At 41.1% G+C, this 126,726-nt stretch overlaps 4 protein-coding genes across 9 annotated transcripts; all 4 read right to left on the reverse strand.

The window, feature by feature from the left end:
* Positions 1-309: 309 nt before the first annotated feature.
* LOC125902485 (zinc finger and BTB domain-containing protein 14-like) lies at positions 310-3,052 on the reverse strand. Its single transcript, XM_049598863.1, has 2 exons — positions 2,947-3,052; positions 310-2,319 (listed from the first exon to the last, which is right to left on the reverse strand). Exon 2 carries the CDS (start codon positions 2,294-2,296, stop codon positions 1,124-1,126), a length of 1,173 nt encoding a protein of 390 aa, XP_049454820.1. The 5' UTR covers positions 2,297-2,319; positions 2,947-3,052; the 3' UTR covers positions 310-1,123.
* Positions 3,053-6,640: 3,588 nt separating this feature from the next.
* Positions 6,641-75,623, reverse strand: LOC125901694 (band 4.1-like protein 3). Of its 6 annotated transcripts, XM_049597528.1 has the most exons (26): positions 60,689-60,818; positions 51,102-51,277; positions 45,906-46,049; positions 35,618-35,722; positions 35,334-35,376; positions 35,144-35,219; positions 34,651-34,869; positions 32,366-32,453; positions 29,283-29,435; positions 27,793-27,890; positions 27,084-27,259; positions 26,364-26,569; positions 24,652-25,236; positions 23,255-23,308; positions 21,408-21,443; positions 20,853-20,918; positions 19,979-20,164; positions 19,227-19,289; positions 16,736-17,464; positions 15,855-15,887; positions 15,544-15,621; positions 13,851-13,934; positions 12,109-12,207; positions 11,348-11,428; positions 10,880-10,995; positions 6,641-7,350 (listed from the first exon to the last, which is right to left on the reverse strand). In XM_049597528.1, exons 2-25 carry the CDS (start codon positions 51,264-51,266, stop codon positions 10,885-10,887), a joined length of 3,678 nt encoding a protein of 1,225 aa, XP_049453485.1. In that variant the 5' UTR covers positions 51,267-51,277; positions 60,689-60,818; the 3' UTR covers positions 6,641-7,350; positions 10,880-10,884. The 6 variants fall into 6 exon arrangements, with proteins under 6 accessions (XP_049453485.1, XP_049453484.1, XP_049453480.1 ...); XM_049597527.1 differs by lacking the exons at positions 16,736-17,464; positions 60,689-60,818 and adding an exon at positions 75,457-75,623 and having other exon boundaries at positions 51,102-51,250; XM_049597523.1 differs by lacking the exon at positions 16,736-17,464.
* A 2,177-nt stretch (positions 75,624-77,800) lies between these two features.
* On the reverse strand, positions 77,801-84,576 carry LOC125902037 (transmembrane protein 200C). Its single transcript, XM_049598125.1, has 2 exons — positions 84,475-84,576; positions 77,801-80,031 (listed from the first exon to the last, which is right to left on the reverse strand). Exon 2 carries the CDS (start codon positions 79,996-79,998, stop codon positions 78,433-78,435), a length of 1,566 nt encoding a protein of 521 aa, XP_049454082.1. The 5' UTR covers positions 79,999-80,031; positions 84,475-84,576; the 3' UTR covers positions 77,801-78,432.
* A 31,787-nt stretch (positions 84,577-116,363) lies between these two features.
* On the reverse strand, positions 116,364-122,956 carry LOC125901993 (poly(A) polymerase type 3-like). Its single transcript, XM_049598062.1, has 19 exons — positions 122,864-122,956; positions 122,196-122,366; positions 122,013-122,079; positions 121,808-121,889; positions 121,498-121,607; positions 121,359-121,412; positions 121,144-121,255; positions 120,934-121,023; positions 120,571-120,709; positions 120,322-120,394; positions 120,086-120,206; positions 119,848-119,932; positions 118,179-118,232; positions 117,865-117,984; positions 117,611-117,717; positions 117,254-117,522; positions 116,855-117,145; positions 116,663-116,754; positions 116,364-116,388 (listed from the first exon to the last, which is right to left on the reverse strand). The coding sequence occupies exons 1-19, from the start codon at positions 122,869-122,871 to the stop codon at positions 116,364-116,366; spliced, it is 2,070 nt and encodes a 689-aa protein (XP_049454019.1). The 5' UTR covers positions 122,872-122,956.
* Between the last annotated feature and the right edge of the window lie 3,770 nt (positions 122,957-126,726).

Here is a 126,726-nt window from a genome sequence, read left to right on the forward strand (position 1 = left end):
CAGTGTCTGTGGCATCTCTGATACTTAAACAGGTTTCGGTATTGGAGCAACTCTAACCACAACAAACCAAATACTTCAACAGTTGACCAATTTAACCACTGTGGCATCTGCAGAGGACACTGATACTTTTGCACACCTCTGATATCCATAAAACACACTTGTTTTGGGCTGTTGCTTCATGTTTAAGATCTGAATTCAAGTTCCTAGATGCTTTCCGGTAGTTTTGATTGTGGTTCAGATTATCTGCGCTGACAAAAAGTGAACGGTACTCGCTGAGCTCGTCAACAAAAAACAAGCTTTGCAAAAACAATAAAACACAGCAAATGGTGTTTATTGTCAAAGTGTAGGAGTAGGACAATGTTATATGTGCATAAATCATTATTGTGTACTGTAATTGTGCAACAAACTAAGCTACAGTATATACAGACATCTATCATTAACTGTTGATAGCTGGATGACAGTTATACTGTATAACAGTAAATCTAGTTGGCCGGTTGCTTGGGCAGGACAGCCTTTAAAGGCGATCCGTCAGACGCCCAAGACTTTGGTATCATCTGCATCATCGAATGCAAAATGGTGACTCTTACTCTTACAGTGTAATATCAATCAATACAACTAAACACATCCATTAAAAACATCCACATGAATATACTCAATGCAACAAATGTTATGCAGAAAAATCTCCCCCTCCCCCCCTCACACTGTGTCTCTCTTTTATCTCCATAAAATCCAGTAAAGGTTAAACAAACATTTAAATGTTACATATCCCATAAAAGTAAAAGAGAATAATGTTATGAGAACCCCCAGTCTAGATAGCAACGATGCCTCGTGAAAAATATATGTATAGTAGAGTGAACTAAACATTTACATGATTTTACAGGTGGAAAGAAAACATCGTCTTGACATAACTCTTTAGAATAATAATACAGCCCCACAGTCTTATGAACATGCTATGATCTCTCGTTACTCACTCCGATCATTGTCCATGTGATGTCAGGCCCGCGGCCTGTCACAGGGTCGTGGTTGTGTCAGTGTGTATACAATGTTTTTACGTGACTGTCGTGGATGTATGTGCATCTGTACGTCAGTATGAGTGTGTTTTGGTGTGTGTGTGTGTGCAGGCTCAACAGTCCCCCGAGTTATGCGAATGTGGCCCGGTCTCCATTTTCCAGTCTCTCTGGTCAGTGGCCTCTGCCTGGCCGTGCTGGGAGGCCGCGGGGGACAGGGACATCTGTCTGCGGGGGTTGCCACTGTGCATGGTGTTCCAGTGGCGCTTCAGATCCGACGCTTTGATGAAGGCTTTGTCGCAGGAGCCGCAGTTGAATGGCCGCTCGCCCCTGTGCTGCCGTTCGTGGTCTTTCAGGTGAGACTTGTGCTTGAAGGCCTTTTCGCACATTTGGCACGCAAAGGGCCTCTCGTTGCTGTGGACCCGTTCGTGCCTCTTCAGGTCGGGGCCCCTGATGAAGGCCTTGCCGCACACCACGCAGCGGTGAGGCTTGAAGCCAGAGTGGATCTTCAGGTGCTCCTTGAGGTGGGCGGCAGTGGTGAAGGCTTTGGGGCAGTGCTCACAGCCGTAGGGGCGGTTGGCAGTGAGCAGCCGCTCCTTTTTGGCGTTGTGGTCCATGGGCTTCGCACCTGTGCTCTGGCAGGAGCCGTGGTCGCGGTGGCCGTACAGCAGGTACTCCAGCTTCATGTCGCTGGAGGATGAGGAGCCCCAGCCGTGGCTGTGAGGATCTTTGCTCATGTTGGTGTTGTAGTTGTGCGGCTGAGACACGTGAGAGCCCCCGGGCCCCATACCGTCCATCCCCTGATCGTAGAAGCTGTTCTTCCTCACCTCCTCCATGGCCAGCTCCTTCAGGATGGCGTCCTGAGCTCGCATCCCGTGGTCACCAGGCGCCTGGTTCTCCCGGGTCTTCATGTTAGTCAGCTCGCGTTTCTGCGTGCACAGGTTATCCAGGAAGTTGATCCCCAGAATCTGGCCGGATGACATCATCATGTTGATGTCCTTCTTCCTCACAGCGAGCCGGGCTGTGTACATGTAATTGAGCACCTCTTCGAAGATGTCAGAGCGGATGAAGTCCAGCTCCACAATGGAGTTGTCCTCGTCGCTCTGCTTCTTGAAGAGCTTTTTGAAGTAGTTGCTGCAGGCTGCCAAGACACAGCGGTGAGCCCTGAACTCTATGTTTTCCACCACCACCACCACATCACAGTGCTCACCTTCCATCCTCTGCTGGTTGAGCATCTTAAGGAAGGTGGCTTTGTGGTCATAGTCGATATATCTCAGTAAATCAGACATGTTGCAGGTCAAATTGGAACAACCTGCGGAGGGAAAACAGGAGACAGTCACATATTTTGCTTTGCACAGTAAAGCGGGCATGTATATAACCTGCACAGCTGAGGGGTGGAGCTCCACATGCATGCCTCTTATGATAATACATACAGGTTGCCTATAGGCACAAACATTCACACACACTTAAGGGAGCAAGTTGCAAACTGTAACGCATTTGTTTACACATAACAGGTGAAAAATGCAGAGAGTAAACAAAAGTAGGAGAATCAACCGTGCAGAAATTCTTAGGAGAAAAAAACACGACAGGCCCGTCAGCAATAAAAGCCGCAGTAACGCTAATAAAAATACAGAAGCGCAAACAGAAACAAACAGACGCACTTTTCTTAACTTAGCTCGTGCGTTTTAGCCGCTGAGGTCGCGTGACAGTCGCGTCGCGTGCAGAAAGGATAACCTTAGCAAGAATATTTCACATTTCACTGCGCCCAGCCATTTTGGTCAGCAAGCCTCCATTGGCATGTTTCTGGTGTCTTTAAAGCAGTTCACAAACAAGCGGAGAACACGGCGGCGAACAGGCGAACACGCGGCGGGAACAAAACCCGCCGTGCGCTTTCCTGCTCCGTCCGAAGCGACAAAGAGAAAATAAAAAATGTTAATACCCGAAGCCCTGAACGCGATCCCTGTGTTGTCACGCAAGGCAGTCGACGACGATCCAGAGCTGTCGTTTTTCCTCTTCCTCCTCTTGTTGTGACTGCTGGGCTTCACAGGAAGCGCCGCGTCGTTCTGCCGCCACCTACAGCACCGGAGCGGGTACAGCACCGAGATCCTCTATGAGCGAGAGGAGGACTCACTCCGCACCGGCTCTGTCCCACCAAATACACCAGGAATATTACACTATATTAATACGGTGTCCTCTCTTTTACTATTTATTTAACTTATTGGTCCTACCTGCCTATTTAAACTATTGTATCATATATATTGTTAAATTGTATGTTGTTAATGGTGTATTGTGTTGTGTGTTTTATCTATCTATCTATCTATCTATCTATCTATCTATCTATCTATCTATCTATCGTCATTTACAAAATCTAATGTTTTGGCAGTGCCTTATCAATAGGGTTCTACCAGTATTGTTTAAACACAGAAGTCGGATACAGCTGCTGATTCACAATATTTTGCACAATGTTCAATATTTTTTAAAATATTACCACAATAAGTTATTTATTGTTTCTGTCACAGAGCCTCTGAAGCAGCATTGTACATGAAACAGGCTACTCACTTTTTGACTTGCTCCTGAAACCTGGCCCATCTAAGCCTTCCCAAGGGCATCAATATTAGGTGAGCAAAGTCATCGTGTTCTAGTCCCACAGGCCTAATGTTTGGCACCTCTACACTAAATGTTTTTCCATAATGTTTTGATCCCCCCAAAAATAAAGAACATGGAGCATAAGTCACTGGCTGTCTATAAAAACACATGTATTTTAAAGTAAGAAACTGAAATTCACTTCGACTTTTGAGACACTGTGGGTCACATTTCTGCACACAGCAGCTCAGCTCTTCATTTTTTGACAGATAAGGTCCTATTGGATATATGTTTTTTTACACATATTTTAATATATATTCTTATTGTCATTTAAAAAAAATGTTTCTTGACTGTTTGCAGTAGGCCTACTTGCACCAGACACTAAGGCAAATTCCTTGTACATGAAAAACCTACTGGTCATAAACCTATTTGTGATTTCTCATAATCTTCAGTATCATGGACATAATCACTGAATACATTATGTATGATTCTTACCATTTAACCTGCACATTATTGATGGTGATTTTATGTTTTTAAATTTTATATTTGCTCTCTTCCCACAACAATATCTGTTTGGAAAAACAGAATATTATCTAATCTACATGAATCATTTGCATAACATTCATAACCACCCACTTCACGTGTAATGTAACCTATTAAATTAATCCATTGCACTCTGCAGCCTTGCACTATTATATTCTTGTGTAGGCTTATTATGTACAGAAACAATTTAACTTGTATATGACTGTGTTCTCAGTCTGTTGACCTGTTAAATTCAAATTCAATTTCAATTCAATTCAAAAACATTTTATTCGTCCCCGGGGAGCAATAAATCAGAGTATGGGTGCAGTCACTGTTTATAATGTCTGATGTGGTATGTAATGTTTGTAGCATGGTTTTGTTGTTTGGTTAAAGGAATTCTTCTAAGAGTAAAGTGAAATCAAATCAAGATTTAAAGAATCAAATTAAAATTGACATCTAATATCTACATGGGCCTACACCTATTTTTAACTTGTTTGTAGGCTACCAATCAATCGTAATCATAAATATGATTTCAGTGAAATGTTAAATGTGTGTGTTTACCTTTTTTTTCCAGCTTGGTTCTCCTTGTAATTTTTTTTAGCTGTATGCCTAGTTCAGTTTATTTTGTGTGTAAGTAAATTGAGAGTGGTAAAAATGGAGTCAAACCCCTTGTATGTGTTCACATATTTGGCCAATAAAGCTGTCCCTGACTCGCCCCTGTCTTCCTATTATTTAGCAACTTTGACTTGTAATGTCATTCTCAAAGTCCCTGAACTCCTGGTTTCAAATCTTGTGTGCAGCTGTACATCTCTATAATCTCATCCATTGATGACTGAACTATTTATCTATTAATGTCTCTTTATTTCAAGTTTAACACTCCAAAACCAACTCACCATATCTGCTTCATCATCTACATGGGTGTAGTTCAATCAGATTTGATGACAGCGATGTGGAACACAAGCAAAAGTTTCAGATATGCTAAATCCTGAACGATCCTCAGAAGTACGTACTACACCTGTTACTTGTTGAAGGAGACATGTGTGCTAGATTTCTTAATATTTAGAGGCTTCAAGAGAGAGTAAATACCCTGAAGGTCATGCATCTGTCTGTTATACAATGTCAAAGGTCCATGTACAAAATTAAAGACATGGTGAGAGCACAGTAACACATGTAGTCTACTTGTTCTTATTTTAAGCTGTAGCTTTTGATTTATATTTTTTATTACAGTTCAGGGACATATTGGTTATGCACAGTCACATGCTCAAGTTTTTGTTACCATACTGCAGTTTTAATCTCCTCTAGGTTATATGCACGAATTCAAATGATAGGCACCATACAGCAGGTGGTCAACACAGTTAGTTGGACTATGTTTATTAAGTAATAAAAGGGTTTAAGAGATGCTGCAAACCTAAGTAAGATCCACCTGGCCCTCCTTTTAGTGTCGACCTGCTGGCACCCAGCAACAGAGACGGAGTGAGAGCTCTTACCTTTAGTTCCCCTCCTGCACGCGCGCACGTACACAGCGGGGCGGGGCTTCAGCAGCCTGCGTGCGCTCACCATAATTACCTATAGCTGTAAAAATCCTCTCTTAATTACCCCGAGGACGCTGCCTTAAACACAATTAAGTGTTTCCAGCATTTGGTTCAATGAATAATAGATTGGCCCACTATTAACAAATCCAACCCCCTCTAATTAATACATTTATTTATTTATTTATTAAACCAATGTATAAAGCTTAAAAATATTGACTCAATGTCCATAAAGTTATTTTAGTAATTTTATCTCTCAATACTCAGGTTGTTAGATGTTAGCTATTTGTTGTGGATTTTTCTCTTAAATCCTTTAAGATTAAACAAATTAATATATAACCTATTAAATAAACACAGATTTTTAGCCTTAAGGCAATTATAATATTATGATTCAGTCTACTAAAGGGCAGGGACACAGAGCACAGCTGGATACATCATCATTTGTAGGTTATTATGATAAAAAGCTGTGGGATAACTAATGTCTCGTGTCATGATCAGCAAAGCTCTTATCTGAATTATCACTGACTCAACATCTCAGTGTGAAACTGTACCAATCGTGAATCAATGGGTCCAACGGTGACATGATTTTCAGGTCTGTGGTCAACACTTTATTATTTTTGAAGAAAACAGCAAATTAAAACAAATGCATTTGCCACTTTTATTTCACCATTTTGAGGAAAACATGGCTGTACACAACAATACTGGGTTATTCAGATACAGTTGAACAGATATGAGGGAGGCATACAGTTGACATGTTCAGGGTGGATGGAGGAGGGGTGGTGGGGGTGGGGGTGGGGGTGGGGGGGGTCTGACAGATCTCTCTTGGCTTTGCATCTAATTTGGGCAGAGCTCGGCAGTCTGAGCCCTTTGCCTCACAGTCACACAAACCTGGGACTTGTGCTGCAGCCGATCATCTACCCGGGAAAACATTCAAAGCCTGCGCAGGCACATAAAAATCGATTTCTTGCACAGAAATCTTGATTCCTTGGTGTTTGCCACAAAAAAAAAAGACCATCTTGGTGGAATCAAATCGGTGAGCGAGGATAAAACACTGAAATGATCATAAAAAGGAAAATGCAATTCAAGTAGACGTGACATAAATCAATTGTGAAAGATAATTTGCTATTTTCCTAGGAAAGCTTGGATATGTACAGAAGTGGGCTGTAGTGATTTCTGTAGTGGCACACCTGACGGAGAATCATCAGGTCGGTTGGAGTGAGTGAGGCAATGCTTGCTGGCAAATGAGGTTGGCACTTCTAACAGCAAGGTTAAATAGTGTACGCTCCCTAACATATACAGCCTACAGCGATTTTAAGTTTCTGGAGTGATGGCTTTATTTCATAAATAAAATGTTGCTACAATAATTATTCTCAGTAATCATAAAAATGCATCAAATTCATAAGGCAGTGAAAGCAAACGGTTTGCTTGCTGCACACACAGGGATTCGGCGTGCAGGCGGATCGATAACCATTTTTAAAATCGTACAGTTTTCAGTATAATCTTGCCATTTGTTTGATAATGCAACGTTGCTTCCTTCTCATGCAAGATGCATTTATTTATTTTGCAGGTGATGGTTGCGACTAGCGGCGAGCTGCAGCATTTGGAGAGTAGGAGCCTATCTAGTCTTCTGAGAGTCCCTGGAGTAATATGTGGAGTTCTGGATGTTGGATTCTGGGAGGTTGAACAGAAAACAGCCCTCAGTGTTACTCCTGGAGGAACAGAGGAAACAGCAGTTAGTACATCCTGTGTATCTGATCACATATGAGCATTCAGTGCCACAGTGAGCTCTGCTGAAGACTGAAAATCAGCCTGATGAAAGGTTGTGGCAGTTTTAACACCATAAAAAGATGCACAGAGGGAATACAGAGATACAAAAATGAACACACAACATAGATACACACAGGTTTCACAGGCTCTAACAACGCTCCCTGTGGCATCCCTGGAAATGAATGCCAACTATTTTGAATCTGACCACAAGTTATGAGTCAGTAAAGGCCAATGTCACCACTGGCAAACATAGTATCTGCTACGATGTGGTCTGAATTTCAATGTTAGTCAATTTATTAAAACATGTTTCACACCTGTTCTCCAGTACATCATGTTTTATTCACCACATCTGCTCTCTTGCAAAACAGAGAGAGATTTGGAGACACTGCTGCTCCTTTGAGGGCAGTGTCGATTTCTAAATATGGCAGTATAAAGGGACGGCTCAACTCAAAGTAAAAAAGTCATTTCTATTTTCTTACTTGTAGTGCTGTTTATCTAGATTGTTTTGGTGTGAGTTGCTGAGTGTTTACGATATCGGCTGTAGAGATGTCTGCCTCCTCTCCAATATAATGGAACTAGATGACACTCAGCTTGTGGTGCTCCAAGTACTAAAAAAATACATTTGAAAAACTCAACAGCAATGTCTCTTTCCAGAAATCATGACCCAGATACTCAAGATAATCCGAAGACCTTGTTTAAACAGTGTCATTAACCAGAAGGAAGCGTGCATCTAACCATGGACGAGAGGCTCATGCTCATGAAAGCTTGAGATGTAAACATTAATGGCACCCTTCTTGGCTGAGCTGTAATGTTAACTAGTGTAGTGAGGCAAGGTGAGCTAGCAGTAGCTGCATGCTTCCATCTGTGTGTAGTGTGAAGGAAAAAAAATGTTTCTACATGAAACTGCTCACAACAAGGTGTGTGGATTATCTTGAGTAACCAGGTCATGATTTCTGGAAAGAGACATTGCTGTTGAGTTTTTAAAATGTATTTTTTTTTTTTTGTGGAGCTTTGAGCAGAGTTTCATCTAGTTCCATTATATTAGAGAAAAGACAGACATCTCTGCGGCTGATATCTCCAACTCTCAGCGACTCACACCCAAACAATCCTGACTGATAAATAGCACTACAGGTATGAGGGAAAATGTGTCATTGATTTTGGGGTGAACTGTCCCTTTAAGTAAATTAACAGGAACTTTTTTATTTAGAACAATCGGAAATTTATTCCATGGAATGGATGTGTTAAGTCCAAACACATGATGTGTGACAGATAAAATGTTAATTGAGAAATGGGGTTAGAATAAACTGAATAATGTGGCTGAAATAATACATTTATTGCCTTGTATTGAAAAACTGATATTTAAGCTTTTTACCCATTAATGGGTAATAACAGTATTTAGATAGAATGACTGTGATATTCTATGTTCTGTATTCATGGTTTATATTGTTAGCTTAAAGTAGAAAGTAGAAAGTATTTTAAGACAGGGATGTTTGGAATGTTTTTCTGTATAGATGTTATCTATGGTGATTTATTATTAACATGACAGTATATACAGTGTACTGTTAGAGAGCGTGATGATGGTAATATGGCTGAAAATGAATACAGTATGAATAAAGCCTGCTGTGCTGGAGACGTGTTTCAGTTTTGGAGGACTTATACTACTGATCTGCACCTCCTCGTCTGTGTGTTCTCTCAAGAAGACACTGTTTAATTTTCATTTTACTGTTGACAATGCTGCTCCAAACCTTTCTGACACTGTTTAGCCCAAACACTGTGTGTATCTACAGTGGAAAGAGACAAGCATCCAAAAGACCGGAGAGAAAACGTTTAGTATCATGTTAATAATGCTACTCAGAAACACAGCAGTTCTGACACTCAGATATTAGACAGCATACACACACTCACACGCGCGCGTGCGTGCGCGCGCGCACACACACACACACACACACACACACACACACACACACACACACACACACACACAGGACTAAGGGCAAGGCCGCGGAAACAAAGCCAAGCATTCCCATCTGGTGAGTCACGCAAGTACACACATGCACGCTCGTCATCCCAAACCCTGCTCCTTGGGATTGTCTCAGTTAAAAATAGGGAACTAACAAAGCTTCAGAGCCGAAAGGTGAAAAGAATGAACCGGACAATTCCAGTTTCCAGATTCCAAATGTTTGAGAGGAAAAGGTGGCGAGGTTTTAACGACATGCTGCGGTGCGATGGAATGAGAGGTTCCCCTCACGCGGCTCCACACCTGAAATAAGCCGCACGACACTGCCGGCGGACAAGTTGGAACACAAATGGTTGCATTTGTGAAGTTTGCACAAACGCTGACCTATTTATTCCCCCCACGCAGAAAGGAAGAGAGGAGCAGTATGTCACACACTGTGTCCTGGAGACATGGTTTTAACATGTCAGGGATTCACCTAATGCATGAACATTTCTCCCTGTAAAGACTGCACAGTCAGGCTGCTGTGCAGAGCAACACTGTTTGCTTTTTGGTGCATTCAGTCAACAACGATACAAATACAAACAAACAGCATAAATTAAGGTTTTTCTGCAAATATACTTCATTTTTAATTGCAATATTAATATAACTGCTTGTTTCAGGAGCCGTCCAGTTAGAGTATATGGTTTTTCCTGTAAGAACAGAGTTGAAAATAGACTACAGCACGTCTGTGTTCGCTGAAGATCAGATTTCAGTCGATACGGGTTCGTATGCAGACACAGGCTGGGCGCTCTGAGAAGCTTGAGCTGGTTCAGCCGGTATTTAATCTCTCATCCCTGCTGGTGCCCTTTGTGAGACTACACAATGTAGACAAAACAATGTATACTCAAGGTTTTTACTGAATATTGCATGACATGCAGGCTCAACTGTTTGAACATGACTTGTTTTTTTGTACATTAGTAAATAAAGAAACTAAGTTCATCTCCAGTTTTGCACATTTTCTAATTTAGGGTGCAGTTTTATTATTTTATGGTTCATTATTTTTATTAAATGACGCCCTAATTATCTGTAGAAACACAGAAAGGTCTGTGTTACATGTTCACACACTGGCTCTCTCTAATAAAAAGGGAGTTATGCTTCTTTCCAGCAGGGGGGAGTGTTGCAGTCCAATTACAAGATGTTGCATGAGACTGCCAGGAGCATTACTGTAAAGGTTTTTAAGCCTTGTCATTACGAGTTGAGACTATAATATCCGGTCTGTGTGCACACACACGCATCAGCCAACCTTTTCCCTGCAGGGGGAGTGGAGCTGGAATGACAACAGTATGATGCATTAGCTGTAAGTGCTACAGAAGCAGGGCTGTCTGTACCAGTGAGAGGAAGTGCTGATGGGAAAAGCAGCATGCCCAAGAATGGAGACCAGCTTGACAAAGCCCAGTCCGACCGAATCAAAACCAAAACCAGACCAGACTAACACGGACAGATCCGGGACCAGGACTGGGACCTTGTTGTCTTACCTGGGTCAGTCCTCCCCCTCCTCTGGCGTGATCTCTGTCTCTTTATGTACCACTACTTTGGTCACTGACATGTCAGGATGCTGTTCTTTAGCCTCCTTTATGGCCTGAGCCAGAGCCTATATACGGAGTGCAGTGCCAGGAGGGATCACCAGGGGGAGACAGAAAATGGGGAAGGCAGGGAGGGAGCGGGGATGTTTGATTGTGAGTCAATATGCCAACAGGGAAGCCACTCTTAGTTACATTTGTCATACTTTCAGTATTTGTTAATGTCACATCACGAGTTAATGTTCTTCATTTAAAATGTCACATGATGAGCCACTCTGTATCATGGGGCTGTGCTATGCTCGCAAAGTACAAGGTAAGGTCCTGAGGGGCCACTAGCATTTTACTTTGTCATGGTCAAATCCATTTACTGACTTAATGGAGAACAAATGAGAAACAGTTTGAAAACAGAAACTCTTAAGATACCTGATCGTGGTCGATGTCTGTATCTCCTGTGATGACGATCCTCTTCTCGATCCTCGTCTCTGATATTCCTCCTTTCACCGTCTGAGAGCAGAGAGAAGACTTTAAGATCATATGGCAACATCTCAAAGCTTTATTAAACACATAATCTTCAAGTTCTATAATGCTATATGCTTCAGTCAACATCCTTAAATGGGGCCAAGGATGTCAGGAAGGTTGCGTAAAGCTTGAATAAACATGAGAATAAAACTCTGGTGTACTGTGCAAGCAGTTTTCCAGCCTCATTAATTCAGAAAAATGTTGACTGACAGAAAATTAATCTGCAGCCTTTTAGCTTATGTAATTTTTTAATGCAAAAAACACCAATATTCACTGCTTCCAGCTCCTTCAATGTAAGCATTTTCTATACATCAAACATCCTAGACAGCGAAACCCTGGACTCATTTTTTGCCTCTCTTAGCTGTAAGCTTTAATCACACTGAAGCTGCTTTATGCATCACTTGTGGTTACTGCACAAGGTAGTGACAAAAGTAAAAAATATATATAAGTGTACGTAAATAACATAACTCTGTTTCCATTTCCCCCCTGCAGGAGTGTGTAATGAGGCGTGTCTCTGTGCTACAAAGATAGATTCACTTCCTTTCCCCACTCTTCACCTATTATTCATGCTTCATATTCCGCAGTGGAGAAAGGTTAACACACACATGCACAGGCTGAGGCGTCAAGTGTTCAGAGACCCAGAGGGACAACAGATGAACCCTGACCTTTGTGATGTGTGTGGTCGTCGTGGTGCTGGTGGTTTCCGAGGTGATGGTCTGGGCACTCAGCAACACCCCGGGGTCGACGTCACCATTGGTGTCGACCTGTTGACGAGCAAAAGACTCCATTTTGAAACTGCATTTTATATTTGTGCTCTAGATGAAGTAAAACTGGCCATTACAACAGATTTATTGAGTTCCTATCAAATATAATTCATCACTAACTGGTGGTTGAGCTGCATTAATTGATTTTTTGGCCACTTGTAGACAGAATAAATCCTCCTCCCACCGTGACGCCAAGCTGTGTTGGAGGTTGTGTTGGATTTTTATATAAACACGCGGCAGACATAGTACTCAATCAACATTAATTTAGAGGTTTTTTTTCTGGACACCTGAAGAATGTACGTCCAATATTCACTCATTTTTTAGCGATGTCGTCCAACTCCTGAGGAAAATGTCTGTCACTTTAGCTGCTAAAAGCTCCACATTGTTCACCAGTTAGTCTTTCTCTGCCATTTGTTGCTAAACAAGTCAATATCTATACAACATTATGTAGTATCTGCTCAACATGAAATGGAAGACAGTAAAAGTTAGCAACACAGATTTTTTTTTTGAAGAAAAACTGCACACTGTCTAATTTGCAAAAATAATTTTTCTAATGCCGCCATGGTTTGGTAACTAGACCATCATCAGGCAAACGTTTTCTACAAGTTGTGTTCTGCTTGTTCCTCTCCTTTGCACCTGTTTGGAAATAGATGTGCCAAGTATTCCTTTGTTCTGAACACAGATTTTTTTTTTTTAAAAAAATATAGGGGCTCAATGCAAAATTCAGAGCATATGAGTTGTCTGCACACAGTTCTCAACATGAAGGTTGGCTGAGCTGGCAGCAAACTGCTAATGGTGCTAACTCTGTTAACAGTTCTAAATTGTTCACAGTGCTAACGGTAATAACTAGGGAGGAACTGGAGGTTGGGCACTAAGATTCTGCAATGACGGTGTCCAGATATTAGTGGGTAATGTCCAGTGAGCCCAGTGCAAAGAAGCAGCGACGAGGTAATCAGTGGAATACAAACATCCACGAACATGCACGCTTGCCTGGATAGGCTCAGCACAGCGAGGAAGCAAGAAGCACTGATCTCTACTCTTGACGAAGTAAAGTATTATTCAAATTAGTTATGATACAGTATGTATGTATGTATGTATGTATGTAAGCAGCTCAAAAATATTATTTAAATCCTTGTTTTTGTTACTTTTATTTCTTTTTTTTAGTATTTCTAGTTTGTAAATTGTATTATTTTCTTTCTTTTAGATATTTTTGAAATCTTTATGTCCATCTGTGGCAAGCATATACAGCTGACTTTAATTTCAGTGTTAGATGGGGTCCTTTTACAGGACCTCAGTGGTTTGTATTGCATCCCACCTGTGCATTTTATATTCTAGTTTTTTTTTCTCCACTTTTATTTTTTATATGCACAATTAAGTAATGTTTAATCCAGAAGGTTAATAGAGAGCAAAACAGAAGTAAAAGGAGAGAGTGAATATTGAACTTACTTTCATCAAGTGGACACAAACATGACTACATGAATACCTAAAATGCTATTTATCTGCTGTATATGTATACATAACTATTACTCTCTTACAGGGCAGATTTTTTTTCTCCCCAGTAAATTACAGACTCATCACACTCCTCTCTCCCATCTTTCAAAATGGTGCAGGATTTAAAATGGAGTTAATATCAATATCTGTACCTCTGCAGACTCGTAGGTGATAGTTTTTGTCTCTGTGTGGACTACAGGCATCTCTTTGGTTCCCACCTCGACAACATCAAGACTCTAAAGGACAAAAATAAAAAATAGGCACACATAAATACACAGAGGGAGAACAGCAGCACCAAAACCATCTGTGCTCTAATTTAATTAGCTGTCGTGTCTGAAACAAATTGCTGTAGGTGTTCACTGTTAAATGTACGTCTTTGTTCTTAAAATAGCTCCACCCTGTTGTACATAAAATTAAATAGACCCAAATAAATGCTGCATGCTAATAAACTAAGCCAGAGGCTGTCATTGAAGGGCTTAAATCTCTAAATGAGCATGCAGTCATGCATTAAAGTCCCGGATCCCGTGAAGGAGTGGATACTGGAGAATGCAAATCACAAGGTTTTGATCAAGTGTGTGCACCATGTCATATTAAAAAGTCCCCTGATCTGCTCAGAGACAAACTGTGAAGTTAGACACGTATCCATGCTTCTGGTGGAGTTTTGCCCTTGATTATTAGTGGCAGATTGTGTCGGTAGGAGGGGAGGGTGGAGGTGAGTTTACAGGGCCGAGGCTGAGGCCATCTGAGGTGACGCAGGGTTACCTCCGACTGAGACGTGGCTGGAAGTGGACAGGTGAGCGGGTTGGCTACGATAAGCGGTTCAGTCAGAGTCACTTCATGTGGGCTGGACGTCTGGTCTTGTTCCTTTGCTTTTTCTTCTTTCAGTGTGTCAGCGCGGTCTGTTTCTTCTTCCTTTACTTCTTCTGATGTGACAAAATCTTCTCTCACCTCTGAAGACTTTTCATCATCACAGTTGTCTGCCACTTTCAACTTCAGTTCGTCTTCACTGTGTTCCTCCTCCACTTCTTCCTTCTTTCCATCTGTCTCTTCCTCTTCTGCTCTCTCCGTTTCATCTTCTGAGCCATCCATCTGTGCACAGTAGTATTTCTCTTTTTCAGAGGGCAAAGGTTTCAAGATGTCTGGAAAGCTCTTTGGTCTCTCATCCTCCGCTGGTAAACATCCACCCGTGTCTTCATCCACCTCCTCAACACCATTTTCGAACTCCGTGGGAAACTCCTGTTCTTCGAAATATTGCACTTTGTTGGAGAACTGGACTCTCTTGCCATCTACTTCTGTGTGCGTTCTCTCCTCTGTGTCTTTACAATCTGCTAATTCCTCTTCTAAAGCCTTCAGACATCTCTCTACAGCTTGCTCTTCGTTGTGTTCATCCTCTGCTGAAGTCAGCTTCTCTTCCTTTTCACTATCTCTGATGTAGGCAGGAGCGACAGTGAATCGGAAACCATCATTTCTGTGTTTTGACATCGACGTCTCGCCCTCCACACCGGTATCCTCTCCCTCCTCATCTATTACTTCCTCATTTCCCCTCTCTGCTGCTAGGGTCACTGCAGACTCCAGTGAGGCGCTACTGCCAGACAGGCTCTCATTTAACCCTAAATTTGTTGCTACTGGCTGTTTTTCTGCGACCTGCTCCACAGATGCACACTGTTGAAGCTGCTCTGAAGGTGGTGCAGTGCATGGAAAACCAGATTGTGCTGGTGAACTAATGCCACTAACATCCTCTTGTGCATAATCTAGTTCTCCCTCTGCAGACTCTGCTGACATTGTGAGCTCTGCTGTAGTGTGCATTGGCTCGGCCTGTGCAGCCTCTGCGGTCTGGATATTCACCGTTGGCCCTGTCGACACGGCTGGTGCTGCCTCTGTCACCGTGGCAACCGCTGCCTTCTCCTCCGGCTCAGCTGACGTCTGTGAATGATAATTGTACGATTAGATGATGTTTTTGCGTCACCGTGACAAAAATAAAACCCACTCAGTACAGGGTTGCTTTGCATCACACCTGATGGAGAAAAATGGTAAAAATGTGAGTTACACATTTTCAGAATTTCACAACAGAATTACATGTAAAAGACAATTAAGGTTTGAGTTACACGAAAACCACTGCATTTAGAAATCTGTGAGGACCAGAGGGGTGTGGTCACCTTTTCAGAGGAGGAAACCCATCCCAGCGTAGACTGATGGGACAGAAGGATGGACGGACACAAGAAGAGAGAGAGGAAAAGAGAGGAAAGTCAAAAGTCACAGTGAACACAAGACAAAGAGCAAAGGGAGAGAGAGGGTGGGAAAATGAAAGATTTGAAAAGTAAATATTGTATGGATTTTATGGGATGCCATTGTGTAGCTCATTAAATCTGCTGAATGCCAAGTTGAACAAATCCTAAAACCTCAAACAAAAATCCGATTTTGGGATCGCTGAATCCACCAGCAGCAAAATTTCCACTAATCTGCTTTTGAAAAACTGTTACTTAAGAACAGTGAAATCTCTTTTCAGGTAGACCCATACAATTTTTTCCTCCGACTTGTTACGGAGGCAGGAGGGGATTTTGGAGGATGAGGTGGGGAAAGCTGCAGCGGTGGCACTGAGCCAGGGCTATGAAGTCACTGCTTTCAGGGAACTGATAACAGAGCTGAAAGAAAGGGATGGTGCAGCTGAGCAAAACGGCAGAAAACAAACAGGAGGCTGCCAGAGCCCCCATTGCTTTCCTTATCAGCTGTTGGAGCCAGCTGTGAAGGCAAGCCGAGCTGTTTTAGCTGTCAACAAACTCAAAAACAAACCCAAAAGAAGTTGTATCAAAAAGAAGCAGCGGGCTCGATTGCAACAGAAACCGGCGGTTTGGCAAGTGTGAGAGTAAACGCTGGGTGTTAAGGGACCATTAGCCATGCAGAGCGCTTGGTTACATTGTTGTTAGACTGGTTTGGCTGCTGCTAGAGGGAAAGGCAATGGGCTAGGCTGAGGGTGGTGGTGGAGATATGGAGGGTGGCAGCCAAAACCGAGTTGTGGCTTTTAGTTGTCATACAGTACCACTACTAAGGATGTAGTTGAAGATTCGGAAAGTGTAATCTGAGTCAGGCTGGGCTTTGACTGCTCCGTCTGGACTTCTTCGAAGGTGAAGATTTCTGCTTTCTGCTGCACACCATCAGAACTCTTCATCTCTGTCACCTGCTTTGTCATCACACTGAGGACCTCTGAAGCCTCGGTCTTCACCTCCTCAGATATCCACGATGCCATGGCCTTTTTAGGCGAGTCAGTACCTTTAATCCAAGTAATGTCATCAGTTTTTACCTCCATCTTGGGACTCTGCGTCTTAACTACTGTGGTTCTGGCGTCTATAACAACAGAAGAGTCTTCTTTGATAGATTCTTTCTCTTTAGAGGCAGACAACATTTCACTCTCTTTAGCTTTGGCCTCTCCGGGGACGACAGGCTCTGTTTTTTCACCCGCAGCACTTATCTCTTTGCCCTCCGTGTCGACTTTATCCTCCGTCTCCTTCAAGATAATGAGCGTTCCTTTCTTGTCTATGATGGCCTGGGTAACTTCCTGTCTGACAGCTCCGGGGCTGACCTTCATGTCTGCCTTCTCTGACACCTCCCCCTGGGAGTTGGGGGTTTTCTCTTCCACCTCCCTCAGGGTCCCGTCCATGAAGACTTCGTCGTCCATAGTGGTTGACAGACTAATCCCGTGTGGCCCCGAGGAGCTGGCCACATCTGTTACGATACTATCCACCACGTATTTCACCAGATACCCTGCCGCCTGGGGAGACACTTGGCTTATTGGAAATGGATCGTTCAAGTTAATAGACAGAGGGCATCACAAAGCCAAGACGGTGAGAATAAGCTCAAGAGACCGTATATCCGGAGATGACACATACACAGACTGAGCTCCAGAAATACTTGGACAAGACGCACTGTTTGAATGTATCTCTGCACAGATATGGTGATATTATCTCTAATAGAGCTATGAAATGGCATTTACACACAGGGGGCGTGACGAATAAATGACACAAACACATGAAATACTAGCCTGCGAATAGTCTGCATCAGAACTATTCATACCAGCAGCAATGTGAATACACAACAGCTGCAACACTTGTTCAATAAAAGGCTTTGGTGCAAATAGATTCAACTGCGATGTTGCAAATTTGTGACAACGACCAGGATCCTATTCACCCAGAGCAGCGTCTGGAGGTCTATCTAAGTTAAGTTGTTGTATAGCCACACCTACGGTAAGCTATTTTATCGAGTTTCCTATTAGTGAAAATCTTAAGTGAATTTAAGTTCCCTTTGGACAACAATCATGCAGAGTATATGTGTAGAGCTTTTATCAGGAAGGGTAAGAATGCAAGGAGTAAATCTGGTATGGCTGCCTTTTCAAGGCTGAAAGGAATAATTAAGTTTGCATTCTTGGATCAGGGCCTTCGCAATGTTGGTGTTCTGCGTAATGTGATTGGTTGATGCTTTTATTCTATGTAAAAACTCAAAAAAAAAACTCAAAAAAAAAAAATAAAAAAATTCAACCTTTCCAAAATAAGTAATGTCACTTTTTCACCATGTAATATTCCTTTTCTGTGTGAAAGTACTTAGGACAAAAACAATAGTTTGAAAAAACATACTGACGTGCATATTAATAACACACACAAATAACGCCCCTGGTGTGTAAAGCCCAGTTCAGACTGAATTCACAACGAGACAAGTTCAAACAGGCAACTAGTCGCTGTTCTGCAACGTTCTAAAAACCTGCCTGTGCTTCTGTTCTGATTTCCAGCTTTTCAGGCTTATTTTGTGGCTGAATATAATTTGTAGCTTCTTAAAATATGAATGAGGACGGTGATAGTGAGATACTGGCTACAGTTGCATTTGTAGTAGCGATGAACCAGCGAAAACAGAGACACAATAAGTATCAGATGGACTGTATTCATAATAAATACACCACAATAATATAAATAACCAACGGCAATTACTCGGTCATGTAGAATGTGTGTGTGTGTGAGGGGCATAAGCACATATGCCATGTTCTAAAATCATTGTCGTCACGAATCATTGGTTTGAACTGGGCTTAAAGATTGTCTATCAGCACTTGACTGCTCCGGTAAAGTTCCTTTAATGGATTTGTCCATATTATTTTACTCTGTGTGTTTTCTGTAACGTTACTTTTTTGTATTGTTGTCAGTCATCTGACCAAATTAATTTCCTCCTCTGGATAATGAAGTTTAATCTAATTTGATTTTGATTGGATTCATATTAAACACTGATTTCTGAAATCTTAGAATCACATTAAAAACTAATATTGGTAGTTTTCAAGTGCATTTCAAGCTTTAATTAAGATTTAATGAAATGAGAAAAAGGGCAGATAAAGGAAGTAGAGAAACTGAATGTGCAAGGGCCAAATTACCAAAGACTGTGCCAGTGTCCAAATATGTCCGGAGCCAGTTAAAAACAAGAGGGCAAAACAGCACACTCACTAAACTGCATGTTTTTTTTTTTTAAATGTGAAAAACAAAGTGGAAGCAGTTTACCTCAGTGACTTTGGGTTCCACCTCCTCTTTTGTCTCTTCCACTGCAGGCTGCTCATCGTTAGTCTAAAGAGGGAAAAAATAAAAAGATAAAAGGTCACACATATTGAGACTGACACAAGACAGGACATGTCCAGCGTGACTACATGGACATGATCCAGATCCCAAAGCTCTTGCAGTGAATCTGCTTCTTTTCATCTCAGTCAAGTCAGATGCACTTGATGTCAGTGATTAGTCTTCAGAGATTTTAATTAGTGCCGCTCATCTGTCCTGTGTGAGTTCATCAGATTATGACACACAACACAAGTAAAGCAGAAACTCTGATAAAACTGCTCCTAACTCCAGCACGCAATGTCACCGAGCACAACAATCTTATTACTGAATAATGACTTCGCCGTCCATTACCGAGACAAATTAATATGTTAATCAGCTGCTGATGAGTGGTGAGACATAAGGTGAAAGTGGCAAAGAGAGACTCGTTTATTCGCACGCTAACTCAAAATGACTGAGAGATAAATTTCCTCCATAAAGGACGCTTCTTTAATACACACCAGAGGGGTGTGGAACATAAAATGTACTGCACCCGACTCATTCTGATGTCTCTACCCCCATTATAATGATTGAATTTACTGCACTAAGACTCATTACCCAAACACTCTTGAGATTGATGACTTTGTTAATGCAAAAATCTCCTTGGTGATGTCATGCTTCACACACACATGCCGTCATTCAGTCGGCTGAGGGCTGCAGCTTACATCCTGCGGCTCCAGAGGCTCTATCATTGGTGGTTCATCCACTCTGGGGGAGCGTACAGGGGACGAGGAGAGTCTTTTCTCCCATTCTGTCAGGCCCGGCGTGGGGTCGCCTGTCTCCAGGAAGGAGCGCTTCAGTTCGCTGATGTTGGTCTGGTGCTTGACCATCTCTTCTGGAGGCGTGGTGTCCTACAGTAGTCGGTCAACCATGATACAAGGAGATGAGGCCAAGAGTGGTGAAGAAGGAATGACGGCCATGCTTTATGTACGCAACGGAAGCTTGCATTTCCAATAAATTACCAAAAAAAGTCAGGAAGCATAAAATGCAGCTTTGAAAATGTCTGCAATCAACGAACGCAGACTTAAATCAACTGCACAATAAGCTTCACTCTTTATGCTCATTGTTGACAGGCCTCTGTGGGAGACTACCTGTGCAACAGCTCGCACAAACAGCAACATAATGGCAAAATGTCCACTCACATGGCAGCTGGAACTGAAAGAGTAGCAGCTTGTACTTAAATGCTGAGTCGCATTTAGGGCCAGCTTCATTTTAATTAACATAAATGATTGCATGCACAGATTCACAGACTTAACTTGACAGGTTAAGTTGAGCACACCATTCCCAAATCCTGTTAGAAGTTAAAACTTTTACAAATTTAGACTTAAGTTTCATTTGAGTTGCTTTATTTCTCACAAGAGTTTATTTGGATGCTCACAGCAAGAAATCTGTTAGATAAAAATGTAATGACTCACTTTCACACAGCAGTATTTAACACCTGCAGAGCTACTGATGCGTTAGACATATTTGTTATCGGTTAGAATTCTTCATACAAAAAGCACCTGCATGCATGTTTCACTCATGCATTTTCTTACCAACCTCTAGCATCAGATTACTATGCTTGATAAAAACGTTTTCCCCCTTTACTCGTCTTATGAAACTATACTGTAAAGACAAAAGAGGGGAGAGGAGCTGTAGTTAAAGGTCCTGTGCTGTGATTTTAGACTTGTTAAGAAATTGGGAGTTTGTCTTTGGATGGCATGGCTGTAAATGACATGATGGCAAAAGTAAAACTGTGTAAAAGCCAAGGATTAGAAAACCCTTGTAAACTGACACTTGGGTGCAGCAATAAGGAATAGAAATATGACTCCACCATTTACAAACAATAGCACTTTGAAAATGAACTGGAATGGTGTGTTTAGCAGCAGCGACAGCTTTGCAGCAGCAGTCTGTGAAGAGGAGTCAGGCAGGAGTGAATGGTTCGTCTGGTGTGTGGTGTGATAGCGAGCGTGTCAACAGAAGCGGCAGCAGGCAAGCCAAGGTGGAGAGATGGCACAAAGTGACTGATGTCTGAGTGGCTCAGTGCATCTGGTGGTGGTGGTGGTGGTGACGGTATGATGCACTGAGCTGGGCTATGAAGCGAGCCCAGTGTACCTGAGTCCGCATCTCAGAGTCCTCATCTGCGTCCGACTGACAGCGAGTAAAGAGGGGAGACAGAGAGTGTGAGATAAGGAGGAATTAAAAGAGAAGAGACACATGAGGGCCAATCGGGGGAAGGGGCAGAGAAAGAGAGCGACACGGAGTGACAAGCAGAGAGATAAGAGAGGGTGAGGAGAGTGACTGAATTCAAAAAGTGAAAATATTGGAACAGAAATTGAGCATTTGCAAAACCTCTCCCCCAAACGGCACTTGTCCAGTCAACCATAACACAAAGATGTGCCCGTCAAGCTTTGAACTTTAACACAGGTTGAAGTATGAAGAATAGATTTTAAAACTAGTCTATAAAGCACTAAATGGTCTCCGGCCTACATTTATCTCTGATATACTCGTACACTACGAAGCATCCAGACCCCTCAGGCCATCTAAGTCAGGTTTACTCAGGGTTCCCAGGATTTAAACCGAGCAACATGAAGCAGCTTTTAGTTTCTGTGCTGTCCAACAGCTGTCTTGAACACCTGAGGTCTGCTTTTACTATTGACTCATCTAAAACAAGGATTAAAACAAAATTGTTCACTTCCGCTTTCCAACAATAACTTTTAATCTAACTCCTCCTTTTTGTTTTCATTGTCTTTTAAATGCAGTTTTAGTGTTTTCTAAATGTCTTTTGCTTAATGTATTTTTTATGCCCCTATAAAGCACTACTGCCTTGTGTCTGAATGGTGCTACATAAGTAAACCTGCCTTATCCAAGGACTGGATTTAACAATGCCTTTGTTTGCTGTAATATAAGATGCGAACATAAGCATATTAGCATAGTACACATGTACATCTGCTTTTTTACTGTGTGGAAGCAAAGGGTGGGGGGAAATCAATACAATGTAGGCACTATCCTTTAGATACACGAACGCCAACTATCAACTTTTGTTTTCTAGAAATGATTAATATTGCAAATACAAATCAAACTTTTGGTAGCCTACTAGAATTATAACATGAATTGCATTTTCAGTTCATTAGATACATTTTGCTGCAATAAAAGTTAGATGAACTGACTGAAAACTTAATCTTATGTTGACAAAGTTTGGTCCTTTGTTTGGGGACTTCAGTATCGCGATAATATCATATATCGCCTCAGGTGACTCCCACCCCTAGTGGAAGCCAGGCCTTGTTGCTATCAGAGTTTAGGTAACATTAACAGCTCTGTCTTGCTCTTTTTTGTAATGATATTTGGGGTTAACAGTTAACACTCGAGCAACCAAAGCCAACATTACCAGAGACTGAGTTATGTTTGACAAACAATCCTCACTCTAAAACCCCTCACCTTTGAACCATTTAAAGTTAAAAAGACATGTGTTTAAGCTAAGCGGCTAAACAAGGTCATGTTAGAATGTAATTACAGCCTGATCGTTCAGTTTTCCTTTAGGAAGCTGACTGTTTACCTTGGATGTGCAGCTTTAGGCTCAATCTTTCAGCAGGATATTATGTACGTAGCCATTAAGTGCACACTTACGACCCTTTCATAAAGTCTCACAAGAATATCAAAGCTTGACAGGTGCAGCAACTTCAGCTAGAGAGGAGAGGTTTAGCAAATGGTCTACAATGGAAGTTATTCAGTGGAAAAGAAACACTGATGTACATATAAAGTGCGTTAAGTATACATTAATTAAAGAGCAAAAAATAAATGGGCATAACAAGATGAAATGCATGCGTCACATGCAGAACTTGAAGTGCACAAATTCTCCTAAATGTTTCATTACAACTATGATTCTGTATCACTACACATCTCTGCACCATTGGTACTTATTTTCATGCCTTAAATATGACGTCTTTCCTCAATGTACAAACCTCTGTGGCGGTCATCTCTCCATCAAAGGCAAAGTCAGTTTGTTCGCTGTCGGTCTGTTTACACAAACAGACCAGAACCGTTCCGAGTGGCAGGCAAGAAAACAACAAGAACCCAACTTGTAAACCCTTGAAAATGCATTTGTCGTTTTACAAAGATTCGTCATAACCACAAATGGAACGAATGGAAATGCACTGGCTGTTCCTGTGAGCTACACGTTATCAGACAACACTGCAGATAAAGTCAGGAAAAGAAGAACCCAAAGAAAAAAGCAAATGAAAAATAAGCAAGCAAAACAGACTCAGAGGAAGTTGAAACCTTTGGTCAGTCACTTTGACATTTAAGTATGATATTAAATTTGCTTTGGATTTACACAGGGCTGAATCCTGATACAGTATATATATATATATATAGTTTAAACATTTGCTGTGTTGTTGCTGGTCAAATATACAGCACTGTATATAAAAATTTGATTTGACGAACAGTAACCTGACTTTCAGGCCCTCCACCCTCCTCTTCATGCATGTTGACACTAGGGGTGATCTGGATGTATTTAACTGTCACAGTCTCTCTGCAACACAGCATGCATTACATTACATCTGTGATCCAAAAAGGGTGTTGCTTGAGAGGGAAAGATCGCATCTTGGCACTCGACAGTAATCTGCTTTTAGCCCTTTTCAGCAGGAGTTCAATTTAAATCATTCATTTTAATTTGTGCTGCTTTGCTTGACTCAGATAGCAATGCAGAGAGACTGAGTGCATAGATAAATATGGAAGTGTTTCCATGCAGCTGGTGTTGATCTTGGAGCAGTCGCTTTCTACTGTGGAGCTATGAATGTGGATGATAACACTGAGATGGGTTAGGCACATATATTACGTTTCTAAATATGAGGTTTGGTGAAGGATTAGTGACTAAATGAAGATAGGTGAACTCTTCAAATCATCATTATTTCTAATAAAAACACTGTTATACGCTGCAGCATGACAGTGATATTATTTCATGGAAACTTGTTAGTGATGCTGCACAAATGTGCCAGGGAGAAGAGTCATGTTTTGAGACTGATGTAAATAAAAAGTCCCCAATATTTGTGTCTAACCCTCTCATTACGGTGAAGTAAATGCAAGCCAATCGAATATGAAATGGTAAGACTTGCAGGTTCATCTCTGTGTGATGCTGATGAGGATGTAGTCTACAGGATGAGAGTGTGACCGGGCAGAGATGAGGTTCTGAAAGTAGGCGAACTGACAGACACTGGGACAGACACAGTCTCCAGGTCGGCTCTGGACTGGTGAAACAGCAGAGCGAGATACAGGACAGGATAAAGGGTTAACTGTTATAATGAACTGTCAATCTAAGCCTGAGGCGGGTACTGGAACATACAGACGCACGCACACACACCTCCTCTTCCTCTGAACTGTCATGGTCATGGTAGCCCTGGGCTATGGAGGCGGTCAAGGAGGCTGCCTTGGGCTCCAGGTAGCAGAGGCACAGCGCCAGGGGGAAGGAGAGGGTGAGAGCGTAGGGGACAGAGAAGGAGGTGGAGAGCAGGAAGAAGAAGATGAAGAGGAAGCAGGGGATGAGTGATGGGGACTTAATGGGCAGGAAGTTCTGCGCACACAGAGGGAGGAAGCGCATCTCTGACAGATCGGGGAAGGTGATGTAGCCGTCCTCGTCCAGGAAGGAGGACAGGTCGGGCAGGTGCAGGGAGAAGGAGAAGAGTGTGCCGCCGCGGCTCTTGCCCTGCTCCAGCCTCTGCTTGCGCGCCGACAGCAGCAGCACCTGCTCATCCAGCAGGGCGGCTTTGCGGTCGGCCAGGGCTTGCCGGCGGCGGCACCCAGCGGTGCTCTTGGCTGGACTGACTGACGAGGCCCGTTTACGTGCGTTCTCCCTGCGCCTCCGCCGTACTTTAGTCGATAAAACAGGAGATGAGGGGAGTGAGAGCTCAGAGCGGAGGGGGTCAGTTGTGTATACACGAGGGGAGCACTGATGGAGGGAAATGTCGACGCAGAGATGTCGTGTGTGGAAATGGAGAGGGGTAAAGGGGGAAGGGGGCGTAACGCATGAGCACACACACACGAGTATAGTGTGGGGTCAAAGGAAGGACAAGAAAAGAAAAGCTAATTAGTAAAGCGCACACAAGATGAGAAGAAGCACTTAGGCCTAGTCTGCTGCAGTGGGTTAAGCTGAAAGCAACTGGGAAATTCTTATCAGCCATTAAAGGGGACATATTATGCTCATACTTACATACTCTACTACTCATACTTGTATTTTGGGTTTCTCTAGAACATGTTTACATGCTTTAATGTTCAAAAAACTCTTTATTCTCCCCATGGTGTCTGTGCTGGAACACCTATATTCTCCCTCTGTCTGAAACTGTCCGTTTAAGCATCTGTCTCTTTAAGCCCTCCTTCTGAAAAAACGCAGTCTGCTCTGACTGGTCAGCAATTCCTGGTTCACATCAATACATCATCATGGCAACCAAAGAATGACAGTAGCTAAGTATAAAGGCACTTTCAACCGTGAATCATCATCACCAATAAAAGCTTCTTAACACAACCCAGCATACTCCAGCATCATCAACATCAACGGCAACAAAGGCTACATGTTTCCCTGACGTTAGCATGTAGCTACGTATGTAGCAATGTAGGCTACGTAATGTATACACTTGCATTAACATATCTGGAGCAGATGACCATATAAAGAAATCTATCATGAGCTCACCCCTGAGCTAGTCTCAAAATCAGAAATAAGAATGGGGATTACTTCTACATATGCTTACCTCATTATCTGAAACTCTGGTCACTTCTTTTAAGAATATCTGACTTTGTAACATGATATATTTGACAGGAAATAAGGAAAAGCACAATAGGTCCCCCTTAAGAAGCCTATTAAGAAAGATAACACAACTAAAATCTCAAAAAAGGACTTAAAAAGACAAAGTTGCAGCAGCTTCTAAGAAACATCGCCTGTTTCTTTGACAGTATGGTGGAATATCTGTATTAATTTCCTCTTTTTGAGCCAAGTATGAAGATAATTCAAGCCTCCAGAAAGTTCCTTTAGCCACATGAAATGCAGCTCTGACTGCACAAACCTGTTAGACAGTGGTTTACCTTTGTGTCCTGTCTGAGCGGTGTTGCCTCAGCTGCTCCTGGCGTCTCTGCAGCGTCCATCTGAGCGTCCTCCTGCTCCGCCTTCTCTTCCTCTGCCTTCTTCTCTGTCGTTACCGTGGTGATAATGTCTCCCTTGGTGATGACTTTGGCTGCCCCGTCTGTGGCACTGTCCTTCATGAGAGTCTCGTGGTTCTCCATAATGGGTGCTGGAAGACAGGAAGACAAAGCTGGATGTGACGGAGTGGAATCAGTGACGTTTTACGGACACAACGGTCTGTTTTGAATTCCAGGAAAAAATGTGAGCAGTGGAATGAAAGGCTTCATGTTTAAGTGCCCATTGTGGCTTTGTCATTGCACTGCGAAAGTGTGCCAGACATTTTTATCTTTACAGGCTTTCACAGGCACATTTTCCTCCTTTTCAAAGAAATAGAAAGAGGAACAAAAAACTAATTTAAACTTCTAACAAATGTTTCTTTCATCTCCTGTCACAAAACAAGTAGCAGCAGCATTTTTTAGCGGGAAAAGTTTCAGCCCACAAGTTCACAAAAGACACGATTTACAACAATACCTAAAATTAAGAACATCTTAAAATGAAAATTGTGTGCAAGTAACACAAAGCAGCTAATCAAAATAAATCACATAAATGAACACAAATAACCACATTTACATTTGGGTGGCACTTTGACAAGCCATTAATCAAAACCCTCATCTGCTTCTCACCTCCATCTAAGCTGCGGGACATGTTGTAGCGTTTGCTGGAGGAGCGCTGGAAGAACGGAGCAGGTCTGATGATCTGGGAGCTGGCCCTGCGGGTCTGAGCCTGCGTTCTGCCGCTGTAGCGAAATTTTGAGCCGAGGCTCAGGAACTTCTTCGGGGGTGCCTCTGGGGATACGAGCCTGTCACAAGTTATAAACATTCATATTAATCAAAACAGAAATAACAACACAGATTTAAGCAGTGGATTGTTAAACATTGAAACTCCCACTCATTTGAATAATCTCCAGAGAGCCTTCAGGCTCGGCTCGTTACTGAAAAGAAGCCAACAGACAATTTTTTGCTTAAAGCAGCATAAAAGCAACTTCACATTGTTCAAATGGCAACAGCTACTAACAGTCTCTATTCAGTCTCAGGTGATTATCGGTAAATGTTTACAAGACATCACTGTCATCATTCAACAACACAAAGGGTCAAAAACTTGGGAAAACAGAGTAGCTTCTGTTGGTGAGTCCAACTCTGGACAAAATACTGTCCCTTTGCTATCAAGCTGTCAACACCTGATACCAGAATTTTGTTTTGGAAACAGGGGAACGTAATGCTATCAGTTAGGTAAATATGAGACTTTGCTGACAAATTGATTTTTAATTAACAACCTTCCTACAGCAGCTTCAAAAGGTGTTTCCAATCATAGTCAGAGATCCTCTGTTCTTACCTGAAGAAGGTGTGGTGCTCGACACAGACCTTCCACAGCCTTTTGGCAGCGCGATGATTTGGAAGCTTGAAACCAATTGTGCTTTCAAACTGCTCAAACTGCAACAAGGACAAAAAACACTGTGGTTAGATTCACTATACAGGCAACTCTGACCTTGTTCATTCATTTATTTGTAATCCCTTTTCTATTAAGGTATGATTCTATGTTAAATGCTAACTATGGATGAGCGAGTACACCATTATCTATAACTGTATCTGTACCATCTAAATTATCTGTATCTGTATCTATACACAGAATGGGCAGAGTTTATTCAGGAAGTGGGTGTGATTTACACCAGAGATAGGTGTGGCCAAACCAAAACGTGAATCTTAAAACCTGAAATTATTGTTTGCTGATCAGAAGTTGCTATATTTATGATTATTAGAATATCCTCAGAGAGAAGAGATTGAACACAGCTACCCAAAAGAGGATTTTCCTTCATCATGAGTATGGATATTGACACAAACATACCGATTACTGGTCTCATCTGAGTATTCAACTCAACCCTAATGCTTACATTTTACTAGTTACATCTGTAAACTAGAATTATCACTTGGTGGCTGTCAAGCTGCACTTCTACTTTACATTCATGTCTGTGAAAACGTAGATGCTTCAAACACATCCAGTTTCAAAGTGGACACCGAAGATTAGTGTCACTAATTCAGTATCTGACCAAATGTCTCTCCTTCCGTTCCTGAGATATGACAAATAATGTCCAGAAAAGTGTTTTTGCAGAACATTATGATGTAACCCAAAGTGTAATCGGTTCATTGTTGAGAGCAAGTGGACATTTGAGCCAAATTTAAAGTAATTCCCTCAAGGTGTTCATGAGGCATTGTGTTCCCAGTAATGAGAATAATGAATTTAAGTACGTACATACAGACGTATAGACGGACAACTGGAAAAAAAATGCCTCCGGTCACAACTATCAATGATGTGGAGGCATAAAAAGTAACTGCTGATATAAATAGTGATAGCCCAGTGTGCACTGTCCAATTGTTTATGCCACTAATCTCAATATCTCCTGATTCCATATCCAAATTCCATACTGATATTGTCCTTCATTAAAACAGCTGTGCAGTGCCTACAAAGGAGAGCAGTTCTAGTTCATATGAAATATGCAGCGTCACAGTATTTCCTTTATAAAACATCAGTAAAGAGAGAGGTGAGTGTGGATCTGTTGGGTCAGGAAATGTTAGACAGGAATAGGACAGCTTCTCTTCATCTCCAGAAAGTTAAGAACTTAAGAAGTAATTTTAGCCAGCAGCAGCACTTTGCAGGCGTAGTGCATCTGGAAAACGTTGAAAATAGAAATAGAGGCAAACTTGACAGGAGCACAATGGGTTCCACTTGAAGAATCTTGATTAGCCCCAATACAGACCCAGCAGATCAGCTCTGGACATCTCTATAAATAAATGTGAGTTATTTTCAATGACTGTTATTCTTCTCACCTCGCCTGGTCGGATTTTGATGTAGAAGTTGTTCCTCTTGTAGGATATTTTGAGGATTTTGGGCCAAGCGAACCTGTTGATCCGCAACCTGTCTCTGTAGATGAGCAGGCCACTTGAACAAACTCCCAACATGATCTCCACGCCCTCAGAGTCCTGTTAACAACACACGGCATGAAAGTTTAATCAAAGCCCTTCACAGTGTGACATTGTGGTAACACAGGATCCCTGATGGTCTCACAGAAGAAGCCACTGACCACAACATTGCGCTTCTTTTTGTGCTCTACGCAACGTAAACATCTACATCTACAGGATATACAGGAGGTCCGGGAGCCCGAGCACAGCAGGGTAAAGAAGACTTTAACAGAGCCAAGTTTGAGATAATGACAGGGTAAAGCAGGCAGGTGGAGAGTGGAGTCAGGCATATGGAACTCTTATCTTCTCTATGCAAGCTGTGGAGACACTGAATAAAGACTCAAGGAGGGCTGAGTGGGAGAAGCAACAGTGAAGTCTGAGGAAATGGTGGATGTAGCACAAAATGGTGCTCTTCACTGCACAAAGCATGAGATGAGCAGGTGAAACTAATGACGTTTTGAGAGGGAAGCACAGGAACAGTCTTAGTGGGATGTTGAAATTATGACTGTGTATGTAACCATGCACAAGTAGAAATCACACACACACACACTCACACACACACACACACACACACACAGGTAAGCACATGAGATGCAGCCTCTTACCTCTCCCTCAGCTGGAGCCAAGCATTCATAGAGATTCCCTACCAACTTTGCATTTAATGAGAGAGGAGAGAAGACAAAAGAGGGATGCTGGTCTGATATGTACATTTTTTTTTCTTGAGTATCAAAACGGACTCACATCATCCAACACTGAGCATTGATGTCTACTCAGTTTGATCAAGGCCGCTTCCTCATCTCTGTCATCTCCATTCTAATCTAAATCTGTGAGGGCAATATCCCCTCCAACGCTCACATCTCTGGACCCATTTTGACTTTCAAAGCGCTTTTGATAACTGATTCATATCAAGACACATGACCGTGATTTTCTTTTATGACGACAGCGGTCGCGCAGTTGTAATCCAGCTCTCTCTTTACTGCCTGCGTCCTAATGACGCGTTTGATCCCATCTGGCCGGCGGATTAGAAATGCCAAGAAAATCATTCAAATCAAGCTGGGCTCCAGACCCCTTCCACTCCTCAGCTCTCCCAAATCCACAGAGGCAGCAGTGACATAATGTCTGTCAATCAGTGCAACAGCAGCGGCATGTTAAACTGAGGCATTACTGTGGCAGCCGTGATGTTTGTGAAGCAGCGGTGTTGTGGTGGCAAGCGTCACTGAAATGTGTTAGTGTCATCTTGCATAAAAAAAAAATACAAACATTAATGTTTAAAGTATCACTTGCACACTTCTTAATGCATCTTGGAAACAGCCACCATTACTGGAGTCATGAGTGACATTCTGGTACATTGATTCGGTGCACTGCTTAAAGGAATAGTTAAACATTTCGGGAAACAAGCTTATCGGCCTTCTTGCAGACGGTGAGATTGGAGGAATGATACCACTGTTATGTCTGTACCAGGGTGTCTACAAATATCAGACCCTAAGATGTTACTGCCATTAAAAGGATACCTTGACATTCTATTTCTTTAAGCTACACAATCATGAAGTCCATGATTTGTGTCCCCACTTTCGATGAAGAAGATGAAGAAGCCGGATGGAGCAGTGGATTGGTTTGAGGTGCTGCGGGTCTGATTTTCTTATTTCAACAGACCTTTGTCAAGATCATTCTTTAACAAATATAAGACTGATTTTTGTACATTTTTTCCTTAATCAAACCATGCAGGTAAGTGTAAAGCTAAGTACATATGTAGTCCTGTGCAGAGGTAGGTTTTATGTAGTAAGTAATGGAGTGAGTTTGGTAAATCTACATTTTGCCAACGAGTGCACATATAAATTAAAGAGGCAGTATTGGTTTCAAGTGAGGTAGGTAGGTTTAATGATTTTTAACACTGGAAATGTGGACTTGCATGCAGAAGAGCTTGACTCATTTTGACACAATGAAATTAAAAGATGGATAAATTAAATTAGTTAAAATGTTTTTGGCAATAAAGACCTTGCAAATTCAAATTTGGGACTATTTAATTACTCTTTAACATGTTTATAAAATGGAATTTAAAGGTAGGGTCTGGAGGATTTTCCAGTTGCTGTTTGTAAACACACATTCAAATTCGGCCCCTCCTATCAGGCTCAACTCTCCCGGATGTACGGAGTTAGCTTAGCTTAGCAGAAAGACAGAAAATAGGGAAACAGCTAGCCTGGCTCTGACCAAAGGTAAAAATCTAGACAGCAACACCTCTTAAGCTCACTAATTAACATGTACAAAAACCAAAGTGTAAAACCAAGGGCTGGCTGGAAATCTAACAGTGATGAAAAGCTTTCAGGAAGTTTATGCTCCAAGCAAGAAACAGGCTGGGACACAAACCAAAGCATATTGTTTTTACATTTTGATTCAGTACGGATTAAACAAACAAGATATAATGTGTTTATTAGTAAGATTCAGAGAAGCTGCTATGTGGATTTTGTTTCCTTTAGACAGAGCCAGGCTGGCTGTTTCCCTGTTTACAGTCTTTATGCTAAGCTAAGCTAACAGACTTCTGACTATAACTTCATATTTAGGGCACCATCTAACTCTTGACAAAAAAGCAAATAAGCGTAATTCCCCAGATGTTTAACTATTCCTTCAAAGACAACACAAACATTTCATTGCATATTTCTTAATGCATCTTGAAGACATGAGGGACATCGGTTTTTTATAATCTACTTCATTGTTTCCCATGCTAATCAAGAAAGTAACTTCAGGGGGGGGAAATATATGATGAAGCAGATGACAGAAACCTGACATCTACAGCTGTGATGAGCTGTCTCTAAATCTTAATTATTTTTCAAAAATTTATTTGGGTGCTGTACACTGACTTATAATCCCATAAATATTTAGTTTGACCTGTGAGAGACAATAAATTTAGGTGTAAATTCCACGTGAAGGGTTAAAAGGTTGTAGCGACTTGTTACCTTAGCGTGGTGGAGGTCCACGCCATACATGGACAGCTTCTTGGCATTTTCCAGGAAGTGCATCTCTGCTTCAGCCGGTGTCATCCCCCTGATACAACACGACACATCAGACAAGGCCAAACAGGGACAAGTAAAGCAAAGAGAGAGCTGATGCTTTGTGACCAATGTGAATATTCAACACTTTAAAGGTAGAGTCTAATAAAATCCAAAACAGGGATAATTCAGTTTTATTACATAAAAGCTTTTGGGAAAATGGTTGTTTTTATGGATGCTGTTAACTGCAGCGTAACTGAGAACCATGAGTGTATCCATTTTTAGCATAGATGGGTCTTTAGATAGACCCTAACCCTTGCACACTGACTTGCTCCATCCAGCAGACTACACAGGACTGCATCAAATTACACACAAATCGTTGTAATACAGGGGGAATGAGGGCTCAGGCAGAGGACAGCCAGCTATATCCATTTATAGAAAAACACAAATTCAATGAGACATGCTGCCTTTCAGAACACGATTATTATTCCAGGCTAGGCTTGGGGGACATGATGCAATGGTAGAAAATGTGTCCATTGGTAGAGATTTGGCAAAACAGTTTCCACTGCAGGAGATATTTGGGGCAGGCTGTGTCGCACAGCAGGGCTGGATTCTCTTATGATCTTGTGAATCTAAATGCCTCATAAGGTAACATGATTAGGGCAGACATATACGGTGAAGTGGTAAATACAGAAACCTGCAACACTTTAAATGGTTGTTCTCAGGATTCTTAAAGCTTAAGCTTAAGTTAAGGACTCAGGACTTGTATGTCTTGACTTGGGACTTGAGTGCCGAGACTTGAGACTTTCTTGTAATTTGTTAAAGCAGTTTGAGTTGTTTCACATCTCGTTTTGCAGGTTTGTGTACCAAGTTTAGCAAGTTCAAATCAAACTCTGATGATGTTTTGAGTTTGTTTGCTTTGTCTGCCAACCTGATCAAACCACACCTACACAGCCCTGATGAAGCAGAAAAGCTTCAGTTTTGAAAAGTACATTTTTTTTGCCTTTTACCTTTGATTTTGCTTATTTAGTTAAGATTATTTCATGCTGGAGAGAAATATTTATATTTGGAATCAGATTTCCATGGGGCTTTAACAAAAGAGCTGAACATCTAACATTTTTTAAATAAACATACTCTTTTGGATAATTTCTGCGATTTGGTTTCTAATCAGAGGGACCCACTTAACTGTGTTTACTGCCTGTGTGCAGAATTACTGACACCTGAAGCTTGTTACGTGGGAGGGAAAAATCTACTAATGTGTGAGAATCATATCTGCATGTCTTCTGCACAGGGGCATCATTTCAGGTAATGTTACCCTCACTTTTCAAAATCCTACTTTAATCCTGTCCCTGCTATTACAGGTTCAGTTTGACTTTTTTTAAGGTTAAGTCTCTGTATTTTCTTAAGGCCTTTTGCAGTGCGTTTGTGCAGTGTGTCCCACACGTTATCCCCCATCAGCTTCTTTTTGGCCAATTCATTGTGCATGTCGGTGAATGAAATCACTGATTGGCAGTTCAGCTTAGCCTGAAGTGAGGAAAGTAAACAACCAGCTATAGTCATGAGGGAGTGAGACCAAAACTAACTTGTTACATAAGGTAAGTTTTAAGGTAAGGTAAGTTTTTCTTTAGCCACTGCACTCTTCAGCAGACACGTTTTGTGTTAGTTTGTGTTTCTGTCACTGGCATGCGGTAAATACGCCTTGTTCTTTCAAGACTGGGTTGTGTTGTTATTGTGCTAACTGACTAATTAGCATCAAGACAGTCTTCCAGTTTCTGTTTTTGAATGACTATTACAGACTACCGGCATCTGCTGGTGTGGAGAGTTATTTACTCTCATGTGGGGGCAGAACGTTTGCGCTCTTCGACTGTTGGCTGTAGTCTGTGATGTGGTCATGTGCAACATATTTGGCTGGGACATGGTGATGTCAGGCTACGCAGGGGGGGGCCTTCATTGCCACTAGTTCACTGAAGCTGGTTTGCTGTGGCTGAGACTTTACTGTCCAACCACGAAAGTGCAGGTGAGAGAAGCTCTGACTTGATATACAGTAAATGTTGATATGCTCATCTACATCACACTCTATTATCACCTTTCTCGCACCAGCAACCTTTACGAGTTTTGACTTCTGACCATTATTCATTCTTCGATGAAGCTCTGTGTATAACTGAGCTGTACATTCTTGCCTGGCCCATGACTGTATTAAAAGCTGTGTTTGACAGTACAAAGAAAGTTTAGGAAGTGATGCCAATACTAACTTGTAGGTCTTGTGGAGTTCCATGACCTTCTCCTCCAGCTCTTTGGTTTGGTTGGGTGCAAAGCGCAGTTCGCTGATGTAGTCACTGCCTAATTCCTCTGGGTCATAGTCTCCCAGTTCAGACTGCACTGTGTAGGAGCCCAGCACCGTGTGGGTGGCGAAGGAGCATGGCAGACGGCCTGAAACCACATCGTCTCTCAGCTGCAGACACAAGTAGTACCTGAGAGAGGGAGAGTAGACAGAAAACAAAACAGTAATTTTGTTTTTGTTATCAAATGCCATGTCTGGATTTCCTTTGTGAATATTTTTAATACAATTCCCCCTCATAATCTGTTATTTTTCCTTATTAAACTACATTTTAACCCATCCAATTCAATAAAAATGTAACTCAAAGTTCACTCATGAGAAGGATTGATAAACTGCAATATTGTTTTGAACATCAAAAAGGCAAATGTCCCCCAGCTATAATCATTCTGAATTAGGTGCTTACTCACCTTGTGATATCCTCAGTCAGCTGAGAGGGGTCTGGAGGGTAAAACTTGACGTTGAAAGCAAAGTTCCAGGGACCGGCTGAGATGAAGAGAGAACATTAAATTATCAAAGCAGCATTTTGCAAATGCGTACACCTCATTTGGCCATTTGGGACAAAACTCTTGAGTGGCCTTATTAGATTACTGGACTTACTCCTGATCTGCTTCTTTAGCTCCTTGGAAGGGTCTATCCAATTCTGCAACAGACAACCACGGGCAAAGAGCATTAATCATCACCAATGTGTGATCAAATTACTAACCAAAGTTTCTTTTAAATGACTTCCTCAAAGTGCACTTTTATAGATGAAATGTTTTATGTTATTCAACGTCATTTAGCACATGTGACTCTTACACAATCCTGCTTTTAATATGTAATTTATAGTGTCAGTTAACAACTCCATATAACTGATAACTAACATAATATAAATGGTCCTTTACCTTCTGATTCTCTACATCTCTGTAGGTGATGCCAAAGTAGTCCTTCTCCAATAGATTCAGGTGATCACATATTTTATCAAAGAGCACTTGGCCCTTGGCTCGCTTCTATGACAGAAAAAGCAAAAAACAAACATTTTAAACACGTTACAGGGGAAGTAATCTGCATTATCACATTATATGATCAAGCGATCATCATTTAAAAAAACGATTACACCACCAAAACCAAACCAAGATATTATTTTGCATTAGAAAAAATGTTTCCAGTATATATACTGCTTTTTGTTTTTGTTGATTTAATGTCATGATTAGGGGTTGTTAAATCGACTCAACTAGACAGAAGAAAGAGTGTTGTGGGCGGTCATATTCGTGAACCAACACCACATTCAACAATTATCAAGACAAAACCCACAACAACAGCCAACAACAACAACATGACAATAAAGAACACAAAATAAAAACTAGGAAAGTGCACTCAGCAGAGTGCAGATCTCCGCCAGGCGGCTGTGTTCCAGCTGCCACTTTAGACAATGCACATGCAGCAGCTGTGCCCAGTGGAATTGTCCCTCGCAGCTTACAATTAAGATGTTGGCAAAGGTAACAAAAACTGGGATGTATTCATCTCATAACACGCCTAACTCTGGTGCATCATAACAAAATCGGGTATGGAACTAATCTGCAGAAGCTTCGGTTCAAACTTTTCTATGGATGTCAGTTTTTAAGCCACGACAAGGGCCAAAATGTGGCTGCAGCAAACATTAACGCTTCTTGTTTTGAGCCAAGATGATTTCCAGAAATGCCTTTTTCGCTCTGTGCTAATGCTGCTTGATTTTGTTGAGAAACTGCAGCCTGTACTGGCCGCAATTCCGTAGTCAAGAGTCAACAGTCAAGGACGGTATGAAGCAGGCACGTTTTTCAACAATTGTGCATCAATAAAACCACAAGAGGTCCTTGGAAATACAATCATAAATGTGCACACACAATACCAGGCTGACTGGGTCTGTAGTTTGCAAGATTAGCTGCGGTCAGACACACACTACATTCATGCAAGCACATACACACACACGACCAACAGCATAATCCCCTCCAGCCCAATTTAATGATGCCACTAGATTTCATTTCTTTTCTCGCCCCTCGTTATCTTGAGATAATTAAAGAGTTATTACAGCAACATGAAATTTAAATGCTCAATTATGAAGACACCACGATGATGCAGCACATTACACTGCAATAACTTCAAAGATATCGCGGCCACAGTTAACCAACTAGGTCACTGTGGATTGATTCCTTCCATAAAAAGCAAGATTGTATAAATACAGCTTCAAATTCCTGAGTTGAAGGTGAACATCAGCAATGCGAATGCTTAAAACCAATCGATTGCTCGTCTCTAGCTGAGTGCCGGATGTCATCGGCTGGAGCTCTGTCGTCTCCCCCACTGGAGGCAGATTCCTTTGGCCAGCTCACATGAGATATTTTAAGGCCTGAGTTGCCACAACAAAGACGCCTCCTTCCTGCGGTGCCAAAGCCAGCCTCTCACGCCTGGACTTATTGAAAACCACTGCCACAGCTTATTCAAGCAGCGGCAGTCAGAACACACCTATGCATCTGTCACATTCACATGTAGCTTGTGACATGAGGCCAAGCACAAATAAACACACATAAGTGGCTGGAATAGAAGTAGTAGCTATGCAGTTTATGACACCTATCGGGACATTTATCCCAGCATCCACCCACAGCCTGTCATCACTTGGAGCACACACTCATCCTTTTTTATGATGAGAACTCTGAATTGTCTGTGCGTGATTTTTAACAGAGCCATAAAGCCGCTGGTGGCGGAGAGTTAATCCTACCAGAACATCTCAGAGGGAATTAGCAGAGTCGTGTCAGACTATTGCTGCTCTGCTGTGACAGTGGCTTCTCAACGCAACACTTGGCTTTACTGACAGAATTTACACGCACACAGAAAAGGTTGTGATCTGCGAACCTCTGCTCAGTCACATAGTTGTCTCACAGACGGGCTATGGCAAACAGCATACATGTGAGGAAGCAGCAGAAGCAGGCGAATGATCTGGCTTGTATTCTGTCTTCCCTGGGGTTGTGCGGGAAAATGAGATCAGGAGGAAATTGGAAGGAAATCTGATCTCAAATTGGACAACAAACATCAATCTTGATCAATTTCAAGATTGAATTTAGAGAGCAGGCAACAACAGTAGCTGCAGTGAGTTTGGAGATTTACAGTGCTTATAAAAAGGAACTGCAACTCCCATCACCAAACCATGTATTAAAAGAAGGGCTGTAACTAACAATTATTGTCATTATCCATTATTCTGCAGACAGTGAATGAGTAATCGTTTGGTGAATAGTAAAAAATGACCTTCAAATTTTCCCAGTCCTTGCTGACTTCCTTAGACGTCTTGTTTTGTTTGACCAACAGTCCAGAAACCAAAATATATTCAGGTTACGATTATATAAACAGAGAAAACCAGTAAATCTTCACACTGGAGAGGCTGCACCCAGAGAAATTTAAGTTTTATGATTTAATAACTGCAGATTTATTTGCTGTCTTTCCACTAATAAAACAGAATAGACTAGTTGTTGCAGCTTTAATCCAAGGACACTGTCATGTACTGAAGAGGTAAGATGACGACGTGCATCTAAACTAGAGGGACTTTAAAAAATATGCCTGTGATATATAACAACACAGTGCGACGTGGGACTTTTATTCCCCTCCACTGAGACATAACACCCTCTGAAGTGAGGTGGAGGAGGCTCTGCAGTTCTGTGCTACAGAAAATGATAGGAAACGATTAGTGCAGACATTTTTCCCACAGGAAATTGAAACTGAGTTGAGCTGGAAAACTACAAGGTCAGGGGGATAGAAATGTCAAATCCTGACATTCTGGAGCGGTTTCAGATGGGACCGAGAGGAGGAGGAGGAGGAGGAGAACTCTCTGGCAATTATCTGAAGATCCTCTGACCTCAATTGTATCACTGTGTCAAACACCATAAGCTGACCTATCTTATGTCTGCTGTGTTTTACCGTCGCTGTTAGGACATTTTCATACAACTGCTTTTTTTCTCTTTTTTCACCACTGGTCACAATTGTGCCCTATTGGTTGCTATGACAACTGCTTTGGTGAGCATGCAGCTAATTAGGCATCTTTTTCTTGCTTTTGATTATAGTAAAGATTCTTTTAAAGAAACCTTTTCAGTCGGGGCGTTAGTGTGACCCTCATATAAAATATATCTGAAAAGACATTGTTACTGTGATTGCGAGTATTGTCCAACTACCATTGTCAGCCAGGTGTGACTCATGCCTGCTGCCTCACCGCTGCATTAAACTGGCACAGCTTGATTTTGTATTATTGAGCTTCAGGTGAGAGGGTGCCTGATTCTGTCACGACCATGTGGGAAAAAGCAGAACACACTGCTGTTCAGATCGTGTAAAGGTAAAGGCTTGCTCACGTTTCCTTAGCAGGCCTGTATTTGTTCACTTCTTTCTGTAATTTTTTTCTATTAAATTACAATCCGAAGAGCGTCCACATACTGAAATTACAGCTCCCTTTAATTTTATTAGCAACATTTCATCCAACTACCAAGGGCTGGAAATGAGGGATATATACAGCAACATTACCAGTAACATCATAACCACCTAATCACATTTATCGCCCTGTCTTGAGAACATGGACACATAATGTCCGACCAAAAAACCCTTAAAATTATAACTTATCAACATGCTAACTGCGTTTCTGGATTGAAACTTTATTTTTGAAGGATTTATATGCATGAAACAAATATGATTTATAAAATATTTTTCCCCTACTTCAGTTTTTTAACTTTGTAGCTTACCCTGTGCCAGAAAACAGCTATGTCCCAGATAAGAATAAACTTTAAACTTCAACAACTTCAAACAATTAAAAAATGTGTTAGAAGCCTTCAAAATATAAAACTAACAGTACGTACTGACTATATTGATCTAAAAATGTACTGCTATAATCATTTTACAATATAGTTTTTGTTAAAACGTTGACCCACAATATAGTTTTTGTTAAAACGTTGACCCTTTAAAGATGTGTCCCAAATTTTTATCAAGTCTGTCAGATTTCTACCAAAACATAATTTAATCATAATGTAAAACGGGTTCGCAATATCTTTAAGTCTCCTGTCTCACTTCCTGTTTTCCAAATAGGTAGGAATGCTGCCCAAGGGTTTTTTATTTTTTTGATAAATTCATTAAATAATATTGCTATCGGTTGTGTCTCAACCATAACATTTCAACTCTGTAGCCCCTCTAAATTGAACTTAATAAGAATTATAGTTAAAAAAATATGCATTTTGATCAGCATTAAGAGACTTCTTAGCAATTTTGAGAAATAAAATGGCTCCTCACTGACTGTCAATTCCATAAGATGTCAGCTCCGTCAGATCTTACCTCTGACATCCATTGTGTATGCTATTCAAGAAAAATTTAAATCAGTGGAAAGTTGGGCCATAACAAGGTTTAATAGTCAAGATAAAAACATAGTTGCCGAGCCTGAATGAAGAGTAAAAATCAAAAACCCCAAAAAGTAAGAAGAATAAGTGTTATGTGTGTCAGGATAGCGAAATAAAATAAAATTAAAATAAGTAGTTATTTGAAACATATAAATAAAGCCAAAGAGTTGTGTGAATTTCAGTGTGCAGGTTATTTATAAATTATAGTTATATAGATTTTTTTTTCTATTGAGCACCTTTCCCACTAAAGTTTTGTGGATGTGCACATGACCACTCTCATTTAGTATTTTTCCATTAACCATTTAATATACAACATGTCAGAAATTGCCCAATTTCAGACATCTCAGGTTTCTCTACGGTTCAACCTTTATTTCTCTACTTGCTCCCTCTGCTCACATCCCCTCTAATGCACTCTAATCCAAGGCTGGCTCGTACTGGGACTGGGAGACTGGGAGACTGGGAGAGATTACAGGACAGTAAACAGATGGGACGTGGTGATTCAACACTCCACACTTGTTATTAGACACACATACACACTGTTAACAGTGATGTTTACATTGCTTCAGTGTGTATTTGTAAGAGCTGTACATCACCAGAGATTAGGCAAATTAATGAAATGTACTATATAAGGATAAACCCCTCGAGAAGTATCATGTCGCTTTCAAGGGAGTCCCAGTAGATTAATGATAATTAGGAAGTGTGTAATTTAATGGAGTTTGCGCTCGATGTCTGCAGGATACATCATCATCATCTTTTCTGAGGAGTATGTGCTCCTTGAAACTGAAATAATTAGACACACACAAAGGACCAATTATTGACTTTCTGTTCAGAATAATTTAAAGTATTTTCACTTAGATAACTGACTCAATGGAAAAACAAGCATTTTTGAGTTTTTTAATCTATCATGGTTGATAACACAGGCCTGAGAGAACACTGTTAACTCAGATTTTGTTGTTAAATAAATAAGAAAGGGCCAATCCACCATTTTTTTTTTTTGTTGAAGTGCAAAATGGGAAATGCAAGATCCAGAGTTTCTGGAGCTTAGTGGCTAAAATCCTTTGCTGCATTTATTTACAAGTCTTATTTAAAGTGTCTTTTTAAAATACCTGTCAGTTAATTTTGGAGTGAATGCAGGTTTTAATCAAGTAATTTGAATTTTTCTTTTTTTGTTTTTTTTACATTTTACATTCTGATAAAGGATAATGTCTCCAAGCATATTATAATTTTTTTTATTTATTTTAAATGTCAAACTATTTCACTTCTCCCAGAGCAAATGCATCTAAATTATGTGTGTCCAGCTTAAAGGCAAGAAGTCCAGACTGACCCTCATTTCCAGATCCCTGTCCTTAAGGACCTTTCCTCTGCCTCAGTGGGACATCAAGTAATCATGCCAACACACAGAGTCAATGACACTGATTCCCTCCAACAAATGCTCCCATTTCATGGTCTAAACCCCTCACCTCACCGCCATCACAAAAGCAGCCAGCTAATCCCTCGATCCAAACCCCTGGTGAGGAGGAATCTGCTCAAAGGAGATTTAAAGAGGAGGGTCTGGTACTCTCCGTTCAGCCTGCACACGTTTCGGGAATGTATAATGTTGAAAGTCTTAGAACTTTGAGAAAAAGGCTCAACTTTCTGTTGTTAAGGGGGAAATATGTAAGAGTGAAATGTCAAATAAGTTCACTATTCAAATTTGTTCCTGAATTCATAATGCTCTCAAAGAAAGAATGACTGTTTGAAGGCAGAAAGAAGCCATTATGTCGAGGAACGCAGACACATTTACAACAAAAATACTTTTTCCTTGACGGGCTCTACTTGAATGAGCGGGGTAATTTCTGAACACTGGAGACTTGAGACAACTATAGATAATGAGAGTAATTGTGCCACTCATGGAGATTCAGTGCTGCTCTGGGGAATAACAAGCTTTACAAAGCAATTTGACACAATACAAACTACAGGTGTAATAATCAATCTAGCTTGATTGATGTATCGTTTCAATGATCAACAATCCAATATCCTTGATGTAAACTGAAAACATGAATCTATATCACCATCTTTAGGATTTGCATTTAGTTTTGAAATTCTGTGTCAGCATCAAAAAGCACCAGGCAGATAATGGCAAGGGGCCAAGAAAAAGATGATGGGGATAATGTTATTCACTGGGGAATAAATAGTGCAGTGTGGAAATATTTGGGATTTTGGAGAAAGTACGTGTCAACAGAAAGAACACATGCCTATGTAAACAATGCCGTTATGAGATAAATTACTCAGAAAACATGACGTGCCTTCCTGGCTGTGTATCTCACTCCAGTAACATCTCACTACAACAACATTAGCTGCTCTGTTTCAACAATGTTAGGTTGAAAAATGGTGCATGCAGGCTGAAATTCAATCATGCTGTTCTGTCGGGATATTCAGTGACTTTAACCACGGGTTAGTACGAAAAACTAGAAATAATACATGTAATCTGTTAAGCTATGAAAAGTCTGCTAGCTGCTATGCTAATATATGCAATGTAAAAATGCTTAAGGTAATTACTGGTGACAAGTGAAAAAAAGAAACTGTTCTGTCTATGAAACCTGACAGTTATTATTTGGACATATTTATATATTTATCAAATTATCAAATTATGTTGTTAATCCATGTTTTATGACTGTTGGGAGAAGTTTGCCTCCAGGGCTTTCAGTCAGATAACCCTGAAGATTTAGGAAAAAAATCATGGTTTGGTTTAAAATGAAGAGATTTCTTCTAGATTTCTTCTTTCTGTGAGAAAGCTCTGAAGTCCTTACATTCATTCATTCATTCATTTTCCGTAACTGCTTACCCTGTTGGGGTCGTGGGGTTGGAGTCTATCTCAGCTCATATTGGGCGAAAGACAGGGTACACCATGGACAGGTCGTCAGACTATCATATAGAAATGGGCAACCATTCACGCTCACATTCACACCTACAGGCAATTCAGAGTCACCAATTAACCGAACCTAACCTGCATGTCTTTGGACTGTGCGAGGAAGCCCACATTGACACGGGAGAAAATGCAAATTCCACAGAATGTAAGTAACCAGTTACAATTATTTACATTTATGTGTTGTTTGTATCTTTTATGGCCAACAGCAAAAACAGAAAGGGGTGGCAGTTTCTCCTGTAACCAATATCGTCTTGTGTCTATCGTAAAGTCCTGAATTTAACTGAAGCAAATCGTATCATAGCAGACTTTGTAATGTTGGAGAATATTAAATCTTTGTCCAAAGAATCAATGTAATTATTGTATTGTGATGAAACTACCCAGCCAACATGTGTATGTAGGGCCCATATGGGTCGTAAATGGACAGAAAAATTGGCTCTATACGTATTGTTAACAGGTTCCACATTGGCCCTATGCCAATTGCCTAAATGGATGGGTTTACCCAGGTGGGCCCCAGATAAGATGCCCATTTTGTGCCCATACCCACTTTGTACCCAGGTAGCCCTGACATAAATGGGGCCCACTTGATTAAACCCAACTATGTGGGCAACTGGGCCATTATGGAACCCATGGACAATCCCATATAGGGCCCATTTTTTAGCCCATTTACTACCCACATGGGCCACACACACACACACACACACACACACACACACACACACACACACACACACACACACACACACACACACACACACACACACACGTTGGCTGGATAGTGATATACACCCCTAATAGAAACATGCAGTGAAATGAACCAAAACCTCATGAGATGGATTGTTAAAATAGCTTCTACTCTCTAATGATATAACTATCATGGTGAATTAAATTTAAAACATTTCATTTTTGCTAACTATGGCCAGTGCAGAAAATAATGAATCCACCCAACACCTCATTCTAAAGCATTACGATTAACAACCAACTCATGCCCCATTTCTTCTCTTCACAATACATCCCATTTCCATATTTAATTTTTCCACATTATGATAAAAGCCACACTGCTGGGGTTTGCAGTGTTGCAAGCTTCACATTTACAACACAAAGACACATGTTTTTCCACTGATTGTTGGCTCTCCTTTCCTTGCAGGGTTTATTTCTGGATAGAGGATGAGCTTTAAAGTAAGAACTAAACATTTAAGAACGTTATATGAATTTTTTTTTTCCTCGAAGGCTACATAGAGAAGCTTTGGAGGGAAAACGAATCCCACAAAGCAATTTGACACAATGCAAATGTGCAGTGAAATCCATTAAATCCCTACTTCTAAGAAGGGCTGTCAAAATAGCACAGTTTTATTCTATTTTAATACAACAGGCCGAGTATCATAAGGCTGATACACAGAGAAATCAAGGTTGCAGCAGGAGGCGAACAGCGTTAGCTTTTCAGCTCCTGATGACAAAGTCTTTGCAGGACACACTTTTGTTTTGACATATTAATGCAATAGTCAAAGTTTCTATTGTCTGTCAACCCCAATTTTAATGGTTTGAAGTCCAGGCTTAAATGATGCCACGTGTTGTTGTTTGTTTATCCAAATGAAAATAACTTTTCCATGAACCCTGTTCCACTCTTTTTGAAAAGAAGGATGCTCGTGGTTTTGCTTTGCATACACACAGCATAATGAATAAATAAATATGCCTTCAGACTTCAGAATAAGGCTCCCTAGTACAGGGTCCATGCAATGTCTGATTGACCCAAAGACGAAGACACCAACAAAATGGAGAGAGAGAGATGATGAGATTCAGGAGGCTCTGTTCTTAAGGACAGATGCCAAAACTGTCAAACACATTCAAGGAACGGCAAGGACTTGGTTGTTCATGACCAAATTACAAACTGGCTACGTAAACAAACATTCTGATTTCTGCATCATACTTTTTGTGTCATGTCTTGCCTCCTGCCATCGCTCACCTAAACCAAATGGAGTATTTCCAGTAGGTGAGAACACATCTGACACAGGCAATTTCCTGTTGTGCACAACATGTATGAAGAAAGGGCAACTTCGGACAATGCCTGTGCCTGATTCTCCGAAAGTTGTCTGGAGTTCATAAGAGAAAACTACTAAAGAACGGTTTTAACCTGAAATTTAGAGTGTAAATTTTGCTTCAGCTAGTCGCCCGTTCTACATTATAACTGTGACCTCATGCAGACCTAAACACTTTCCCCTCCACTGCACTCTAGTAGCCATACCCATTCTCCATCAATCCCACTCCAACCTAAAAACTATGAGTGACAGAGTGTTCTGCAGCAGTGCCCCAGACTCTGGAGCGCTCTGCCTAAAGAGCTTAGAGATGCACCCAGTCTCCTTACACCCTTTTTAACATGCTTTCAACAACACTTGTTACAATTCTTGTTGTTTCTTGTGTTTAAATTTTGTATCAGGCACTTTGGGTCTAAAGAAGCAGTATACAAATAAAATATACTGTTCATTTTGGTCCCTGTTGAATGGACCTGCTATGTCTCCTGAGTCACATTCGCCAGTAAATAACGCACTTTAAAATATGTATAAATGAAGGTGTTACATTGTGCCATTAAGCAATTAGAATAAGTAAATATATATCAGAATACTTATTTATTACAATAATTTGGTTAAAACACCATTGGACATTTCAGTCTTGGTGTAATTACAGTCATTACAGACTGATGCAAATATCTTTAGTGCTGCTGAACTGCTGCAAGGCAACTCAAAAAGCCATGGATACATCAGCAGCAGCTTAATTTCAAACTGCTATATAAAAGTGAAAAGCACTTTTATATCAGTTTTAACTACTGCTGCTTTTCTTATATTTACCTGTAAGTATTTATTACCCTCTAACAAAAAGTTAACTGCTTCCTCTCACCTCCACATTGAGTGTGAAGTCGGAGCCGTCCAGCAGGGTGACTTTACACTGCATGATCTTCACCTTCTTCACTCCTCTCAAAGGAGACCTGGACAGACGACTGGTGGATGACCTGTGGGATACCTGGTCCTCCTCCTGCGGCTCCTGAGAGGGAGAAAACACACTTCATTCAACAGTATTTCTTTGAATGATGATTTTAAATGTTTAATTTCAGTTTTCCATAAGTTTCTTGCAGTTGACTTTTCTTTGTTGAACACAGTAAAGCAGTGAGACGTCTCTGTGTTTATTCACTGTATGAATACCACGCTGAGTTCAGGTTGAAAGTGTTCACAGACCAGAAATGAAAAACTGCTGACCATTTTCTTACCTAACTGCCTGTGGCTGCCCTAAACGTCAGTTACTTAATGTAGTTGTCTTTGAAAAACCCACTGATTCTGTCACACGTCCAGAACCTAAATAGAGAGCCTGGATGGGACCCTGAGTGAACGTAATCGGGTCCCACTGAGAAGAGCTAGAGGTGTACTGCCGTTTTGTCTTAAACAGAGAAAATCCAATTTTCCACTTCGCTGAAAATAAAGCCCTTCCTGACTGACTTTAGTTGGAAAAGATGCCTTTGGCTCCGAGACATTTTTCTTTCTTACACACACACACACACACACACATACACACACACACACACACACACACACCAAGTGGATTTAATGGCCTTTTTCATTTTTAGATTGAAATTTTCTTATCTTGTTCTTCAGGCTATATCCATCACACTGTACCTGTCTAATGTAGCTCACTAGTCCAGCTCTCCCTGTGGACCCATTCAGCTGTAATGCTTAACCACACAAGAAAATTAAAGTCACCTTTAGAGAGCATGTCTTTAAAGTGACAGAATCATTAAGGTTTGGCTTAACTGAAATCATCAAATATAACGCTGGGTGTATTTCTGTCATTTACAGTTGATTTGTGACAGATAAAAAAAAAAAGAATCACAGTAGTAAAACTGTGAAACCGAGGTCACTTCATTCATACGTGCACCCTGCTGGACCAGTGAAATATCTCAGGGTGAGCATGTGTCTCACACTGAGACACTGACAGTGTTGTGTCAGAGTGCTGTGATTACTCTCAGCCTTGTTCCTGCCAATTCACACAGCTCCGATAATGGCAGAGCATCATCCATCATCCTGTGTGTGACACGATGAGGGCTGTAGATACATTTGAAGGGATACCTGTATGGATCCACTTAATAGGAAACCCCTTAAGTGATGTAAGAAAGTAAATCATACTTTCAGAACACAGCTCTAAGGAGGGGGATGTTAGCTGGTCTACCTCTTTGATACTGACTGAAATATCTCAACAAATACTGCAGGGATTGCCGTGACATTTTCTACAAATATTCATGCAGATGAGTTGTTATAACTTTGATAATCTGACTTGTCATCTAGCCCCATCATTGGGTCAACATTTCTATTTTTTTTTTGTCTTCTACATGATCAAAAACCTGCAAAACTAATGTCACTCCCATCAGCCTCAGTGCTACTTTGTGTTTAGTGCTGAGTAACAAATGTTAGCATGCTAACACGCGATGCTAATGGCAAATATAGTGAACATAATATGTGCTAAACATTCACAGTCATTTTGAGAATTTTAGCATTAAGCTCAAAGCACCAAGGCGATTTTGCCAATCCTAGGATAGTGGGGGAATGGCCTGCCTTACTCCGTCTCTCATTGGCCGACCCTTACATTCTTACCTTAACTCTAACCAATCCCACTCCTCTTGCCTAAACCTAACCAATCCAACCAACAAAAGCAACGAGTAAAAGCCAATCATGGGGAGCACAGGGCGAGTCGTTCCCTAGCTATTTTAGGATTCACAAATTTGCCTGCCCAAACACAGTATGGCTGTAGGTCTTGTTCAGACTGTCAGCCCAAGAGCCCAAATCGCTTTTATGCAATAACCAGATTGATTTTAGGAGGTCTGGATAGCAAAAAAACAAAAAAATAAAAAACAGAAGCCATTCAGTTTTTGCAAATCAGATTCAAACCACATTTAGAGATGGTTTGAAAGTTGATTCCAATTGGATTTCTACTGATGTGTCTTATTCCAGGAGGTCTGGCTGCTCAAATCATATTTCAAAATGTCTTTGAACACGACACAAGACGGTGGCGTCAAATTGAGAGTGCCGGAAGTGCTGAGCAGATACATGCTGCTACTAGCAGAGGGCAACAGTCCATGGACAGATGGCAAAATAAATTGATCATAGGGCAAAATGATGAACCTCCACTTCTCATGCTTCCCCGTTTGAAAACCACGTCAACAGCATTGCTTCGGAGTTACTCACGCCTACGTTGTTGCCACAGCAACTCATGCAGATAGATTGATAGCATGTCCAGATGCACACATCCAATCTGATTACTTGGGAATAACAGTGTGGACAGTCTGTCTTGCGGTTTAGGAAACACATCAGAATTGTCTGCAGTCCGACCACAGCCTGAGTCATGCTTTTGTTTTTGTGAACCAAACATAAAAAACATGATTAAAGGTGAAATGTCATCTCTCTTGTTACAGCTCCATAGTCATGCATAAGAGCAGCCAATATCAACTTGGTGTATGAGTAATTTCATATTCCAACATATATCTTGATGTCGCACATTCTCTGGAGACTAAATTGAAAGGTGATGGTAAATGAAACAACTACATAGTAATGTTTATTCAATCAGACAGTTCCCCCAGTACACGCAGTCGGGCAAAATCTCTCATGTTCACACATTTAAATAATCCCTAGGGTATGTACCATCATGTCGGCCAGCTCAAGTCATGCATGAGCAGCTCTGCTAACAAACATTTTTTTTTTCATTAAAATGTTAGAATTTTTTGCGACATTGCCCAGAACATTATGAATCTTTCCATCAGCTCGCCCTGCATCTGCTGCTCTCTCATTACAGCCCATTATGACTCACATGTCAACTTATGCTCTATTTCTCCTCCTCATCAAACACATCGAACATTTCCATACCTCAATTTTTCCACATCATGATAAAAGCCACAGTGCTGGGTCAGTGGGACTGTGAGCCTGAGCGTGCACAAATTGCATTTAAATGTTCAAACACGTGGCAGATTGTAAAAGGCAAAACATTTTTTAAAAAACAAATTTATGTCTGCCCCTCCACATCTAACTGTGGTGACTTCTAACCTTTTGACTCTTCCTGCCTAAAATCTCACATACATGTAAAAATAATAAGAGAGGACAACTCCACTCCAATGAGGTCTGAGAACCTTCACATACCGAACATCAGTCAAACATCCTACAACCTGTTTTGTTTGTTATTTTCTGCTCTCTAGGTTAAATCCATGGACAGACCAGTGGTGGTGTGGCTTCAAGCTACTGCATGTAATTCATACCGCCAACGATTTGGTCCTCTGCCACATGCTGAAGACCAAATCTGTTTGTACAGGTAGTTACACTGTCTTTCAACTAGTGAGTAAGGGAATAAGCAGGAATCTACTTCAAGTCTCAGACATTCCTCCTGCAGCACTGAAATTCAATCTGTAAAGTGATTAGATAGTGAGCTCAGGAGGTTGTTCGGGCCAAGCACTTAGTGTTCAGATAACATCAGTGGCTAGGTGGGATGTCTCAGACATGAAATGCACAGTCTGCAGGCTACACTCTTCTTCATCATAGAGCCCAATGCTTTTAAAAGACACTGAGCTGGAGGTTTTTCACTACTTCTACACAAGAATGTTACGAGACCTATCCAGTCCACAAGCCTGCAGTTGGATCATGGTTTTTGCTTTATTAAAAATAACAGCAAAGACTCATCAAATAGCAAGCAGCAGTCGTTTATGTGCCAAAGCAGTAGGAATTTTAAGATCAACTGTATTCCAAGAAAAACAAGCAATTTATTGCATTGCTTCACACAAGGTGAGCCAACTAAATAGATTTGGATATTAGGGTTATTTAAAATGGAGTCAACCATATCAGGCTTTCCCACAACAACCGAACTTTACTGACATTTAGTTATCTGTAAGACTGCAACTGATGATTATTAACATTATCTATTAATCTGTTACTTATGTTACTTAAGTGTTTAGTCTAAAAAATACATTTGAAGGGATACTGGTATTTGTCCACTTACAGTAATAGGAAACGCCTTAAAGGGACACTGATTTTCAACCAGCTCTACATTATAACAATGTGGCCAGTATGTGTGAATGCACTACAGTAAACTGTACTCCACTTCTGCTACCTTGCCAACACCTAAATCTCCCCCTGGTTATTATCACTATCTATTCATCTTTTAGTTATTGTTACAATTGTTTACACTAAAAAATGTTGGAAAATAGGAAAAACGGCTCATCACAAGTTCAAGAAGCCCAGAGTGACATCTTCAAATAACTTTTTTTGTCTGACCACTCGAAAACCCAAAGATATTCCGTTTGTAATGACATAAAACTAACATAAAAAGTAAATCTTCATATTTTTTGAGAAGCTGGAACAAGTAAATATTTTTTCTTGATTAATTATTTCAATGATTAATCGATTATAAAAACACTTTCTGTAACAGTCGCAGCCCTAGGAATCTGTCTTCATTTCACTGCCCTGAACCCGAGCTCTCAAACCATGAACCACTAAAAGCCATGAGGTTTTACTTCAGGAGCTGTATTTACTCATTCTTCCCACAGCTGTGTGAAGTTGTGTTTTCATCAGCACATCAGCTGATGTAATTCTGGGAATAAAAACCCCCACACTTTGTTGTGGAATTTTTCAATCTGTGTTTCACCACATTTCCAAAATTAAAGCACAGAGTGCTGACTGAGAGACAAGTTTACTTGTCAACAGATGCATCTGACGTGGGGCCATAAATGCCATTGAGAACACTGGGGTCATGTCGTCATTTATTTTGTTCATTTCCATTTTTCACACAAAGACACAATTCATTCAGGAGTGGGATGAATGGCGTGAATGTTTTTCTCAAATTGAAAGCTAGTCTAAGAGGGTATGTATGTGTTTACACTATAAAAACAACCTCAATTAAATTAATGAAGTGTTATTTTTTTAAAAAATGGTGAAATATGGAAAAGAATGTTAAAATGTGAATGAGTCTCACTACATTCAAGCTATCAGTGACAACTGAGTGGATCCTCCTTTGGAGAGCCAGCTCACACAGAAATGAAGGGTTAACTGTGGTTATGGAGAGGCTGACCTGTTCTCTCCTGGCCGGGGTGCTGTGTCCAGCGGCGGCGGGAAGCTGCTCCGGCTGGTTCTGAGGCGAGGCGGGTTCGGCTGCTGCTTTAGCTTTCCCCTTCTCTGTCTCCTTGTTCTCCTGCGGCTGCTTGGCCTCCGAGTCTGCGCCTGATTCAGTTGTCATGGTAAATCATGCTGGAGTGGGGAAAAGAGGAGGGTAAAGGAGAAAAACTGGATGAGTCAGCTGACTTGTTATGAATTGATCTACTGTCGCTGTATAACGATAAGCTCCTCTCTGATGCAAATGCAGAGATGTGGGTATTGTTTGATAGCGGAATAAAAACTGAAATTAATGTGAGTGGCTTAGGTGCACTCAAGTCCCATTCTCAACAGCCTCAGGAGTGTCAGCAGCTGATAATGCAAAGTGCTTAGACTGCTGGTGCCCTGACATCAACAATTTCTAAAATATATTGCATGTCTTTTCACATAAATTGGCTCAAAACACTCTCACCAAGGGCTGCAACTCAGGAACATTCTCATTATCAATTTTCTCTATTAATCGTTTGGCCTGAGTAAAACATGAACAATTTTCCCTGATTGCAAGATTACGTCTTATTTTGTCCAAACGCCAAAGGATATTTAGTTAACGATGATATAAAACAAAGAAAAGCAGCAAATGCTCACACTAGACAATCAGCAACCAGAGAATATTCAGCATTTTTATTTTTAAAAATGACCTAAACCATTATTAAAATACACTATTTTTCTGTTGGACTAACAGATTAAATAATTCAATTAAAGTAACAAAAGAAAAGTTCTACATAAAAATAATAAGAATGGCATTTGCCTCAGTGTTGCACAATTTCTTTCGCGCCCCTCCACAGTTTCTCTGGAGAGTATTTACACACAACCATCCAAAGTATTTGAACTGCACCACGACACGACTTTCATAGTATGACCTTCTCCCTCTGTGAATAGCAGCAGACCAGCGACAGATGCTGTCCCAAGGGCCTAAAACTGGGTAACGAGAGGAAACATCTAATGGCCAGTTTTGCCAAACAGAGATGACAGATAGGACAGATCGCACTGGGGGCCCCTGTGCTTGCTAACCACAGCCACAGGGTTTTGACATTGGGATGTGGGGTTTGGAGGGCGTGTGTGCGGGACAGCACTCTGGGCTGCAGGGAGTCTGGGGTTTGTAGTATGGATGCCTGTCATTCTGATGTTGGCTTGCTTCTCCCTGAGCTCTATTTATAGGGCCGTGTTTACTCCGGGCTGGGAGGATTCAGGGGAAGGAGGATCTCTGACTTGCAGCCGGGGACAACACAGCAGCCTCTGGATCAACAGAGCAACACTGTGGGCTGAGGTGATCCCCAAAGCTGTTGACATGCTGAATTAAAACTGCGACAACTACAATGGAGGGCTATGGCTCTAAAAACACAAACGAACACAAAAAGAAAACCACTTCATACTTATTATTTTTGAAAACACCACAGAGAAGAATTCACTTCTGGGGGGGTCAGATATTTTACAATTTGTAATACGAAACCCACCTCAGTCAGAAAACTTCAAATATTCTTGAGAACTTTTTCGAGGACTAAATTTGGCCCACATGCCTTACTTCACGTGTCCTGCTGTGAACAGCACTGGCAGGCACATAACTGGATTTATTAACAGCTGGAGTCCGTGCCCTCATCATGCCTCTGTGTTGTTTTGTTCCCCTTACACTCTGTGACAGATGCATTGCTTCAAAACACTTTGAGCTGAACTGAAAGGACTGTGCTGTCTCAGATTAAAGTGTCATGAGTCTTGAGTGTTGGCGTGAGACTCCACAAACAAGAATAACATCTTGATTCAATGTAATTTGGTGTAAGAATGATACAGTTCTTAAGTCGGGAATTTTGTTTTTGAAGGCCAAAGGGTAATTCAACTTCGCTAATGAGCAGTGGCTTGAATCCCTATGGAATCACTTAAAATCGGATTACAATATAAAGCCAAATTAAGCTTTGCCAAGTAACAAAAACCACCTCATAGCAGAGAGTTGTTGGTGTTTAAATGGATCAGAATAATGTTGGACTTGGAAATGATATGCTATTTCTGTATTTCTGCCAATGCTTTCATAGAAGTCAGGAGGATCAAGGGTCACTGAACGCAACATGCTGATGAAAGTCTTTCTAATGCTTGACGTCAAGAACTACAGGTGCTATAAAAAAGGCCATAAATATTACCAAATCCTGATAATGGGTTCAAGTAGTGGAAATGTGAATGAAGTGATGAAGTCACAAGATCCAATGGCTTTAAAAAGATTATGTTTTCCAAGTGAGAATGACGACCGCTAAAAGACTGATAAGGCAAACTCAATCAGAGTCCTTTCAAAACCTCTCTGCTACTTTGTTGTGTCATGTGTGGCAGAGTTGAGAAGTGGCTCAGTGATCAGCTGACAGATGATGGCTGCACAGCTAACCTTTGCTTCCCTTAACCCCCCGTATGAAACAGGAACTATGTTAGGAGGGGAGGAAAGGAACATCTTAGCACCATAGAAATGGAGGAAGAATACGTTCAGTCACTGGTGACAGGCACTCTTCACAGGGCCACACAACAGCTCACACAGTAGCCTTGTGTGTGGCCCTCACCATGGACTGGCACATACATTATGCATTCAGAAAGCTGTATTCACAACTCATTTAGTGCCCTGGATTACTGCTGGTATACAGGAGCAGCTGATGGCTGCACCAATATAGCCTTATCATATTGACTATAAGATTCAGCTGAAGACAAAGTCTTTCAAATACAATCATCCGTCACACTTTCAAATTAATAAACAGGCTTTGCGGCTCCACTGCAGAATAATCTTACGTAACAGAGATTCAACCTCTCAGGTCATGAAAGCGTTTACATGTGCTGTCAGAGAGAGCTAGTGTTTGTTTCTGTGTTCCTACAAAATTCCATGCTCCTCCAGATGCAAATTTCCAGACTTGTTAGAATTTTCAGACCATATTTGACACCCAAGCTCAAGAGTCAGCCCTCTGAAAACTGTGGCTGTTCAGTCCACACCTCTATGCAGAAAGTTGGACGATGTTTCACTGTCAGCATCTCTGCCCAAATGCTTGTATTATTTTCCCTTAAAATATTTAATATATAATATTATATTATTGGCCCCTGACTGACTAAAATCAAATTCCATACTTTTCCATTCAGCATAGGAACCTTGTTGATAAGTTTTACCAGGGCAATCCTCACAGACACACAGGAAGACTTATAAAATCCGAATAATTTCAAATCCTTTCTAGGATTTACCTCTTAATATTTGCACGTAACTAAAGGCTAAAATAATGACAACTCAAAGATGTCTAATCATCTTCTGTTGGCTGAGAACGCAGACAACAGTTTTAGTGGGAGCCTAATTGATGTTCACAACCTGTTCCTTTAACCTAAAAACAAAACACTGATATCTGTATATTTCCCACTGCTCTTTGCTAATAAAAATAGTGAGAGGAGAACACAGGTTTAAGAAGAGATTCGTTAGCTAATAGGGGTATTTTGTCGACCAGGAACCAGCTCCAAAATGGAACCAGCTAATGTGGCCCATCCCTAACAGAAAGTCATGCATTTGTTTCTTGCAACAGTAAATCCAAGGAATTGATAAACAGAGGAAATGGGCACTTGGCATGAACAGTGACAGCAAATAAAGACAAGAGAATGCTGAGGAACTCAACGCTGGCCTACAGAAAATGCAAAACACTACAAACATGTCGTCAAATTGATCTCCCACTACACCACATTAAACACTGCCTTTCCCTCCACCATCACCTGATGGAGAGAGACACTTATTGATGTGACTTCTAAGGAGGGACAAGCAGGGAAAACCATCCATCTACTTGTCTTCCTCCAGAAACAAATATTCTTCAGAAGAACAATGACATCATTAATGCTCCGCGCCCATTTCTTTTTTCCGATATAAATCAAAGTAACCCACAGTTAATCAAACCTGCAGTCCACCGTAAAACAAACCAATTTAATCAGAATCACATTCAGACAGACTGATGAGACAACCCACTGCAGTGGATATTCATGTCCGAGCTAAAAGCTCAGCGGAGGTTTATCAGTATGTAGCTACATTACATAATTGATCACTGACACTAAATGCCCCGTGCATGCAAACTCCCATTTTAAAAGCTCCATTTGTGATTGTAATGCATGCTGTTGGAAAGTGGCCTGAACACACACACACACACACACACACACACACACACACACACACACACACACACACACACACACTCATGGGAGGATGAGGGACTGCCATCTGTGCTGAGTGCCATTAGCCGGAGTACACCACAGCTGGGCCCATCCCTGTCACCCCTGCCCCCACACCCATAACCCCCCGGGGGCTTATGGAGGTTACATGGAGGGGAATGGCTGGCGTTTTTTGACACGTCAAGGCCCATCCCGAGTGGGCATGCAGTATATGATGTGACCCTTCTACATGGCTGTAGGGCTGACAGCTGTCACACACACTTACAAACCCAGCTACTGTAACGGGATACCATGTAGCTGGTCTGGCCACTCAACTAAGGCACCTCTGCTGTGGGGTAACAGATCCCCAAAGTACTTTATACCGTCCTGACTTCAAAACAACAAACACAATTATTGATAGGTCTTATCATGAATGGGACGTTCTATCGGAGACAAACCATGTCCAGTTCCAATATTTGTTGTTGTTTAGTATTTACATTAGATCTGAGGCCCTCCGTAAATATTTCTGACTGCAGTGACTATAATAGATGCAACACTAGATTCAGCTCGGCATGCTCTGAGTGCCACTGTTAATGCCAACTACTACTGAGAAGTTCTACTGTCACAATAACAGAAGCTGGTATTAGTTTTGAGAGGACACTTTTTGTATAATATGATACATTCGATAGAGCTGCGATGATTAGTTTATGAATCGATTAATCAGCAACAGTTTAGATAATCAAAAAAATCGTATTTTTCAATTAAAAAACTGATTAATTTTAATGGTTCCAGAAACTCCAAGTTAGGATTTACTTCTTTCTCGCCTTACAATGTAGTAAATTTAATCTCTCTTCAACTGATGGTCAATCAAAACAAGATATCACTGTGGACTTAAGGAAACTGTGATGGACGTTTTCACTGTTTTATGACAAACACAGGTGAAAGACTACTTGATTAATCAGGACAATAACCACTAGATTAATCAACACTGAAAATAATCTCTAATTGCAGCCTTTCAATTAATTTGAAGAGTAAAACAAGAACGACTAGGTAGAGCTAAAATTGACTTGGACTGGGCAGCAGAAGAGGTGCCAACAGCAGGGCACCGGCCAAAACGTCTTTACCTGATTCAGAGCACCTAAACTGGGGCAAGATGCATAAACACTGTGTCTGAATAAACAGCATGCTTTTTCCCACAAATACACAGGTATTCACAAAGGAAGAATATGAGGTGAGAATGTGCACACTTCAAATGTTCTTCAGACTAGGTGTACACACGGTTTTAGCAGAGATATCTGTACTTTCATTTCACTGTGAATAGTCATTTAATGTTATCCTGTGAAGCACTTTATAGAGTCAAGTTTCAACATCAACCGTCTTAATGAATCACTGATCATCCTTCTTAAGTTTAATAATCACTGTGATTGAAATTTTACAGCAATGATGGTTTGCAGGAATGTGATATATTATCGGTGCGGACACTACAAACCGCCACAACTGTGCTTAAATACAGCTGCTCTGGCACTGTTGGAGAACCTTACAGATGTGTCACAGTAGGTGAAACGGATCTTTCTTTACCGTATTTCTCATTGACAAGTCTAATGAGTGGTGGAGGGGCACAAGTATCGATTCGCAAATGGATGTTTACTGGCATTTCTACGTCCAGTTATGGCAAACAGTGGGTGTGAACGTTAGGCAGAATCAGGCGTACGCACAACTTTATAAATCTGACTAAGAGAATATGTACACACAGTTTTAGTCATGAATCTACAGAGTTTAATGCACCTGACCCTGGTGTCACAAGCAACATGAAGAACTAATTGTAAGTCTGACACTCTAGTGAGACTCCTTTTCAGTAACATTAAACATTAACAAGTAATTGGCGCAGCTAACAAGCTACAAGATAATGAAAGAATTTTTGACCACAAGTTGATTTTTGCTCATGCAACAAAATGCTTCTCACAGTAACATTTAACAGCTTCGCACAGTTCATTCCTGCCCTTAACAATCAGGAAATATAAACAACTGAGATCTGTTCTCTGCCTCGGTGGGTTGAGCCAGAACATTCCCCGGCTCTGGTGCAGCACAGACTAAGTGTAGAGAGTTCTGGCAACTAATATTTCATTTACAGCGCCAACAAACACAGTCAACCAATCAATAAAAATTCCCACCAGGCAACAAAAATTAAGGTAACATCAGCGACTCAGCAAAACATCTTAAGATTTGTTCTAAATTGTGACATTGGTTTTTGTTTTCTCATCATTGAAGCAGTGGGGGGGATAAAGACATATTTTGCACATATAGTTTATTTTAGAGAGGTGCTGATTCATGTTTAAGGCAATCTTTAAGACTGTGGTTTGTGTTGCTGCTGATCTGTTTAGCATTATACAGAGAGGTGTTCCTGTTATTTAGCCTGCCCTCACTGATATGAATGGTGTGGACAAAGTAATAGAAACACCTGACCTGTCAGTAAAACACAATAAAATTCATAAAACTGTCATTAAGTTGAAACGACAGCTCTCTAAAACAGTTTCCACATAAACCGAACCTTATAATTTTCTTGAAGGTTGGTTTTATTGCATGACTGCTCTTGTATTAGACTGCATTAGCTTTAGCCAGGTGTACCTAATAAACTGGCGACTGAGTCTATGAATCATGCATGTCATCTACTGTTAAAATGGAGATTCTTTTTTGAGACATCCATAAAAATTCTCTCTCTTTGCACATCTGATATTTTAATTCAGCAGCCATTTCAGGGGCTTCTTATCCAGTCCTTATTAATGTTCAAAAAATCTTTTAGTTGAGCCCTTAAAGACTCAACGGGACAAGACACTCCACAGCTCAACAGCAGAAATAGGGAGAGGCAGCCTGGTCGGATGAAGGTGACTCCAAGCTGGGAGCATTTTTGCTGAGGAGACCATAAATCCTGTCGGCTTGCTGCGTTTACATTCTTAGCATTACTGTCACTAGCAGTAAGGCACTCCGGGATACAACGGACAGACCAGCTAACTTATTGTTATCTAAACTTGACCATGTGTGTCAGTGCGTCTGTGTCGCTGTGGCACAAACATCACCAATGAGTCTGACAGGGTAAACACCCTAAATACATGCACGTTGGAGTTAGCAGCACTCAGTCTAGCTGCACAGCTCCTTTGACAAAGAGAAAATCCCCTGTTAATGTAAAAGATTAGAACCAAATCTCAGTAGCTTGATGAGGAGCTAATAACTTCTTACACTGTGGCTGAGACGGCCAATAAGGATTAAGCATTTTACAAGATTTGCAGCTATAGATAATCAGATGTGACTTGATTACCTTTAATGTCTGTTAAAATGGGTTGTTGACATCAGCTGGGACAAGTCTGCACCACATTCAGCTTTATAGTTTATTTTTGGACAGTGTATGCTCATTGGGAAATACTCCAGCTTGCCTCGCTGGAGGGATAAATACTTGTGAAACAGGGCGGCAATTAATGGCTATCCAAATTTCCCAGAGCCCAAGTTGACATAATTAACATGCTTGTTTTGCCAAACCAGCAGTCCAGAGTCAAAGATATTAAGTTTAATATCACAGAAGACAAAGAACAGCAGATATTTTAGAAGCAAGAACTAATCAATTTAACTTTTTTGCTTAAAACAATTAACAGAGTCTAAAAATAGTTGATTAAATTTCTGTTGATCTACTAATAGATTCATTTTCTTATCCTTTCACCTCCATATTGTATACTTTGGGGCCTACTGTGCCATGCAAAAAGCAGTCCCAGCTTAAATGGATGGCATAATGACTCAAATTACTTGTAGATAAAATATTTGTACAAAATCGAATCATCCTTGTCGATCTTTTACAGACTAAACTAACTAAAAACAGGCCGCTGCTGATTGCTTTTTACATGAACCGATTGCGTCATTGGCCATTTCCATTATCAGCAACTATCAGCATCTACTGATTATTCTCACAATACATTAATTAATAATTTAGCCGACAACATGACAGAAAACAGTCAAAAGGCCTGTGGCTGTATCGTCAATAAGATGCTTGTTTCCTCCGAGGTGCAGTCACCCTTGTTGACCTTTAACAGACGAAAACAATGAAAAGAGGCTGTTGCTGTTTACCTTTACACGACCCCATTGTGTCTCTGTGCTGATCAGAAGTACGCTCACTGTGAGCTAATCATATCATTTGTAGTTTTTGCTTACCCAGGGACCACTGATGCAAATCAGCTGCTGGCTAACTCTGGTGCAATTACATTGGAGTGTGTGCTGTCTCTGCAAAAATAAACAATTAATCTAGAAAGGGACGAGGAGGGAGGGTGTTGGAGAAATGTTGAAGCAGTCTGAGACAAATGGGATGTAGGAATAAAGCTGATTTGAACTGACATGGTGGTTTAAAGTGGTGTAAAGCCACACGATTCCTGCAGAATTTGGGATTTGCAGATAGATGTTGAAGTTCATACAAAATACTAAAGGAGGTCAGCAGTTTCTTTTAATAGATGTGAGACAGAAGGACAAATATATTAATATTGCAACACAGTGTCATCAGGTTAAAGTATATTCAGGCTACACTCCCAATGAATGAAGTATGAAAGAGTGCAAACAAGGCCCAAGCCTTTCAAAGCTACTGCAACAACAGCTTACTGTGCATCTTAATGAAATTGTCTAGTCAGACTCCGGCCATTGCACTCCGTGCTTACAAGGATGTGAGGATGCTAAAAGAGGATCCAGCCCGTGTCATCCTGCCCCTAACCACGCCTACCGCACTGCAGATCAAAAACACCCAACTATGTCGTCCTAGCCGCCGACAATTGACCAGTTTTAATCCATTAACTGTCCCCAAATGTTATCGTGTGTGCCAGTGACTCAGCGCTGCCCTTCACTGATGTAAAACACGGGGGTTTAAGGTTAGAAAAGCATCCCTGTGTTTCTATTTCCACCCATTTCCCCCACTTTGTGCCTCGACACTGGAGCACGTTAGCCTACTGTACCTCAGGCGGCTTGTTGCTTTGATATAACCGACTTTCAGCCCCCAGTAACGGCCGCAGCAGGCAGCCCATTCAGCAAAACACCCAACATGTCGCTACAATGCTCCGCACCGAGACTACAATGCAGAACAGCGGGGTTAAAAGCTTATACCCGGTGTTTCTGACACGGTTAGCCACGTCCACTCCACTTTTCCGTCTGACTGAATACAGCAGAAGTGTATTTTAATGTTAATCATCTGTCAGCGGCCGCGGGTGTTGTGGTCAGAGACAGCGAAAATAGCAAAAAAGGGAAATAATACAGAGGAGTGAACAAAGCGGGAGGCGTGCATCTCTTGTAGGACAGCCTGAGTGTAAGATTAGAGGAGAAAAGCAGCAAAAGAAAAGGTTTTATTACCAGGTAGACCGTCCCTCGTTCAGCTGGTTATGCGAGTTGCATTCGTAGTGGGCTTGTGTTTCCTGACAGCGGTGCTACTCTGCTGCAGTTCCCCCTCTCCACCAGCCTATCACACTCCACTATGCAGCTGAGAGTAGAATTGTGGGATATCAGGACAGCCGGGGCATTATTTCAGCAGCACACCCCCCAGCACATACACACTTAGACACACACACACACACACACACACACAGCATGGCAATTAATGGCACGAGGTTTGTTGTTTTACATGGGAAAGCCAGCGCGAGTCAAATGTGGTAGGATGTTTAAAGGTACATTTATACTGTACTAAAGTACAGTTGCACTTTACTCGAATAATTCCACTTCATACATGGATGAATTATTCTCATTCACACAGCTATGCCCAGCCCACACAAGCTCACAATACACCACTAGAGCTGAAACAATGAGTCACTGATCGATTAGTTTATAGACGAAACCTAACTGGTGAATGTTTTATTAATTGATTAACTGTTAAGTTTTGTTTGCATGTTTGAAGGAAAAATAACTAATCCAGTAACAACAGTAAACTGAATATTTTTTGGATTTTGGACTGTTGATGGAACAAAACATGCTATTTGATAACCTGTTTCCATCTTTTTGGGAATATAAACCATACAACTAACTAAAATAACTACAAATCAATATTATCTGCAGCCCTAGGTGCCACAAATTCATCTAAGCCGGATCCAGAATGCATGCGAATACATTTTCAAACAATATGACAAAAAGTCTTAAAAACAAAGAAAACCAATTTAAAGGTCCAGCATGTGGGATTTAGTGACATCTAGCAGTGAGGTTGCAGTACTGAAACTTCTCTCATGTGCCACAGGTGTAGGAGAACTAAGGCCCTGTTTCAATCAAGCAGTTAGATACGCTTTTATTCTGTTTCCACTGTGAAAAGTTGTGCATGGTACCAACAGAACCGTTCTTAAATGTCCCCCATTTTCGGTCACCCCTCTGTTGGGGTACCTAGCACACAGATCGGGTACTAAAAAGTGGAGCTGTGAACACTGCAGTCTGTTGAGTGGTTAATAGCGGACTGTCATGTGGTGGGGAGGTGGGGCTTATGTAACCACTGTTCATACCATGGAGAGTTTTACACACATTAGTTAAAAATAACTATAAAATAAAGGATGTTTTGCTGCCCACAGCTGCTGTATACTGAGAAAAAAATAACTTAATTCATTGGGCCGACTGCCTGCAGCGTTTAAAGTGGAACATTAACTTGTTACGTTACTCAATTTATGAGCTGACAATGTGAATCCATCAGCACACCTTAAATTTCAATATGACAACTTTGACCATTGCTTTAGTTTTTATTATCTCTCTTGGATGACATACACTTTAAGTAATGAGTGGATCTTCAAGTGTTTAAAAAATATTTATTAATTTCAACTGGATTATGTGAACTACTTGTGCCCCAATCCTCACTTGGAGAAAAAAAGTGTCACGGAGCATCGCCACTGTGGGCTACAGCAACACTAAACCCCTGAGCTTGCCTGCGAAGGACAAACCCGCTATTTTTAAATATCCCACGGAGAGAGGCTCCCACTGCAGCCTGTTTTATTTTGTTCTGAAAATGTTGGTGTGCAACAGCGTTTTGTGGACGATAAACAAGGTGCAGACTTCCTTTTATGTTACCGGTGATGATGAATCACAGCTAGTTCTCGACGGAGCAGTTAATGACCACAACCCTGCCTGCCTACATTTAAAAGTAACATTTGCGGTGGAAACGTTAGGGTCTAGGTACCATATCTGAAGGGTTACTTTTGGTACCCAAGGTACCATACCGAAAGTGTGGTGGAAACTTATGGTGGCCGATGCCAAATCGCAAATGAGTCACAGACAAATCAAGCATAGGGTCTAGATAGGGTTATTCAGAGCCAGTGTTTGGTTTGTCTGTTCTGGGCTACTGTAGAACAACATGGCGTACTCCATAGAAGAGGACCCGCTCCACATGTAGATTTAAGGTAACAAAAACACAACGATTCTTATTTTCAGGTACTATAAACTAATAAAAATATACTTATGGATTATATATCATTTTCAGACCACCGTCTACAACAAAATTCATTAAAACTGACAAAATATATACTGTGTAATATCGTATAAATCAGCAGAATACTATTCTATTTTTTTTCTATTTTCAGATTTTGTTTTGCAACTTTTTTTTACACTAATACATTTTAGTGGGAAATACTGTATTTTTTTTATATCCCTGCATTTCTCTAACCACTATAATTACTTTGCAGTTTAAAAACTTAACACAAAAGCTTTGATGAGCTTATAAAATAATGCATTGTTATAGATTAAGCTCCTCAACAGTATATAAAGCTGTTAAATGTAACTCCCCTTGGACCAGCCACAACTTAAAAATGCCTTTCAAAGACTTACTGACTCTCTGCACTCAGTCTGGAGCTCTTTATAATATTCTTCAAACTGAAAAACATAATCCAAGCCATATTAAAACAAGCCAATATCAGTGAGCACATGAACACACACATCTGCTGCCTTCCTCGAGGTACATACATGTGGTCGTACGTGCACAAATACAGACATAAAAGCAAGTTTTTAATTAGTGTCTGGGCTGTTCCCTTTGGGGATTTGAGGGTTTTGCCTCCCGCCTCCCAGTGGGAACTTGACCCAACTCAGTCACCCATTTGACTTTTATTTCATCTAATTGCTTTCATGCTCAAGTAATATACTGCATGCCAACACTTACAGCACACTATGCAAATATAAATACACATAGTCACGCACGTTACGGCAGAGAAGTTTCTGCCGCAGTCGTACGTGAAATCCCTAAATAGTGACGGACACATAGCGGGCGTGTTTAGTAGATAGTAGAGAGTAAATGTAACAACACACACAGTGCAAGTGTTGTGTACAGCAGCCAGACAGCTGGCTCCTCATTCAGCCTCTTGCTAATTGTAACACAGCTCATAAAACAAGCTCAATGACAACAATGAATGTTTTACATTGAGGGCATTTAATTCAGGTTACAATCCAAGGTGACTGAGCTACTCCAAGTTTAAATTCCTAAACTTTACAAGCAACCATCAGTAAGGAGAGTGAGGCTTAGAGCTGCAGTGGCTTAACAATAGATGTAACACAATATTCCTGTAACCCTCGGTGCTGGGAGGAGAAATAATAGCCGAGAAGGACTGTCAGGAGAATAGTTTTTTCAAAGTGACACTGTAATAACTCATGGCAGTGTCTTTGCTGAGTCTAACGGGATCGCTCCAGTAACCATAAAAGGTCTAAGAATGTGTTTTTACTTAGGTGACAACATGAGAAGAGGCAGCCTTGCAGGTTCAGCCATCATCATGGTAAAAGTTGTTCTGACCATTTAATACTGATTCTACCACTTCTCCAAAGCTAGTCTCTTTCACTTCCCCCTTCATTCCTTGTTTTTAAAGCACACACACATTACTGTAATGACAAACCTCGCTCACACCATCACCACAATATTTCTCTCGGAGAATACACACTGTACATTATGCTTAATGTAACAACTAACTGGGATGTCTGCTCTCCGCACAGCCAAACAATAGTTATCTACATTTAGAGCAGGTGGAGTCTGGCACAGCATTGTCATGACAAGACTGATCGTCGGACACATTTCTCATCAGGGCCCGTCTGGCCAGTGGGTGGTGACTGTGCGCCTGTAATGCAGTAACCGATCTTAAATTGGAAATGAAGGATCAGCTTGTCTCCAAAGGAAATATCAATGCTCGCATACCGGCGCTGGAACTAATGGAGCTTCAATTTATAAATTCTTTTTTTAAGTTTAATGTATTTTTCTGACTTTTGCAGATATCAAATCAGGAGAAAAGACAGAACACACGGTAGCGTACACAAACAGGCCTATCTAACCAACTCAATATCATGTGACACTAAAAGCAGAGAACAGTAAAATGAATTTTTATTGATCCTCAGAGGGGAAATTTGATGTCACAGCAACACAAAGACAGCAATAGTACAGACAAATAGACAAAGTAATAAAACAATTAACAAGAGGTATACAATAAATAGGTCTGGGTGGGAATTACCACAGAATCCAAGATACAATATTATAGATATTTAAGCCACAATACAATATTATTGTGATTTTAAATATGTTGAAATATGCTGAGTATTGCAATAAAATATATCACGATATATTACCATTTATTACCTTTTTTCAACTGTAAATGATGTGCCCAAAAGAAAACTTTTTCAGCATCTGTTTCAGCTAATAAGATTAAGTTTTCAGTCTGTTCATCTAACATTAGCCATTTCATTCGCAGCAAAATGTATCTAGTTGACTGAAAATTTGTATTTGTAACATTAATAATTTATATAATTAAAAATATCGATGCCTGGCACTGTGTGACGATACGATATTGCCACACAAAAATATTGCGATACTATGCCGTATCAGTTTTTCCAACCTTTTAAATAGGGACGCAATAATCTGACTTTTTCAGTCCCTATACTGAAACCGCTTTGGGTATTGGCCTATAACGATAACCAATACCAGTGTTTAATTAATAAGCTGTATGTGTCACTGTGTGGAAATGACTGGGATCATTCCTTCATTTGTAAGGCAACATCACATTTGACTTATATATTGCTTTCCTAACACTGTACAATAAAATGCAGTTAATAAATACGTAGATAGAAATTCACTGAATTGTTATTTATCATTAAAATATTTCATTGTGCACCAGTCTTCAAAATTAACAGGAACTACAATTCAAGTGTACACCTTTTAAATGCAGATTGGTCAAAACAGAAACAGGAATTAAAATTATAGTTAACACAATACAACTGTTTAAAATGCAGTCTGCGGTCTACTAGTCTACTACAGGCGGAAACACGGAATTGAATAGAACAGATCATCCCCCCCGGTAAAGATAAACAATCAAGCTGTTTGAGTCAGTATCTGCCTGATATCCATTATCAGTATTTGCACATTCCTTTTAAAAAGAACAGACAAAAAAGAAAAACCATTTAAAAAATAGAAAAAGATTGCGAAGAAAAATTACAGTGGTTTATTTAAATTTAAATGGCAGCAGAGTCAGTGAGTCTAAAAAATATTAATTCTTTAAATTTTATTTTCAATTTTTATGATCAATGTGTCACCTCAAACAGGAAGCACGATCAGGCCTGCCTCACTGAAGGCGTGTATCTGACCTGTTGTACTGTTTTCCTGTGATCCTGTATTACAAGTACAAAGGAAGTGACCTTTGCCATCACATGCTTTGAGTTACAGTCTTTTTCTTTCTTTGTAGTTAATGTAATATAAAAAGATCTCGCTGAAGAGGAAGTGACATGTTTACCCACTGCGCTTGATTGGCAAATGCTCTACTGTATGGGAAGTTCAGATTAAATGGAAACACATTAGAAATAACCCATACTCTAAGGAAATGCTTGCAGTAAAAAGATGACTGAAATATCTGGGCCACGCCTCCACAGAGGTATCTGAGTTCTCACTCTCTGTATGTATAGTGACTTGCAGATAAGTGTGAGTACAAATCTATGACTCCTCACAGCCTTCAGAGCAGCCCTTGGTCAGCAGAATGATTAATACCACACAAGACAGACAACATGTGATCTCTGGACTCTACTTAGCTTATGTGGCTGCTTAACTCTTCACTTTTTTTCTGCTGCGTACAGACACTTAGTTCCTGTGCAGCTCGTCTGCTCTGAAGCCTGACCTTGAACTCAGATAGCCTTGAATCTCAATGTTAACAACTATTAGCATAATTGGGGAACACAGAATGAACTAGAAATGCTGCCACTGTCTGTTTTGTTTTACATGATTCAAAACTTACAGGAAGGAAGTTGCATTATACTGATCTCCTGCTTACACAGCATTTTGACTCTTAGGCTAAATTCAACTTAAGTATATAAAATGAATGAATCTGAAATTAGTGGTTTATTTAAAAGGTAATTCTGTGAAGCAATGTTTTGGGAAAACATCAAATTTTACGCAGCAAATCCTGGTGTGTGTGAATATATGTATATACTCTAAAATCAGTTACCTCATGAAGCTCATTACAGCAATACACCCTCCAGTGGTGCGGTCATAACAAGCAAGCTGGCACTTCATAAATACATACTGAAGCATGTCCTCAACAATATGCAGCAAATCACCCATGTGATCTCATTTAAAAAACAAAAACAAGTCCAGGCCAGCATTCCATGCCATCCCTGGGGTCTGGAGGAAAGTAATTGCTGGACCTAAAGGTTCTCTGAGCAAATGCAGAATTACATTTCCAGTTTTGCCCTTTGGTTTTTACACACAGAGATGCCACAGTCAGCAGTGGTGATCCTAGACTCTGGGGGGCCCGAGGCAAAGGCCCACATCCCCCTAAAAATGCATTCAGTCCAAACATCCATTAGGTCAACTGTGTTTGATCAAAAGTCATAATCTTTTAGTGAAAATAATAACACACACTAGCAGGGGCCAAACTCAGGGGGGTTGTGAGGCAGTTGTGGTGCACAGTATAGTGCCTTTGTGAAAGATTTAACCCTCTGAAACCTGAAGCGACATCACTTTTCTTGTGCTGCTTTCAGATGCCTTTCACAAGTATTTAAACCTTTGAGCGCTGAGCAAATTGGTGAGATTTTTTCCAAATACATGGGAGAAAAGGCAATGAGCAACTTGTAAAGAAATGTCTCACAAATTGCCCCCAAAATATTTAAAATGGATTTATAAAATGATTTTAAAACAAAAACTTGGGGGGGAAAAAACTAGAGGAAAAACTGTTATTACTACATTTTAAAATTATGTTACAAAATTATATTAATAATTGAGCACTCTTTCCAAGCCATTTCTTTTTTAACTGCCAAATGGTTAAGGGGTCTTGTAACTGTTTTCCCATATTTTTGGGAGGGCCAGCTCAAATATCTGCCAAGTTTGGCTCTCCTGTTGATGCGCCCCTGACAACCACTGACTTTACCGAGCCCTGGATACACTAGACAACTGTACTTCACTTATGCCAACCAATGCTATCCTAAAGTAAAGTCATGTCTAATTAGACTGCAGTCTGGCTGACGTTTCAATATAAAAAAAAGTTGAATTTTCCCATATAGATAGATATTTGATTTGTGCTCACTCACGACATTCTTCTCCATATCGGAATACATTATTCAGCATGAAGTCTTCATGGTTATCAGGTTAATTGCTGTTTTTTTAACTACACTTTGAACTCAATGAACTCAAAGTGAATTGGCTCCAGTTCTGCTTTCTTCTTCACCCCTAACTAACCAAAGCTACTATCCCCTGCTGTCCAGCTCTACTCAGCTGTAAATGCTTTCACTCCCAAAGGGCTGCAGGTCAGCAAGCATACATGCCAAATTAGAGGAAGATTTTGACACCCCAAACTGGGCCAAAGCTCCCAAATCGACCCCTATCTCAAGCACACTTTCATCACACTGCACCCCTCTATTAGAAAAGTCAGTTTTTTTTTTCCAACTTTGTCTCCCTTTCATGTCAAGCCAAGGGTACATACTGCAGATTAATGTGAAAAGGGATTATTACTCAGAAGCTGAGGAGCACTCCCTTTTTGTTGTCTGCATGTAGGAAGCACATCTTATCTCAAGGAATCATAAATGTGGTCTGCTTTTGTAACCTTTGGAAAGCAGAAGGCTAATGATTGTGCCTGTCAAGTGATTGCAGACCAGGCATTTTTAGAGAAAGGGAGGGGCTGCACATGTGTAGCATGCATGTGGTTTGGAAGAGAAAAAAAAAAAGGTGGCGTATTCAGAATCGTTCTTCCCTTTTAGTGCTTTCTGTGGATATCAGTATTTCAGTTTAGGAGAACAATTTAAGTAGCCTGATGTTCCAGCAGCAGTGTTAGTTGAGGTAATAACATCACTTGATTGATTTTTTATTGATAACAGTCTCTTTTCTTTACAGTACAATCAGCCTTTTTTTAGGACTCTAATTTTGGTCATAAACATATATAAATGTGAATATATACATATACATAAATTACAACAACCACTCCAGTATGAAAAGCATGTTAAAACAAGACTAAGTGGCAACAGCCATGCTGTGGATGGCACAATTTTTTTCCTAAGGGCCGTTTCATAGTCGACGCACGCAACGCGAACAAGCGACGCAACCAATGCAAGCTACGCACTTCCTTTCATAGTCAACACATTGAACGCAAGCAACGCAGGTGACACTTGAAATGCAATACATCGCTCGCGCAATAGGGGGTAGCAGAGTCACCGGTACACTCCGGCTAGCTAGTACTGCTGTAGCTAGCTAGTACTGCTATTGTATTAGCTAGAACTGTCATATTTAATGGGGGTGTGCCCGTACAAGTTCGCAAAGATTTTCCTCCTCGCCAGCCACACTTCATACCAGCTTCTTCTGTGAATAACAAAAAATGGTTAATTTCAAGTACGTCGCTTGTATTATCATCCCTGTTGGCAACACATGGTATTACACGCGTCACTGCGTCGCATATCAAAAAAATGGACAACATATTTTGAGACGCAAGCACGCATCATGGCGTCTTGATGCGTCCCAATGTGTTCATGTCTGCGTGCCTTTGCGTCGACTATGAATCGGCCCTAAGATTGTTCCTCTTAATCCCGTCCTATTGTGCTGTGATTGGCTAATACCACATGCTGCAATTGGCTAGTACCTCTTACATTGACATGTCGAGGTCGAAGGCAGTTAAGGTTAGGGCAAAGAGGTAAATCTAGCTAGTACTAGCAAATCCCTACACAGTAGGGCGGGGCTAGATGGAACGTTCTCAGGAAAAAACAATAAAACGTGTACTTGCCCTTGCCGATTTAAGCTAAATGCTAAGTTCAGCATGCGAACATGCTCATAAAAATAATGCTAACATGCTGATGTCAAGCAGATATTATGTTCATCGTCTTAGTTTAGCTTTAGGATAATAAAATTTGCTTCCATTTTCAGATATTAGCTTATTGCAAATATATTGTAGCCTATTGTGTGTATGTCAGCCGACAAGCTACAAGAACAGGGCAGAATTAATTACCATCAGCTCATATATCGTTACCATCGGCTCATATATCGTCATCTGAACTCCCAAATATCGATACCAGTATTGGCCTCAAAAAATACAGTATCAGTCGAGCTACAATGCATCTCTATGTTTTCTGTGTTTAGTTAGATAATAAATCAAAAAAAAAGAAAAGAAACTGTGGGACACATTGTTGGATAAACTTAGGCAAGAACAAAAGACGTTTCAGTGTCTCAGTGTTCATGGCAAAGTAGCAATTTGGTACAAATGCAAAAGAGTTTTTGGCAGGAAACAAAAGTTGCTGTACAATAGCACATTTGTGGATGCCTTCAAAGAGCGCCCAGTCTGAAGCTCACCCCTACTCTCCACTATAAATACCCTGTAACTGTCAAGGTGCCATCCCAGGAGCTGGAGCTTTATAAGGCAAAGACTGCCCCATGCTACTCTCAAGTGATCAGCCAACACTGGGAGATAACAAAACTCCCAACAAGCTTATCTGTCCACTCAACAAGATTGAGTCATACATGTTATCTCCGCCAGCTCCCAAAGGCTTTGGTGACCGTAAGCAGCACGGCAGTCACGTGTGGAGTTCAGCTCACTTCACTGACTGTGAATGACTGTACACCTAAGGGCAGGAAATCTGTGCTGATGGCTTCATTTGCATTTTACACTTCAGGCTGATGTTCCTGATGTTGTAAAAATAACAAGTGAGCAGATAGAAGTTCAGTGTCTTGCTCAGGGACATTGTTGATGGACACTTTTGCTGTTGATGCGATCCAAACTTTCAAATACATGACGGTCTGAGCTATGACGACCTTTCACAAGTCACAATACGCAGTTATTTTTAATCCTAATTCAGTTTCATTTAAAGGGGACCTACTATGCTCATTTTCGGGTTAATACTTCTTATTGTCTGTGCTGGAACACCTGTATTTAACCTCACTATGAAACGCACTGTTTTAGCACCCGACTCCTTAATCTTCCCTCCTGAAAAAGCCCAGGCTGCTCTGATTGGTCAGAGTTGCTGTGTCTTCCATATCTCAGCGTGTAGCAGCCAAGGGAATGTCTGTAAGCGAGTATAGCGGCACTTTCTGATGTAAGAAATCACCAATAAAAGCTTCTAAACCAAAATCTTCACAACCACATGTTCCAGTATGACTATCATCGAAAGAAATTATTAACATCAGCAACCAGGATTACTTGTTTCCTTGATGTTAACATGTAGCTACATGTAGCAGTGTACTTGGAGCTGGGGAATGACTGATAAAGGGTGAAGTGGCACTTTCTATCATGAAAAATCACCAATAAAGGCTTCTAAACACAACCGGACATGTTTCAGCAGGAATCTAATCTGAAATCTGGGAGAAATTAACAATATCAGCAACCAAGATTATGTTTTCTTGATGTTAGCATGTAGCTACATGTAGCAGTGTACATAATGTGAACACTTGCAGTAGCGTGCCTGAAGCAGATGACCATATAAAGAACTCCATCACAAGCTGATGTACGCTTGTTTTGAAAGTAGAAAAAACCCTTGGAAATAGAGTATGTAGACCTGTCTAAAGCTTGAGAATTTTCTTTTATATGCGTTTACCTCATTATTTGAAACTTTGGTCATGTTTACTATAAACATCCACCATTATAAGATTATATATATGACAGGAAATAAGGAAAAGCACAACAGGTCCCCTTTAAATTCTGTGTGATTGCATTCAAGTTTATAAAGTCTCTAGGACTGCAGCTATCAATTATTTTTCATCATTGATGAATCTGTGGATTACTTTTTCAATTAATCGCTAAATCTACAGGATTTGTTAAAAAAAGAAAAGGTGAAAAAATACACATCACAATTTCTCAGGTCTTAAGACAATGTCCTCAGACAGACCAAATCCCAATCTACAATGATGTATGGCAAAGAAACGCAGACAGTTCTTACAGCTGAGAAATTGGATCCAGAAAGTCTTTGGTATTTTTGTTTGTAAAACAACTGAAACAATTAATCAGTTATCAAGATAGTTGCAGAATTTAAATCAGGTTCTAATTCACTCCTTTCCATTTATCTTACTAAATTAATCAAAGCCATTCAGATGCTTATCGTATCTCTGGAAAATAAATTACATTTCAGACTTTAGGATGTAATTTATGGGCTTGCGTCACTTTTTAAGTGTCACAGGAGATTTTACATGAACAGAATGATATATAGTATTGTTTACAAAGATCTATTAGTGTACTATCAATTATTGTTCAAGCACAAATGGCAGAATGTCTCTGATTAAAGCTACTTGAATGTGGGTATTTGATGTTTTTGGTCCTCAAAACAATACATTTGAAGACTGGAGAGAAGGGAAATTGTGATAGGCATTTGTTTTCGGAAAAACATTGAACCGACAGTTAAAGGGAGAAGGTGAAAAAATTTGAATAATTTTACAGTTGTTGTTAAAAGGCAGTTCATATTATATGAACGAATAGCTACAGAGATTAAAAAAAAAAAGTTGTTTATTTCACCAGGAGTTTAGTAATGGACTGTACCGTGGGAAGGTTGTGGGTGTCATGTAAAAACTCAATATTTGGCTCGGCCCTCTTACTCCAAAGAATGTCTAGAGATATTACTCCAACCTTTGCATGTCTTATCACTAAATCGTGATAATGCCAGAGATTTGCAGACAATTTCTTTTAACCTTCAACCTCTCTTTCTGACTCACACAGACATGGGCCCTTCCATATCCTTCATTTTGTCCAACACAGCACAATGAGTCATAGCATCAAAGAGCATCAGGTAAAATAATGTCTTCTCCTCCAATACCATGTCAGCGCCATTGATCATTACCTGATCTCACAGCGGTATTGATTTTAATCCTTAAGATGAATAGACAGAGATAGTCTTCATCACTGGCAACATTACATCAAAACCACAGTAGGAAGTCTCTCCTGTAGAGAGGTGTCTGCAGCAGAACGAGTAATAATTAAGAAATGAATGAATGACCTTGAGCTACAGAAAGAGGATTTAATCTTGTTATGTCATCACACCAGATAATAGAGGAATGAAATCGCATTCAGAAGGGGACACATTCCCTGATAATAGCTAAAGCTCACCGGGGTCACAAGATACTGGCCTTTCAATCATAAAGCCTGAACACCATCCTCAGACATTATACCTGATGAAACATACAGTTTTTGTAAATATGCTGCATTCCAGTCAAAGTCAGAGTTTGGAAATTCCCCGCTGCTCGCCCATAATTACAGCCTTCCCGTGCTCCAGTGGCCCAGCTTGGAAAAACCAGGCAAGAAACATGGTCACCCACAAAATTTAAATACACTTTCCCCACATTACAGCTGCTATCACGTAATTTACAGTATGACAGCATTTACCTGCTAATCTGTGGGTGCAGCTTTCCATTTTGAATTTATAGCTGGCTCTTTTTCTCTCTGTGTTCTTCTCACTGGGTTAGCTGGAAAACGTGATGTCACATACTTCCACGCACCAATCAGGATTGAGCTACATTTAAATCTGAACGTGATGACAGCTGGTGGGTCATTTGTCCATGTATGGGTTAAACTGTTCATAAATAATACCTTAAGATGTTTTTTTTTTTCACTTTAGTGTTGCGTTTTTAGTCATGAATATCTAAAGCGCCTGTTATGAAAGTGTCAAATCAAAAAGTCAAATGTAAAAGGAGTCCCTTGTTGTGACGATTCAACTGATGATTCTGCTTTATAAGGAGTTCCAGCTCAATGTTCAGCTGTCTGGGCCACAACTTTACTATTTTGGGTAACTCTCACCACTCTCATAGCGTCGTTTTTGGCACTCGAGGTGTCTGTTTTTGGTGGAAAAGCTCTAAAAATCAACTGTACACTACCTGCTCAGCACCACACAGCAGATAGACACAGTAAGCAACTAGCTAGGGAACACAGTGGAGCACTAAGCGGCTTAAGAGACAGTTATTTCCCTCAGCAGTTGGTGGAGACCAAAAACAGAGCTAAAAAATAGTGAATATTGAACTTAGATTCATCAGGTGGACACAAACAGGATTCCAAATTAACGATAATGTTGCTCTGTAACGTCTGGATGAGTAAATAAGCAACTGGTTGCTAACAAGTTTAACTTGTTTCGGCTGCTCCCACGAAGCAAACAAACTTCTTATTGTAGGTTTGAGATTTAAAGGTCACACTTTCAGTGGATTTCAGGGGCTGCCCACTTGTCATGTTGTCATTGTTGAAATCATACATGCCTGACATTGTTACATCTCTAGAAGCAGCATGTGAGCTTTGGCCTTGTGAGTTCTGACTATACTGAAGTACAATTTCAAGCAGCAACCAAACGCCTTTCTGATTATTAGTCTTAAAGCCTGTGGTCCCACCTCTAAATACAGACAACTGCACATTACATAAGATCAGCATGGGAGGAAATAATAGGACAACCCCTGCCTATATGGCATGACATGCAGCAATTACATTTTGCATACTCAGGTCTCTTAAAGACAAGTCCGTCAGTCATGGTGATGGCGAAAGCACCAGCTCAGCAAATGCTTCCACTCCTGAACACCTCACAGAGAAACGTGCAGGACTTTCTGTACACGCAGCCGCCAGCCAATGAACACGACAAGTCCCACGGACTTTGCCCGGCCTTATCTCCTCGGTCCTGTACGTTCACCTTCATCATTCAACCTCATAAACCTGGTAAAGCTACTGAGCTGTAAGAACGACCATGTGGCCCTATCAAGAGCAATAGTCCATCCTAAATATCTATAACATGACTTCATTTCAGCCACACGGACCTCAGGACATTAATAAAATACCAAAAATGACCACACAGTAAAGTTTAAGCACCTCTTGTAGAGTCCATGAAAGGGAGTATTAAAACAAAGAGCACCACTTCTATTTTGGGGAGGATATAAGCGGAAACACATGCTGTGATGACTTCCCATTTCCGAACTGTCTGCCTGTGCCCAGCAAGCTTTTGATCAGGTGCAAGCGTGTGTGTGTGTGTGAGTGTGTGTGTGACTGCTTGCTCAGCAAAAAAAGAAAGAAATTAGTTAAGGAACAGCCTGAGAAAAGCGCTGATATAGACCTTACAGACTCCATGACAGAACATGATCAGCATGTTGGAGAGGGCCTCATGCCAAATGTCACGGCGACATTTTAATACTTAAGGCTTTTTTTTTTTTTTTTTAAAGAAATGAAAACACCAGAGATAGTCGTTTTGAAGTGCTTTCACTTTTAAACAGCTGTTACACAAACTTTTTGTACAACTTAAGTAGGTTTAAATACTTCAACACATTTGTCTAGTGACCCTTAACCCCTACTGTGTCACTCTGGCCCCATGGTTGACCTTAGAGCCTTGATTAGAGCTGCTCAAACGGATGTCTCTTTTACTTTACCCACTCAGACATGTGTGGACTGCCTCTGTGTTTATGTGTCATACTTCCCGCTTTTGTGAATAAACTCATGCACTCACCATTTCACATTCCAGGTCCCCGGGTAAAGCAGCAGGTCACAGTGTGTTGGTAAACCCCGGTGTTGGAAACAGAGAGAAAAATTAAACAGAAACATTAACTGAGTGGATATACACGTGTCAACTTCAGGGATTAACCCTTAAAACAATGTTATTAGACGCTAACGGCATGTTAAAGCTGTTTAAATCATGCAAAACTCTGTAAAGTCACTGTCCTGTAACCGTGCTGACATGTAGAGAAGTTGAGCAGCGCACAAACAAACACTTGGACACTTTACCTGAGTCTTATGAGAGCGATCAAACTCCGTGATCAGCAGCTGACAGCAGCCTGTGAGTGACCGCACACCAGGGATCCCGACACGGGGCTCGTCCGGGTGGAAAGGACCAGACACCTGTAAGCGCCTGCTTTGGCAAACCTTTCCAGAGACGGGACCGAGCTAACCCCGCCCCTCCTGCCTCTAAAACGGCCCCCATAGTGCTGCTAAAACGGGCACGCCCACGGTGCCGACGCAGGCAGCAGCGTCCCAGCGCCACCTGGTGGAGCCTGCAGGTAAGAGGGGTGTGACGGATCATCAGCTGTGTGTCACATGACCACTAGATGGCCTCGGTCGTCTGAGGTGCGTTTAGATGCTTCATGATAAAGTCTGCAAATTTAAGACGGTGCTCCTGACTTTGTCCTGGACTTGTGCTGGACTTGTGCTGGACTTATGGGTAATGTTAATAACATCAGTTTTTTTGCGTTTACTTTCATAAAATGTATGACATTTACATACAAGTAAAAGTAACAAATGTGCATTAATATCAGTAAAAGCCCTTGCATTCATGTTACTCAAGTAAAAGCATGAAAGTATTATAAAAAAAAAAGTTTAAAAAAGTGGATTATTTTTTACGAATGTATGAGCAGTGTTAAAAAGATGTTGCTGGTGAAGCTGGAGCAAATTTGAACTGTTTTCTATACTGTTAATTGTCAAGGGTTAGGGACTGTTCATTATTTATGGGGGGGGGGGGGGGGGGCATGTGACATTTTTTAAAACACTGGGAAGGGACTTATGTTTTTTATTTTGGCTTAGGGGAAGGACATACAACTTTTAATGGCTGTATTTTGTATTTACTTTAAACAGCCCAAAGCCACCGGCAGATTTGAAAAGCATGTTTTCTTTAAGGGTCCCCAAAATTACACCGTTTATCACAGCCAGAAACTGTAAAAACAGAGATTATCATTGGATTTTCAAAATTTGGATGGTCCTTGAACACATCATGTGCAAGAAAAAACAACCAAATCTGAGCCTAAAATTCATTTTAGATGACTTCATTCTACATGTCTCATTTAAGAGTTAGCCAAAAATAAACTTTTTTCATGAACTAACTAGCATACATGACAAGGGTGAAAAACAAAGGCTTTTTTCAACTTGAGTTGATTTTGTCTTCAACTTTTAACTTTCAAACATCAGAAGGTACGCTTTTAAAATCTACTGACTAATTTATGGTGGAGGGAGGGTCATGTATTTTCACCCCAGTCAGTAAGGCAGTAAGGAAGGCTCAAGTAGCTTCGGGCTGGGTCAAAAAAAAAAAAAAAAAAAAAAAAAAAAAAAAGAAGTCACACCCCAGCCACCCCCTGTGAGTAAAGAACAGTCCCTTATACATCCAGGTGGCAGTTTATTAGGTACAACTAATGCAGTCCTGCAAAAGAATCCTCCCTTTGTGAAGGTTATGATATTCAGTTTTTGTTGAAACCAGTTTAGAGTCATGTTGACAGCAGCTTCATGAAGGTGGGATTATTGCAAGGCTGTTGAATTAGACTGCTTTAGTTCTGCATTAGTAGGTGTACCTAATAAACTGGCGATTAGTTGGTAAGTTAGTAAAGTTAGTAAGCAGTGACTGAGTTTCAAATAAATGTCGTGGAGTAAAAAAGTACAATGTTTCCTCTAAAAGTATTGGGTAGAAGTATACGTACATTACATTATACATTCATCAAAATTGTACCTAAGTAGTAGAGTGTGGTGTTACATGCAGAAGAAGCACATACATAAAAGTGAAAAGTACCTGAATAAATAAGTGCAGAAACATATATTAAATGCAGATGTTTCCATATAGAGCACAGAGGGTATACAAATGATGTGAACCATATGCTATTTTATTTGCAGTCACCAGATCTCAACCCAGCTGAAAAACCTATGGGAGCTTTTGGGGTTTTTCCAGTGGTTCATGCTGGCCAAACACCTTACTAAGAGGACAGTATATAGTTTTTTCCTTTAGTTTGTTACACATCTGAATTAAAAGATACGCCTCTGCTAATTTATCCGTTCAAACAATGAAGCCAATTATTTAAACGACTGTTGTAAAGGTCAGTCATAGGTTACTGGTCTCACTTCAGTTAGCACAGACAATGTAACATCAATACCACTGCAGTCTTTCCCCAGTAATGAGAAGTACTGCAGAAGTGCAGGAAAACAAAATCCATACCATCCGCAGGTTTGCCACACACTTCATCTCTCATTGTCTGACAGCTCTCATCCTTTTCATTTCACTTTTCTAAAGCCATTTGGAGCAAACAAAGTATTTTGCACTGGCTGCATTTAATCCGACATCACACAAGGACGCCTATTAGACTCGAGCGGAGGTGTTACAGTCAAGTTTATTCAACCATGAATGCTTCATATAAACAAGTGTGCACATAGGAAGACCTTGTACTCAAGGTCCCGATCCTAAACCAAACGTCTACCTGAGATTCAATTCAGTTCACCTATTCACGTGGTATTAACACAACAATGTAGAGAAACAATTCTAGACTATTTAGTTTTCTGTGGCATATTTTAATGCTACAGTACAACATGTCAGACATGACGAGTTCTCAGTGACAGTTTTGGCGATTCTACAGGCTACAATGTTTGCCCTACTGTTATACAAAAGAAAAGATAAAACTCATCATCATCAGATTTTCTGTTTTGTTTTTTTTGTTACAAATCTTTACTAAATCTTCTTACAAGTCTTTAGTATTGCTCTTGCTACATTGAAAAAATAGAAAAATTACATCTGAATATCGAGCTGTGGATGTGGTATTTATAAAGAGCCTTGCTCTTGAGTGTTCATGGCTATGTTTCAATAGTCCTTAGTTGCTTACTCCCCACGCTGCTTACGTCCTCTGTAATGGCCAGCGTCACGTCAGCAGTCAGAGAAGAAGGTATGAAGCAAAGAACAAGACATCAAACAGTTTTCAAAGGCTCATCTGCAAACAAACAAACAAACAAAATAGTCTAGGATTCTGCAGAGGTGCTGGCTGTCACCAGATCGTCCTCTCCCTGAGCTCCTTCCTCCGCTGCTGCTGCGCCTGTTGCTACTTCCTGTTCGGTGGCCACTAAAGAAGTGTCCGTGTCGGGGGCTTCGAAGGACTCGCCCCCCAGGTCAGCCAGTTTGATGTAGCCCTTACTGTTGGAGCGCTCCAGACGAGGGCAGCTGAAGCGCCTGGCTCTGTCGCCCTGACGACACACAGACACAGACAGGCTGCAGCGGCGTGCAGACCTGGGCTGCTCCGTGAGAGAGTTGAGCGACAGCCGTGACCCCATCGCCCTGGCAACAGGCGATGGAGGAAACAGCTGAGTCCACTGTGCTTGAGGCTGAGCCTGCGGCGCCCCCTGTTGGTCAGTTGTGTCTGTGCTTATGTCCTCATGGCTCTGGTGGGTTGGTGGGGAATCTGGCGTCGAGGCCTCCTCCTCCTCTTTTGTGTCCGTCTCATCAGTCCGGCTGCTGCTGGCTTGTCCTTCCTCGCTAATTGTTTCAACAGCAGCAGCCTCGATAACGACCCCCTCCGCTGAGCGTCCCTCTGCCTCTGCTCTCTCAGACTCCTCTACCTCACAGTTGTTCAGTTTTATCACAGGGAGGGTGAAAGCGTTCACAGAGGAGGTGACGATAGAGGTGGTCTCCCACTGTCGGGGCTGTGGAGCGTGCTCGCTGCTATTGCTGTAGTCTTTGTAGATGCTGTAGACAGTGTCCGTGAAGGTCTGGACATCTCTGGACCAGCTACGAGGCCTGCTGGCCAACGACGGGCGCCTCAACACCTCATCGCCCCCTAACTCACCCTGGGGGTTGAGTCCAGTGGAGGGCCAGGAGCTGCGAGTAAGCATCCCACTTGCAGGGAATGACCCCGATGGGCCCTCGGCGTTCCTCGACTGAGTGTAGTTCACCAAACCATTCAGAGGCGAGTACTCCTTCGACCGTATGCTGTGTAGATCTATAACTGTGGAGTAGATATCCCTCAGGTTGATGATTTTGGTTTTCTTGTCTCGGTTTTCATGGAGGACTGCATTGGCGCAGATGAAAAGGAAAATGCCAATTCCCATCACCAGCGGACCGAAGACTTTCAGATTGTCCGAGTACAGGTAATTATTCAGGAAGTCACACAGGAAGCCACAATTACGGGATGAGTCGGTGGTGCTGCTGTTAGAATGGCTCTGGTTTAATGAACTCATCTGTCCGGAGGGAGGCTTACTATGGGTCACGTTAGAGGAAACAGGCGGACTCTTGGAGTAGCTCATCCTGTTGACGTGGTACCCTCCAGTTCTGCGGCGCTCCTGGTACTGCTGCTGGTTCTGGCTGGGCCAGTAGCCCAGTACCGCCATGGAAATCCCCACCATGAGAACTATAACTCCAACAGCGGCCACGCAACCGGCCGGGGAGCACAGGTTGAGCTTGCCCTTCACGATCACCACGTCGTTCTTCTTCTTTTTCTTGGATTTCCGCTTCCTTTTGTTTTCCGCTCGGTTTTTGGAGCGGAGGGAATCCTGGCGCCTGTTCATGCGCAGCAGGCCACCTGTGGCTATCATGGTGGCGATTGGACAGCAGGCTTGTCACTCAACCTGGCAGGACACGGAATAGAAAAGAGAGAGCATTAGGTTAATAATTTACATCATAAGAAGGTTTAGACATTTAGAGCTACGGAGTGAATATGTTCATTTCACTGAGAGATTACACATGTAATCCAGATTTATTATACATACAAGGATTATGGTCCAAGCAAAGCTGGCAACTAACCCCCAGGGACCAGAAAGCCCCAGGTTCAGAGTGTGACAATTTCTTACAAATTGGTTTGGTAATATGTAAAACTAAAAGTCAATATAAACTGAAATGCTAAAGGCTTTAAGGTGTAAAAATCCAGTTCTGAAAGGCCCTGAAAATCTATTTTCCCTGTCAGCTTCTTACTCTGAGCGATGGGATCCAACATGAACACACATATTTCTGCCACAGAACAGTTTGTTTTTTCCCATGAGACAATATTTACTTATTTTTTTTCTCCTCTGTGCTCTTTTTACCGGTTTCAAGTAGGGCGGGACTCAGCTGGAAAAACATGATGTCACATCTTTCCAGGGACAAGTCAGGATCTGGCAACGTTTGAATCAAAATCTGATGACAGGTAGTGGGTTGTCCGTCAATCAAAGCTGATGAGGCAACACCCACGCAGTCCTGATGAAGCAGTTTTTGAAGAGTTTAAACTCTAGAAACCTGATGTTTTGAAGTTGTTGTTTTTTTCTTTTCAGTCATGAATATTTAATGTTATAGAGAAAGACTTCAGATTTGATGCCAAGTTTGCAGGGGCTTTAATATTCCAGTGTGAAAACACTCATTGGTTTCTGGGGCATAATGGGTTGGCAGAAAAGAAGGGGAGGTTCAGGATCCGCTGGTGGCCCTGGATCTGAGATTATCCTACAGGCAGAGTAAACACTGTTCCTTAAAGATGTATTTCACTGCTGTAAAGATGGTCTTTTCATAAAACTAGTCTGTTTGTGTAGCAGAAAGATGCAAATACTTTTGAAACTGCTATCACATGACGAGCAAACTGAGGAAGACGGCTATGGTATTTGCTTTTGCTCAAGAACCACCAGAAAGCACAACACCGCACAGGACCAACAAACGCTCCTGCTGGTGGGTGACGTAATGTGAACTTGGCTGTTGGACACAGGAAACAATATGGCGGCCAGCTATTAACAAACAATCTCGAATTACATTAGACAGTAAAACCCTTTTTTGATAGGCACCAGGCAGTAACAGAATCTTGGTTCATATGTTATTGTCACTGCCTAGTTTTACCGTTAAATTGAAGTTTGGTCTGACTTTGGTCCCTCTCTCTTGATCCACTTCTACACTCTTTTGCTGGTCTCAAAATGGATGTTTCTGTAGCTATACTTGCTATTTTGAGTGCGTAATTGTGTTTCTACTGAGAATTATGGCAAAATGCAGTGCACTATAAGTACCAAAATGATGCGCTCATAATGGTCAAACACTGGCAGTTTTTACCCACATAGATCGCCATGTCGACTACATAGTAAGGGGTTGGACAACAAACACATTTCAATCTTGTATAATGTTGACTGACTACTGAGGTAAACACCAAAGAATTGTACAAATAAATCTGTATTTTTTTTCTTTTATACTGTTGTGAGCCATTAGCTAGTTTATCGGGTTAATTCTGTAGTAATCTGGTACCGCAAACGAAAATACTAACGCTAACATTAGCTATCAGCTACACATTTTATCATCAGGCATTGATGTTACATGTGTTGTTGCCTTACACATCTATGACTGTGACGTAGTAAGGGCGTAGTTATGTTTGCTGTTTGTCATCTCCACCATAGAAGACTTGAACATTAGATTTGTGGTCAGATGCCAGACGAGTTAATATTTGCAAAATGCGGCAGCTAACATGAACTTGGAAGATCAGCTGTTGACAGAGCCAGCCAGTATCAGCTACGGACATTTGTAACGTGCTGTAAAAGCATGTTAATTTTAAGTGCAAGTGAGCAAACAAGCAGACATAGCAAGCATATATTTCAGAGAGGCTTGCAAATTGCTGAGCAGAGGAAGAAGGCTGCCAAATCTTGTGACAGTCATTTCTGGTAAGTGCGCAACAGCCGTGTTTGATTTGAGACAACACTGCCCTGTCAAAATTTGTGCACTGTGCTTGTGAGTACATAGTGTTCACAGTGAACTGCATGCCAGTGTACCGATGGAAGTATCTGATGTGAGACACAGCATTTGTGTCTGTGGTGGCAGGCATATGAAAATGCGGAAGTACAATCTGTAGTTGGAGCAACAGCCCTACAGCCAGCAAAAATATGCTGGATGAAAAACGATTTGAGCTGACAGATGAGCAGGAGGATCTTGGTGCTGGTAAGATGGAGGAAGTTATGTTAGTTGTTGGAAATCGGCAAAGTCTTCCTTTAAATCTGCACCAAAGGCAGATGCAATATTAGTCATCCGATGGTCAGTAAACAGATAACATCCATCTGCTGCTGCTGCTGCTGGATCTATAAATACAATGATGTAAGCGAAACAGAGACAAATACCCAAGTTGACAGCGGAGAACAAGGAGTGCTATTTATCTATATTCAGCTGTGCCGGTATGATATCAGCCTATGAAAATGTAATGTGTCCAGACAGGAGGCCAGCAGGCATGTTCTCTCCACCTCACTCTCGCTTCCTTACTCTCCTCTCTCGCACCAACCTCTCCTACCAACACTCTCCCTCCCGCCTTCCACCCAGATCCACTTCACCATCAACCCAACACAGCTGTGCTTCAAGATGACAGTGTCCTTCACATATACGGCGCATCACAAAAGGCAAATGTGAGCTATTAGTCATGTGTTTACACGCCAACACCATCTCCGCCACATAATATGTTTGCATTCATCTCTCTGATTATGCAGCACAGTAGTAGGAGCCGCGGTCCAAAGGGCGATGAAGCTACCAACACTTCATCATGATTACAGACATCTGCTGATGAGCTCCAACCACATGTGGTGAATGATAATCGCAGGATATGGCTGATTAATTAGAGAGACTCCAGCATTCCCCCCTGGATTGTGCTGGTAGCTAGGTATTTAATTTGACTAATCACGCCTAATTGTGTATGACTTAGGGCTTAGGGTTCATGAATAACTTATTCCACAAATTCCTTTCTGAGCAGCAATTAATAAGAGGCTTTCAAAGGTTGCCCTGGGTGTTGCTCTCTCCACCTTTAACAGTCAAAAATAATGATGATGAAGGTCCTTGACATCCCTTTATGATCCAAGTTATTACAGGCAGTTCTCACGGAAAGTAGAACACGGAGCTCTGCACCTGAGCCTCAGCAAACAGCACACCGGTGCTCAGCTGCTGTTTATAGCGACTTTCTCAGTATATCGCATCCAATAACCACTCAAATGCCTCCCGGGCGAGAGCAAGTCAACCTGCACTAAAACTGATAACGCGTAGGCGGACCTCTCTCTATGTTTGGGAGGAGAAGGGCAGCGGTAACGTGGACCAGAAGTGGGTGTGGACACGTCGGACTGTGTCTCTGTCTGCGGTGCTGAACCAACAGGAAGCAGCTGCCAACTACTCGGTTTGTCTCCCTAAAAGCTGCCCGTCTGGCAGGATGGAGAGGAGAGCAGGCCGGTGTTAACGCTCGGTCCATCCAAGCTGCGGGGGCGCATATTTTCGCGCAATGTTGCATGAGTAATCGACTGTTGACATTACGGCGCATCTGTTTCCCTTCTGCTGGAAGAGCCCCGTGAAGCAAATACGAGGTGCTGTGGAGGTTGAAGGAGGTGGTGCCCTGAAAATGTCCAGAGCCACGGCGACGCATCTCGCTCCAAGCACAAAAGCCAAACAGAGTATTTTTGGGCGCACAAGGTGCAGACAGATGACAAACATCCACACCTCTTCCACGGCCTGACGAAGCCCATGCTTTCATAACTAACGCAACAACTATGAGGGCTAATAATAATAATGGGCTGCCATTATTTAAACGCGTAATGCCAGCTTTTCTTGGCAACTTACAATAAATCAGTATTTAATTGCAACATCAAAGCTGTAAAAAAAAGTTTAACTGGATACAAATCCACCTTAAAATATTGCTGTTTTCTCCTTCCACTCCTTTTTTACTGTATATCTCTCACATATTTGGCAGATGATGTTTCAATAATCTAACACACGCAACAGAATCATGATTCAAATGTTAAATGATAAAAGTAAATCGACTGGAGTGCGCATCGATCCAAGTCCAACGCCTTCCTGACATCAAAACTCTTGTCCGTCGATTTATTGCGCGATCAAAAACACGCAAACACACACACAACTACATCTATCTGCTACACAATTAAAACACTTCCTAAACCCTGCTTTCCCTCGACACAGCCTGCTTAGGAGTCAATGTAGGATCAGATTAAACACAAAAGAAGCACGAATATCCAGCTGGAGGTAAAGACGTAGGAGGTGATTTGAAAAGGAAAAAAAAAACATATCGTAAAAACAAGCGAGTCTCTTACCAGAAATTGTGGCTTGACAATCAAGCATCTTCAAAGGCGCACTCCTCGTTCAGCTGTGCATGTCGTGGTGCGCCACTTTGGTGCCGAGTCTGGAAGAGTGGTTTCCAGTTGAACGCGGACTCACAATAGAGCGGCAGGGGCGGGCCAACTGCGTTTCCATTGGTGGTGATTATTGGGCAACGTGAAAAATGAGGGCTGCTGAGGACATTTATCATACTGTATGTTAGACTCCAAGCACTTCCAGATCTTTTTTTTCATTACACTTTTGGACACAATAATCAGTGACCTGCTGATTTAAACTTGTCTATCATACTAATGTGTTTTTGCCACTATGTTGCACAATGCTCTGGGAATGTGTGTGGCTGCAATGAGAAAATGCATGCAGGCTACTTATTTCCATACCTCTGATAAAAGAAGGTGAAACACACTGCACAATGCATGAATACATTACTGTGTGATGGGTTTTAAATTGCACATACAGTGTAGCGTAGGTGAGTTCAGAGAAAAGGCACATTTAAATACACCAAATTCATCATCTCTTACATCATGTGCCTCCCTCTCCCTACCTCTCCCCCCTTGGGTTGCTTTGCTATAATTACTTATATGCTGCATGTTTAGCAAAATGAAATATGACAGAGTCCAGATGTGTTCCAGTGATGTGAGACTGGAGACAAAGGCAGCAGCTATACACTGGGCAGGAGAGGGAGGCGGAGTGAGGGGGGGGGCATGAATTACAAAGCTGATGCTCCAGAGAGCTGACTGCGAATTTATGACCCAGAAATGTGTTTTGTTTACGGCATAAATTAGAGGAAAGGAAGAGGGAAAACTCCAGTGGTGCTTGCTGCAGTTTGAGTCAAAGTATACACGGACATGGGGAATAATCCGGGGAGGGGGGGTGGGTTTAAAGAGCTGTCTTTAATCCGTGGTGTTAACTGGTGCTGTGTGGGTCTGGAGGTCTGGAGCAGCTTTCAGTAGGCTATGGCTCTAAGCTTGTGCAATATAGGAAGATACTGACACACAACAGATGTTTCGGAGCTTCTGACAGGGGCTTAAAACCTCTTAAAAGTCTGTTACAGTGAACAAGTATTCCAAAATATGTTGTTCTAAGATATCAAGAGAGAATGGCAGCAGCCACGATTACAAAAACTTTGTCTGAGACTGGTAATTTTAACAGTCTGAAGAAATAATAACATCCATGATATATACTCAACTGAATGTAGGCCTAGCAGTTGCACAGGTGGAAGCTTCCCAAGTGTCCTTATCTCACTAATTTTGAGTGACTGTCAATAAGCAGCTCAGTGCCAAAAATGCTGTATTTACTGTATATTTTTATATTAGACTTTATAAATATAAATTTGGAAATTAAGTCTATTTTAGCTGCAGAATCTAGCCACACAGCGCCCGTACTCACATCATCTACACATCAGTCCCTTATCTCATAGTCAAGCGATTACCTCAACAACCCTTGATTCCAATCACTAATCAGTTTGAGAACACGCTGACAGATTTACACTGAGTTTAGCCTGAGATATTTTCTACTTCCTTTGTATTAAAAAGTCCAGTGTGTAGAATTCAGTGGCATCTAGCAGTGAGTACGCAGACCTTTAACTTCTCCTGTTTGCCAAGCGTGTAGAACCACGATGGCTGACACAAAAGCGTGACTGGTCCGATCCAGATCCAGTGTTAGGTTTGTCTGTTCTGAGTTACTGTAGAAACAATATGGGTGATTACTGGGAGCCAAATGATCTGCAGAGGTCTCCTCCTCTCCAAGACAAATGGACCAAGTGCAGTGGCGTAAGGAAGTTATGATGGGCCCCAGTGCACGCTAATATGAATAAACAGAGACTTGACATTGGACAACATCAACATACATATTACCCAGCAATCATCATTGTATATCTGACAAAAATATCAGAGAAAGTAAGAAATTAATCATTCAATTGAATAGTCTCATAGAATATTAATAGATTTTATTGCTTATATAGAGGAAAAAAACATATAATTTTGTTTTAGATAGCTCCTGACCATTTAAAAAAAATAAAGAAAAAAGAAAATTATGATGCAGATGGATTCACCTTTTTGAGGTCATATATAGCAAATGGCACCATTTTTAAATAATATTTAATAATATTCTCTTTTTATAATTTATTTTTTAACACAGGTATATTTCAAAGGTGGTGATTTGAATCGCTCTCTCTATAGGCCCCTCCACGCCAGGGGCCCAAATGCAAACACACAGCCTGCACTGTCTATACGGTCCTGACCAGGTGATTAAAACCTGTAAAAACACTGAATAAAGCAGTTTCACATTGAAATCAGTGTATCTCTGATGCTGTTTGGTGAGAGACGAGCAGCTTGCCCAGCACATGCTTTTTGTGCTCACCCATTCTCTTTAATAACTTAATGTGTGCTAACCTTTTTTCTGATCCAGCTGTGCAGGAGGTTCTTATTTGGAGCCGAATTATCCACAAAAGTCTCCTCTTCTCCAAAACAAATGGACCAGGTGATTTAAACACTACAAAAAAGCACATTGTCATTACAAATGAGTGTTTTCCTGATGCTCTCATCATGGAGTGGCTGCTAACTATTGTGGCCGACACAAAAACGCGAATGCCCCTATCTAGAGCCAGTGTTTGCTTTGTCTGTTCTGACCTACTGAAGAAACATAGAGATGAACATAACGATCTCCATAGACAAGAACCCGCTCCATATGTAGATATAAATGACTCATTCTGTGGTGATGAAAACCCAATTATTCCTATTCTAAGTGATTATAAACTAATGAAACACAGTTATGAATATTTTATACCATTTCTACCAAAAGATAAATCCTACACAGTGGACCTTTAAACTGTGTCGCCCACAAAACAAGATTTACTGTGAGCTCCCTCACATGGATCTTTGTTGACGGTGGCTAATGTGCTCTGTGCCAAAGACTTGCCGGCACCTGCTCTGCTCACTTAATTAAATATATTAAAGAGGAGGAAAAAACTTCATTAGTCTTTACACTATGCAGGGTAATAGAAAAATAATCGGGTTATTGGTAAAGACGCTGCTGTTGTGGAATATTCACATTACAGTACTGGAAAGTTTCCATAACCTACAGGTGAAAGAGCAGCAGACTGCAGACTCTTGCAGAAGCTGCAAACGATTTACATTAATTTCTGCAGACTTTTCAACTTCCCCTAATGACTTAGCCCTCACACACTTAATCATTTCTTATCAAGACATCCCTAGGTAATTAAACTCACCTACGGCATGGTGATGAAGTGGGTATTCTCAGTCATAGAAAGAGAATAAAAGGGAATATGAAAAAGAGAAAAGACAGGAATGAAAGACGGAGAAGGAGAGAGACTCTGAGCTTTTTAGTATGTCACCCTCTCCTAATACCAGGTCTTTCATCTTTGGGAGGGGCATTCCCATCCACACTGCAGCAGTAATTCAATAATTTAATTTAATCCCCAGAGATCATATCATATCTGTCACAGTTATTTAAGACAGCACTCTGCCGTCCTGTCCACCTTGAGTGATGTGTTTCCCTATGCACTGTTCTGCTCCTATACCATTTTCTAAAGCTTATCAAAAAATAGATCATCCCTCACACATCCAGGCTCCCAGGTGCCGGTGCACCACAGTAGGGCTCACATATACTGTAGTGTCAAAAATAGTTCCAGTGGGTCTCCTCCTGAAATCTAACCGGCTTTGTCACTGCTCTGTATCTGCACAGCCAGAGCACAGAGGAAGGCATTCGCTTTGTCCTCTTGCTTCCTTTACTCGACACTCTCTCTGTGAGCAATATGCTGGTGAACAGCTAAGAGATATACAGTATCTGAAGCAGCGTCAGGAGCTGCAGGGGGTTCATTTCATTTCTTAAGCTTGGGCTGTACTGGCTAAATGGGGATGTGGAAACTTGGAATATGGGCTCAGTGAGAGATCAAGTCCCTCTGGGAAACACTGTCATCATTACTGCTTTATTTGCTGCAGGAATCAGAGGGCTTTGCAGTTGGAGAAATAAGAGCGCTGCTGCCTTCTGAGACCTTAGAAATGAAGGCACAGCGGCTGGGAGCTTTTACAGAGTTGAAGGAGATGACGGGCCATCGGTCAAACTGGAAACAACTACTCTGGTCTAAGGTTACTGAGGAGTGAAGAATCTGCTTCCTGTCTAATTAGATATGCAATTTTATGTGCCAACAAATCCCATGAAAAGATCAAAACTCAACAATGCATTGGTCCGTCTCTCACTTCTTTTATTCTACCTTGTCTGCAGTACTTATGGGACCAATGTCCCTCAAGAATCACTATGAATACATCACTAATATATTGTTTAATATTTAAAGAAGGCTGAGTTATTTCCTTAAACAGCAGGGCCTTGAATTTTTTTGAAAATGTCACTCAAACAAGAATGAAACATATATTTGTAAGGGACTACTTTCAGCTGCGGGTTGATATTTACAGCAGGAGAATGGTGTGCAGGATTGACTGAAAAAAACAAAACTACAGTGCCCATGTTCATGGTAGAGCAGGGACATGTCAGCCAGTGCAACCATGTGGCTCACGGATGTGTTTTTAATAGTTTATAAGGAGCAATGGAGCTCTATAGCCCAGGGGAATATGATATATTAGGTTTTGAATACATGGACAATACTTGTCAGTATGATCAATGTATTGCTGGTTTTAGACTATCATGGGATTCTTGACATTATAGACTGTATATTGAGATGGACGACGCATCTCCACTTATTCCCACTGTACAAAAATGAAGCCAAAATTTCACGGTTACAGCTGCTGCCATCCTCCGTCGGGGACGTTATTTGCCAGAGAGCCAGAGTCTGAGCAGGAGCAAGCTCTGTGGTATTGAGTTACTGCCCATACACCTGTCCAAGCAATCATGAGCAGTGCCACTGATTGGCACACACAGCTGTCAATAATTATGTTATCTCTGGGGAGCTGTCATGTCATCCATCTTTAAAGTCCATAGCTGATGTACAGAAAATATAGAATATGACCACACTGATCCATTAAAGGTGCTTTCTGTGATTGTGGAGAAAGACGGTTGATTGTTGAGTCTCATTTCCAGGTTGTCAAATACCGACAATTTGGGTCGGTAGTCTGACCTAACAACACATTCTGACGACCGCGTCAGGTGCAAGGTGCCTTGGTTGCATTGGTTGTTGACGTTCTGGGACACCAAGTTCTGCGTGTTACATGCATTGTCTTCTTTCAAAATACACTTCTGTTTTCACAGGAAATATAACATTTACATACAATGTCTTTCAAAATAAACGCACTACGTTGGTACAACACCGTAAATTGACATTTTTTTCTCTCTTCAACAACAAAAACACGTGGTTGGGTTTAGGCAACAAAAACATATGGTTAGGTTTAAGTAACAAAAACATGTGGTTAAGTTTAGGTAACAAAAACATGTGGTTAGGTTTAGGTAACAAAAACATGTGGTTAAGTTTAGGTAACAAAAACACGTGGTTGGGTTTAGGCAACAAAAACATATGGTTAGGTTTAAGTAACAAAAACATGTGGTTAAGTTTAGGTAACAAAAACATGTGGTTGGGTTTAGGCAACAAAAACATATGGTTAGGTTTAAGTAACAAAAACATGTGGTTAAGTTTAGGTAACAAAAACATGTGGTTAGGTTTAGGTAACAAAAACATGTGGTTAAGTTTAGGTAACAAAAACACGTGGTTGGGTTTAGGCAACAAAAACATATGGTTAGGTTTAAGTAACAAAAACATGTGGTTAAGTTTAGGTAACAAAAACATGTGGTTAGGTTTAGGTAACAAAAACACATGGTTGGGTGTAGGCAACAAAAACATGTGGTTAGGGTTAAGTAACAAAAACACGTGGTTAAGTTTAGGTAACAAAAACACATGGTTGGGTTTAGGCAACAAAAACACGTGGTTAGGGTTAAGTAACAAAAACACGTGGTTAAGTTTAGGCAACAAAAACACATGGTTAGGTTTAGGTAACAAAAACATGTGGTTGGGTTTAAGTAACAAAAACACGTGGTTAAGTTTAGGTAACAAAAACACATGGTTAGGTTTAGGTAACAAAAACACATGGCTGGGTTTAGGCAACAAAAATACATGGTTAGGTTTAGGCAACAAAAACATGTGGTTGGGTTTAAGTAACAAAAACACGTGGTTAAGTTTAGGTAACAAAAACACATGGTTGGGTTTAGGCAACAAAAACACATGGTTAGGTTTAGGTAACAAAAACATGTGGTTGGGTTTAAGTAACAAAAACACGTGGTTAAGTTTAGGTAACAAAAACACATGTTAGGTTTAGGTAACAAAAACACATGGCTGGGTTTAGGCAACAAAAACACATGGTTAGGTTTAGGTAACAAAAACACATGGTTAGGTTTAGGTAACAAAAACACATGGCTGGGTTTAGGCAACAAAAATACATGGTTAGGTTTAGGCAACAAAAACATGTGGTTGGGTTTAGGCAACAAAAACACGTGATTAGGTTTAGGCAACAAAAACATGTGGTTAGGTTTAGGCAACAAAAACACGTGGTTAGGTTTTGGCAACAAAAACACGTGGTTGGGTTTAGGCAACAAAAACATGTGCGCCGGATTTCGACAACTTTGGAGTGACCGGGCTCGACCGAACCACCAACCCAAAGTGCTGGTATTTGATGACCTGGGGATCAGACTCTACCATCAGCTATGTTTCCCACAATTTCATACAGCAACTTTAAGTATACAACCTATTTTTGTACCTGATATATTTCATAACCTATATTATCTGTTAGAACGCCATGAATTCCCCACAGGATCACACCCCAGCATCCTCATATATTAATAACAGCTGATGTATAAAGTAGGGCCAAGAAGAAATAACTGTAAATAAAGTATTCTTCCTCACCAAACCACAATGCAATTAATAATAATTAAATGCACCAACATCATTTGTTGACCTTCAGTTTTTGATTGAAGCTACACCATGTTCCATATCTTGCACAATGGAATGGAGAACCTTCTCATAAATCACACCAGTTTCCCAGTATAACCATCATCTGCACCATTGTGTGCTCAGGTACTGCAGGGAGAAGACTGTTGTTTGATGAATGACCATTAGGGTCCATATGCAGGTTCTGGTTGTGGCTAATGAGATGCGTGACAGCGTAGCGACTGATACAGGTCATGGAGACATATGGGTATTTCTGGTCCATCCGTTTCTGTGTTCGGCAGCAATGCATCTCTGACATCACCGTGGAGCACTGGAAATGGAACGAGACACCCAGTACACAAGCACAGGGACCAGTAGTGGGGTAACCAAAGAGAAAGAGTGTGTACAAGTGGGAGGGTGGGAGTGGAGAGCAGCAGGTGAACACTTGCTCCCAGCAGGTAGCCAGTTCCCTCTGGTGACCTTGTTTCATTTCCTCAGTATAAATGGCTGATGAATAGGCAACCAAGGACCTGAACGGGAATAGAGGCCAGTATTAGCTCACATATCATCAGCTGGTAACACTAATGGGAATTCATGGGTAAAATATGAAGGTATTAAGTTCCTGTAATGGAAAATTGGCCCACATAGAGAACTCGGACACCTTTTTCAAAACTGTACTAAGTTGTGCCAAAGAAAAAAATAAAATAAAAACTTTTTCTTCCCCACCACTTTCTCTGAAAATGCTCATGATGAGGATAATAAACAGCAATGAGCGGAGAGTGCATTATCTCAAGAAAAGACAGTAATTACAATCCTCAACATCAAAAGCTCTGTTCCAGCTAAACTGCAGGATCATGAATCCTGTAGGCTGAGCAGCTACAAAGAAGCTGTTTTTTCCACTGTTTAGCTTCATGACCACATTTTGTAGTGCAGCGAGGCAGTTGCGCAATCAGAGCTGATTCTTAGGGCTTGTAAGATGCAAGCTTCATGGGATCTCAGTAAGAAGGCATTCTTTGATCTCCCATCCTAGATAATATAGGTCATCTCTTCAGGGAGAAACAACAAAGACCAAATGAGGCGGAAAATACCATTCAACCCACCTCGGTGGAGCAAGAAGCAAATAGTCCCTCCAATGCGGCTTTACCGACCACATCAAATAGCCTTACAGACCTATTTTTAGGGTCCTGATCTTTGGCATTTTTAACACAACGGTCCATCAGCTTGTGTGCCGATGGGAGGAAAAGCTATTTTTTTCAAAAATGTGAAATATTGCATCTGTCATTTCCTTTTCTGCTGCCTGTATGTGGAGCCTGTTCAGACTGGGTATCCATGGCAACCGTTTTATAATGCCTCGCGAAACACCTTAGAAGAGGGTTCTTTTTATCTGGGCTGGAGGGCTGGGACAGAGGCAGCGGAGAATCAAATGAGAGGGCAGAAGTGACAGCTGACGGGTTTGTACATAGAATATTTTTTCAGCTGACATCTTTGTAAGTGCCCCCCCCCCTTCAAAAGGCATGACTTGCAGGATGGCAAAGGGTATGGGGAATAATAAAAAGAGCTCACCCTGAGAGACCAGAGGAAATATGATGACATAAGATGCTGTCAGTTTTTATAGCGAGGCCAAATGTCCAGGAAAACATCTTTTAGTTGCAGATTTTGAGATTCTACTTAGAAAGATATCATTATTGCATGTGATTCAGTGAGACATTCTGGCACTGATATTCACTGTACAGGAACATGGTCTCTGGGTCCTGGAGGACGAGACCAATCATGTGGAATTCAGCAGGCGTGAGCATGATGGGAGAAGGGCATACAGCCAGCTGGGTCTTCTGCAGGGGTGAGCCAGGGCCCATGCCAGGATCTGACAGGACCAATCAGGAAAGAGCTCAGGCCTCATCCATGCATGCTAATCAGCCTGTCAGAGGAGCCTGGGTCGAGGGCATCTGTAGGGGTTCATTGCCATGGATACAGCAGCAGTCACATGATATTACCTGAGCAGGTAAACCAAGTGGAAGGAATGTGGTAACTTGGCATCGGCTGCGTGACCTTCAGTTACATCACAGCTTCTCAGAACAGTTACAGCTACAGGGTGAGGAGGCAAAAAATACTGACTTTTTTTTTTTTTTTGGATGCTTAGCAGCTAAAGCACTGCTTGATTAATGAAGGAATGCAACACTGAATATTTTTTCATTGTTTTCTCAAAATAAGTTGGGGAGAAAACAAGAACACTGTGTCTAAAAAAAAAAGAAAAGAAAAACAAGAACACAGATGGAAGAATTCACAAAAGGATTGAGCAGCTTTTGTGGCTTCTAAACCTGCAAATATATGACAAAAAGAAACCCTGGAATACTTAAAGCACCCACGAAGGGTAAAATGCACTAACTGTGCTGCGAAGCAAATAGCATCTCGGTGCACCTGTACTATTTACACATATTTAAATGAGGTAAATGCATACATATGACACAAATTTGGCTCCTTTCCATTCAAATGAGCCTCATTGCAAAAACAGTCCAGTTCACAAAGATCATTGCTAATAGCCACACACAGTTACAGTGAAATAATTTGCGTCTTTAGTGAGTTGGTTGTAACTGAAGCATATTTATAAGGGGTGTCACACCCAGACTTTTCAGTGATCATGTCAAGAGTGAGTGGAGTCAGGCAGAGACATGCCTTTTCATCTCGTCAGTCAGGACCTCTAGCTCTCGGTCAGAAAGAAGAAAAATTTCAGTTTGCCTACTGTGTTTTTGGCGCAAAGGCAGCAGTTATACTTTGCCACATGGATAGTTGCAATCAAAAACAAAAAGAAGAAAATTGCACTCTGCTGCAAAACATTATGGGCATCTTTGTGCTCTAATATCATTAGCACAAAATTTGTTGTGTATCAAACTTTAGATGAGGCAGATAGCCATTGCAAGTGATACGCAATTCATGGTGCTATCAGCGACTGCATTACATTCATTGTGAATTCGCCGAGAGTCGTAAAGGAGCTGTGTACGACATTCAGATTCTGATTCAAGTTGTCTGCACATGGTTCGCAATGTGGAGGTGGCTGAGTCTGAGGCTAGCAGCTAACAGTGCGGACAGCGCTAACGATGGCAACAGTATTGACAGAGCCAACATCATTAACATGGGGGGAGATTGGAGGGTGGGCATTAGGCTTCTGCAACAAAGTCACGAGTCGGTACCACAGCCAGGTATCGCTACCTAATACCTTTAAGGTGTTAACTGAAGTAGCCCAACGTCAAGTAGTGTCAAAATTTCTGCAGTCAAAAGGTACCTGCATTTGAATTCGCCCGAGTGTCTTAAAAGAGCTGTGTACGACATTTACTGTAGATTCTGATTCAAGTTGTCTGCACACGGTTCTCAACATGGAGGTGGCTGAGTTTGAGGCTAGCAGCTAACAGTGTGAATAGCACTAACAATGGCAACAGTGTTGACAGAACTAACAGTATTAACATGGGGGGGATTTTGAAGGGTGGGAGTTAGGCTTCTGCAACAAAGCTGTGAGTCGGTACCACGGCCAGGTATCGCTACTTAATACCTTTAAGGTATTAACCAAAATAACCTGACGTCAAGTAGTATCAAAGTTTGTGCTGTCAAAAGGTAACATTTGATCTGTTTTTCTATCCAGATCTATCCAGAAGAGATTATTTGGATGGTTTTGCTCGCATCCAACTACCATAATGCGATGTGTGATTGGCCCACTACCGCAGCAACTACAACCCATACAGTCTGTGGGGTGGTAAAGCCAGGCATGGGGTGACACACCTGTGATATGTGGTGGGACATCATGCAACTGAATGCTTCTATTCAGGTGATGGGTATCAAATGAAGTAGAAAAAAACGACATCAAATGAAGTACTCTTTAGTCTCACTTTCAGGATACTGGTACTGGTATTGGCACTGGCATCGTTAGGTTTTTAAACGATAACCAGTCCTTGTTGAGACAATGTAATAAGTGGTAACCGGCATATGAGCAGTGCTGAGCAGCGGCAATTAGCTAGCCAGTGGGATACACGCACAGGGACTCACATGCACTAACATGTATGTCTGACAAAACAAAGAACAGAGAAGCTCAAATTACAACACAGAGAGTGCTTGGCTTCATTCTCTCCTCAGGACGCCATTACTCCACTTTGTCTTCACATAACAAATAGTTGTTTGCTGCTATGCTCTCAGTGTTGCATACAGCTCCTTTAAAAACATGTAGGCTGCGGCACAGGAAGTCGTTCATCATTTCAGCACAATCCTATCATTGGATTTCTGGCTAATGTGGACTGTTTATCTTTTTCACAGCTCCGCTCTATTTCTATTTTCAGTTTTTGTGACACATATGGTGTTACCTCAACTTTGAGTAAGGTGGTTTTGGAGACCAGGTGGTTTGAAGGGAGGCCAACAAGAAAACTCCCCAGAGTGTTTGCTCTTTTGGATAAGCGCTTTAATCATATTAAAAGGCTCCACTGAGTCACCAGAGTGAGTGACACAAAAACATCACTTAATGATAGATGGATGTGACTGCTGGGATGAAAGGACCTCATTGTATTATTTTGACTTTGGAGAGTCAAATATGCTGTAAATTTGACAACATGGATTCTCTCCAAAACAGATTTGCTTTTTCATCCAACAATCTTTTCCAGTGCATATATTTAGCACGTTAATCACTTACCTCCATCACAACATTTCCCAGTCGTGTAGCAACTGCCTGAAAACGTATTTCCACTCAAAAGGGTTTCGTCTCGGTGGTCGACCTAACACAACCACTTTTGACTGCTTTTATCCGGAGCATCTTTGAGGTCATTCATCTTTTTATATGCTAATATTTTAATCAGCATTTCCCAATGAATTAAGGCTTGGCGGGGCTCAGACTCATTTGTATTAATTAACCTTTACTGCTGGAAGGACAGTTGATAATCCTAACTGTCTGCATGTATTCACAAGATTTGCTCTGCAAACTGAATGATATGAACTGAGTAATGACATGTCAGTGGTGTGTTCTGATGGGAAAATTCAGTTTCAGCTTAAAGCCATAGGGGACATCATTCCTCTTATTGGATTATTGACCTACATTCAGGCCTTTCTCGGCCATATATGAGTAATATAATAAAACAAATTAACCATAAATATTATGACTGTGACCTCACTTCACCTCTCAGAGATCTTGCTGATACACAATCTGTTCCGTCATCGATCTTTGTATTAAACAGTGACATAAAAAAGAAAATAATGATTATGAGGAGACACAAAGTAAAGCAGAGCAAAGTTTGATCAAAGAGCAAGAAGGCAAAACTTATATAGGTCATTGTGCTTCACAGGAAAGCAAATAACATCAAAAGAAAGGAATGTTTTCAGTAAGCTTTGAAACAATGTTAAACCCACAAGAATTGATTTTTCTGGCAACGCAGGGTGGCGCAACGAGATGTAAACACAACTCTGACATACCATCATCTGATAAAGTTGATATGGTTTTGCCTATTTTAACATCCAGCAGATACAAAGTACTCGTTAGCATTAGCATCTATTGGGTGTCATGTTTCTGGCTGATGAACTGATGAACCTAATTGTCCAATGTTCAGTCACAATCTCTGTTATTGGTCTACGGGGAAATATCTGGCTCTTAAGCTGCTAAATTTTTAACCATGTTCACCAGCTAGTCAGTAATTGTGTCGGTCTGCTGTTTCTGTCACCTAGAAATGTCATTCATATACAACTAATTTGAAACAGAAAACACATTTTGAGGAAAACAAAAAGCAGAGCAAATTATGTTTTCTATGACCATAATAAGGAAATGCTGACACTGAATGAATCAACAGATTGTACAGTGACGACGTTCAAGTTCACTAACAAAGTATTTCAGTAGTTTTCTGCCAAAATAGGCAATCTTGCAATACACTATCTACTCGTCACATGACGTAGGCAGAGAAGACAACGCTGCTTGGCCCCATGAATGGAACATTTGCATTTAAAAAAACGCCCAGATGGAGCTGTTAATAGGATCACTGTCCTCTGCAATTTCTGCAGTACGGAATTTTCGAACCATCAGAGTACTTCAAGCCTGAAATATCACCTCAACGCAAAGCATCTAGCAGCAAACCCGGAGGACCGAGCTAGCACAGCCTCTGATGCTAGTGCTAGTAGCGGGCCTTCTGTGGTGGTCACAAGTTTACAGTTGGTAAACAGTGGAGGAGAAACTATACGGCCTAGCAGGTTGTTAGACTGCCCCCGAGTCATCCTAAAATATGCCTGGAAACAGCCATCATCGAGGAGAAGCTCCTGGACCAACTGGTGGTACTCTCTGTGATCCACCCTCTTCATTAGGGTCTCATGTACCCATACAGATCTCTGTTTCCCTGTGTCCAGCAAACTATTTGCCAACCAGAGCTACAGCAAGTACCCTCCGCTTCAACATTTTAGGAACTAGCTACTAATTACTGTGAAATAGAAAAATAAAAAAACAGTAGATTGATTATACAGGAAGGTAAATGTAAGGTTGTGATGGGGTGGTTGCCTGGCAACAAGAAAGAGGTGCAGCAAGTGTTTTTTTTTCACTAGTGGCATTAAAAAAGAAAAGGCAGTGTGGCGCACTTCGCATTTTACAACCTGCAAAATGCTTTCTGTGTGATCGGGGCCACGTGACCAATTAACTAACTCCCCAGCAAAATAGATTGGAATGGACTGCAGACCAGTTTTGCTGGTAGAGCACGGGGAGACAATTGTGTTCAAAATCCAGCAGCTTTACTACGACACTCCTGCCAAAATTAATTTGAATTGGCATTTTTTAATTTTTTCACAGCAAAAGTTGATGTTTGCAATTGATTTAGATGAATTAATCAGAGCACATGTAATTAATTAGATAATTTTTTTTAATCACTTGACAGCCATATGAACATATCCAGACAGTGATTACGTTGCTACAACAACGTAAATTAGAAAGCAGTTTCGTAACATACAAATGTTATTTCTTGGAGACAGGGTTGGCTGTTTGTTGCTCGGGGCTTTTTTTTATTTATTTATTTATTTATTTATTTATTTATTTATTTATTTTTTGCTGGAAACAGCTGCCTGCTGCTGTACCTGTGGAAATAATGAGGGCTGTGAGAGTGAACCAAAACAGTTTGGGGCCTTAAACCCAAAACAATGAGCTAAAGAGATGCTGAAATGCTCCATAGAGAGTCGGGTTATAAAATCTCTGTGGGTTTATGCCATCCCTTTCACAAATGTTTGGGTCTTTTGATTCATTTTTAATATAAAAAATGGATTAGATAGACAGCTTTAATATAGTACCACATCTAATTCAATCTGGTAAAACATTCCAGCAGCTCAGAATATAAAAAAACAGAAGCATCCTTTAAGCAGGGCATTGCAGTTCTCCAACTGACATGTGTTAAATTAAAATTTCTCTGCAGTTACCTGTGACGAGAAGCCTTTTACTTTAGGTATATTTTTAGCCATGCTCACAGCATGGCTCTAGGGATGGCAATGTCAGTCTGTCGGTGGGTCCACCACTATGGTTCTGACTGTAACATAACTAAAGCCATGGATGGATTGTTTTTGTGATGTCGGGGACATGGCTGTGGCGTGTAGGCTTTGAATCAACAACAACACCCAGATGTCTGACTTCTGTGTTAAACCTTGTTATCATAATTTCTAGAAACCAAGCCAAAAACACTTTTTGTTACAATACTGGTCATTATAGTAAACAGTCACCACTGCCAAAATAAACTCCCAACATTATGAGTGCAGGCAGCAGAACATGTTGTGTAAAACCACTCAGACACGCTGTACACTCTACCGTTATCACCTTCTGCTGCTCGGGGGAGCGCGAGTGGGAGACAGAAACTGAGAGAGTCGGTGGAAGCGAGGGAAACACAACAACAACAAAGAGCGCTGTACATTGGCTCAAGACCAAACGGTCCAGTAAGAGTGCCTACTCATCACTTTCCACTGAAACAGTCTTGGTGCAGTAGAGTGTGGCAGGACAATGACTGATCGACTCTTGTGTTTTAACTACATTATTGACACAGGCAGTAGGTGCTCTGACTTTGCTTAATGGTAATGTACATAGCGCCCCTGTTGTGCACCGTCAACTCTTCACAATATCATTGATCTTCTGTATATAAAAATCAATGAACATGAAGTTCATAGCTGTCCAGCCTGCAACTTTCCTTCTTCGATTCGCTCTCATCGAGTCGTTTTCAGACGCAGCAGGCAGCCGTTTCAGGGAAGATGCTCTATAAACCCACTGTACACTACCTGCTCAGCAACAAACAGACACGGCAAGCAGACAGACACGGTTGGTGACGAGCTGGGGGAACATAATGGAGCATTTAGCAGCTAATGAGCCAGATATTTCCCTCAGGAGTTGGTAGAGACCAAAAACAAAGTTAAAACAGAGTTAATTTAGCATAACTCTACATGAACGCTCAGTAACTGCTTGATGTGGAAATACGCAACTCTTTGCTATGAAGTTCACAATATTAACTTAAAGCTGGGGTAGGCAGTTTGATTGTAACGTCACTGAACAATTCCCATAATAAACCTGAGCATACTGTAATATAAAGTGGACCGAAAGAAAAGTAGAATTCTGCAGCTCCTCTTGACTCGGTTTTGGCTTTGGAAATCTAGTCACTGACAGGACACTTTGGCCAATCACAGGTCATTTCAGAGAGAGGATTTTCTCTTTGGCTGTTCTACAAATGCAAATGCACCTGCACATCCCTTCTGTGAAAACCTGAGTCAATGGTGGTGAGTCCTGCAGAGGCGGTTGCTATTTCAGCATTGGTAACAACTGCCTACACTGCAAAGAAACCCAAAATAGGAACAAGGACTTGTTAAAAAGAGTCTAAAAGACAGCATGACAATGAACACAATAAAACATGTCAATATTAGCAAAGCATTTAAGAGATGGAGAGAAAATGGTGCTAAAAGTTTAGCCTTCTGCTAGCTGGAGCTAAAGCCTCAGGACTATGGCTTCAAGGTTACGGTTATGTAGCTATGTTTGCTAGAGCCCCGAATCACAGTGTGTCCTCCACCTCACTCCCCGTGTCTAGACCACCTTGCTGGGAGGAGAGCAGGCGAGTAACCCAAATCCAGCCAGTGCACATCCCAGCTCCAGGGGAATGAACAGCCCTGCCTCCCTACTAGATCAGGTAATAGGTTAGACCCAGTGCTGCTGCTGGCCACGAGCCAGGGGCGGACTGGGACTAAAAAACAGCCCTGGACTTTGACTCGGCCCAGCCCACAACAACCGGTGCGCGGAAACTCATCAGCCCCAGACACGGGTGTCAAAATACTTAAATCTTAACACATGATACTATACCTTCCAAATTATAGCAATAGCACCGATGTTGACTAGATGTTGTGTTAAGAGCATAGTGTAGAATACTCACGGATAAATAAACAACACAGTCCAGATGTCTCTCTGCTGAACAATACAATGCAGGTGACTGCCTGAAACACACAACAAGACATGGTATGAGTTATGATAAATCACAATGTAAAGAGGCTGTAATGTCTCTCCCATCTGCACCTGCTGCACACGACTGCTCGATTTGCGTGACGTATGCGCTTCCATCTTCTTCAATTTGATTGGCGGCCAGCCGGCTCATAGATATCTATGGGCCGGCTGGCATCCAACTTAAAGGCTGCCACCTAGCGGACTGGACGTGGAACAGTAGATTATCAGGGAGAAAAAGGAAAGGGAAGGGAAAAAAAACAAAACAAAACAGTGATAACTGCGTGGCGGCCACCGGCCGTCCTGGAGTACCGGCCGTTCTGTGATTCTCCAGAACCTCCAGATGGCCAGTCCGCCCCTGCCACGAGCTATCTGTGGCACTGGATACTGGGGGGTTTGCACTGGCCAAATTTAAGCCCTTACGCAGCTGCTGCCTGCTTTCCTCCCAGGGAAGTAGTCCACAGTGGCAAGGAGTAGGACAGAGGGACCGTGGAGTCGCTTGCTCGCTAACTTTTTTCTCATTTGTGGTCTGATAGAGCAAGCAAGCAGGTCAACAAGGGGTGGAGTGAATGTGCTGCAGGCAACTCCACAATAAAATAATATTAAATAAATGAATGTACGTGTGAGTTGTAATGGAGCCAAAGTTTGCAATGTTACCTTTGTTAAATGTCGCTGTTGTCCCTGGTTTCATATGAGTAGAGGAAAAGTTCTCTGGCCGCTAGGCTAATTTATACAATGTAAAATGCCATAGGCTTGTGCTAATAACATTGGCATGTTGTATTTGTGGAGAAAATGTGTCCAGATAAAGACAAGTGCTTTGTCTGTGAAGCTGATTTGTATACTTGAGTTTGAAAGTGTTTCCTTTAAGCCATGTTTAATGTGTGTTTTAGGCGTGTTTTGAATCAACTAAACTGCACAGCACTTCACATAAACTCCACTGCCGACTAGTGGTTTGGAGGTGTAACTGCGGAGTGACACAGACACACCACCACACATAAATGCTCACAAGTGCATACGCGGCGTGCGTAGGCTATGGTGTAGGGTCTGCCGCTTATTCCACTTGAGGCATGTGCATATGCCTGAGGTCGTCTGGTGGGAGGGGCTTAGGACAGACAGGGAGGGGGAGCTGCAGGAGGAGGGTGTGTTTTCAAATTCAGCTGTTTTTTGGCCCAAGTCTGCCTACTCCAGCTTTAACTAATTAATTATATAATTAATCTTTATCTCAATGTTGTGTTCATGACCGCTGCTCCCACTGCAGTGTTGAGGGGTAAAGTGGACTCTGGTTAGCTTCTATTTGTCTTTGCAGAGCTTTAAGCTGTTCATTAGGTGTGTATACTATTAAATGTTGTTTATTATTATTGTTATATCCTATCTGTCTTCACTAACTTCTTTATCTTTTAGTCTGTGCAGTTTATTAGAGCTCCCAAACTCTAGAACTGTGAAAGTGCTTTAAATTTCTCACTGAAGTATCATTGTTCCTGCAGCATTGTCACGGTAGCACCGAAGTTACAATGGAGATTTTCTGACAGCGTGTAATTCAAAACAGCGTGAATTGTTTAAGGCATGGTGACTGAAATATTTCACAGGGACTTTTGTTCAAGCTGGGCTCAATAGCATCGCTCACATCCTGCAGATTCTTCAGCAGCAAATTTATGCAGCGATTTCATTCTCTTTCACACCAAATCTCACTGACTGAAACAAGATGTGACTGAAATTAAGTCACTGTCCTGTTCTTGGGCCCATTAATGAGGAGCACACTCAGTTAACAACCAAGTGTAGCCCTTAAAAGCTGTGCACATTCAAACGATGCACTGCTGCTACAGAGGGACCTGCTGTGTGCCAAGAACAGCCTCTGAGCGTCTTTATATTACAGCCACCAGCCTGCCCCTTTGACACAGGGCTGGATGGATCAATCAGTTTATACTGTTAACAGCAAATTCTGACCTGGAGATCAGCAGCTTGTGTTTTAAACTGCAATACATCAAGTGGGCAAACATTTTCCACTTATTCATCAGTGCTGCTAGAGCGGTCTCATCTACTTGTTCCTAGCTGACAGAAATTGGTTCTGCTGCTGCAGTTTATCCACTGCTGAAAGATTCGTCTGAAGAGCTTAAACAGTTTCTCCTGGAGCCAATTCCCACTGAGGGCCAGACAAATGTAACAACAGATGTTGCCTCGTTACATCTGGAAAGAAATGCTTCAAGACAGAGTGGCCAGGACCTCCCCGCACAGCCTGACATAATGAGAATAGATTGCTGACACGAACATTTGATAGAAGGATGTGCAGGATTTAGCCCCGCAGGTCCTAATGATGGACGGGTGAGCGTGAGGATTGAGATCAGATGGAAGGCAGAGGAAGCGTAGAGCAGCTCTCGCTTCTAAAGAACTACACCGGGGGGTCTGAAGACATGCGTAGGCTGAAAGAAAGATCTCGGGCCATTTTCTTCTCTCGAGGGTCTGAAAGATGCTGAGGTTTTGCTTTCGAAGTCAGATGTTGGCAGCTGGTAAACGCAGTGTAAGGGCACGGTCACACATGAGGGAATGCAGGCGAGTGATTATCACCTGCGGAGGCAATACTCGTGCTGAATGTGGGCAGCGGCTGATGTGACGGACATGGGCAGCTAGCTCGTTAATAAATACTGCAAAATGTGATGTTATTGGTGCATTTTCAATCTCCTTATGTTCCACGCCTTTCTCCCAAATTACTGACAGCAGGGCAAACACAAACTGGGGCAGTCTGTGTTTTACATGGCCAATGTCATACAATTTTAGTATGTTAAACATGTCAACAATCAATGTCTCCTTCACACGTACGTCTTTGTTATAGGTTGAGGCTGTGACATCACCAATCAGAATTCACCAAACTGAACGAAATGCAAATTTGATTGCTTATGGAAGCAAATGGTTTATCCTTCCCTCAGCTCACGACAAATGGAAGTGAGTGGAAGTGAATGAATGTGTGACGGTACCCTGTCAATCTAAGCATGAAATCTCTTAAATTTGGGGAAAAAAAAAAGTAAATTGAAAAATTCACAAAATTTTTTGTACTCAGCTTAGGTGAAAAGTTGATGTATCGATAAAAACAATTTTTTTTCACCATGTTGTCATACACACACACACACACACACACAAACAGGACCTATACATGATTAAAATGGAGAGATGTCAGAGTGAGCCCTGAGCAGCTGGGGGTTACGTGCCTTGCTCAAGGGCACCTTGGCAGGGGACCGTACCCATGTTCCACGGGTCCTATGTTCCCCCATAATATAGGGACTAGGGAACATAGGACCCTTTTTCCGAAAAAGGGTCCTATGTTCCCCGGGTCCGATGTTCCCCCCGAAACGTGAAAGAAAAACGCGCTTACCTCATGTGATCGTGTGATTCAATGCCCAAAAGCACAGACAACGCACCCCAAGAGTCACATATATTTAGAAAGGGCTCATTTCCTCCAATATAATTGCCGAATTCAACAAATAGCCCAAGCGGGGCTTCCCTGATTGAATTCAGCATTTTCCCGCATAGTTTAATGTTGCATATAAGATATAGCCCATGTGACGCGCATATTCAAATACTATAATGTAGGTTATTTGTAATTGGCTATCGGTTTTATATGAATGAATGGACGAGCGGGAACATAGGACCCTTATTTGGAAAAAGGGTCCTATGTTTCCCGCTTGCAGAACATAGGAGGAAACATAGGACCCGGGGAACATAGGGATGACCCCCCTTGGGCAGTGCCCAGGAGGCAGACTGGCACCTCTTCAGCTTCTGCTCCACTGACGAGACAAAAAAAAAAAGTGATGAAGAATTCAGACCTGTCTGGAGCAATGTGGAGACTGTAACTTTCCTAAAATTAATACAGGAAACAAAAATTCTTTTGCAATGGTTCAATAGACCTTTTTCATGGCAGACATTTTGACACGTCAGAGCAGGAGCAACACAGGTGTGTTCAATGACACTAATGACAGCTGCGTTCCACTTAGTGGAGACCCTGGTATTGTCCATGTTGGCTAAATGTTACTAGCTTACTGGGACACTGAATGGAACTCAGCCATCCTTAATGTTATCAATTTCACCTCTGCTTTTTCTACTGACACAAGTCAAAATGTCTGCTGTGAAAAAGGTCCCCCATATGTAGACCTGAACAGCTCGTTCTAAGGTTACGAAAACACAATCATTCTTATTTTCAGGTGATTACACAACTAGTGAAAACATAGTGGTGACCTTTAACCAGGTCTGCAGGGGAACAGGTCTCAACTGAAGGAATGCCTGTGGTGATCATAGGTCTTTCCCTCCACTTTAGTTGAGTCTGAAGAACCACAGGAGCACAGGAAAGACCTCCACACCCTTCAGACTGTGTCGAATCCTGGGATAATGACTATTGGCTCTTTAACCGGACCTCTATAAGTGGCTCCCATTCAAAGACATGGAAGAAAAATCTCACCAACAAAGAGAGAAGACATACAATGTAAAGATGCCACTACTGCTGCATGAGACAACCCCACGCTGCACAGCACTACCACCTACATGTGTTTTTTTTTCCACCTCTGAGAGGACAAGCAGCAGCAGCAGCAGAGTCAGTTTGTGAGAGGATCAGAGGAGCCAAACATGAGTCACAATGCTCAAGCTCTTTGTCCTCACAGTGAGGTTACCAAATGGTGGAAGCAGAGGATTTGGTCCCAGCACTGCCATCATCTCACCTCAAGCAAAGCCCAGCACGTGGAGCACAGGCAGGGACGATCTTGCAGCTGAGAACAGTCTCTGAAGGTCTGAGGTTGCATTCGGGTCTCCTTCATTGGCTTGGTTTATACTTTCAGAGCAATGAGATGAGAACTTGCAAAACATAGCACCCTTCATCTCAAGGTGAACAGTTATGTAATGCACCTTGAACATTTAGTCCACCACTAATTAAAACACAAAGCCTTGACGAATTTTCTTTTCTACAGAGATGAAAAAACCTGGAGGGAAAATGGACTGTTTTCATTTTGTGGCTCATCTGTCTGTTTATTTTCACTTTTAAAACACAGTCGCGTCTGGTAGATGGTAGGCTTTTATTTATCAAGGTTTTTGAGATATTTATCTCTGACCCAAAACAATAGAGGGGACTGTTCTTTCTTTTGTGGTGCTCAAAGTATTGAAAAATTACACACAAAAAATTAAACAGCTACTTCTTGCCAAAAACAGTGACCCAGTTCCTCTGGATAATCCACAGAACACGCTGTCAACATGTCAGCAGGGGGATTTCCTTCTCCGGTGGACCGTTATTCCAAACAAACTGTTCACAGTTTTCTTTTTTCTGTGAACTCACCCTTTAAACACCTTTTGTTTTTCTTTTACACATCGTCTACTCCGTTTTAAAGTGGAGGTCACCTGGCTCTCTGATTTCCTTGTTGCTTTCACACATCATCGCTGCAAACGCACTACACGACTGCACACAACCACTCATTCTGATACAAAGTGACTCAGCTGGAGAGTCCACTCCAGGTTACCTTGTCAGACACGTCTCTCTAACGTACACCATCTCTATCTAGCACCTAATTAGCACCCGACGAGCACGCCGCACATCCAAGCCCAGCAACGCTCTAGTTCTCAATATAGATACACTATGTGACATCTACCTTCTCCCCCTTTGGCTCCCTTTGTCTGCTCACCATGTTGCGAGTGCCGAGCACAGGCAAGCTCAGCTCAATATAATGCGTTGGAAGATAAAGGGACTGACTCCCTGCCATGCCAAATCTATCCAGAACGCTATTACGGTGCCATGGCAACAGATGAAGACATGCAGGCCTCTCCGGATGGGGGCACCGCTGGTTCACTCGTCTTCTCTGCTAGACTGACTGGCAGGAAAGCTCCACGGGGCTGCTATGGCAACAGACTGATCATATGCAGAGAGGGGCTGTTGGCTGCCACGGCAACATGGGGGCCAAGTCGTCAGTTTCCCCCTGAGTTGCAGGAAATTAAATTGACTTTGATGAGGACTTGACCTCAGGCAGAGTCCCAATATTGTTTTGCATCTCGAGGATTTTTGACATGATGGGGATTAATATTCTGACACCAGCGTATGTGTGTGTTTGTGTGTGAGTGTGTGCGCGTGCAATTTTTGCTTGTTGGACCTACAAAAAACACACAGGGAGAAAGTGATGCAATATACCAGCCATACACCAAACTAGGCTATCCACTTGTGGGTTGACACTAAGCTTGCAACTTCTAAAATATGTAGTCTCAAACTACTAAAATATGTATGCCACATCTGTGCCCAGGAACACTGTTTCTCCAGCCTTTTCACATTCAGCCTCTAACCAAGAGTACTACAGCACCAGCAGACTCAGAGGGCTGACAATGCAATCACATCAAACTGTCAGGGGGATAGGAACAATGTCAGGAGAGCACAGACGTCTTACTCTCTCCACCCCCTCTCTCTCTTCCCTCCATCTGCATGAAAATGGAGGAAATACGAGATATGGATTTGCTTCAGATGTGAGAGCTCGACAGGGGCGCTTTATGTATGTTGAGCCGGTCCATTGATTGATCGCTTGCTCCCCCTTGGCAGACGCTCGATGGCAGGGCTGGGACTGAAAGCAAATACGCTGAATTATTGGAAGTCAGCTCAAAACAGCTGCTGCATCATTCTCCAAAAAAAGAGGATGTAGGAATGATTAAAAGCATTTAAAAGGTTAAAAATCGCTGTGTCAAAATTTGAGATTTGTCCAAATTCAGATCACGTGGGTGATCGAGGCCACGTGAAGCCCGATCTGTTGTAGTCAGAGCAGAACATGCAGAATGGAGAGCCACATGAGAGCGAGCAAAGAGGATGTCCACCTCTGCTCTCAGACAGATTTGCAGTCCAGTCTGTGCGATTGTTTGTGGTAGCAAAGCAAGAGGGAGGGTGGTGGTGAAGGGACGAAGGCAGGGGGAGAGACAGAGAATAATCCAGTCCCTGGAGATGGAAACAGGCTGTTGTGCTCCAGTTGCTTCAGCTACCCTTTGACCTTTGTGTGGATCTGCAGTTGTCTTGTGTTGCATGTGTGCAAGTGTGTGCGCGTCTGCATGCGTGTGCGGGCACACGTGTGGGAATTTGCAGTGATGTGTGTGAGAGCGCTGGAGGTTTGTTTCGGAGGAGGCTGGAGGCTGCAATTCAGCGAGCATCTTGATTATGAGAAAACATCACTTAATCTTTCATCGGCAATTGCGGGGTGATTAATTATTCATTGGTTTATTCATTACATTGTTACATCAGTGCAGAGGAGACCGAGTGTGAGAAAATATTATGTTCATGAATTCATTATGCATATTCAAGATGGAGAAAGAGAGAAATGTAATCCTACATCTATCTATGATGCACATTTAGAAGTGATAAATGCTCACAATATGTAACTGTGATACAAACCTGAAATATCTCTTCGTATTATCATCAGCGTCATCATCATCAGGTCATTTCACCCTTTTCTTAACTTTCATTTCTTTCCAGGACTCATGAAATATTGTCTTTAGGCAATAATGTGTTCATAATTTGAATTGAATGAGCGTGTAAGTGGAGATTTAAAGCAAACTGAGTCTATAGCAGAGTGGACAGTGCTCTCTACTGCTGCTGCTGCTGACATTGTGTAGCTGTCTAAGAGCGTCATCTGCTCTTCACTGCCATCTCCTGGACATGCAGTGCCACAGAAGCAGTGCCGCTGCATTTGCAGCCCCAACCTTGCTCCTCTCAGTTGCAGCTCATAAAAAATTCATCCATAAATGTAATGCCTACCATATTGGAAAATGTGAAATCTGATTCTTGCAATATGATGTCGGGGATGAAAGTTAAAGTCACTGCCAACGTATAATTGAGGTTGCAGAATAAAGCTGAGTCGCAATTCAGTTTTTTATTCATACTTATAGATGTTTTATGTCTCTTTGTGGTCACTTTGAGTATCATTGATTCTAACTGTGGTGTTTTTGTGTCTCTTTGTGGTCCATTTTGTGGTTGTTTTGAGTCTTTCAAGTAATTTTTAGTCTCTTTGAAGTTTTTTTAATCTCACTGTTCTTTTTCATCTTTTTGTGGTTGTTTTGAGCCACTTTCTGACTGTTTTGCATTTCTCTGTGGCTGTTTTGCCTCACTTTTTGGTTGTTTTCAGACACTGTGGTCCCTCTTACTTCTTTGTGGCTGTTGTAGTTGCTGTGTAGTTGTTTTGCCCCATTTTGCGGTCAACCTGAGTCTTTTTGAAGTTGTCTTGTATCTGTCTTTTTTGTGGTTGTTATGAGTTGCTTTGTGGTTGTTTTACATCTTTTCCTGGTCATTATGAGTCTCTTTGAGGTTGTTTTCTTTATTCTGAGTCCTATTGTGGTTGTTTTGCATTCCTCTGGCTGTTTTGAGTGTCTTTGTGGTTGTTTTGCATATTACTGTGCATGTTTTGAGTGTCTTTTTGGTGTTTTTGAGTTCCTTTGTAGTCATTGTTGTGTCTTTTTCAGGTTGTTTTGCATTTTTTGTAGTCATGTCATGTCTCTTTGTAGTCACTTCATGTCTCTTTGTGGTTGTTTTGCATCTTACTATGGATGTTCTGAGTCTCTTTAGTGTTATTGTGTTTCTTTGTAGTTGTTTTTGTCTCTTAGGTTGTTTTGCTGACACTCCTCTACACAGATATCATACTAAATGCTGCAGTGCACAATACAAAATATGGTTATCCGATACCCGCTCCCCTCTGGGCCTGTGCCCAGTAGGCTTGTTTAGTAATCCAGCCATGCATACAGCAAATATTTTCTATATATGGTTATTGAAAATGTCATTAGAACAGTAAATTAGATTTACATGTATTTATGTTCCTGCCTTAAGCCCAGATGAATAACAGGAGGACTCTGAGACTAATCAGCTTATGAACTGTGTAATTTCCTTGGCTTTACATTATTCTCTTTGACTACAAGTGGTATAGATCAACGTTGCTGATTACATCAGACATCAATTACTGTGCAGCTCTGTGAGCGTGTGTGTGTGTCCAGATGTTGTCCTTGTGTTTCTGGACTTTAGCTCAGGGAACATCTGGTGCGGACTCTCCCAGCAGCTCAACTCACGTCAAGCTTTAGCGTCGAGAGCAGCTCCTGGTCTCCTCCATCTCCCTCCCTTCGTCACTGCAACTCATCGGTTCCCCCGGTCTCCTTGTATGAACAGAGAAATAATTCACCAGCGGTCCTGCAATGAAATATGAAACCATCCCTGGTGCCGCAGCGCCTGTAGCTCTGACCAGCTGGAACAGTCTGCAAAGGGAAAAGATGAGACCTTCAGCTTCCATGAAGATGTGCCAAAGATTCCTTCCTTCTATCCAGCAGAGAGTCTTCAAAGTGCCGCTGCATCCTGTGGAGACAAACCAGTGCATTAAGAGCCAATAAAAGCCAAATATCATATTTTTGAAAAACTGGGATGCTGCTAGTTGAGTCTTTGAACCTATGATATGTAATGCAGGGAAATATGGAAATTGTCCTGACTGTTTAACTTAGCGAGTTGCTAATTAGTCCAAGGCTGTATCTCTGGGACTAACTGTGTTTGCATAATATATGCTCAGCTAAAACACCTTATTTCATTACTTTTCACAAGTGAAAAGCATCTTTACACTGACCTCTTGTGGTTGAAAGCTGTCAGGAGCGTGCAGTCAGTGTGCTCTGTTGCACCTGTACTCACACTTTCTCTTTCTTTACAGTGTCAGATTAACTCCACTACTGTTTTCATTGAACAGTCAGTGCAAGTTACTCTTAAATTATAAAGCCCAACAGAAATGCACTGAATAATAACAGCTAGAAGTAAAGGAGAGGCCCATCAAACTATTTTATGTAAGCCACAGCATGTACTGTAGTTCCAATCCTGCCCACAGGGATGCTGGAGACAGACAGCATTTTATCAGAGCACTGGTCAGACATTTATGTGCAGCGCTGGTTTAAATCTTTTGACTATAACCCTAAAATGCCTGATAAATCTGCATGAGTAAAATCTGCTCCTCCAAACTGCCCGAAACTGAACTGAACCCTCAGAAGAACTGTGGCTGACAGACAACATGGAGAAGGATTAACATCCAGCCAAACCTACCAGCCGCCTGCCGACACTCTTCGGCGCTGAGCTTTTTTTTCTCTTTTACATATGCATGAATAATCTGTGATGATTCGTTAGTGAATAAACAAAAACAGTGGGAGGTAATTTGCTCACAGACTTACCAACTGTGCAGGGAAAGACATGTGCTATTAAAGTATTTGTACTTAATAGAATACTTCACCCACAAAATGACCATGTGTGTATTAATTAGTCATGATAAGCCACCTTGGATTTCTGAAGAAAATTTTGTTTTTCTCAAATGTCTCCCCAGAAAACAGAAATTAATAAGCAATTAATTGATTGATTGTGGAGCAGGTTTAACAACAGCAAAACTATTCATTTACAAATTCTCACTCAAACACTCAACTCATCAATAATCCAAGTCTCATTTATTAAGTCATATGCTCAGTACTTCACAGATGCATGCATTTTCATTAATAAACCTTGGTTTGGAGTCTGGCTTTGAAGACAGTAAACGTAAGTTTCATTTTTCAGTTCAGTTTTAAAATGGGTTTTAGTGAAAGTGCATGTATCCTACATGAGTTGTGTGAGTGTTTTCAAATGCATGTTTTGCTGTTGTTAAATGTGTTCCCCAGTCGATTAATAAATTGATACATGATCAATGGAGGCATTCAAGAAACGGTTTATTTTTTAATTCCAGGTAACACCAACACAACTGATATACAAAAGGTCATTTTGCAGATGAAGTATTCCTTTAATATGACAAGCACCTCATTTACTCAGTTGTAAAACCTTTTGTTAAATCTTGACACAGTACGTCTACAAAGTGGTTTGAACACAGTCTCATATCAGTGTAAGTGACATAAATAATTTCAAATGTTTTATGTGTTGCTTCAGAGTATGCAGTGCACGAGATACTCTGGAAGAAGGTTTGAGAAAGAAACATCACCAGGTGGAGACAAATCCAAATGAATCTGAAGACAGATCTGCACTGAGGCTCTGACATTTTTTTTTTTTTAAAGCATACTTATAGAATTAGATATTCATATCAGTGGCGTAAAGTAGTTATGATGGGCCCCAGTGCACGCTATTATGACGGGCCCCATAGTGTACGCTTGTTGTGCACATATTGTCTCATTACATGATCAGAGGCTTGACACTGGATAACATTAAGATAAATATTAGCCAGCAGTCATAATTGCATGTCTGTATGTCACAAAAACTACCAAAGAAAATGACAAATTATTGATTTTATTTAACAATTTTAATAGTTTATTGTAGTCTATTTGGAATAAGTTTATATTTTTTTTCCCCCTTGGTTGTCTTTTGTTATAGATGCTATTGACTATTTTACAAAATGATAATAATAATTTTTGAATTTAATGACATTTTTTCTTTGAAAACAGGCATATTTCAAAAGGTGGCATTTACTCATAAGGGCCCCCCATCTCACGGGCCCCAGTGCAACTGCACTACCTGACTGATTTTTTAATGCCGCTCTAAATTTAGCCTCATGAACAGACAGCTGAATGTGTTCCAAAGATATTAACACTATTTTTGTTTTGTTTTCTGACATGTTCCAAGAGCTGTCTATTTATTCCTCAGTGTCATTCATGCAGTGCAGTCAGTGTTGGAATATAACTAATAACAATCATCTTCTCAAGTATTGTACAATTTTGACAAACTTGTGCTTGGGTTTTTCCATTTTGCACTCCTTCATACTTAATCCACCAGATTTCAGAGGCAAATGTTGCACTTTTGACTTTACCTAAACAAAAAACACATATTTATGTACACTAATCAGCCAAAACATTAGACCCAATGACAGGTGAAGTGAATAACATCGACCATATTGTTACAGATCGCTGCGACACCTTTAGTCCTGGCTTTTATGTGGATGCCACCTGATGTGTATCACCCTCTCAAACAGCGTGGCAGACCACGTACACCCCCTCAAGGCCTCAATCTGGCCTCCAAATTCCCCAGATCTCTATCTGAGTGAGCATCTGTGGGACCTGATGGTACCCCAGAGGTCCTGTGTCCATGGCTCAACAGGTCTGAGGCCCCACTTTGGATCCAATGTGGCTCTGACTTGTTGAGGCGCAGACACAGGATGTCTGGGTGTGTCCCGTGGTGTCTGGCACAAAGGCATTGGCAGTGGATCCTTTGAGTGCTGTGGGGTACCAGCACATCCCACAGACGCTCGGTCACATCAGCATCTGGGGAATTTGGAGGTCAGGTCGATACCTTATAATCTTCCTGGGGCGCTTGGTCCGCAGTGCTGTTTGGGTGGGTGGTGCACCTCAAGTGGCACTAATTCACTATTTTGAGATACTGCGTCATTAATTTGAGAAATCTTTGTGTTATTAAAATAACATTTTGAGAAGGTTCTCGTCATAAAGACTTAAGGTTTTTTTCCATCACACAGGCAGAAATGGGCTTCCACGCATGCTATCTAGTTTCACTGTGTTTTACAGAGACAAAGACTTGATTAAACTGTTTGACATCAGTTAAATAAATGTTTTAGTTAAACATAAATATTCAGGTCTTTAGAGATGTAGTGCTTTCAAATGTCTGCTTTTTAATGAGGTAACCTGCTTTTATGATCCGCTATTCCAGGTGCTTCATAGTGTAGCCACAAGATGGAGCCAGCCAGCCTTGATGTTTATAACAGCAGTAGTGCACTCTGTGCTGTTCTGCAAAGTAGTTTGGTTTAAATCATTTTGTAGAGTCTTTCAATAAAACACGTCACATGTAATGCTCTGAGGGGTGAACGGGGGGACCCATTTATTTTCACATGTGCTCACCTTCACACAGGTAAAACATAGTGTGTCCATAATTCATCTGAGGCAGGTTTCCACTTCACAGTTTCAGAGTCCGTCACACGTTAGTGTCCATCCAACAGTTCAGTGTCCAAGTTTCCATTCATCAGTTCCTGTTTGACCACGATACAATCTCTTCCTGCTGCCACGCTGCACGGTCACAAAACTGTTTGCTTCCCCCGTCACATACCTGCTGCTCATCACCTGCACCTTACATTACCTGTGTTACCAGCTCTAGTGCGCCACCCCGTGTGCAAACAACGAACTGCATCTACATCTAGTCACCATTACATGATTTTTTTTTTTTTTTAACAAAACTGGCCATTCCTTTTGATTTTGTAAAGTGGATCTGTAGAAATTCGTATTTCTTTGTCAGATAGTGAAGTAGGCTACAACATTTTTCAACCAATAATAAATAACAATACATTTCAACCTGAATGCTGTGAAGTTTTACTGTATGAGCTCAAGCACAAAAGTTTCCTCCTCTACCTCTGCTCCACTACACTTCAGGGAGATGTTACTGCATTTTATTGTTATTTTCATTTATTTGACCTTTATTTAACTAGTAAGTCACATTGAGATTGAAATTCTCTTTTCCAAGAGAGACCTGGCTGAGGCGGGCGGCACGGTGGTGTGGTGGTTAGCACTCTCGCCTCACAGCAAGAGGGTTGCCGGTTCGATCCCGGGCGTGGGAGCCCTTCTGTGCGAAGTTTGCATGTTCTCCTCGTGTCAGCGTGGAGACAGCGCTCCGGGCACTCCGGCTTCCTCCCACAGTACAGTAATTGGTAACTCTAAATTGTCCGTAGGTGTGAATGTGAGCGTGAATGGTTGTTTGTCTCTATGTGTCAGCCCTGTGATACCCTGCCTCTCGCCCGATGTCAGCTGGGATAGGCTCCAGCCCCCCCGTGACCCTCAAGAGGATGAAGCGGTTAGAAGATGAATGAATGAATGAATGAATGACCTGGCCGAGGCAGCAGCCAATCAAAACACATTTAAAACACTGTCACCACATTCTTTATGATATGCCCTTAAATTCATCAATGGATGTAAGGGTTTTCTAATTTTAGATCTTTGTGAAGATCGTTCAGTGTCCATGGTGCAGAGTAGGAGAACACAGTTTCCCCCAGATCTGTTAAAACCCTGGAAACATTAAAAAGCAACGACGTGGAGGAGCGTAGCTGGTAACTACCAGAGCTGACACACAGATGGAAGCAGAGGTAGGTCGGAAGTTTGCCCAACTTTTTGCTCCACTATCTGCTGTAGTTACTTGTCATTATAAGATCTTACAGAACACAACACATGATGAGCTTATAAAATACACTGTTGGTGGAAATTAAATCAGTTGCCAGACCTCTTTGACCTGTGACCTTTGACCTGTGGCCAATAATACCTCTGTCCTTTGTGTGTTTTTGTAACATCACTGGTTCTGACTTGATTTAGTATAAATGGTCTTAATGAACCTTTTTTTTTAAAATTAATTAGTTAATTAATTATTCATGAAACTCATAACTCACATCAGTGAATAAACTGATGCTTAAAATGCATTGTATATATACTTTTTTTACTGTATTTGTCATCATTTGTCATCATTAACTTCAATGCAGTGACAAACTGTGTTTACTGACAATGGTTTTCCAAAGTGTCCCTGAGCCCATGAAGTAATATCCTTTATACAGTCATGTTGGTTTTTAATGCAGTGCCATCTGAAGGGGTCAAAGGTCATTAAGCTAATATTTTCTGTCAACCTTAAAAAGCCTTGCGTGTCTCCATTTGCTCTTCTTCACCCAGGTCAGCTGATTTTCTGACATCTTCCTGGATACTTTGTGAGTGAGGCAAAAACCACCTTGTTGTCAGGTACAGTGCAGTCAGACAGAAGTCCAGGAGACACTGTCATCTGAACCTATGAGGGGCTAACTAAGTTTCTACAGTAGACAAGCAGAGAAAAAGTAGTTCTTAAACTTTTCCCATTGTCAGCTTTTTTCTTTTATTTATTAATTTTTATAGTGTTTTGTTGCTTTGTTGCTGCCATGATCCGATGAAATTATTAATTGAATACCATATGCCATTTTGTGGCGGCATTTAAAAGTATCTTTGTGCTGTTGAATGACACTGAAACACCAGAATTACACTGACATCACTGAGGTTCAATCAAATCTGTATATGTGTGTACTAAATCTACCACAAAGTAACTCTGGCAACCTGAATTCAAAGTCTGCAGGGTGAAGTACCATATCTTTGAAGCTTTATTTAAAAGTAGGATGAATTTCCTAAAGTTGTTCCTGACATTGCTGCTCAGATCGACCCCGGAGCAGCTCAAATATCGCATCAAAATGACAGAACATTACAGTGTTTATCGTTTTATTTAGACAGTGTGCCATGTTTTAACGTGTGGAGGAGGGTTTTTGCAAAAACGAATACCTCTGTTTTCCTTTGTTTTCACTTTTTTTTGTGCAATCGAGCAAATACAGTCAAGTTTACAGTAAGTTTGGAGACAATTCATTTTATTACAATATAAACACAAGTTATTTACAATGAAATACAACCACTACAACTACTAATAATAATGCTGGGTTCAGACTATAAAGCGTCTGCCCCGAAAAAACAAAGGAAACTTAACAATAAGAATAAAATGAAGTAAATAAATGGTGACTGGTGATGGAGGGTAAGGATGTTGTTTCCCCTCTTGGTCAGGAGCTGAGTCGTTTATGCCTTCTGTAAGAGACACAAGAAAGAAAAAGGGCTGTAAAATTTACACATTCACAGAGTTGCATGTAACACTTCTTCCCTCAACAGGTCACCCATGGGTGCGATCAAAAATATATATATTAAGGGAATCAGCTGCCACACTGTTTATATCAGGTAAATGCATGTACATGTAAAAGTATGTGAGGATGTCACTCATATGGGCCGCAAGTAGAAAACAGAAGAAGTGTGTGCAGCTGGAGGGACTGAGGAGAAGTTTCTATTCTTAACACTGTGTATGTACCTGATCAGCTGGAGCTTGATGGCTCGTCTTACAGGTGAAACAGGCTTGAGATAGTCAGTAATCAGCCCTGACAGCTCTTCAGTGGGTGGACTCTGAGAGGGAAGCGGCAGAAAGGTCAGTAACAAATCAGCATGTTATTAAGTACACACTGGGTCAGGGCAGCAAATAGGCCTTAATTTATCATGTACAAACCAGGTCAGCCTTTACATTGTGTGTCTCACGCTCAGGAGAACGCTTTCTCTTGGTGCCTCCTGATATTGCACTTTGAGATCTCTGACTGAGTGAGACACCTGGTGCGACATCTGCAGAGGACTGAGAGCAGGTGGCTTTGGCTGGCTCCTCGTCAGCTTTAGACTTCTTAGATGAAGTTTCTGACTGAGGAGAACGAGGTCTCTTTTTGGCCAGTGGAGTCGTGGTTGGTGGGGCAGCTTTGCTGGGCACCAGTGGTCGAACAGCTGAGCCTTTAGCCGCAGACACAGATTCCTGCAGAGAACAAGGATAATGTTTTTTGTAGTTGCTGTTTCTAGAAATGTGGAACTATCCCTTTAGAACACCAACAGTGTTTTCACATCATGGAATGGTTTGGCGTACTGTGTCAGTTCTGGCCTTCTTGGATGGCATCTCAGACTCAAAGCAGCCTTTTCTCTTTGTGGCTGCCGGGCCTGTGCTGACAGCTGGTGTGTGACTCGCTGCTGCAGTGGCAGAGACTTGGCGGCTCACTGTGGGCTTCAATTTTGGACTGTAAACGCTTTTGCACTCTCCATTAGGCATCTCCCAGCTGAGATTGTTCCTGCTCATGTAGGTGGCCGATACGGTCATCTCCTCCTTGTACATGTTACAGCTCTTTGCCTGACTGTAGACTGCAACAGCACAAGATGAAAATAGGATTTAAATTTCACGCAGCATTGCTCCATTTCTACTGAATCTGGAAAAGTTCAGAAAGCATACTTGTATCACTGAAGGAGAGGAGTTCGAGGGTCAGGTCTATTTTTAGGTGTTTAGACCCGTTCATATCAAAGAGCAGTCCGATCAGCCACTTGGTGCTCATTCTGTCTCTGAAACAGATATAAAGGTCGATGAGTTGACTAAGTTAACACATCCAACACCTCAATATGAAGACATTTGAATTTGATGCTACTGAAAACTGAGAGTCAAGTTAGTAGAAATGAGAAATTAATTAATTAATCATCACATGTCCTTACTTGACGTTGCAATTTCTTGGTCCAGGGAAGGACTGCAGGTGAATGTGGGCCATGGAAATGTTGACATTTCTCTCCAGACGTCCCACCAGGAGCCTGATTTTAGACTCCACCAGGCCAACCCTGACACAGGAAGCAAAACATCATGTTCACAAAGCACTACAATATGTAAAAATCAGATATTAAAACAGCCTCTCCTCAGTGTGAAACACAACAAGAGGCCTTCTCTCCCAAAGATATGATTTACAAAAAAAGCCTACATTAGTTCCAGTTTGACTGAAACTTGGCTTCTTGTGTGCTTTGCTGTGTGTGCTCACCATTCACGATGCTGCGTCTCTGTACCTGACGTAGCTTCCAGCAGAATGTAGTGCCTTGAAACATAAGAGACAGAATAATGGCAGCAGGTGTAATGGCATTGTGCCTTTATATAAAGGCCGGCATCCTACTACATGAATCATACTGCGTGTTTTACCAATAGTCATACTTGAAGCAATTTCCGATCAATACTAAAACCAGGTTTAAGCTACAGAACAAAGATGGAGGAAAGAAAGCATGACCAGGTTACTCAAGATAATCCACAGACCTTGTTGTGAGCAGTTTCATGTAGAAACTACTTTTTTTCAATCAAACTACACCTGCAAACAGAATCACAACGCAGAAGGAAGTGTGCATCTACTCATGGGCGAGAGGCTCGTGCTCATAGCAGTGCGAAATCTAAATGTTAATGGTATCCTCATCAGCTGAGCTGTAACATTAGCTAGCTCAGTGGTGCACAGTGATACGGTTTGCAGGTGTAGTTTGGTAGAGAGAAAATAGTTCCTACATGAAACTGCCCACAACAAGGTCTGTGGATTATCTTGAGTAACCAGGTCATGATTTCTGGAAAGAGACATTGCTGTTGAGTTTTTCAAATTTATTTTTTGCACTTTGAGCCGAGTGCCATCTAGTTTCATTATATTGGAAAGAAGGCAGACATCTCCAACACTCAGCAAACTATCTAGACTGATAAATAGCACTACAGGTAAGAGACGAAATATGTAGTTTTGATCTTTAGGTGAACTGTCCCTTTAAAGGACAAACTGTATGCTGAGGTTTTTAGAAAGTAACGGGCTCCTGTAATGAATCTGTGTTTGTGTATTTAATGCTAAATTTCAATAACATATCTGTTCACTTCTGACTCTGCTGGTAACTGCAGTACATCCTTAACCGTATCAAGTTTCAGGACAAATTTGCGAAAATTAAAAAAGAGATCAGAACACGCAGCGAATTTATTAAACGGGACATTTAAGAGACACAGTACAAATAACAGAAACTCTGAAATCAAGTGAAAAAGCTTCAGTCCATAACAGCGAACAGTAAAACCGTGTCTGCACGTTTATTAAGAAAGTGACATTCAGCAATTGAAACGATGTGAAATACAAATTTAAATCAGTCGCACAATAATAAATAATAACAGTGAGGATTATAAAAGCAAAATGCAAAAGTCAGTTTAGCACATTCAGCAGTTCATGTTAGGTCAGTTTACAACAGCAAAACCATACTGGTTACATTATGCAACGTACAAAGAGTCTGAAATATCAATTCATGCACTTTAAAGGACAATGTGTAAAAACAAATCAGATTCACGTCGACATAATTCAGAGTCAAACACGCAGTGCGGTACATAAATAGTACAAAATGTGAAATAAATCATTTAATTTTGAGCACATAGGGTACTGAAGTACAGGAGCATTTGCACACGGTTTACGTTTTTACATACATATAAATATCTTTATTACAAAAGGAACATAAAACATCAGATATAAAGCTCGGCCTTTTTGGAGGCATATTTAAACAATAAAAAAGGCTCAAGGAATATGTTTGAAATATGAAAATGTAACAATTGTAAACACTAGTTGGAAATGTCCATATTTTAGAGAGTGGTGTATATGTGAGAGTATTTTGAATGTGGCAGTCCTCATTTTCAACGCTAGTGAAAATACATACTCATATTTCTCAAAAAAGTCTGGTTTCTCAAAGAGTTTGGTCCAGTCTGTGTTCTGCTGCTGGATTTCTTCTGTGATGGCAAAGCCTGTGAGTGAGGAAGAGACAACTTGTTAAACAAAAGTGCATCTTTGCTTCATGAGTTGAATCCTTGTAATATTTGAAGCTAAATCCTGTCAACTTAATCCAACATTACAGCACAGTAACTGAAGTCTAAAGGGCCTGGATGTGGACCACATACCACGTTGGATCTCCTCTGTGATGATGGTCAGGGTGGAGGGAGACACGTTGACTGCGGTGTTCTGCTGCGGGAATGCTGGGGTGATGATGGGCATCAGGTGGAAGCGATCGCTTACATTAACCTGGAGAAGCAGAAGAACACAGTGTTTTCAGCTTTGTGTGCTTCTGAGCAGATTTAATAACTGACTGACGTGATTTTACACCTAAATGCTAATGAGAGTGGTGCTGAGGTCTTACCCTGGGATCCCACACAGGGAGGTTGAAGTGGCAGTCATCTGCTCTCTTCAGCAGAATTGGGGTCGGCCACTCCCTGACACAAAACACAACATTTTCAGGACATCTCAAAATGTAAACTAACATGCACTGACAATCCACCACAGAGACACTGGCGAGGCCTTAACTAGACTCACTCATGATCAAGTGAGGTGACCTTGACTACAGTGAATGTCAGTGCCAACAAAGTGACTTTCAATAAAACCAACTCACCACATATTGTAGACCTTGAAAAACTTGGTCACCAGGGTGGACAGTGTTGCGTTTGGGTACACCTGGCAGATTCTGGCTACCAGTATGGCCCATGAGACACCGCCCAAGAAGCCCAGCATGTTGGAGTAGATCTTCCTGTCTGAAGAGGAAGAAGACAAAGTTTAGTTTACACTGTTACGTGATGGTGATGATGATGACTATGGCCTGCTCTCTTGCTTTGGCCTGCTGCAAACTGAGTTTTTAAATGTATTGTATGCCCTCAATTTTATCACCATGGTATCGAAAATGTTGTCTAATATCAATATTTTTAAGGTACTATGTCAAAGATAGAAAGTCTAGTAGTGGTGTGTGTGTTCAGCTCACGTTTGGCCCACAGCTTGATGGCTCTCAGGGTGAGCCTGAAGTTATAAATGTTGGGCACACTCCTGAGGATCTCCTCTGTGACTCTGTAGCCTACAGAACACAATAAGACAAAGGTTCACATATAAAAAGAGTCACAGTTTGCATCACAAAAACATCAGAGAGGAGTGCAGCTATGTTGAACCATGCTGATGAATATAATCTGATGCTCACCGTTGAGACTCTTGACGCACTGTTTATCTAAACCCTTCAACAAGTTGTTGTCGAGGAGGTCCAGGTTGTCAGGGACGCTTTTGCGTTGCACCCGGGCAAACACTAAATCAATCTGGAAAATAACAGGAGCACAGAAACAATGATGAAGACAAGTCATTAATGGAGGGATATTGCACACAGTAGAGTTTTCACTTTTTCCTCAAAGGCCACTTTACCTCAATTCCATCGAAGGACAGTTTGATGACGGGGACATACGCCTCTTCAATGGCCTAAAGACAACAACACTGTCAGTCACTTGCAACGGGGACAAACATGTCACTTCACTTGCACACAGTGAATCACTTAGAGACTCACCCGTATGTCTTTGACGTCCTCGTGAGCTTTCAGCTTTTGAAAGAAGGAGGTGAAGAAGTCTTTCCTCTCCAGGAAACCGGGTCCGACACAGAGGACATCGATATCAGCTCCTGTCAGGACAACACAGATTCATATGAGAGGAGAGTCTATCTTCACCATGTAGTGGACGTTCACGCTGTGTGACCCTTGACTACAACATTTAGGTGTCACATGTGAAATTGATGGCCAGCAAATGTGTCAGTAAAGTCATGAACTTCTGTGCTGCCATAGTTCTAACATGCTCTCACAACTGAGGACAGAAACTACTTACCTTTTGAGTGAACCCCCAGATGATAGGAGCCAAACGGGACCAGCTTGCCGCCAACGTGTGCGGTGACTGTTTCAGGTACGTTCTAAAACCGCAGAAACATTGATAATAAAAATGTATTAACAACACAGTAACATGTTTTCAGTGTCATATCTGGAGTTACTTTTGAAACAACAACGACAAAACAGTACAGATAAAGATGTCTTACCATTTGGACACACATTTCTTTGAGCCACTCCTTATAGAGGGACTCCAGTCGTTTCACAACTCTCTCTCTGCAAATTAAAAAAACACACAGAGCATTTTTTAACACACTGAAAATCATCTTTCTGAGCCCTGCCACTCCAAGCTGTTTCATCACTGTATGGAAACAGTGACAGGTGTGTCATACCTGTGTTGCAGCTCCAAGTGGTCCTCAAAAACATCATTAGATCTCAAAATCTCAGTCAGGGATGCGGTGTGGATCAAGTCAGCCTCTTCAGGCAGATCCTCACTGATTGGGGGAGTGAGCCCATACCACTGTGTGGTGTCTGGGAACAGTGGAGCTTCAGTCTCAGTTGAACTGAAAAGGGACATTTGCATGTTAGTGCACAAGTCACACAACAGACATGACACAAAAAGTATGTGCAGAAAATTAGATCAAGAAACCTGAAGGATAATAAGGAGACTTGTGTGCTGAGACATTTAAAGTAAATTAGTTGATTTTGATGACAGATAAATGGTTTCAGTCATTTTTAAGCAGAAATGTCAAACAGTTGCTGCTTCCAGCTTCTGAAATGTGAGATTTGCTGCTTTCTTTCTGTGTAATTTACAGGCTGACTGAAGAGTCTCTGGGTTTTGAAGCATTTTAAAGACATTTTTATTGATTAAAAAATTAATCATGAAAACAATTGAATCGTCTAATTAAAAAATACCAACAATAGCCTAACTGTTAGCTGCAGCCCTGCAGTAGAAATTGTGTCAGCTACACACATCAGTTTTTAGGAAAGTGGCTGAAAGCAGTGAATGACAGGTGTCCTGTCCTTTTGATTTCCCCTGACACCAGACACCAGAACTCACCGAGACATCGTAGACAATAATGAAGTGCTTGTTTGAATCGAGTTAGAAAAATCTTTTCTCTCAGTAAACCGGCAAAGTGTGTGTTGATCTGACACTGTGGGTGGCGAGATGTACACTGACAGGATCTGGGCTGAGCGGCTCTATATAGGCAGCGGCTACGTTCTGAAACCGAACCAACGATGACGCACGTGCCGCAGAGGCTTGTTTTTTTTTTCTAAAAAATGCACTGATAATTACCATGGAAACGTTTGGGCCCAAATATAAATGATTTTGAGTCTACCTGTGCTTTCTGTAAAATACCTTAATAAGAGCCAGCCGGTGTGTGACATGGTGAAGAGTGTATCTGACCTGAGAGGAAAAGTTGATAATGTGACAAAGTGAGGAGGTGATTTCATATTTTATCCAGTAATTCACCACCATCAGTTTCAAAGCGATCATGTGGTTTCACAAGTCTGCTTAACGAGTCCCCTGGTCAGAACTCATTGCAGCTGTTTTGCACATTTTTTACAACCTCTTCCTCACTTCTCTGTGTTGTGGATATAATTAATTTTTTTTTTTTTTTTTTTTTTTTACTTCTGCAATTTTGATATTTTTTTATTTTATTCTTGTATATTTCTCTTGTATATTTTAAATATTAGTATTTGATGTTTTTAAAAAGCTAATCTGGAAATCCATCGGTAAAAATAAATGAATAAATAAATAAATAAATTCTTCCTTTCTACAATGCAAATTGCAGAATCTGTCTTTTGAAATTATTAAAAAGCAAACTCAAGACCTACCTTTTTAGCCTGGCATTTAATTGAACTGTCTTTTATTATTATTATTATTATTATTATTATTATTACTATTATCATCGTTATTTTTATTATTATTATTATCATCATTATCATTATTATTATCATTCTTCTTCTTCTTCTTCTTCTTCTTATTATTATTATTATTAATTTAATAATTAATTTATTTATTTATTCATGTATTTATTATTTTTATTTTGTAATTAGGATTATTGTTTATTTTTATATTCATTTTTGTTAATCTTTCTTTTTAGCTGCATATACTTCTATTTTGTTACTTATTTATTTATTTTAACTTATTTATTTACTTATTTATTGACTGATCTAAAAATTGTTTTCTATTCTATATAGTTCTATCTATCTATCTATCTATCTATCTATCTATCTATCTATCTATCTATCTATCTAAATGAATATTTCTCCCATAATATGAGTCAGTAAGTGAGACTGTGTTACCTTGAAAGAAGAAAACTTGAAAGAAGAAAACTTTGTATTTCTTGCCCATGGAAAACAATTTATTGAACATTTGGGGAAAGCTTTTAACAGAATATGGATGTTTAATATTTAAACATCTGCTAAAACACCCAGTCATATGCTCAATAATTCTCAAACACCTGCATTTACATAGTGAGGCTTTAGTGAAACTCTATGTGTTTGTGAAGCACAAAATAAATGAGACTTTGGTTATACTGCATGAGTTGTGTGACAGTTTATAAACGGATATTTTGATATAGTTTTGCTGTTGTTAAACGTGGTCCCCAGTCAATCCATAAAATAATACGTTCACCATTATCTGTGGAGGCATATGACAAAACAAACAAACAAAACCAACAACAAAATTCAAGGTCACGCGGCGGGCATGACTGATTGATTTACAAATGGTCATGTTGTTGAGGGCTCCTCATCTCAAGAATAAAGTATTTTATTAAATTTAAATGTTTTTGCGTCAACTCAGATGATTATCAAAATAGTGCCCATTTCTTTCTGTCAGTTCAGTAATTGACTCATACCTCCAGCTGTACTTGAATATTTTCATACGTTTTTGTGCGCAAAAATCTTAGCTTGTAAAGTAACTTGTAACTAAAGCTGTCAGATTAATGTAGTGGAGCAGAGGTAAATGGTGGCATGAGAAGAAAAGACTCAGATTTGTACTTACAGTACTTGAGTAAATATGTTTAGTTACATTCCACCACTGGGTGTAGCTTATGTTATCTTACCTTTATGAGTTTGTGAGTGGGACTTGATTTGTGTGGGACCTGACTAATAACTTGACTCGACTTGCTTGACTTATAGGACTTGACTTGGCTTGCTTGATTTTCCCCACAGTCACTTGGAACTTGCTAAAGACGTGAAGGTTATGACTCGAGACTTGCTTATGACTTGCAGATGTGGGACTTAATCCCACGTCTGACGGCAGTCCACTTCAGATGATGTAAAACACCTTATAGACATCCCATTATGTGAGTTTGTGCATTTTCAGATGACAGTGATCTACACATCTTAGAAAAGTTCTGTCCATGGGACTGGACGGGGACATCTGGACAGTTTCAGTAGGATTTTGAATGCAGGACTTGTGATGGATTATTTTCAGATTGTTGAACTGTTTGTTTCACTTAAGAAATAGATCTACTTTCACTGCTGAAAACTGGACTCATCTGTAAACAAGACAGTTTGAAGCTAGCTTGGTGCCAAACACAGATTCAGTGGCTCTCCTGAGGTCAATAATTAGATGTAAGGCTGATACCTGTCAGAAGTTTGTGTTGATCACAGCGCTGACATGACTTAATAATTGTTTGTGTTTGCTCTGTGAAGCTACAGATAAGTAGAATAACACTAATAAATAAAAAGGTCACGTCTGTAATCATGCTGCCTTCAGGTACAACACCTGCAGATACAAAGCAAGATGGGATGTCTCTGTTTACTTTTGTTTTATCATTGTTGATCTGTGTTTAATTTAGCGTCTCTCCTGTGAGTCTCTCTTTCTCTGTTTACAGATTCCAGCTACAGCAAACCCCTAATTTCTGGTTTCAGACAAAACAATGTAAACGTGTTTCATACTTTGAGGATGAGTATCAGCATGGTTTGAGATCTGTGTTATTGTCTTGTGGTGTTTTCAAGTTAAAGGAGATGGTGTAAGTGAACAAAATGTAAACATGTAGAACATTTATTTAATTTAAACTGATTTATCGACATAAACAGAAACATAATCTGGTGATGATGTAGCTGCTACATCACACACATATTGAGATGTTTTTTTCTCCTGCTCTACATCTCAGTGACTTCTCTTGGTTCTTCATACGTCAGTGAGAAGAAGAAAACTACACAAGCCTGAGCAGAGAGCTGAAGACAGATACGAAAGCTGCATCTTCTCAAGAATTTGCCATTCATTTACTATTTTGGTGACAGTAATCTATATGAACTCTGCATTCTAAAGGCAAAAGCACATAGATGATAAAGAAAATGTATTTTTGCTTTGCTAGTTGTTTCATACATTACCTTAGGTGAATTTAATGTTTTGGTTTTTATATTCTGGGTGCAGCTCTGTTCACATCTTGAAATGTTTTTTAGACATCAAATATAAACTGTAAAAAAAGAAACAAACAAACAAACAAAAAGTAGTATTTTGTACTTGAAATAAAAGTTTAATCCAACCATTCTTTGAACTGCTCATCATGTGTGTGCCCTGCAGGTTAACCTAGGGTTAATTCAGCCGTGGTTACTCTAAGTAAGTGAGTGGTTCTCAAATGGCGTGCTGCAAGTCCAGGTGCTGTGGGATTTTGTGATAACCACACATTATCAATGCAATATTTAACTGGGCCTATATAAAAAGTTATGAATTAATTTTTGAGTGATTGTATCAGTTTGTTGTGCACACCCATTTCTTATAAAGAGGCAAATTAAATTAAATTAAATTAAATTAAATTAAATTAAGTGTGTGGCACATCACAAACTTACATTATCCTACATTATTTCCTTTTCAAATGGATATGTTATTGCTGCTTTGGTGTCATTTTAAAAAAGTTTCAAATGAATTCTTGAATTATTTTGTTAAATATTTCGTGAGTAATA

The sequence above is a fragment of the Epinephelus fuscoguttatus genome, linkage group LG15, assembly GCF_011397635.1.
Source record: "Epinephelus fuscoguttatus linkage group LG15, E.fuscoguttatus.final_Chr_v1".
Taxonomy (NCBI): domain Eukaryota; kingdom Metazoa; phylum Chordata; class Actinopteri; order Perciformes; family Serranidae; genus Epinephelus; species Epinephelus fuscoguttatus.

Coding starts and splice junctions, on each gene's coding strand:
- LOC125902485 (XM_049598863.1), bottom strand. CDS start 2,296: ATGTCTGATTTACTGAGATATATCGACTATGACCACAAAGCCACCTTC.
- LOC125901694 (XM_049597528.1), bottom strand. CDS start 51,266: ATGACAACTGAATCAGGCGCAGACTCGGAGGCCAAGCAGCCGCAGGAG. Junction 20,165..20,852: donor ATAGTAATCTGATGCTAGAG/GTTGGTAAGAAA, acceptor CGACTACTGTAG/GACACCACGCCTCCAGAAGA. Junction 19,290..19,978: donor AGCCTCTGGAGCCGCAGGAT/GTAAGCTGCAGC, acceptor TTCCCTCTTTAG/ACTAACGATGAGCAGCCTGC.
- LOC125902037 (XM_049598125.1), bottom strand. CDS start 79,998: ATGATAGCCACAGGTGGCCTGCTGCGCATGAACAGGCGCCAGGATTCC.
- LOC125901993 (XM_049598062.1), bottom strand. Junction 121,024..121,143: donor GTGCGTCAAGAGTCTCAACG/GTGAGCATCAGA, acceptor TGTGTTCTGTAG/GCTACAGAGTCACAGAGGAG. Junction 117,985..118,178: donor GAGACGCAGCATCGTGAATG/GTGAGCACACAC, acceptor TTCCTGTGTCAG/GGTTGGCCTGGTGGAGTCTA.